Source organism: Stomoxys calcitrans, chromosome 2 (assembly GCF_963082655.1).
Source record: "Stomoxys calcitrans chromosome 2, idStoCalc2.1, whole genome shotgun sequence".
In the NCBI taxonomy this organism is placed as follows: domain Eukaryota; kingdom Metazoa; phylum Arthropoda; class Insecta; order Diptera; family Muscidae; genus Stomoxys; species Stomoxys calcitrans.
Genome location: NC_081553.1, coordinates 112,696,141 through 112,818,036, shown reverse-complemented (window position 1 = coordinate 112,818,036; position 121,896 = coordinate 112,696,141). Strand labels below are relative to the sequence as shown.

Genomic DNA, 121,896 nt, shown 5'->3' with positions numbered 1-121,896 from the left:
CATGGACTATAACTTTGAGTTCTTGTACCATGGTTTATAGCAAGATTAAACGTATATTTTTTTATTTTACGCCTAGTACTGACTTCGACTTTTCACACGAACAGCTGTCAAAACCATTTAAAAAAAAAAAAACAATGGTGGCAAAGATAAGCGAACACATTTCGTAAAAGTGGTACTGAGTTATATGAACAAAATAATAGCGACATGTCGCTGCATCAGGATAAATTTCGCACAATTTTCATTGCAAATGTAATTAAATGTTCACGAAATGGGCCGAATCAACTCTGCTTCAATACTGTTGTCTTTGATGTGTGTTGTTGTTTGACTTTTGTTTGTGTTCTGCCAAAGAATTTCGTAATAATTTAATAGGCATTTTCGCTGTGACTGAAGTCAATACTAGGCTTAATGGAAAAATTGCAAAATGAACTGCAGTTTCACACACGTATGAACCGTATCTGGGCGACTTACTAAAAAAGAAATTCAAAAATTTGACCATCTTGTGCAATTGCTAAAATCTTCGGACCTAAAACCATGACATAATTACCAGGGTAGTGTACCGTAAAACCCCGTCTACACTGCTCTGAAAATAGTTCATAACTATAACACACACACACAACCAAAACTCGTTGATAGATAGTGCACTTCGCAAGAAAACATTGTACACAGCTGTTTACGGTTCTCTACCTGATAATTATGTCATGGGTTTATCCTTCTTTAGTAACCCCTGATTTAATCAGCTGGGCAAGTGACTTAACCTTCTTAATTCAACCATGGATCCGTCGTGTAAACAAAGTAAGATAAATTTAACCATATAAACTTGTGGCATTCATAAAAAAAATATTGTGTTGGAAGAACAACATACAAATCCGCAGTTTATCCTAAGCTTGTCGTCGACATCATAGTTTCAAACCAACTTGAATTTATATAAAATGGATGAGAATAGTGTGAAAAAAGAAGAATGTCCAACATTCGAAGAAAAAGCAAATAATCTGGAAAACATTGTAAAACAACAGCACCTCCTTGCACATTATACCGTAGAGTCTTTATTAACACTGGATGAATTGTTCGAAGTACTCGAGAAGAATTTCGTGGAATATCACAACAAAGATAAGCTGAAAGAATTGTTGCCTTTTATACATTTGAATCTTCGCTTGTTCGTGCGACGAGATTACAATAAGTATGATATTGGAATGGCCCTTTACGAATTCTATGAACGGCACAACGACGTTGAGGATGATATTGCTATAACAGTTCAGATTATACATCAATTTTTGTTTTCTCTCAATATTTATGACGATACAAAGGGCATCACGGTAGCAAGAAAGGTATGTACATTTGTATACTCATATCATCCAAGCAGCAAAACGGGGATTCCCCGATTTCTCTATGTCTATATGATGTTTACTAACCGTTTAATCAGAAAGATAGTTTATCAAACAATTGGTCTTTGCCAAACGAGAGATTTTCGGCAAAAGTGATCGAAGGTTGTTTTGACTGAAATACATTGCGCTCCTCTAACCGCTCTCCAAAAATTGTGCGGTGTGTGGATAATATTATACTCAAATTAAAAATAAATTTGCCCGACCGACACGGGAAAGCTGTGAGTACCACACAAGCTGAAACTTTGAGTTGCAACGTGTGTGGGGTTCATCTTTATTACTGGAACCTTAGTTGAAAGCCACCGGGCGCGTCCACCGGTAGTGGAATAACCCTTAGTTGTCCCGCCCGCATGCGCGGGAGTCGGATATTGAAGCGAGCAGTTCGCAACATCAAGGGATACATGTGCGATCGCACATAATGTGGTTGGGGCGCGTTCTGCAGATCTGTACCTGGAATGTTCGAACTCTTTACAGAGAAGGTGCAGTATCCACACTGGCAGCTGTATTGGAAAAGTAAAAGGCAGATATTAACGCCTTGCAGGAATTGCGAATTGCGTCACAACAACATCAAAGGATGATGCATTATACCATAGCTACTATGATACAATACATAAATTTGGCTTCTGATTTGTGGTTAGTCGGATACTGAAACACGTTATGTCCATCTTTGCTCCGATGGAATAGAGATTCGCCACAAATTCTTCAATATCACATTTAATTGTGTCAGGACGAATTTATCCAAGGATATATTTTATTGGCTTCTAGAGAGAACATTAGAACTCTGCCCGTCACATGACGTCTTTGCCACTGGTGAGAGAAGGGAGATCGGTCTGTACGACTCCCCCAAATACTTTTTCAGGCTTCATTTTCCAGACATCGGGAACTATAAGAGTGTTCAATGACAAGTTGAGGACAGTGGTAAGGTACTCAACTCCAGGTGAATCCAGATTCTCTAACATCAATGTGGAGATTCCGTCGGGGCCCAACGCCTTAGATGATTTGGCGCCACGGATGACATTCGTAACTTCGCCCACGGTAAATTGTGATGACTGTTCATCGGCTCGGAGACCACGAATACGGCGAATGGCTCTCCTCCTTGCCCTGTCTCTCTCGGGATGCACAATAAATTGACGGTTGAATAACCTGGCGCGTCTCTTCGGATCAGTCACGGTTATTTCGCCAAAAGTGACTGAAGTCCTGTCATCCCGTTTACCGGGGTTCGAGAGTGACTTAACAGTAGACCACAGTTTGGTCTTCCCGGTTAGCATGTACTGTGAAAGAATTGAGGACCACTTCAATTGGCTGTTGTTCTTAAATTGAATTTTATTTTAACAAAATATTTCTAAGCTAGCTTAAGCCTAGCCAGCATGTTCCCATGCTGTTGGGTTGCTCACCTGTGTGAATATGCAACGTATGTATATATATATTCACACGGCAACGCGGATGGGTGTCCATATGCGCGAATCAGATTACCTAAGTCAGACAATGGTCATGACCAAGGCCAGACAATTGTCTCACACATATACACACTACATCTCCCTTTTCACAAAAAAATGATTACTTGCTAATCATTTTTTAATATGTAACAAAATTACTTAATAGATAATTATTTCTTATGAAAAATATAAACTTTTTTAATAAAATCTTAAAGTTAAATAATTTTTGTTTTGTATGAATTACAAAATGACTTAATATTTATTTATTGCTACAAAAGGAGAGGAAAATATTTAAAATTATGTTATAAAATTAATTTGATTTATATATAAACAAACATTAATAGATTTTAAAATTAGTAAGATTCCTTAATATTCATTTATATTTAAAAAAAAAAGTATATGACAAAAGTTTTTTTTATTTTATATTATTTATTAAAATTTATAACAAAATTTATGAATAAAAAAAAATTAATTTAAAAAAAACATTAATTATTAATTCTACAACTTAATTAAATGTTATGTGTTAGTTAGATTAATTTTCTTAAAGTGACAGGATATACATTTAACAAAATTACAAAAAAAAATTAATAATAAATGCTAAAATTAACTTAATTAAGGTACACGAATTTGAATATATTTAAAAAGAAATACAAAACAAAAACTATGAAAATAAATTGGTAAACAGGCCTGTCTCTAATCTATTTTCTAAATATTTTTAATCTATCGCTATGAACAGTAATAGTCTTTTTGCCCTTTATAACGTAATTACCATTTTTCTTCACGTCAATTATGTTATAAGGGCCTAAAAATTTACTATCTAATTTGTGACCAGTTTCATAACGAAGAAGCACAGTATCACCTACAGCGGTCAAAAAAAGTATTCATCATTAGCAAAATTGATAATAAATTCACTTATTTTGGGTAATTAAAGAAAATTTAAAGTAAACAAATAATGCAGTTTTATGCAATAGTTTATTTTTCGTAATATGTTTTAAAATAAATTCAAAAAATAAATTTAATTAGCGCAAAAAATGCAATTTTATATAATAACACCAAAAACAGAACAAAAAAGTATTCATCATTGATGTGCTATCATCAAAGTCAAATTCAAATATTATTTGGGAATCCCCCTTTTCTGTTTTATTTAGTAAAGGAGGCTTTGCCCTTGACAGCAAATATTTAATTTCATTGAAAATATAGTTTTTGTCAAAATGGGTCGTAAGCAAAACGAGGTTTCTGATGAGGTAAAAGTTTTGATAATAAAACACCACAGGAATGGTTTAACTCAAAAAACTATCAGTGAAATATTAAATAGACCACGATCTACTATACAATCCATCATCAGAAAGTGGACAGAAACGAAAACTGTTGACAATAAACCAAGATCTGGTCGACCAAAAGCACTTTCAGTTGGAGATGTGCGTTGGCTAGTGCGGCAAGTTCAGAAAACTCCGAAGACAAATGCGACCATTCTTCGTAAAAACACTATGGAATATTTAGGGAAGGAAGTTACTACACAAACAATTCGAAATACACTCAAAAGGCATAGTTACAGAGGAAGAACTGCACGTAAGAAGCCCTTTATAAATAAAATAAACCGAGTGAAAAGGCTAAACTTCGCAAAAATGTATGTAAAACAGCCCGAATCATTTTGGAAAACAGTCAGTTGCAGACGAGAGCAAGTTTAATCTTTTTGGGTGCGATGGAAAGGTCATAGTGTACAGAAAACCAAATACAGAGCTTGAAGAACGAAACACAGTTGCTACTGTAAAACATGGTGGAGGTGTTTTTTTGTTTTGTTGATGGGCTTTTTTGGTCAGGTTGAGGATTTTTTAAATAAAACAAATCGTTTTCATTTTTTCTCTCGACGTTTCGTTGGTTATTTTTTCCAACTTCATCAGGACAGAGTTTATTGAAGTTCGATTAATTTTACATCTTCGTTGAATTACTTATATTACTATAAAAACTGGACACCACGACACAGAAAATATAATAATATAAATAATTGCACTTTGAGGGAAGTATATAAAGTCTAAACTTATTACTAATATCACAGAACAGTCGTTTTCAAGTTATTGCAATGGAATACTGCAGCTTAGTCAAATGTTTAATGGTTTGGGGGTCTATGGCGGCTTCAGGAGCGGGAAATCTTGAAATTATTAATGGAGTAATGGATCATAAGTATTACATTGACATTTTAAAGAGGAATTTAAAAGATAGTGCTGTAAAACTTGGGCTTGGTAATAACTTTCAATATTATCAAGATAATGACCCCAAACATTCTGCTTTAAATACCAAGATGTGGATGCTGTATAACTGCCCCAAAGTCATTAAAACTCCTCCTCAAAGTTCCGACTTGAACCCAATTGAACATCTTTGGGAACATCTCGAACGCAAATTGAGAACGCGCAATTTTTCGAGCAAGAGTCAAATGCAACAGGTGATAATGGAGGAATGGACTAATATAGACCAAAATATAACCGCTAAATTAGTCCAATCGATGTCAAACCGTTTAAAAGAAGTTATAAGACGCGGTGGTCGAATAACAAAGTATTAATTTTTTTAAATTATGTTATTTATTTTTTTGTTTTTTTGCAATGATGAATACTTTTTTTGTTTAATTTTTTGTGTTCAGCTGTAAAATGGCCCTTTTTGTTCCAATAAATACTATTTTTTTCTTTAAAAACAATGAAATTGTGTACATATATATCACACAAGCACTACTGCATCATTAGTTTAATATGTTTTTATTCCAATTGTCTTTTGTAGACTTATTAAAAAAAAAAACATTGAATGATGAATACTTTTTTTGACCGCTGTATATTGAAAATTGGTTCGATTTTTCCTTTATCATGCCTTTCTTTACGCTCTATTTTTGCCGTTTCTAGCAATTGCCTTGCCCTTTTATACGCCATTTCCATCCTGTATCTTACTTCCTTGGAGTAATCCTCAGGATTATACAATGGTTGAATATCCTTAATTTGATTAAATACCTGAAACCTGTTCGGAACCCTGCCGAATAACAGTTCATAAGGGCAATATCCGTGAGAAACTGAAGGTGTCGTATTGTAACAATACGTGAAGTACCTTAACCACACATCCCAATCGTCCTTGTCAATGGATATGTAAGACCTTACATATTCGTTGAAAGTCCGATGGCTCCTCTCTACTGTCCCAAGAGTTTGAAGATGGTAGGCTGTGGAAGTAATGTTTTTCACTTTCAAATATTTGCACAAGTGTTCAATCAAACTGTTTTTATATTCAGTACCCATGTCAGTAACTATAGTTCTCATAGGCCCATAAGTCAATATATGAGACTCAAAGATTGCTTTAGCTACAGTTTTGGAATTTTTGTCCGGTATTGGCAAAGCAACTAGTAAGTATTTTGTGAAATCACAAATAAGTGTTACTGCATACTCATTGCCTGTTTCGGACTTCGGGAAGGGTCCAATGGTGTCAATCAACACAATATCAAAGGGCTGTGGTGGCGTATGTGTCAATGTCATCGGAGTTTTGGTATGTCGGGTTACCTTTGAGAGTTGACATTTCTTGCATGCCTTAACATATCTGGTAATATCCCGAACCATACCTTTCCAATAATAGTGTCTTTTTTTCTTCCCGTAAGTACGTGTAATACCAGCATGACCTCGGCATCATCATGGTATCTTGTCAAAATAGTCTTTTTTTCTTTCTCATTATTTCCGTTTATAATGGTCACCATAGGTAGTAGCGCTACTTTTACCCTATTTAATATCTTCTTGCCCGTTTTCTTGAATAAATCAAGTGAATCAACATGAATTCGTTTTAAAATCACTTTGCCATGTTTTAAGCAACACTGGTTTAAAGATAACTTTAATTTTACGAATTTTTTAACATCATTAAAATTAATGACGTCATAAACGTTGGGCTCTTCGATTGAAATATTTCCACGAGTATCGTCATAAACGTGGTTTGGACTATTTCGACGAGTTTCAGATCTTGTCACGACTTTATATACTCCAACTGTCTGTTCATATTGCTCTTTTAGCTCATTAAGAGTGATGCGGGAAAGAGCATCCGCTACAACATTATGTTTTCCCTTGAGAAATTCCACGGTAAAATCATATTCCTCCAAATCCAATCTTATTCTCGTCAACTTGGTACTTGGATTTTTGAGCGAAAATAAATATGATAAGGGCTTGTGATCCGTTTTCACTAAAAAATGTGTTCCGTAAATGTACGGCCGGAAATATTGTATTGCCCAATGAATTGCAATTAACTCTTGTTCGGTTGTTGATTTATTACTTTCGCCGTTTGTAAACGTTTTGGATGCAAATGCAAAAATTTCTGATAAACCTTCGATAATAATTGCAAAAAGCAATAAATCTTCTAGTACTATCGCTATCGGTTGGAACAGGATACTTTTCAATTATGTCGTATTTGCTCTTATCAGGTAGAATACCATTATCCGTACATAAATGACCAAGAAAATTAACTTCACATCGAAAAAATTAACAATTGTCAGGATGAAGCTTGAGGTTATATTTACGGCATTGTTCGAAAACATTCTTTAAATTCTTTAACATATGATTCGAACTACATCCGATAACAATCAAGTCATCCATGTAGACAAAAGCTTTTGTGGGTTCTAGTCCCGAAAACGCAAGTGTCATCATACGCTGGAAGGAATTCGGAGCAATTTTTAATCCATATGGCAATCGAGTGAACCTATACGAACCATTGTCCGTGGAGAATGATGTTATGTCTCGTGATTTTTTTCTCCAGTTCTATCTGATGAAAGCCAGACATCAAATCTAAACATGAAAAATATTTAGCTCGACCGAGTTGATCCAAAATATCTTCGTTTCTCGGGAGGGGAAATTTGTCTGCTATTACCTTTTTATTAATTTGGCGATAATCAACAACTAAACGCCAACGCTTTCGTTCAGAATTTGGAAGCGCCTTTTTCGGAACAAGAAGTAGTGGGCTATTAAATTCTGATACGGATGGTTCAACTATACCATCAGACACAAGTTTATTTACTTGTTCGTTTATTTCTGCTCTATGTGTATGTGGAATCCTATAGTTTTTTATATATACCGAATCAGAGTCCTTGAGTTTTATCTTTTGTTTATAAAAATTATTAGCTGTGATTGGTTCTGTTTCTAAACCAAAAACATCCGTTTAATCAGAACACAATTTGTGAAGTTGATCCTTAAACTCTTTGGGACAATTCTTTTCCAAACTTGAAAGAATTTCCTCTTTTCTGTCATTTTGTAGATATTTTTGTTCAATCAAGTCATAATTTGTCAAACTCTCAGTCGCAATACTCTTGGTGTTTAGTATAACATTTTGTGTAGTTGTATTCAAAATTCGAACAAATGTGTTTTTAGCATTTACTATAGAGCTAGCGACTACAACACCAGGTTGAAGTTCCTGATTTATCACTAAAAACTCTTTTTCGTTTGTTGTTATATGTACTTTTCTAATTACTTTAGAACGAGCAGGTAACAAAATGTTATGGTCAACGTCAGAAAATATAATAGGGACTTGAATATTACAATGAAAGTTGCACCAATCATGGTGCTCATTGAAATCCAAAATACAGTTGTATTTCTTAATGAAATCCATGCCAAGAATACCATCACAAGGTATACGGAAATTCCTATCCACCACCTGAAAATCATGGGGTATTAAGAATTTGTCAATTTGGAGATCCAAATCAATTGATCCAAATGACTTGGTTGTTCCTTCACCTATACCACTTATTATTGTGGTATTAGACTTGATTAATTGACTATATTCTTTATTAAATTGCTTTAATAAAGATATGTCCGCTCCTGTATCTACTAATAATGTGAGAATGTTATTAGAAAAATTGTTTTTTGCCTTCACAAATATGCTCTGACTTAGATTTATATGATGTATAGTTGGATTTTGGACTATTGTTCTCCCAAGGGAAGATTCAGGTATCCCGAATCACTATTTTCTTCGGTAAGGACACGCACGTTGCGGTTCCTATTACCTTTATTGTTTCGACTGTCGAAATTGTGGTTATTGGAGCCACGTCCTCGATTGTTTCCATAGTAACGACCTCGTTCTCTATAGTGGCCGTTACCCCGTCCACGACTTTTTCCGCGTCCATACCAATTCGAATTGTAGTATCTTACATCAAAGGTGGACATGCCCTCGGTGCAAGATGATACAAATTTCGACACCGCATCATTCATTGTGCTAAAGTTCCCAGACTCCATTATAAGCCGAACTCTATTGCTGGATGCGTTTTTCGACATCGTTTTGACGGCTACTTGAGTACTTCTGTGCTAATTCTACAGGTAGTCCGTCAGAAATGTAGGCGTTAGACAGTGCTTTCGTAAGCTCCTCAATTTCACTCACAAACGAGTTTGCCGTCTTATTTCCTTGTCTAATATTTAAAATTTTTGCTGTGATACCTTCAGTTGATTCGCCTTTGACAGATTTTCTCAATGTTATTATTATGTCCTTGATGGTCCCTTCTGAGCTGATAAGGTTTCTCGCCGTCCCTTTTAATTTTGTCTTAATGACTCTCACTGCAATCTGTTCATGAGTTCCTTTTACTGAGTCTATAAGGTCCAGTGCATCAAGAAAAATCTGCAGATTTTCGGAGCTTCCGTTAAAATCCGGTATGACCCTTGTGGCCAAACCCAGAAAGTCCGTAACCGATTGTGTCATGTTTCCTGCCTCGTTTGCAATGTCAAAGAGTTTGGTAAGTGATTCACAATCAATGTTTTCGCCAACTTCCTCTAATTTAATGTAGAAAACGACCTCGTCATGGAAACTCACTGACAATCTATTTTCTATGCCCTTAGATTCCAATAAATTTGCTAGTTTATTTCGTACATCCAAAAAATATGCTTCTGCTGCTATTTTGTGGGAGGGGGTAAGTTTTTGGTAGTACCCTTTTAAAAATGTCCGAATTTTTTTCCAGGGCTTCAAATAATATTTTAAGGTGTCGACCTAATGTCTCATTTCCTATCGGTCTGTCTACTTTCAGACTTTTGTATGACCTATCAAAGTTCTGCTCTTTGATTATTCTGGCTACACCGATTATGTCGATCCAGTCCATGTGAGTTCTAAAATTTAAAGATTTTCATTTATTTTGTGTGCTGGTATGGCTGGTCAAGATTTTTTTAAGTTATTTTTTGACATATTGATTCCTATACCTTTTCAAGATCGTTTGCAACAGAAGCGGCCCTTATATAATTCTTCCGTAGAGCCCTCTTATGCAGTTGGTAAAGAGTTACCAATAACTGGGCTGCCAATAAACTAATTATGATTAAGAAGTAGTTGGTAGGACTTTCTACCTTTACCACAATGTCGTTAATCACATTGGCATTGGGATCCTCTATCTTTGATTCCGTACCACCCATGATTACTATACTCTTAAATGCTTACGCGGATTAAAGTCTAAATATGTTGAACGAATCACTTGTGCAGCGTCAACAACCAAAGGCGGTAAGAAGAGACTTAATAAACTGTGTCCACAAATACATAAACTGAAACATGGTCTTTTCTTATTTTTGTTCTATTTCCAAACTGATATACGTCTTGTTTTACACTTCTGGGAGCTCTATATTAATTGCTTTACAGTCCACCTACAGAAGCTTATTCTCGGAGTTGTACATAATATAAATTAAAATTTTTACTTATTTTTTTCGAGACAAAAATAGTCTTTCTCCTTAAAAAAAAATCTATACATATATGTATATTTAATATATGGATTTTACTTAACTTTTGAATGCGTTATTGTTGTTGTTGTCCTGCGAAACTCTTTGCGATGGAAGCAGTTAAACTATTTTTAACAATTAGAATTAGCTTATGCTGGAACATCTTTACATTTCTGGTTGTGGTGGTGGTGGAAGTTGTAGATGCGGTCCCTCTATTTGTATTGTTGTTGCTGCTACTTGTTGTTGGTAATAATAAAGGATTGGAAAAGATGCAATTAACTGATTGTTGGTTTAGCAACAAATGATGGTTGTTGTTGTTGGTGCAGTGTTTCATTTTATAATTGCTGCTTGATTTTGCTTAAGAATATCCTTTTTTATTGTGCTTCAGTTCTCATCTTTTTTTTTGTGTTGCTGTTGTGTTTTAATGTTTTCTTCTTGTTTAATTTTTTTTTTTTTGCTTTTTTTCAGTTTTTTTTATGGAGTTTTTTGTATTTCATTTATGTTTCTTTTCTATGTTTTGTTTTTGCCGTTGAATAATTAAAAAAATCGTTTTTAGTTTTTTTTTCACTGTGCTCTAAATGGCGGCGAGTAGGGTTTATTTTTTTTTTATTTTCACGGTCGCCATGTGAAAGAATTGAGGACCACTTCAATTGGCTGTTGTTCTTAAATTGAATTTTATTTTAACAAAATATTTCTAAGCTAGCTTAAGCCTAGCCAGCATGTTCCCATGCTGTTGGGTTGCTCAGCTGTGTGAATATGCAACGTATGTATATTCACACGGCAACGCGGATGGGTGTCCATATGCGCGAATCAGATTACCTAAGCCAGACAATGGTCATGACCAAGGCCAGACAATTGTCTCACACATATACACACTGCAGTACCACTGTGTTTGCCTTCAAAAGACTTCTTTGCTGGAGCTTCTTCATCCATTCTGACAACATGACCTAGCCAAAGCAGCCGTTGTCTTTTGATGCGTGTAACTATGCTATCGTCGTCATACAGCTCATGGTTCATACGTCGCCGTTGTATTTTGATGCGTGTAACTATGCTATCGTCGTCATACAGCTCGTGGTTCATACGTCGCCCATATTCTCCATTATCGCGAACTGGTTCATATATTTTACGAAGAATCCTTCTCTCAAATACTCCAAGCACTGCCTCATGCTCAGTCCAAAGTAGCATCTGTTTGCCAGTATTATTCTTCGCTTAATCTCAAAACTGGTGCCATTCGCTTCGGTTACGGTGGTGCCGAGGTATATAAATTTACTGACTGTCTCAAAGTTGTGGTTCCCAACGTTCTCCATTTTCTTTATCTGGTCGGTTGTGCAAAGCTTTTTGGGAGTTGAAACCATCCATTTAGACCAGACCCATTTTCACTGACTCTATCGATTCTTTCAAAGAATGCAGTTACTACTTCCGGTGACCGGCCTATGATATCGATGTCGTCGGCATAGGCGAGTAGCATGTGTTCTCTTGTGATTAGTGTGCCATATCTATTCACATCTGCATCTCGTATAATCTTCTCCAACAGGATATGAAAGAGATCGCACGGTAGGCTGTCTCCTGGTCTGAAACCTCGTTTGGTATTAAATGGTTCGGAGAGATTCTTTCCTATTCATACTGAGGAACGCGTATCAGCAAGTGTCAGCCTGCAGAGTCTTATTAATTTTGCAGGGATACCAAACTCAGACCTTTCTGTATGGTATGCTGCGGTTCCAATCATCGAGTATGCGTTCTTCTAGCCAGATTGCGCAGATAAGCTGATGCATACGCCTTATCAGCGTGTCGTCTCCGGTCTTAAATAGTTCAGCGGGTAACCCGCCGGCTCCTGCTGCCTTGTTGTTCTTTAGTCGGGTCACTGCTACTTAGACCTCATTCTGACTAGGAGGTAAACATTCTATACCATCATCAGGGATTGGTTCTGCGGTATCCTCTTCAACGCCAACGTCGCGCACTAGCAGTTGGGTAAAATGTTCCTTCTTTCGATTTAGGGTCTTAGGCCCATAATAGCCACATTTATTATCCGATTTTGCTGAAATTTAGGATAGTGAGTTAAGTTAAGCCCTTCGATATACTTCTTCAATTTGGTCCAGATCGGTTTAGATTTGAATATAGTTGTCATATAGACCGATCTCTCTATTTAAGGTTTTGAGCCCATAAAAGGCGCATTTATTGTCCGATTTTGCCGAAATTTGGGATAGTGAGTTAAGTTTAGCCCCTCGATATACTTCTGCAATATGGCACAGAACGGTCCAGATTTGGATATAGCTGCCATATAGACCGATTTCTTGATTTAAGGTTTTGGGCCCATAAAAGGCGCATTTATTGTCCGATTTTGCCGATATTTGGGACAGTGAGTTAGGTTAAGCCCCTCGTCATACTTCTGCAATATGGCATAGATCGGTTCAGATTTGGATAGAGCTGTCATGTAGACCGATCTCTTGATTTAAGGTTTTGGGCCCATAAAAGGCGCATTTATTGTCCGATGTCGCGGAAATTTGCGACAGTGAGTTGTGTTAGGCCCTTCGACATACTTCTTCAATTTGGCCCAGATCATGGCCCATAAAAGCCACATTTATTATCTGATTTTGCTGAAATTTGGGATAGTGAGTTAAGTTAAGCCCTTCGACATACTTCTTCAATTTGGTCTAGATCGGTTTAGATTTGAATATAGCTGCCATATAGACCGATTTCTTGATTTAAGGTTTTGGGCCCATAAAAGGCGCATTTATTGTCCGATTTTGCCGATATTTGGGACAGTGAGTTAAGTTAAGCCCCTCGTCATACTTCTGCAATATGGCGCAGATCGGTTCAGATTTGGATAGAGCTGTCATGTAGACCGATCTCTTGATTTAAGGTTTTGGGCCCATAAAAGGCTCATTTATTGTCCGATGTCGCGGAAATTTGCGACAGTGAGTTGTGTTAGGCCCTTCGACATACTTCTTCAATTTGGCCCAGATCGGTTCGGATTTAGATATCGCTGCCATATAGACTGATCCACCGATTTAGGGTCTTAGGCCCATAAAAGCCACATTTATTATCTGATTTTGCTGAAATTTGGGATAGTGAGATAAGTTAAGCCCTTCGACATACTTCTTTAATTTGGTCCAGATCGGTTTAGATTTGAATATAGCTGCCATATAGACCGATTTCTTGATTTAAGGTTTTAGGCCCATAAAAGGCGCATTTATTGTCCGATTTTGCCGATATTTGGGACAGTGAGTTGAGTTAAGCCCCTCGTCATACTTCTGCAATATGGCACAAATCGGTTCAGATTATGATATAGCTGCCATATAGACCGATCTCTCGATTTAGAGTTTTGGGGCCATATAAAGCGTATTTATTGCCCGATTTCGCCGAAACTTAGTATAGTGAGTTGTGTTAGGCTCTTCGATATTTTTCTGAAACTTGGCCCAAAACGGTCCAGATTTGGATATAGCTGCCGTATAGACCGATATCTCGATTTATAGTCCTGGCCCCATAAAAGGCGCATTTATAATCCGATTTCACTGAAATTTGACACAGTGACTTATGTTAGGCTTGACCAATACACAATTGAACAATGAATTGTACTTTTAAGCATTTGGTCCAAATCGGACATGTTTCGATATAGCTGCTATGGGGCATAAGATATGCATTTTTCAGCGTATTTTGACGAAAGTTGGTTTACATATACACCCGAGGTGGTGGTGGGTATCCAAAGTTCGGCCCGGCCGAACTTAACGCCTTTTTACTTGTTTTAACACTGTTTTGTTCCGCTTTATTATAACGTAGTTGGTTTATTGCGAACCTACTTAAGTCGGATGTATTATATAACAATAAATCTACACTCTAATTAAATTGCAATATTGGGTCTGCAGCCATGAGTAAAAAAATGTCCTTACCCTTGATTAACTCTCTTGAAAAAAAAAAAACTAAAATATGGTATTTCTATTTCAGGTCTTTGCACAACTAGCAAAGTGTTTGACAAATATCAATGAAAGAAAACTGATAGTCAACATCATAGCCTGTATTCAGTTATATACTAAGACCTACAAAGGCAATGACGACCTATATCAACTAATATGGACCGCTTTGAAGTCAAGTTCGATGTCAGAGAAAGCGCACGTAGACATTTTCATACAACTTTTCGATGAATTTTCAACGATACAGCCAAATTTGTACATTGATTTAGGCGTTATTGAAACTGTTCAATCGCTACTGAAGTCCCAGCAAAGGGACGAACGTAAATGTGGTTATTATTTATTCAAGAAGATCATTAATTGCTTTACATTATCATCGAAAAATGCCAACAATATTCTGTTTTCATCGGAATATGCGCAACAAATTGAACGATCTTGGATGACGTACATAACTATCTTGGAAAATCTGGAAGAGAATCAATCACATCTTATATTGCCATCACTGCAGAATCTGGACGAGCTGATTGCTGGTAAACAGTTGCAATCATCGTGGATGGACATATTGTTTAGCCGCATAATAATCCATAAGAATAATCAAGTGCTAAGGTGGTCGTTGGAATACTTTATGACAACATTCACTTCATCGGATTTAAATGTGCAAGTGCTGAAGGAATTGTTGGAAGCCTGCAATACCAACGTTTTGTACAACTGTGAAGGCTATTTTCTGGATAGAAAATATTTTTGCTCATTTCTAAAAGGCGATTTGACGAATTTGTACACCTTACTTGGCGATGTCAACTGGAAGTCAGTGCCCTTACATAATTTGCTAAGCATACTGGAGGAAAATGAGGTACCAAAATCCCTAACCAATGATCAAGTTCTGAAAGTTGCTTCTAGAGTTAGAGCCCTGCAAGATTACCACATACGAAAGGATGTTGTGATTTTAGTGAACCGATTGTTCGAAGATATCGTGGAAGATATGACTTTGATGGAGTATATCGTATACGTGGAAATGCTTTGCAACGCCACCGACAAACTCAATGTTTTTGAGCAATTATATAAGAAGATTACCAAAAATGGTGTCATTGTGGAAATAGTTGATGGCACTTTCAAGGGTCGCTTTTATGAAATCTTGGTGAATAATATTGAAGACACTACACCGGTCGAGTTTACAAATTTCCTCAAACAAATTCCCATGGCAAAACATGGTTGGCTTAAATTCTTGCCTTTTCATTTTAATTTTACCAACGGCAAAGAGCTTCATTTTACCAAGATGTATGGCATAGATATAGTTGACTATATTACCGTTTCGCTAATGGAGAGTTTTGAAAACTTCGACAATCATCTGACCAGTGACCCAGATGACAAAATGGAATGTGAACAACGTCGCATTGCTGCCATTGCTTTTTATATTCACAATTTGGAAACACTTGATGATGTCACCGAGGAGATATTTCAGGAAATTTTCAATTACGTACTGCCAAAAAAAACAATTGAAAATTTATGCAATCGTCTGTATGAAACGAATCGAATTTTGGACAAATGGATTATAGATGATCTTATTGAGCTTGCTGCCAGCAGCCGGTACTTCAATGCTTTGTAAGTCTTACCTTGATTCAAAAAATGCCAAAGTTCTCAAAAGAAATGTTTTTTTTTTAATGTTTTCTATGAATTTTAGTTTCGTTGGATTGGGCGAATGTGTAAAGCCGAGCAGTCGGAGCTTGCATGGCATGTGAGTTTTTTTCTTTTTATTTATAGGGTTGCCCAAAAAGTAATTGCGGATTTTTCATATAGTCGGCGTTGACAAATTTTTTCACAGCTTGTGACTCTGTAATTGCATTCTTTCTTCTGTCAGTTATCAGCTGTTACTTTTAGCTTGCTTTAGAAAAAATGTGTAAAAAAAGTATATTTGATTAAAGTTCATTCTAAGTTTTATTAAAAATGCATTTACTTTCTTTTAAAAAATCCGCAATTACTTTTTGGGCAACCCAATAGATAAACAGAAGATCTAGGTTGCCAGAAGAAAGAATGCAATTACAGAGTCACAAGCTGTGAAAAAAATTGTCAACGCCGACTATATGAAAAATCCGCAATTACTTTTTGGGCAACCCAATAGATAAACAGAAGATCTAAATAAGAATTTTTTCAATAATTTTATTGGTTTTCTATGAATTCTAGTTGCCACGGGTTATGCAAATATCTGGAGAAGAACAGATTATGGGATAAATACGCCCCCATATTGCTGGAAAAATGTCCTATACTTATTTTCAATGTGGATAATGTTTTGCAACATTTCATTATGTCGGACTTTAATTGTGGAAATGTTAAAAAGGGTGAAAATAGGTATGTAAATTTTTTTTATGGCTTAAAATGATAATTGAAGCTGGCCTAAAATGGCTTAAAAAAATAATTGAAGCCACTTGAAACAATGAAATAGTTACGATGTTGAGACATGGAGAGATCTTGATCGAAAGGCTGCAGGATTTGGCAAACACTAAGGAACAGGGGCAAACTTCTCACATATCAATGAGTGCAGCTTTTATAGCCGAGTCCGAACGGCGTGCCGTAGTGCGACACCTCTTTGGGGAGAAGTTTTACACGGCCTAGTACCTCACAAATGTTGCCAGCATTAGGAGGGGAAAACCACCGCTGAAAATTTTTTTCTGATGGTCTCGTCAGGATTCGAACCCAGGCGTTCAGCGTCATAGGCGGACATGCTAACCTCTGCGCTACGGTGGCCTCCTAGTGGTAGCCAAACTTAAAAAGCCAATAAGTCTACTTCATTTGGATTTAAGTTTGACGCTAGAAATAATCAGGGTATTAATTGTAAGGAGGTTAGAGAGCTACACTACAGTACTGATGATAGCATTTGCCACGCTAGAAACGTATGCCGATGGCGTGTTGTCTTTGTTTAAATCCATCTATTGTCTGGCAGTTTCTTTTGCAGTAATCAATTATATCCTGATCATTAGCTCGTCTCACTCCCCTTTGGGAGTTAGGTTAGGTTGAAAAGAGGGTGCAGATATTAATTCGTCCCATGCCACTATGGGCATACACTTAAGCCTGTAATCGGTTTGTTGTGCGCTCTAAAAACTACAAAGCAATCTCCTGAAAAGAAAATTTTAAGTTAGGAATTTCGTACAAAATCCTTGTTTTCAATAGCACTCCCCTAAGTTGGTTCATATCTGATATTGTGTCTCCGCCTAAGTGCCGGTATCTGTTGGACGCGAAAGCCGGGCATTTCCAATGGCTAAGGAAATGCTCCAACGTCTCATCATCTTCCCTGCATGCCCTACACATGCTATCACTTGCCGCACCGATTTAACATAAGTGAGCTCGTAGTCCTATGTGTCCCGTTATGATACCAATAGCAATACTGAACCCCTTCTTGCTTCCTTTCAGTTATAGACTCGTCTTCTCACGATCTGGATCCCCCCATAGGATTTTCGGCGTCGGTAGGGGGATCCAGATCGTCCTACTGACGAAAATTCTATGGGGGATCCAGATTGTAATGAAAATGCTCCTTTTATGATACCAATAGTCCAAATCGAGAGATCGGTCTATATGGCAGCTATATCCAAATATGGTTCGATCTGGACGATATTCAACAATAGGGTTTAGAGGGTTACCAGAACTCGCTGTTCCATATTTCATTGAAACCGGATGAAAAATGCTCATTTTATAGGCTCATTACACTATATCGAGAGATCGTTCTATATGGCAGCTATATCCAAATATGGTCCGATCTGGACCACATTTGACAGGAATGGTTAGGGGTCTACCAGAACACACTGTGCCAAATTTTATCGAATCCGGGCCTTTATGGCATCAATACAACATATCGGGAGATCGAGCGGTCGGTCTAAGGGCAGCTATATCCAAATATAGTCCGATCAGAGCCACACTTCAAAAAAATGCGTAGGGGTCTACCAGAACTCACTGTGTAAAATTTCAACGAAATCGGATGAAAAATTGCCAATTTATTGCAAACTCAAGACTTTGAGTTTGGAGATCGGTCTATATAGCGGCTATATACAACTAAAACTCGATTTTATGAGATCAGAAGATCAGGTTTATATACAAAAAAATACGAAATCATCAAAATTGTTTGGAAAATATTTTTATACCCAAGATTTGGGCATAAATGGGTAAATACCCAGTTATTTACCCAATTTACCGGGAAAATACCTTTTGGGTATTTACCCATCGTCCATCTGTACTTATTATTCATCCCATGGCAGGCAAGAGTTGCCGCCTCAGTGTACAACACACTACAGATCGAAGACTCCACGTATTGCACGTTGAATGCGGATGCCCTTACAAGTATTACGAAGAGGTGTAACAGCGCGCCAGACACATCCATTGCATACTCTGAACTCCTGAGTGATGCATCTTGGCATGTCGTTATTTTTTTTGCCATCAGACCACCTCCCAACAATTCTCACCATTGACCGACCATCCGACTTCATAACCTCTGAACGCCGGTACCGGTTTAGGCAAGTTATGGTCTACTGTTAAGTCACTCTCGAACCCAGGTAGACGGGACGACCTTAGTCACTTTTAGCGATGTTACCGTGACTGATCCGAAGAGATGCGCTAGGTTGTTCAACCGTCAATTTATTGGGTATTGAGTAACAGGTTGTTGTTGTATCCACATTTTCATGTGAAGGTTGCGATCCTCGTCAAGCTTCTGTAGGTTAGCAAGCTCCTTCCAGCCCAAAGGACCGATCGCCGCGGGAACAAGGTGGCCATGGGTTATTAAAAGGCTCCAATAATCCGCCTTGTCATATGAAGCATCATAGGCACTCAGTATTTGTGCAAAAGCTTGTGCCGGCCGACCTCTCACTGCGACTCTCCGCTTGATACCGCTGATTGTCCGTGACTCCCGCTGCAGTTACTCAGTATAGAGCATTCTACTATCCGCAACCTGTGGACGCGCCCGGTAGCTCGCAGCTAAGCTTCGCGTGCCACCAATGAACACCACACAGGACGGAGTGCTTCTGGTCCGTACCGGGATTGAAAAGAACCCCGGACCCTGGTTCTGTTCGGTTTGCCAGAACCGACTCCACCATCCGTTGGTGAGGTGTAACCGGTCCATGGAGTGGGTACATTTCCGATCTTGCTCTGGCCTTACTTCACTACGGGAGTATAGTCATGCTGGATATGTTGCAAGGTGCTGTTCGAACATAGCCAGCAGTGGGTCACAAGCGTCGTCGTCGTCGCCTTCTGCGTCCTCGTCGTCAGACTATGTGGCCCCGGCAAGAAATGGAGGTGGGGGATTGGCCTTCGTGATACACAATTCCGTGCAATGTAGAGCCATCCCGCCTGCTCCGGGCGCTAGTGACCCCTACATGTAGTGCATGGGGATAGCAGTCAGGTCCGGTACTGCCGAGATAGAGCTATACAACGTGTACATACCGCCGGTTGGTAGCTATGTCCCAATTAATGGTCAAGCTTACAACCCCGACATAAGTGGGTTACTATCTGGCCATAATCGTCTCGCTCTAGGGGACTTTAGCGCGAATCACACTTCAAGGTGATCTCCTGAGTGACGATCTCCTGAGTGACGTATCCTGGCAAGCCGTCATCTCTTTGGGGTCAGACCACCTCCCCATAATTCTCACCATCGACCGACCACCCGACTTCATAACCTCTGAGCGCCAGACGTTTATCAATCAGAAGAACGCCGATTGGGCTGGCTTTAGTGAACCGCTACTCATTCGACACGGTTAGCCATGCCAAACTATTTGAGGACATCGCCAACACGTCCCTTCACCCAGGCCTGAAACGCTGGGTCGCGAATTATCTGTGTGGTCGTCAGTCATTTGTGGAATTTAGTGATAAGAAATCAAAATACGGTGAAATGCCCACGGCGGAGTGTATCTCCGACACTGTTAAACCTCTACCTATCCTCCAATCCTTCCCCTCCAGACGGCCTAGAGATCGTATCATATACGGACGATTGTACGATCATGACATCAGGCCTCCCACCCATTAATGACATCTGCGATCGGTTAAACATCTACCTTAACGGCCTTGCCTCTTATTTCGCTGCAAGATATCTGTCACCAAATTTTCACCCCGGCACGGGATAGCTGTGAGCACCACACAGACTGGAACGTTAAGCTCAAATTTGTGTTGTGTTCATTGCTGTCACGAGAAGCTTAGCTGCGTGCCAACGGGCGCGTCCATAAGTTGCGGACAGTGGAATGCTCCCTACGGAGCGGAGAGTTTTAGTGAGAGGCCGGGCGGCACCTGCTCTTGCACAAATACTGAGTGCCTATGATGGTCGATAGGACAAGGCGAGTTATTGAAGCCGTTAAATAACCAATGGCCACGCTTTTCCCGCGCCAATCGGTTCTTTAGACCGGAACGAGCTTGCTCACCTACAAGAGCTTGACGAGGATCGCCACCTCCACCTGAAAATGTGGCTACAACAACAACCAATATGGTCGTTGGAGTGACAATTCCGACCATCAAGTATCCCAAAATACTTGGTGTCACATTTGACAGCTCTTACAAATTCTGCTCACAGGCCACAGCAATTTGGGATAAAGTCAAAAGTAGAAACAATCTCCTCAAGTCGCTTACCGGCTGCACTCGGTGTGCTGACAAAGAAACTTTGTTAACCACATACAAAGCAATTGGCTGGTCTGTGGTAAGTTATGCAGCGCCACTGTGGTCTCTTCAGCTCTGTGACACGCAGTGGAATAATATTCAGATCTGTCAGAATGCCGCCCTTTGAACTGCGACGGGTTGTCACCTCCATCAGTAGACAAAGATCCTACCCGTGCGAATGCATAACTACATGCTGTCTAAGCAATACCTTCTGGGCTGTTATCGCAGAGACTATACAAATCATCATCTTGTGGTTGGGTATTCACCGCTCAGAAGCCTTAAGGTTGCCCAAAAAGTAATTGCGGATTTTTCATATAGTCGGCTTAAAGATGAGCCACGTTCAGGTCGGCCAAATGAAGTTGATGATGACCAAATCAAAGCATTAATCGAATTGGATCGTCATGTAACTGAGCGTGAGATAGGAGAGAAGTTAAATATTCCAAAATCAACCGTTCATTATCACATAAAAAGTCTTAGACTGGTGAAAAAGCTTGATATTTGGGTACCACATGTATTGAAAGAAATTCATTTAACAAACCGAATCAACGCTTGTGATATGCACCTTAAACGCAATGAATTCGATCCGTTTTTAAAACGAATCATAACTGGAGATGAAAAATGGAATGTTTACAACAACGTTAGTCGAAATCGATCATGGTCCAAGCATGGTTAACCAGCTCAAACCACTTCAAAGGCTGATATCCACCAAAAGAAGGTTATGCTGTCTGTTTGGTGGGATTGGAAGGGTGTGGTATATTTTGTCAACAATTGGACAAATTGAATACAGCCATCAAGGAGCAGCGACCAGAATTGGTCAATCGTGAAGGTGTCATATTCCACCAGGACAACGCTAGACCGCACACATCTTTGGTCACTCGCCAAAAACTGAGTGAGCTTGGCTGGGAACTTTTGATGCATCCACCATATAGCCCTGACCTTGCACCATCAGACTACCATTTATTTCAATCTTTGCAGAACTCCTTAAATGGTAAAACTTTCGGCACTTGGTTCAGTTTTTTGCAGATAAAGGCCAGAAGTTCTATGAGCGTGAAATACTAAATTTGCCAGGAAGATGGCAAAAGGTTATCGAACAAAATGGCAATTATATATGTGATTAAAGTTCATTCTAAGTTTTATTAAAAATGCATTTACTTTCTTTTAAAAAATCCGCAATTACTTTTTGGGCAACCCAATACAAGATAAGATCTCTAGATTAAGCGGCGCATCAAGCGGGCTTAGACAACACTCATGCAGACACGGTAGCAGATGCGGTGAATAGCTTCCGTGTATATGTGGTTCTTAGGAAACGACCGTCTGCCATTGCACCTGAATAAATTGACCTCCCCCGGCAAAACAGAGTAGTTCTGGCTCAATTACTACAAATGCAACCGCCTCAATTCCTACAGAGCAAGAATTGATGCCAAAGTGAAGTATATATGTCCCGATTGTGACCAGGGATCACACGACACACGTCACCTGTTTCCAGATCCACTCGTCTCAGACCCAGATCCCTCTGGACGCACCCCATCGCAGAGTTCGTGGATATGCACACTCAACAGAATCAAGCAGACAAAAGATAGAACACAACACACGGCTACAACAAGCAATCGCATGGCAGCCGGTTGTATGTACCGGATTGACCCGATGAATTCCTTCATCAGCAAGGGCTGCCGCCTCAGTGTACCACACACTGCTACTACAACAACAACAACAACAACTGAAATTAAATTGCCAGACAACATATGGGTTTGATCACAGACCAAACGCCTCGAAATACGTTTCCAGGAATTTTTCCAACACTAAGCTCTTGTGATGTGTTATATATTTTAAGATGTTTGTTCATACTTTTGTTAAATTTATGATCTTACGCCTCTTTTTAGGATCGAAGAATCTTATAGGAATGCCTGCATTGGAGCAGTAGATAGAAGCCTAAAATACGTTTTTAGGACACAAGCCATTAAGGAGGGCGATACGAATTACATCTTGCGCCTAATAGAACGTCATAAAGAGATAAGTAGAAAGAAGCCGAGATATTTTTCAAACTCCTACGAACATCGTTTAAAGCTGAGAATTGCCGAGAGTATAGTATATAGCATTTCTAAGTTTGGATCTGAGATATCGGAGGTCGATGAAATTATGGACAATTTATGGCATATATTATTGAATGAAAATAATCAATTAAATATCAACTACATATACGAATACATTATTGGAACAATTGATAAACGCAAGCAGGTTTTCCTTAAGAAACTGGAAGAGGTAAATGAATATTTTCTCATTGTCCTCCAATCGAATAACATTTTACGCCATTTTGTTTCAATTTTAGGCCCATTCACAATCATCAAGTCAACAGGTATCGGTTATGTCAGCTTTATATACATGCTGCATGAGCAATGAGGACTTGTTTAGCACTTTGGAGAGAAATACAATTGTGGCCAATTTGTTGGCCTTAACTATGGGAGCAAATTTTCATACAAGACTCTTTGCTCAGATGATTTTGCAAGCCTTGATGGAAACAGAAGCCTTTAATGTATCGTATGTATCAATGTCATTATAAATCTATGTAGCCCATGGGATTTCATGAACATTTCTGAACAGAATTTTCTGTGGCAGACAAATTATACAATCAATCTCTATAGCCACCATGGGTAAACTAGGGCAACACGCACACGATGATTTACGCCATCTAATGTACAAATTTAACCTACTGCAGCTTTGGGATATTATTTTGTTTGTAACAAATGTTCCATATGATGAACAAGGCTACAAGTTATTTTGGTACTCTGATTTACCATCTGATACGCTGGAGCGTTTAAATAATCTAAGATCGTCATTTGTGAAAAAATCTGAACTCAGCTCAGAAGAGGTCTTCGAAAAGGAAATCATCAACCAGATACAAAGAAAAATTAATCCCCCCTTCGAAGTTTTAGAGTCCAGCAATTTAATGGTATATCCTGAGAAGAACAGCAATAATGAGGTAGCCTGTTTTCTTCATTTCAACAGGATTTTCTTGCACATTTGTATTGCTTTTCTACATTTTAGATGTTTGTAATTGCAAGCCTTATTGATAAACTTCCTAATTTGGGCGGCATTGCACGAACTTGTGAAGTACTTGGCATAAAAAATCTTGTCATGGACTCTAAGAAGGATGTAGAAAAGAATGATTTCAAAAATCTAAGGTAAGATAACCATATGCATGTTTAACAATTTTCATTTATTTTTATTAATCAAACATCGCCCACCCGGGCTTTACATTGATAGGTTTCGAAAATTTTCAAGTTTTCATAATATAAAAAATCAAAATCTAATAAAATACTATTGGGTTGCCCAAAAAGTAATTGCGGATTTTTTAAAAGAAAGTAAATGCATTTTTAATAAAACTTAGAATGAACTTTAATCAAATATACTATTATTATACTTTTTTCTAAAGCAAGCTAAAAGTAACAGCTGATAACTGACAGAAGAAAGAATGCAATTACAGAGTCACAATCTGTGAAAAAATTTGTCAACGCCGACAATATGAAAAATCCGCAATTACTTTTTGGGCAACCCAATATAAAAAAATCAATATTAGAATCTAATAAAATACTATCTTCTTCTTTCTTTCTTAATTGGCAATGACAGAATATTTGTTCCACTAGCCGAACGTAGAATAGCGTTCCAAGCGCCTCGATCTTCTGCGCTCATTCTAAAATCTCTGACACCAAGTTTCGAGCTGTCTCCCATCACTTGATTTTTCTATCGGGCTTTTGGTCTTCCCGGTTTGCGTGTACCACCGTGTTTGCCTTCAAAAGACTACGTTGCTGGAGCTTCTTCATTCATTCTGACAACCTGACCTAGCCAACGCAGCCGTTGTATTTTGATGCGTGTAACTATGCTATCGTCGTCATACAGCTCGTGGTTCATACGTCGCCTATATTCTCCATTAACGCAAACTGGTCCATATATTTTACGAAGAATCTTTCTCTCGAATACTCCAAGCACTGCCACATCTGCTTTCACAAGTACCCATAGTATTAGTATTAGTGTCTTGTAAAGTGTAGTCTTCATCTGTCGAGAGGTAGCCTTGTTTCTAAACTGCTTACACAGTCCAAAGTAAGATCTCTTTGCCAGTATTATTCTTCGCTTAATCTCAAAACTGGTGTCATTCGTTTCGGTTACGGCAGTGCCGAGGTAGATAAATTCACTGACTGTCTCAAAGTTGTGGTTCCCAACGTTCTCCATTTTCTTTATCTGCTCGGTTGTACAAGGCTTTTTGGGAGTGGAAACCATCCATTTCGTCTTATCTCCATTTACTGCCAGACCCATTTTCACTGACTTTCTTTCGATTCTTTCAAAGGCTGCAGTTACTACTTCCGGTGACCGACCTATTATATCCATGTCGTCGGCATAGGCGAGTAGCATATGTTCTCTTGTGATTAGGGTGCTATATCTTTTCTTATCTGCATCTCGTATAATCTTCTCCAACAGGATATTAAAGAGATCACACGATAGGCTGTCTGCTTGTCTGAAACCTCGTTTGGTATTAAATGGTTCGGAGAGATTATTTCCTATTCTTACTGAGGAACGCCAAGTGAGGCAAGTGTCATCCTGCAGAGTCTTATTAATTTTGCAGCGATACCAAACTCAGACATGGCTTGAAATACCTTTGGAGGAGGAGTATCGGTGCGACTAACTAGAGTGTAATCAATTGGAGATAGAGAGTTTCCAACTAAATCGTAGTGCGTTGTTGTAGAGAACGGAAAGATTGCAGCGAGTTAATGATAATTTAAGACGTAAATACTTTCCAGAATCTAAAATATCACATTAGAGTATCTAGCAACGATATCCGAAATCACATTTTCTAAAGCATCTAAATCCCCATTCGGCAAATATACAGTTCCCACAATCAATTCGTCCATTCCAGAATTGATTCTTAAAAACAGGGCTTCACACTGCCTAGGCTCAGAAGATGACAAGAGAACTTTAGCATTAAGATCTTTTGAAACTTACATACCAACACCCCCGCCGCGCATTGCACTCTGATCAGGTCTAAAAAACTTATATCCAGAAATGCTAACAGCCTTAGTAGGTACATAAAGCTTCAGCCATCTCTTAGCTACTCCTATAATGCCGCGCATTGCACTCTGATCAGCTCAAAAAAACTTATATCCAGAAATGCTAACAGCCTTAGTAGGTACATAAGGCTTCAGCCATGTCTCAGTTACTCCTACAATGCTAAGATAACCACTGCTTAGTCAATTATTTATCTCGTCAAATTTTGAAGAGTAGCGGGAAGGTTTCAAGGATTGTGCATTGAAAAAGCCGATGTTCAAGAGTTTCCGATTAGAGCAAAATTGTCTAAAAAATGAGTCACCGTTGCAAATAGCCGCCATCATAGTGTCCGTCCAGAAAAGTGTGCGTTAGAACTAAAGTTAAAAACATTATTAAAAGCAGCAAAGAAAATGCGACTAAAATAATGTTTAACGTATTGAAATAAAAAATAACATCAAAAGTAGCTGACTAAAAATTAATTTCAGTAAGTTAAGACCAAAATCTAGATAACACTTGTCGAATTATTGAACAAGAGTCCAACTAACTAACCCTTCCTCCCTACCTTATCTAGATAATTTTCTGAAAAGAGTTTTGTATAAATAACGCAACAAAATACCCGGTTAAAAAAGTTTACCTGGCATACTAAACCACCCAACCAACCAAAACTTAAAAGTTGTAATTTATTATAATTGCTACTCCTGCCCAACCATCGCCTAATTAAATTTTCATCTTCCCCACTTTCTCCAGCCAGAGAGCAAATTTGCAAAACGATTTAGAACCGTTTTTATGAATAATATTTGCAGCCGGGATTGATGCAATTAGACTAAAGCTTTTAATTTCTTTAATCTTCTGTAGGTCCCGACAGATATTTTTGGCCTTAATTTGTGACGATCCACCTAAAAGGCCCTTGCCCCTCGGGACTTGGCTACCTTTTAGCCCCGGCCGCACTCAGTGTGTGGGCTGTTCTTGTCCATCAGAGAAAAGCTCGGATACATCATCATAAAAGAAAATTCTTAAGGTAGCTCTTAGATAGGACAGGGAAGGTCTGTGATAGAGAAGGTACTAATGAAAATTTTGGGTAGCATAAGATGTAAACTGCTACCCGACAGGTCTTTACCCAACCACCTTGCTGACATTTCCTATATTATTATAGGCAGCCCATACTTTGGTATTTTTTACTTAGCTTTCATCACCTTTCAAGAATTGATAAAATTTAGCAGGACATTATGTTTTCAAAATTTATATTTACATTTGATAAAACGAAATCAAAGTGAAGAAAAATAAAATGTATGTTAAAGTATTATTATAGTTGATGTAGATAAAGTGTCGTATGAATTAAAGAATATTTTTTTTAATAATTAAAAATGCCAAAGATTATTTACTTATAGTACTTTATCGCGGATATGAAAAAGAACAAGGGTGATATTACATATGTAAAGAAAATATAGTAGTTTGATAAAGCAAAAAAAAAATCGTTTTTAAAATCTAAAATTCAAAGATTATGTGTAATTAATATGGGTTGCCCAAAAAGTAATTGCGGATTTTTCATATAGTCGGCGTTGACAAATTTTTTCACAGCTTGTGACTCTGTAATTGCATTCTTTCTTCTGTCAGTTATCAGCTGTTACTTTTAGCTTGCTTTAGAAAAAAGTGTAAAAAAAACGTATATTTGATTAAAGTTCATTCTAAGTTTTATTAAAAATGCATTTACTTTCTTTTAAAAAATCCGCAATTACTTTTTGGGCAACCTTAAAATGTGTGCATGAAAAAACAAATGTTGAGCTATCACCAATGTGGAAGGTGCAAAAAACAACAAACAATATTCAAACTTATCGACAGACTTCCTCCTTCCTTATCCACAGGCCTGTTGATTGGGATTCGGGTCCATCTCATGCTACTTTATCTTTAAAATGGAATCAAAATGTTTAGCTCGATCAGCATATGAATGTATGTGGTATGTGAGTAATTAAAAATGCTTTAATGATATTATTAATTAAATAAAAACAGCTTGCAAATCTTGTCCTTGGTTAAATTTCGCTCTTTCAAATGACGAATTATTATGTTGAGACCACAATAGCCTGGATTTAAAATTTCGTAATATCCATTGTCTTGATCACCTTAGCAGATTACATTTTTATACCCTCCACCAATAGATGGGGGGTATACTAATTTCGTCATTCTGTTTGTAACTACTCGAAATATTCGTCTGAGACCCCATAAAGTATATATATTCTTGATCGTCGTGACATTTTATGTCGATCTAGCCATGTCCGTCCGTCTGTCTGTCGAAAGCACGCTAACTTCCGAAGGAGTAAAGCTAGCCGCTTGAAATTTTGCACAAATACTTCTTATTAGTGTAGGTCGGTTGGTATTGGGAATGGGCCATATCGGTCCATGTTTTGATATAGCTGCCATATAAACCGATCTTGGGTCTTGACTTCTTGAGCCTCTAGAGTGCGCAATTCTTATCCGATTGGGATGAAATTTTGCATGACGTGTTTTGCTATGATATCCAACAACTGTGCCAAGTATAGTTCAAATCGGTCCATAACCTGATATAGCTGCCATATAAACCGATCTTGGGTCTTGACTTCTTGAGCCTCTAGCGTGCGCAATTCTTATCCGATCAGAATGAAATTTTGCACGACGTGTTTTGTTATGATATCCAACAATTGTGCCAAGTATGGTTTAAATCGGTTCATAACCTGATATAGCTGCCATATAAACCGATCTTGGTTCTTGACTTCTTGAGCCTCTAGAGTCCGCAATTCTTATCCGATTGAAATGAAATTTTGCACGACGTGTTTTGATATTATAATCAACAACAGTGCCAAGTATGGTTGAAATCGGTCCATAACCTGATATAGCTGCCATATAAACCGATCTTGGGTCTTGACTTCTTGACCCTCTGGAGTGCGCAATTCTTATCCGATTGGAATGGAATTTCGCACGACGTGTTTTGTTATGATACCCAACAACTGTGCCAAGTATGGTTTAAATCGGTCCATAACCTGATATAGCTGCCATATAAACCGATCTTGGGTCTTGACTTCTTGAGCCTCTAGAGGGCACAATTCTTATCGGATTTGAATGAATTTTTGCACGAAGTATTTCGTTATGATATCCAACAACTGTGCCAAGTATGGTTGAAATCGGTCCATAACCTGATATAGCTGTCATATAAACAGATCTGGGGATTTGACTTCTTGAGCTTCTAGAGGGCGCAATTCCTATCCGATTTGGCTGAAATTTCGCATGACATATTTTATTTTTACTTTCAACAACTGTATCAAATAAGGTTCAAATCGGTCCATAACCTGATATAGCTGCCATATAAACCGATCTGGGATCTTGACTTCTTGACCCCTAGAGGTCGCAATTATTATCCGATATGCCTGAAATTTTGTACGATGGATCCTCTCATGACCATCAACAAACGTGTTTATTATGGTCTGAATCGGTCTATAGCCCGATACAGATCCCATATAAATCGTTCTCTCTATTTTACTTCGTGAGCCCCAATGGGTGCAATTCTTATACGAATTGGCTGAAATTTTACACAGGTCTCCAACATATAATTTAATTGTGGTCCGAACCGGACCACATCTTGATATCGTTTTAATAGCAGAGCAACTCTTTTCTTATATCCTTTTTTGCCTAAGAAGAGATGCCGGGAAAAGAACTCGACAAATGCGATCTATGTTTTTGACTAAGAAGAGATGCCGGGAAAAGAACTCGACAAATGTGATCCATGGTGGAGGGTATATAAGATTCAGCCCGGCCGAACTTAGCACGCTTTTACTTGTTTTTTATCAGACTGCCCAACTTACATTTTGGGTTCTGATCCCTTGAATAATTAGCTCTTTTAATCCATTGCTTCCGAAGAAATCTGGATATTTCAATATTTTTGTTTCTTTTCCAACGAATAAATTCAAAAGAATTGCTGTTTTCCGTTGCTCCAATAATAATTTCCTCCCAAAGAAATTGGTTGATGGATTCTTGCGGATTCAGCGGAAAAATATTTCCCGTATCTTTTGATTAAAATTCCAATAAAATTGCCGTATAATAAATTGAATTATTTTTCTTGCAAATTAATTTTCTTCCGAATCTCTAATATAAACTTTTTCTTCGAAATTCCAAATTCAAACTTTTTCTTTCAAATTCCAAATATCAATTGAAAATTTTCCATTTTCTCTATTCTTTGAAATTCAAAACGTCAATGACTAGATTGAAAATATATTTTAAGAAACAAGTGAAAATCAAAACTCCATGAAAACACAACTCACAAATTGCAGCTGGGCTGAAGATTTTCATTCAAATACACCCGGGACTCGATATCAGTTGAAAGTATTTGATTTGATTGTACATATCGTTAAATCAGCAACCTCAAAAAAACCAACACAATTCTTCTAAATATTGGGTTGCCCAAAAAGTAATTGCGGATTTTTCATATAGTCGGCGTTGACTAATTTTTTCACAGCTTGTGACTCTGTAATTGCATTCTTTCTTCTGTCAGTTATCAGCTGTTAAAAAAAGTATATTTGATTAAAGTTCATTCTAAGATTTATTAAAAATGCATTTACTTTCTTTTAAAAAATCCGCAATTACTTTTTGGGCAACCCAATAAATACATGGGATGCAGTTTGAACCTGCCCATAAGCTCTCTACATTTTCAAATAATGTTAATGGTGATTATGTTTACGTTTCACAACGGCATCAAACTGTGATCAGATCTGCTGACTAACATACTATAACCACCTCATTGTAAAATGTATTGTGTTTCTACATTTTCTACTTCCAGCATGACTGCCGAAAATAGCCTCAATATATTGGAGGTTAAATGTAAAGATTTGCGCGATTTCATTATAGCTAAACAAAGGGAAGGATTTGCTGTAGTCGGTGCTGAACAGACCTGCAACAGTGAAAATTTCGTTAACTTTATATTTCCCGAAAAGTGCATTTTACTATTGGGGTAAGCATACATTTTATATTCCAACTTACTCTGTCTTTTCATTTATAATACCTTGTAGCATTGATAAAAGACAATACAAAGTATCAAAGTCGTAAGCTACGTTGAACTCTAAGAATATTTCTCCAAGGAACCATGATTCTAAAAACAAAAGTTTTCTTATCGCCTTAAATCTATTTTATCATCCACTCCCAGATAAAGCGACTGAAGCGAAAACCCTTGGATTTTGCATTAGGTTGACTAGTCGTCGTAACATCCGATATGGGACTGGGTTTTGGTAAAACCGTGTTATAAGTTATATAAGTCCTTCATCGGTAAGGGCTGCCGCCTCAGTGTACGTTTTCGTCCTTTTTTCGTCACATCCTGGAGTGCCTTCTCCGTACGCTTCTGATCCGTGCCGGGATCGAAGAGAACCCCGGACACTGGATCGGTTCGGTTCGGAGTGGGTATATATCCGATCTTGCTAAGGCCTTACACCACTACGGGAATATAGTCACACTGAATATGTCGCAAGGTGCTGTGCGAACATAGGCACCAGTGGGTCACAAGCGTGGCCGTCTTCGTCTTCGGCGTCCTCATCGTCGGACGACCTCTTCCGTGCGGCAATATATGTAACAGCAGCATCCCAGTCCCAATGGGAGGCAAAATCGACGATGTAGTAGATTTTGTTTTTACGGCAATGCAGGAGACAAAGTTGACCCACACCTGCAGCCTGCACAGCTGTTACGGACACAATGTGCTACGTGAGGATCGCTTAAGGAATGGAGGGTATTTATGGCCTCCATAGAATTATCAAATGGTACAGACTACCATACGGTGATGCTGATCTCGGGGAAAAAGAAGGAGCGACCTAGGACTGGCCAAATGGCACACATGATTTAATGCTTTTAAATATACATATATGTTTCGGTGTAAGGCAAGAAGATCACACATAGACTGAGAGAATCCGAAGCGAAGCATTCCTCGAACTATGGATACTCTGCTATTCCGTTGGATGCTTGGAGTGCGCTGTGGCGAAAGCTTTTATGCGACGTGAAGGACTATGTACCAAAGATTTGGATATCGCTTTTGGTTGAAAATGACAAGTCATTCACAGGACCCTCTATATTACATATGAGTTCAAATCTGGGAGGGACGCATCGTGGGAGAAATCTCAGTTGGGTTCATTGTTTAAAGAAGTCACGTAAACTTCTGTACAATTGTAACTTTGTAGGTAGAGGTGCTTGCGGTCCTGAAGGCATCAGGGTCATTTAAATTCGAGAGCACGCGAACCGTCCGCTGCTGTATATCTGTACGATCAAGTAGCGGTAAAGGCTATGACCAACCCATGGCATCCGGTTGTACGCACCGGATTGACCCGATGGAATCTTTCTTTTTTTTCGTTATGGGAGAGGCACATCCCGGAGTGCCTTCTTCGCACGCTTCTGGTTCGTCCCGGTATTGAAAAGAACCTCGGACCCTAGTTCTGTTCGGTTTGTCAGAACCGTCTCCATCATCGGTCGGTTTCGGTGAGGAGTAACCGGTGCATGGAGTGGGTACATTTCCGATCTTGCTTCGGGTTACGTCACTACGGGAGTACAGTCACACTGAATATGTTGCAAGTTGCTGTGCGAACATAGACAGCAGTGGGTCACAAGCGTCGTCGTCGTCGCCTTTTGCGTCCTCGTAGTCAGACTATGTGACCCCTCCGACCTCTCCCGTGCTGGAATATACGCAACAGCAGCATCCCAGACCCGATATTGCCAGGCTAAGTGCCGGGAAGTGCATTATTTTTGAAATTGAATTGCAACAGACACCGAGGCATGACGAGACGAAATGGTAGATTTTATGTGTCAGAAGAACATAATGGCTGCAGCGATCCAGGATACAAAGTTGACCAACACCTGCAGCCTGCACAGTTTTCACGCATAGAATGAGCTACGTAAGGATCGCTTATGGAATAGAGGTGGAGTATTGGCCTTCGTGATACACCATTCCGTGCAGTATAGACCTATCTCGCCTGCGTCTGGCACTAGTGACCCCAACATGGATAGCATGGAGATAGCAGTCAAGCCCAGTATCGCTGAGATAGAGCTATACAACATGTACACACCGCCAGTTGGTAGTTCTGACCCAGTTAATGGCCAGGCTTGCAATCCCGACATAAGTGGGCTACTTTGGATGGGCTTCAGAGAGTACATCAATCGCCGCGTCAGTTAACTGACAACCCGTCAAATGTGCTAGTTGCTGAGAGGAAATTCCGTGACATCATTATAGCTCCAGTCGATCGAATACCCAAGTGCTGCCCAATTTCCAGGCGCAGGCAGTGGTACTTGCAGACGAGAGTTATGGGATACGTTGCATGGACTCCACTAATTCTAGAATCAGCGAGCTGAATCTGGAGTTAAACAATGATCACAAGCGGAATTAGTGGCTGGAACACTTGGAGCAATGTAACTTAGGTACCGGTTGTGGTCTACTGTTAAGTCACTCTCGAACCCCGGTAGACGGGACGACAGGACCTCAGTCACTTTTGGCGACGTAACTGCGACTGATTCGAAGAGATGCGCCAGGATGTTCAACCCTCAATTTATTTTACATCCAGAAAGTGACAGGACTAGAAGGAGAGCCATTCGTTTTATCCGTAGTCTCCGAACCGATAAACTGTGATCCCTAGAGTGACAGGGCTAGGAGGAGAGCCATACGTTGTATCCGTAGTCTCCGAACCAATGAACGGCCATCTTTACCATCTTAACCGTCATTAAAAGTCATTCAAAGCGTTGTGATCCGACGGAACCTCTTTATATCCAGTAACTTACAACTACTGGACTCCAGGTAGATCCTGATTCTTCAGCATCCATATAGAGATTCCGTCGGATCCCAACGCTTTGGATGACTTGGCGCCACACATCACATTCGTTACTTCGTTCACCTCAAACTGTCTTTGAACACTCTTATAGTACCCGATGTTTGGAAGATGGGCAGAGTGATCTCGCTACTGAAGCCCGCAAAGCACCAAACGCTGAGTCACGAATTATCTGTGTGGTCGCCAGTCGTTTGTGGAATTTAGAGATAAGAAGTCAAAGACGCGTAGAGTGAAACAGGGATTTTCCCAAGGTGGGATGATATCTCCGGCACTGTTTAACATCTATCTAAGCTCTATTTAACCCCCTACAAACAGCAAAGAGATCGTATCATATGCGGACGATTGCACGATCATGCCATCAGGCCCCATATCGACTGGTACGCTTGTCCGCATATGATAGCTGTGAGCACCACACAGGCTGGAACATTGAGGTCCAATTTGTGTGGTGTTCATTCCTGTCATGAGAAGCTGCGAGCTACCTGGCACGTCCACAGGTTACGGATTGTGGAATGCTTCATACGGAATAGCTGCAGCGGCAGTCGCGGAAAATCAGCGTTATCGAGCGGAGAGTCTTAGTGAGAGGCCGGGCGTCACCGGCTCTTGCACAAATACTGAGTGCCTATGATGTTCGATATGACAAGGCGAGTTATTGGCGCCTTTAAATAACCAATGGTCTACATATTCCCGCGGCGATCGGCTATATGGACCGGAACGAGCTTGCTCACCAACAGGAGCTTGACGAGGATCGCCACCTTCACATGAAAATGTGGTTATAGCAACAACAACAACAAATGATAGCAGCTGATTTAAAGTGCGACATTCTACACCGTAGAATTGGCACGGTGTGGGAAATGCAACTTTTTTTTAATCTCTTTAGGGAATATCATTACAAGCGAAAACTACACCCAGTGGTGGAGTTAAATTTTTTGACAAGCGAACACATATTTCAAGCTAAGCTGGATTGCGTACACTTAATGCTAATAATTGAAGAATGGATAGAAGTCTGCCTTTGTTTACGCGGACCCTGATTAAAACTGCATTACCTCGATTGATGAGTGGGATAAATTGAAATATCTATATAAAGTTTCCTCTGTTCCTTACATGGATGTTTGTGGAAAAATTAATTTTTTTCCAGAGAAAAAAAATATAGTTTTAATGACCAAATTAAAGTGAAGTAAAGACAGGGCAACTCCTTGTGGTGTCCCGCTATTGAAGCAAAAATCGTGCTGATTTCACCCATAAGGGAATTCCCTCATTATTTATGAGGAAATTTTCATAGCTTCTACCACTATTCCTGATTGGAAATACGATGTCCCTGGTAACAGAAGTTACATAGACTTCTATACGGATGGTTCCAAACTAAACGACCGATGGTCTTCGGGGTGTACTCTAAAACTGGTCTGGAATTGGTCATATCGAAAAGGTTACCCGACCACTGCAGTGTGTATCAATCAGAGATCCTTGCAATTAAGGAAGTGGTGGAATGGCATAAATATCCTCCCAGACAGCCAGGCAGCCATTAAATCCCTGGATAACGTATTTCTAAACACAAAAACCGAATTCTAAAGACTAGGAACTACCTTACACATTCCAGGGATACTGGAATCTGTGAGTATGCCTCTGGCGACATGTAAGCTAAGTTTTCAGGACAAAGCCTCAAGGGCAACGAATGATAGATGGTCACAAAGAGGGAGCTGTGAGCATTCCAAAACTATGTGGCCTAATCCAAACTTGAAGAGGTCTACTGCTTTGCTGTCATCGGCTAGAACAGACTTCTCAGTCATTGTGTCCGTCATGACAGGTCACTGTCTAATCGGAAAATATGCTGACAGACTGAAGGTTGCCAGCAACGACTTTTGCAGAAGCTGTGAGGACATTGAAGAAAAATAGACTATAGAATACCTTCTGTGTGTGTGTGTCCCGTACTAGCAGTTAGAAGGAGTTCCACTTTAGGTTCTCATTTCTTTGAGAACTTGTCTGATTTAGCGGATGTGAACATTCGCAAGTTATTGGGCTTTTTAAAGCTTTCAGGATGGTTCAACGGTAGGAACTAGAAGGCATATTCTGGCTGGAAAATCTTCTTTAGTTAAATTTTGTACATTTTTTTTAATAATAGTTTTTTATTTTGTTTTCAGGCACGAGAAACACGGCATATCCCCAAACTTATTGGGTCTATTGGATCACGCAGTGGAGATTCCTCAATTTGGTCAAATAAGATCTTTGAATGTACATGTGACCGGAGCATTATTCATGTGGGAGTACTGCAAACAACGTATACTTTAATTTAAGTCCTAGCTATACCCTTCATCATAGGGTGGGGTGTACCAAGGCGTATTTATAAGGTGGCCGCATCGGCGAATTGCTACAACAAAGCATCTTTTTTGGGAACTTGATATGTCAAAATTTGGAAACAGTGCAAAGAAAATTCAATTGGCCCACCGTCGTCTTCCTCGTGAACAGGCATATTTCAGTCTTCTCTGGGTTAACATTGAGACCTCTGGGTCTACCCCAGTCATATGCCATATGCAAGACCCTTTCGGCCCTTCTGCATAGCTCGTTCGGATCATTACCCCTTAGAAGTATTATAACATCGTCTGCGTAGCCGTTCCCTTAGTGAAGCTGATGGCGATTGAGGTTGTTGAATGTTGAACATCAAATTCCATTAGCTGTGCTGATGCGGCCACCTTATTAAATACGCCTTGGGGTATACTAACTATGCCACGTTTACACTGCTCATTAAATCCGGATTTAAGGCTCTCGTCAGCTGATTTTATAAAGGGAAAACAGATTATCGAGCCAGTAAATCCGGATTTAAATAGCAGTGTAAACGGGGTTTAATACATTCCGTTCCAAACACCCTTTAAAATAAAATATAAAGCCCTATTAAATATGAGTTTGTATATATTCCTTATCACTACGGCATTTTTTTCGGTCTAGATATGTTTCAAGCCATATTTAATAATAAATAATAATAATAAATACGCCTTGATCTGTTCGTTCGGCTGTTAGTCGAAACCCTTAGCGTCGAAAGATATAAGCGGAATGTGATTGGAATGTGTATCCATTTTAGACCAGAAATAGGAGTGGAAACTGTGGAGGACATAATGGTCCAGCGGATCAAGAAGGCTCTGAATGTGAACACCGCACAGGCTGGAGCATTGAGATCCGAACTGTGTGGTGTTGATTGTTGTCCCGAGAAGCTTAGCTGTGAGCTACCGAGCGCGTCCACAGGTTGCAGATAATGGAATGCTCTATGTCAAGTAGCTGCAACGGCAGTTGCAGACAATTAGCGGTATCGAGCGGAGGGTCTCAGTGAGAGGCCGGGCGGCATCGGTGCTTGGACAAATACTGAGTGCCTATGATGCTCGATATGACAAGTCGGGTTATTGGCGCCTTTAAATAACCAATGGCCACCATGTTCCCGCGGCGATCGGTCGTAGAGACAGGAACGAGTTTGCTAACCTACAGGAGCTTGACGAGGTTCACCACTTCTCACATGACCACTTCTCACCCCAATCTGTGGACGCGACCGGTAGCTCGCAGCTAAGCTACTCCGTGCCGAGATCTGTAGATCTAGAAAGATGGGTAAGCAGAGGAACTTCTCAGGGAGGTGTAATGTCTCCTCTCACTTTTACACCTCTACTTTGGTATAAAAGTGGTCGCGTATGCTGATGACGTGGCAATTGCGGTTAGGCGAAAATTTTCCATCACTCTTAGTGATATACTACCGGAGATGGTCTAGGAGTAAATCCGTCTAAGACGGAAGTTGTTCTTTTTTGCAGGAGATACAAGTTACCCACAGTGACACCTGTCACCTTAGGAGGAAAGCGCAAAAGGCCAAGGTGTTTGCTGGACATGAATTTTGACTTAAAATTAAATATTGGGTAGACCAAAAAGTAATTGCGGATTTTTAAAAAGAAAGTAAATGCATTTTTAATAAAACTTAGAATGAACTTTAATCAAATATACTTTTTTTACACTTTTTTTCTAAAGCAAGCTAAAAGTAACAGCTGATAACTGACAGAAGAAAGAATGCAATTACAGAGTCACAAGCTGTGAAAAAATTTGTCAACGCCGACTATATGAACTAAACTATTTGGGCAACCCAATAGTTTAGAAAGGGCAAGGCCTGCGTATGATGCTATATGAGGTTGTGGTCTGGTGAACGGCGCTTCAAAGACCACCTACTGTTCAATGCTAAGCTTGATTGTTGTTTATGCATCACATCCGCACTGAGTACGACACCATCTAATGCACGGAATTTAATGCTACACCTAATGCCTCTGGATATGTGGCAAGACAAATGACTGCCACAACTGCTTAGAGGCTAAGGGAGCTTTCTCTTTGGTAATGCCGCGGCTACGGACACTGTGTTATCCTTGTTCCATGCAATATGGATTACGCATTGCCTGAGCCGCTTTTTGATAAAAAAAGTACTATGCCACTATTCCAGATAGAACCAATTGGATCTACTATATCCCTGGTAATACAAGTTACGTAGACTTCTAAACGTATGGTTCCAAACTTGGCGACCAGATGGGCTTTTGGGTGTACTCTAAAGATCTAAGGTAACGCGACCCCTATAGTGTGTGCCAAGCGATCATCCTGTAAATGGCAACCTTAGTTCAATTGCGTTGTCAGAGCGTGTGTCGAATGATAGTAATCTCCTATGGTGAGATGTAAAAATGACGTAGGTGTCGTTTTTTACCATGGTGAGAAAAAAATTAATTTTGTCCATTATTGTTAAATAAAAACCTTTTAGAATACCATTGCCAATGATAATAAACAATAATTTTACTTATTTTATGCCAAATAAGTCGTTTAAATTTAGTGACATCTGCCCACAATTTAGTCGACTAAGTTATGCCGCACGCAAGTTGGTTACCAAAAAGCAAATGAATTTACAATTACTGACATGGGACTTTGCTAAATTAAACGTCAAAATTTGCTGTGCTGTCAAAAATCTTACTAGCCCCTAGGCTATTCAAAAATTGTTCACCACACTTAACGTCATATTTTTACTATCCCTACAACTTTGCTACCATTCGACACAAAGCCTCAGTTGACGAATTTGCATTACGGATGGCAACTTTCAACTGAAGTTGCCAATGCCAGTTGCTAAAAATGAGATTTTTCGGCAACCACTTTTTGTAGATGCTTTGTTGTTTCTATTAGTAAATAAGCACTGAAATTAAAAGAAAATTAATATTTTTGTGTCCAAATTGTTCATTCGTTTGTTTTTTACAAATGTGTTGGTATTTGTAAGCTTCACCATGGTTAAAATCCCCCGCAAATCAATAACTCTTGATGTAAGTAAGGCAATCCCAAATGCAGCCTGGGGTATGCGTGTGCAAAACAAAAACATCGCCGCGTACTTCTGAAGAATAGTTGATAGTGTGAAAAAATTAAACTGGCGGGCTACAAAAGAAAAAAATTTGGCCGTCGGCCACCGCAAGGAATGACTACGTAGTTCCATTATACGGACGGCAGCAGATTTATTGCAAATTAACTTGAATATAAATCCAGTAGGCGAGCTTTTAAGTGTGGAAAATATATTGGGTTTGGAGTAGCTTAAGAAAACCATTGCGAAAAGCAGCAAACGGCGACATAAAATGATCTTTTACATGTTAATAAATAAAAAGATTGTTCTACAGTGATTTAAATTAAAAATAAAATGTTTATTCATGGTATTTCACAACCTCTAGCCTTTTTTGAGGTGCTTTAATTATTTGTTTACACATTTCCTTGCTGTAGGACTGCCAAAACACTATTACCGCTATCAATTGACAACAGTTGCCATACGTTATACAAATTTTTATTTGTATAACGTATGGTTTTGGTAATAAAATTCAATGATTTGCAAGCATTGCTCGTTAGTAAGTCTATTCATGATGAAATGTCAAAGCATACTGAGCATCTTTCTCTTTGACACCATGTCTGAAATCCCACGTGATCTGTCAAATACTAATGCATGAAAATCCTAACCTCAAAAAAATCACCCTTTACATCCTAGCGAACAAATTGAGGATGTGCAACAGAGAACACCAACTCAAAATATGATTTACTCTCAAACTTACTTGTTTGTTATCCTGCTAATTATCGTCCCACAGGTGCTGGTACTCTGTTATGAAAAACAAACACAATTAAAAAGCGGGTTTAATCTCTAACTGCAATTTTACGCAACATATCGTGCAATTTGTAGTTTGTTTTCACGAACAATAAAGATGTTACGTCAAACTTATGCGAAAGTACTGTATAAATTATAGTTGTTACTACTGTTCTGAAAATCAACTCCTAGGGTGTAAAATAGTCGAATTTTCAACATGAAAATGATGATTAAAAGGTTTCCGAATTCTTCGAATAGCCCAATCATTAATTTTTAGCAAAAAGTATTTTTTGTGCAAATGTTTTGTGTGAACGAACCATTGTTGTTAGAATCTACGTGTCGGCCACTCACTGAAATTGATATCCTTGCCCGAATAACGTGATCACTTCCAGTGAATGGATGGAAGCTAAAAATCAAAACAGAAACTTAAAATTTTTTTCTTTGGGCCGATCAGTTGTGAATTTAGTAGTCAAAAAAATAAAAATAAAATAAATTATATTATAATTGCGTTGAGGTGTTTGTCACGCAAAAGATTCATTCATTCCGGATACACAGGAATTATATTTCGACACCTCAGACTGCTCCCCCAACCTCTACCGCTTTGCTTTTCTTTAATTCTCGAGACAGCACGTGTTGTGGGTTTTTGGATTGTGAAATTGTGATATTTCTGGGCTAGAGAACATGGATTCTACGGCAGCATCAACCTCTGATGGTCAAACCAAGCAGAAGCCCAAGACGACACCAATTGGTGGCTGCGATAACATCGAAGAATTTACCAAGGTAACATTGAGAAATTCCCACTGCTGCTTGGGCAGTCTACATTTGTTTTATTTTATGTATGTGCATATTTTTTGGTACTTTACTTACAGAAAGGTTTGACGGAAATTATGGTTGCCACAAAATGTGCCAACGCCTTTCCCCAGGGAGCCTCTAGAGATCTTTACTGTGCCTATCCCACATTTGGCCGTGTAATAGATGAACAATCGCATCGCATCTTGGGCCTGATATCACATGTGCTCAAACGGGAAAATGTCAAAGGCAACATACAAAAACGCCAACCGGACGAACAATTCGAAATGCTCTTGGAATGCAATGATGCTTTGTTCGAAAGACTACAGACAAATCTGGACGAACTGGCGGGCATAAAGAAACCCCCACAGACAATTGTAGTGGAATCTCGTATAAGTGCATCTGCTTCGTCGGGCAAGGGAGCTGGCAGTTGGAATTTGAAAAATAACGAGGCTAGTCCAACCTTGGCAGCCCGTTTGATAACAGCTAAAAATATTGCCAGGCCTCAGGTGAAATTTCAAATACCTGTTGATAATAGTGCCGACAAGCCATTTACACCTAGAATAAAGGAGAAACCAAACTCACTGAAACCTCTGGCCATATTACCTGAGTATGACGACGCGGGCAATATCGTTAGCTACTTGCACCCTTACGAGTTTGAGTTGCTGAAATTTGAAGTTCCCAATAGCCTGTTGAAGCCACGGAAGCCCGAAACACCCAAGGATTTGGATTCCACCGAGTTTTTGTATGTCGATAGCAAAGCAAAACTAATGCAAGCCTTGCACGAGCTGCGCAAAGTACCCGAAATGGCCATTGATGTTGAACACCATTCATATCGCACATTTTTGGGCATTACTTGTCTAGTTCAAATATCTACTCGCACAAAGGATTACATATTCGATGCTTTGGAGCTGAGAGAAGAAATGCATGTGCTAAACGAAGTGTTCACCAATCCAAAGATAGTGAAGATTCTCCATGGAGCCGATTCTGATGTGGAATGGTTGCAGCGCGATCTTTGCCTATATTTGGTCAACATGTTCGACACCCATCAAGCGGCAAAAGCTCTTAACTTTGCCCGCCTCTCTTTGTCCTATTTGCTAAAGCATTATTGCGATAAAGACATCGACAAGACCTTTCAGCTTGCCGATTGGCGCATACGTCCCTTGCCCGCTGAACTGATTGCATATGCTCGCCAAGATACGCGCTCCTTAATATATATTTACGAGCGCCTTACAAATGATTTGCTGGACGCTAGCAATCAGAAGCCCCAATTGCTGCGTTCCATTTATCAATGTTCAACGGAAATCTGTAAGAAGCGTTACCAGAAACCCCTCATTACTGCCGATTCGCACATGGACATATATCGCAAATCGAAGCGACTTTTCGACAATCGTCAACTCTATGCCTTGGGTGAAATTTTTAAGTGGCGAGATAATATGGCACGCCAGGAAGACGAAAGCTATGGTTATGTTTTACCTAATCATATGATGTTGCAAATATCGGAAAGTTTGCCGCGTGAGATGCAGGGTATATTGGCTTGTTGCAATCCAATACCGCCGCTGGTGCGTCAACATCTGCATGCGCTGCATCAAATCATTTTGAAGGCCCGCGAGCAACCACTAGTCAAGCCCATACTGCCAACAGAGGCCACCAATCGTGTGGTGAATACAAATGCCAATGATTACAACAATAAATTGCATTGCCCCCACGATTTGACTGCAGCCGAAGAGTTCCGCGATGATTTGCCAACATTGATACGATTTGACAGAGAACAGGGCCTACAAATCTCCAATGAATTATCCCACCTACCTATTGCCATTGTGAAACCAGTATTAAGTGTGTTTGACACCCCAGAAAATTCCGAGGAGGTAGGTTCAGTATTTGCAGTATATCAACAACGGCAAGAGATGAGTTTTATTTTTTTTTTCAGGATGAAGCCACATATCGCCGTCGACAAACCGAAAAGAAAAAGCTTTTATTGCCGTATACAAGATACATGACTGTGCTACCTATGATTGAACAAGAAAAGCGCGAAGAGGCTGCCCGACTTGAGGCGGAAAATAAGAAACGACAATTGTGCCCAGAAGCGCCCGTCATGATGCCCGTCAAAGTCGAAGATAAGGCAGCTGAAGAGGATATGTACAGCATGCCAATTAAGGCAATGCTTAAGAGAAAATATGAGGAGTCGGTTGCGAAGAAGACAGCGGCCAATGATGAGGCTTCCCATGCGAAGCGTATCAAATGTGAAAGTGATAGACACGATAGCGATAACGACTCTAATACAGCCAACGACGATAATTTAAAATTTGTTAATTTACCACCGACCAAAAAAGAATTGAAGCAGCACAAGCAAAAATTGAAAAGACCTGCAGACACTTCCGCCATTGTGATAGACGATGACGAGGATGAAGAGAAGCCCACGGTTTCACGATCACAAAATCAGAACAACTCAGGCCAGAAGCCGCATCAATCTGCAGTTAACAAGAAATTTAAGAATAAAAATAAGAAGCAAAAGTTCAATGCGTCCAACAAATCACAACAGTCTTCCGATAAGCCCATACAGACGAACTATGATTATCAAAAAGTCGATTTTAAGAAATTTCAAGGTGGTGCCCAGAAGGCTAAGGGCACAGAACTTAAGGCACAATTTCATCCAAAGGTAAGGCAATAATTTTTATTTTAGATAATTCTACAACAGCATTGTCTAATAACAATGATTTTCTTCGTTTCCTTTCAGGGTAATGCAAATAAGGCGCAAAATAAAAAGTTTAATAAACTCTTTACATTTTCGAATGTAAAGAATAATAAAAAATAATTTGTTTTAGTTTATTTCTATGTTAATCTTTGTGAATTAACCACAAATAACTGAATTAAATGAACATATTTTCCTTCGATACTAATCATTTACTAGGACTAGGACATGTGTAAAATCATCAAATCATTGAAACAAGACAAAAAATAGATTTATTTTGTAAAAAAAAAATATCTTTTTAAATAAATTTTTATAAAAAATCTAAAATTTGAGAAATGTTGACCATTCAGTCGTAGAGATAGGCGATGGGTAAATACCTTTTGGGTAAATACCCGTCCGGCCGACACGGGATAACTATGAGCACCACACAGGCTGGAACTTTGAGCTCCGACTTGTGTGGTGTCCATCGTTACCACGGAAGTTTAGCTGAAAGCTACCTGGCGTCCACAGGTTGCGGATGGTGGAAAGCTCCGCTTTTGTGCGGAGTAGCTGTAAATGCGGCCGCGTGCAGTCAACCATTTTCAAGAGGAGAGTCTCAGTGAGGTGTCAGGTGGCACGGCTGGAGGCGAGCGTCATATCTTGGAGCAAGCGGCTCGCCACAACGAGGGATACATGTGCAATCCAATCCCATGGCAGCCGGTTGTACGCACCGGATTGACCCGATGGAATCCTCATCGGCAAGGGCTGCCGCCTTAGTGTACGTGTTCGTCTTTTTTCGTCATGGGAGAAGCACATCCCGGAGTGGCTTCTCCGTACGCTTCTGGTCGGTGCCGGGATTGAAAAGAACCCCGGACCCTGGTTCTGTTCGGTTTGCCAGAACCGCCTTCATCATCGGTCGATGTAGGTGAGGTGTAATCGGTGCATGGAGTGGGTATATTTCCGATCTTGCTCTGGCCTAACTTCACTACGGGAGTATAGTCATACTGGCTATGTCGCAAGGTGCTGTGCGAACATGGCCAGCAGTGGGTCACATGCGCGTCGTCGGGTTATGTGACCCCCCGACCTCTCCCGTACGGCAATTTACGCAACGGCAGCATCCTAGCCCTAATATTGCCAGGCAAGTGCCGGGAAGTGTATCGTTCTTGCAGTTAAACTGCAACGGACTGCGTGGCAAGATCGATGAGATCGTGGACTTTATGAGTTGGAAGAGCATATTGGTCGCAGCGATCCAGGAGACAAAGCTGACCAACACGTGCAGCTTGCACAGTTGTCACGGTTACAATGTGCTACGTAAGGATCGCTCAAGGAATGGAGGTGGGGGATTGGCCTTCTTTATACGCCATTCCGTGCAGTATAGACCTATCTCGCCTGCGCTTGACGCTAGTGACCCCTACATGGAATGTATGGGGATAGTAATCAAGTCTGGTACTGCCGAGATAGAGATATACAACGTGTATATACCGCCGGTTGGTAGCTGTGTCCCGATTAATGGCCAAGTTTACAACCCCAACATAAGTGGGTTACTATCAGGCCATAATCGTCTGGTTCTAGGGCACTTAAATGTGCTTCACATTTCATGGCATTCTCCCCTAGGTAACGAACAGTGTGGCATGGCTTTGGCAGAGTAGATTGAAGGCTTCACGTTTTGCACGGTGAATGAGGATGCCCCCACGAGGATAACGAGGAGGTGCAGCGGCTCTTTAGACAATTCCATTGCATCCTCTGATCTCCTAAGTGACGTATCCTGGTAAGCCGTCATCTTTTTGGGATCAGACTACCTCCCCATAATTCTCACCATCAACCGACCACCCGACTTCATAACCTCTGAGCGCCGGACGTTTATCAATCGGAAGAAGGCCGATTGAGCTGGCTTCATACCAATATCAATTGCCGCTTCAGTGAACTGCCACCCCCTCGGATGTGCTAGTTGCCGAGAGGAATTCCGAGACATTATTAACGCAGCAGCCGTTCGTTTAATCCAGCCGGTCGAATACCCCAAGTGCGGCCCAATTTCCTGGCGCAGGCAGTGGTACTCGCTGACGAGCGTGATGGGATTCGTTGTATGGACCCCACTAACCCCAGAATCAGCAAGTTAAATCTGGAAATAAATAGGGTAGTCAACGAACATCGGGGAAATTGCTGTCACGAGCAATGTAACTTAGACACCGTTTTAGGCAAGCATTGGTCTACTGTTAAGTCACTCGCCATGGGGATGACAGTAGACGGGATGATAGGACCGCAGTCACTTTTGGCGAAGTAACCGTGACGGATCCGTTGAGATGCGCCAGGTTGTTCAACCGTCAATTTATTGTGCATCCCCAGAGTGACAGGGCAAGGAGGAGAGCCATTCGCCGCATCCGTGGTCTCCGAGCCGAATGACAGCCATCACAATATGCTGTGGGCGAAGGCGTTGGGCCTCGACGGAATCTCTACTATGATGTTGAAGAATCTGGATTTACCTGGAGTTGAGTACCTTACTATTGTCCTCAAACTGTCTTTGACCAGTCGGGATGATGGGCAGAGTTATCCCGCTACTGAAGCCTGAAGACGACCCGAGTGTGGGGGAGTCGTACAGACCGGTCTTCCTTCTCTCACCACTAGCCAAGACGCTTGAGGCACTACTCCTCGCGAGCTTCGTTGGAGAATTTCCATTCGCCATTCGCATTAGCATGGATTTCGAAGACCGCATAGCACAACAATTTCTTTGTATGTCATCAGTCCAGGCCATGTGATAGGACGGTCCTCGTAGCACTCGAACAATCGAAGGCATTCGACACGGTCAGCCATGCCAATCTATTTGAGGACATCGCCAACACGTCCCTCCAACCAGCCCTGAAACCATAGGTCGCGAATTATCTGTATGGTCGCCAGTCATTTGTGGAATTTAGGGATAAAAAGTCGAAACAACGTAGAGCGAAACAGGGAGTTCCCCAAAGCGGGGTGATATCTCCGGCATTGCTTAACGTCTACCTACCACGAGAAACTTAGCTGCGAGCTACCGGGCGCGTTCACAGGTTGCGGATAGTAGAATGCTCCATACGGAGTAGCTGCAACGGCAGTCGCCTCTTGCACAAATACTGAGTGCCTATAATGCTTGATATGTCAAGGATAGTTATTGGCGCCTTTAAATAACCAATGGCCACCCTGTTCCCGCGGCGATCGGCCCTATAGATCGGAACGAAGGTGCGCCCTCTAAAATGTACCTCTGTATTGAATTCGGGCATTCAATGTGCAGATTCGAAAATCACGATCCTTATTTGATTAGGGGAGTTTGTTTTTCTGTCCTTGATTGTTTTCAGAGTATTGCATATTTATAACAAGGGCAGGTTACTGGTCCAGCGAGATATCATACAAAATCGAACAACAATAAAAAAAAAATTGGCTTTTTCCTCTGAGTTTCTTAGTGTTTCTATCAAATTGGCGCAGTATTTGCAAAATTTGGCAACAGTTATTCTCCAAACCCGGTTGGAACTACGATATCCCTGGTAACAGAAGTTACATAGACTTCTATACGGATGGTTCCAAACTAAACGACCAGGTAGGTGGCTTTAGGGTGTACTCTAAAGATCTAGAACTGGTCATATCGAAAAAGTAACCCACCACTGCAGTGTGTATCAAGCAGTGATCCTTGGAATTAAGGAAGTGGTGGATTAGCTAAGATATTGGTTGCCCAAAAAGTAATTGCGGATTTTTTAAAAGAAAGTAAATGCATTTTTAATAAAACTTAGAATGAACTTTAATCAAATATATAATTACCATCTTGTTTGATAACCTTTTGCCATCTTCCTGGCAAATTTAGTATTCCACGCTCATAGAACTTCTGGCCTTTATCTGCAAAAAACTGAATCAAGTGCGATTTTATAGCCTCATCATTGCCGAGAGTTTTACCATTTAAGGAGTTCTGCAAAAATCGAAATAAATGGTAGTCTGATGGTGCAAGGTCAGGGCTATATGGTGGATGCATCAAAAATTCCCAGCCAAGCTCACTTAGTTTTTGGCGAGTGACCAAAGATGTGTGCGGTCTAGCGTTGTCCTGATGGAATATGACACCTTTACGATTGACCAATTCTGGTCGCTTCTCCTTGATGGCTGTATTCAATTTGTTCAATTGTTGACAGTAAACATCCGACTTAATCGTTTGGTTCCTTGGAAGCAGTTAAAAATATACCACACCCTTCCAATCCCACCAAACAGACAGCATAACCGTCTTTTGGTGGATATCAGCCTTTGAAGTGGTTTGAGCTGGTTCACCATGCTTGGACCATGATTGTTTTCGACTAACGTTGTTGTAAACAATCCATTTTTCATCTCCAGTTATGATTCGTTTTAAAAACGGATCGAATTTATTGCGTTTAAGGTGCATATCACACGCGTTGATTCGGTTTGTTAAATGAATTTCTTTCAATACATGTGGTACCCAAATATCAAGCTTTTTCACCAGTCCAAGACTTTTTATGTGATAATGAACGGTTGATTTTGGTATATTTAACTTCTCTCCTATCTCACGCTCAGTTACATGACGATCCAATTCGATTAATGCTTTGATTTGGTCATCATCACCTTCATTTGCCCGACCTGAACGTGGCTCATCTTAAGGTGAAAAATCTCCAGAACGGAATTTGCGAAACCAATTTTGACACTGTCTTCCTTTTAAGGCTTTATCACCATACACATCTCGTAACTTTTTAGCAACCTGCTCCGTGTTTTTTCCTTTACGGAAATAATAAAGTAAAATATGACGAAAATGCTCCTTTGTGGGCTCCATATTAAAATTGACGCCAAACAAACAAATGTAAACAAAATTTTCACGCACTTTTTTTTCTAAAGCAAGCTAAAAGTAACAGCTGATAACTGACAGAAGAATGAATGCAATTACAGAGTCACAAGCCGTTGAAAAAATTTGTCAACGCCGACTATATGAAAAATCCGCAATTACTTTTTGGGCAACCCAATATAATGTCATTACGACGATTGGCATAAATATCTTCTCAGACAGCCAGGCAGCCATTAAATCACTGGAGATCGTATTTCTGAACACAAAAACCACCCTTAGACTGTCGCACATCTCTCAACGAGATGGCTGAACAGTTAAAAATTCTCCTGTTCTGGGTGCCGGGCCACAGAGATATCCACGGAAATTGTAAAGCGGATGAGCTTGCGAGACTAGGAACTACCCCACATATTCCAGGGATAGAGGAATCTGTGGGTATGCCTCTAGCGACATGTAAGCTAAGTTTTCAGGACCAGGCCCGAAGGACAACGAATGATGGATGGTCAGAAAGTGAAGTGAAGACTTGAAGAGGTCTACTGCTTTGCTGTCATGGGCTAGAACAGATGTCTCAGTCATTGGGTCCGTCATGACTGGTCGCTGTCTAATCGGAAAACATGCTGATAGACTGAAGGTTGCCAGCAACGGCTTTTGCAAAGGCTGTGAGGACATCGAAGAAGAAGAGACTATAGAACACACAATGGACGAACACGTGTGAGTCTGATGGCAGACTGCCACTTAAACCTAACCTAACCTATTCTCCAAAAGCCCTTGTTTTGCGGTTTTTAATCCAGATTTTCGTCTTTTTTTTCGGACACTGAAAAATATTTTATTTTTGGATGGACAATGAGAGACGCAGTGAACAAGGTGGCGTATACGTATTGTTGTTAAGCGCATAATTATCGTAGAGCAAACATACGCACCCCTGGCCAACAAGTTTAACAAAGAAATGGCTAGCGCTGTGTCCGAGTTTCTTGTCAAATCAACTAACTTTTAGGCATCTCTTTTTCCAATGGAACATAACTATAATACAATATGAGGCTTGTTCTATTGACGTAATTCTATTAAAATTGCTGCTAAAATAGGTTTTTTATATTTTTCTTGCATTCAAAAAGACCCGTCAGGAACAATTGATATTTTGTTATCATTTATTATACACGGTGAGAAGTGTTCATATATCTGTGCAGTTTTTAAAAGTCTCTATCTATTATAAATTCGAACAAAGGACATGCCATTATTGATAAGATTAACAATTAATAAATTAAAATATTGACTACTTATATTACAAATATATAAGAAATAAAAATATTAGGACAATTTATTTAATAAATTAAATATGTTGAAAATGCTTTGCTTCCATAAATTGCTTGAGGATAGTAAGTCCTATGTTCTCTTAAATAATTAATTTTTTCAACCACCTTTTTCAAAACCTGTGATTGCTGTTATCATTTTCATGATTGAAGAAGTTTCAATTAAAAAATTAATCTCGGCAAGGGATAGCTGTGCGCTCCACACAGGCTGGAGCATTAAGGTCCGATCAGTGTGGTGTTCATTGCTGTCACGAATAGCATAGCTGCGAGCCACCGGTTGCGGATAGTGAAATGCTTCATATAGAGTAGCTCTGAGCTGAGAGTCTCAGTGAGAGGTCGGGCGGCACCGGCTCTTGCACAAGTACTGAGTGCCTATGATGCTCGATATGACAAGGCGAGTTATTGGAGCCCATAAATAACCAATGGCCACCCTGTTCCCGCGGCGATCGGACCTTTGGACCGGAACGAGCTTGCTTACCTACAAGAGCTTGACGAGGATCGTTATCTCCACATGCAATGTGACTACAACAACAACAACCACAAATTAATTTGGATCAATAAATTTCGTGATTGAAACCGATTTTTATTTTTTGTCTGTAGATGTCAGAAATTGGGAAATGAGCGCAGAAGATCGAGACTTTTAGTCAACTATTCTGTCAGTTCTTTTAAATAGGCCAAATTTTCAAATACGGGTTGCCCAAAAAGTAATTGCGGATTTTTCATATAGTCGGCGTTGACAAATTTTTTCACAGCTTGTGACTCTGTAATTGCATTCTTTCTTCTGTCAGTTATCAGCTGTTACTTTTAGCTTGCTTTAGAAAAATAAAGTAAAAAAGTATATTTGATTAAAGTTCTTTCTAAGTTTTATTAAAAATGCATTTGGAAATGCGAATTGTGCCCATGAACATTCCACTAAGGAACAGGGGCAAATTTCTCACATATCAATGAGTGCAGTGCGATTCATTTTTAAGCTCAATGATAACGGACGTCCTTTTTATAGTCGAGTTCGAACGGCGTGCCGCAGTGCGACACCTCTTTGGAGAGAAGTTTTACATGGCATAGTACCTCAAAAATGTTCCCAGCATTAGGAGGGGAAACCCCCCGCAGAAAATATTTTCTGATGGTCTCGCTAGGATTCGAACCTAGGCGTTCAGCGTCATAGGCCTCTCTGACCTCTGCGCTACGGTGGCCTTTAGCTGTTATGCGGACATAAATTATGCATTTTTCACCGGATTATGGCGAAAGTTGGTTTACATATATACCCTAGGTGGTGGGTATCCAAAGTTCGGACGGCTGAACTTAACGCCTTTTTACTTGTTAAGCCTATTTTTGACCCTATATGTACCGTATATACCCCAAATCGGAAGTAATTTGAACGTAGCTGCCATGAAGATCGATTGTTAAGACTTTTTGTGTTCATTTAACACATATTTTTGCCTTAATTTCTGAAAGTTTGGTATTTAGAGTGGTATTAGACTCATGATACCTACGCCATATCCGATCTGAATCGGACCGTATATCGATATATGTATTAATCATTTAGAAATATCTTCTGCTTGCTTCCAAGAATGACGCATTTTTATCTGATTTCGCATGGTATGCGAATACTTGGAGATCACATAGGTGATCCCCAAAATATATTCATTATGGTGGGTTCATACCCAACTTCAGTCAAACTTAAGACGCTTATTTTTTAACTAAAAAACAAATGTTTTTATTGTTTAAACAAATGTTCCCATTATTTGCCGATTTTCTTAAAAGCAGTCCCGAAAATGTAGATTTTTTCTGGGAAAGTACTGATTTTCTACCAAATTTATCTGGCAGCCCTGCTTCCAGTAACAATTTGTGCTAATTTACACAAATATTTAAGTACGCGAACACACTAATAAGGTCTGTTCGCGTAGTTAGGTAAAGTTAGGTTGAAAAGAGGCTGCGGATGTTAATCCGCCCCATGCCACTATGTAAAAGGTGATTTTTTAGCTATTTTCTTTTTAGCAACACTGGTTTAAACAGCTTCCGCACATTTCGTGTTTTGTTTCACTGTTAAACATCTTCAGTTTGATCTATAATTGAACCATGAATCGTCTTACAAACAAACAATGCTGGCAAATTATTGAATTTTATTATCAAAATGAGTGCTCTGTTAAGAGAGTTCATAGCGCGCTTTTTCCCATTTTATTTTTAAGATAATTTTCGGCTCAATGGGTACGTTGAAAAGCAAATTTGTCGATTTCGAAGTGAAGATCAGCCAGTAGCATTGCTACCAATGCATCCAGAAAAAGTCACAGTGTGGCTAGGTTTATGGGATGGTGGCATCATTGGACCGTACTTCTTCAAAGATGGTGCGAATCGTAACGTAATTGTAAATGGTGAGCGCTATCGTGAGATGATGTCCTATTTTTTTTTTTGCCCAAATGCATGCATGTGGTTTCAACAAGACGGTGCCACATGCCACAACGGCACACGTAATAATGAACTTATTGAGAGGCGTGTTCGATGAACATTTTATTTCACGTTCGGGACTGGTCAATTGGCCACCAAGATCGTGCAATTTAACGCCTTTAGACTATTTTTTGTGGGGCTATGTTAAAGCTCAAGTCAATACAGACATGTTTGGTTCAATTGCCGCATTGGAAGACAACATTGAAGCATTTATCCGTGAGATACCGTCCGAAATGTTGGAAAGAGTATGCCAAAATTGGACTAAGCGGATGGACCGTTTGAGGCCCAGTCAATGGCAAAATTTGCATGAAATAATCTTCTAACATTAAATTTTATGGACCGTACTATCGTTTCAAATAAAGTTTTCATGCATTTTTCTGAATTTTTTATGTCTTTTTTTTTTTGAAAAACTTTCCTATAGCTCTTACAAAATACACCGAAGTCATTAATCGGCTTGTTGTGCGCTCTAAATACTAAAAAGTAACCTCGAAAAAGAAAATCTAAGTTAGGAATTCCGTGCTACTTACAAAATCCTTAATTGTTTTCCATGCCACGCCCGTAAGTTGGTTCATGTCTGGTATTATGTCCCCACCTTAGTACAGGTGTCTTTTAGCCGCGAAAGTCGGACAATGACATAGGAAATTTTCCAACGTCACATCATCTTAAAAAGCACAGAAAATAAGTACTGTTGTTCCATCTGTTCCATCCTGGTCTCTTCTGCTGGCAAATAAAGTACGCCAACGACTTCCATTCACAATTTGTGAAAATTTGCATAAGTACGCATTTGAGTATGCAAAAACTCTTAAGGCCAAAACAGAATGAGCGCGTTGAGCTTTGGTTTTGAGCGTTTCAAAAATGCAACTCTGCACACAAATTCCACAAAAGCAACTTAAAAAAGTTAAAAAAAAAATTCAGCTATAACGGCAAGGCGGATTTATTATGGTGGTTTCACGCGAACAACTGTTAACGGCCGGCCCGGTTTGACGGTATTAAGATGTCCGATTTTTGTTTGCATTCTCTTGGTTTTAACTTCTTTCCCTCGTATTCTCTGCTCATTTACGCACACAAATTTCTTTGTGTGTGTTGGCAAAACGTCGATCAGCTTGATGGCAAGATGGCGTATTGACCCATATGATTTGTGGTTGTTGTACAAATGAGACCACCTTTAATTGTTTCGCCATACTATGACACTTTAAAACCGAGCGTCATTCGGTGTTGCCACACTTGAAGTTGTGTTTTTGGCCGTCAAAGTTAAAAATTGTTTACCTTTTGCGAGTTGCTTTTCTTATTATTTGTTTGCAGAGTTGCATTTTTCAACGGGACGCTCCTCAGCGTTTAGGCCTTTAAGCCTAGTACTAACTTCATTCACAGCGAAAATGCCTATTAAACTATTGCGAAATCAGACGGACTCTTTTTTTGTCAGAACACAAACAAAACTCAAACTACAACACACAACAAAGACAACAGTATTGCAGTAGAGTTGATTCGGCGCATTTCGTGAGCATCTAATTACATTTCCAATTTAAATTGTCCGAAATTTACCCTAATGCAGCGACATGTCGCTACTTTTTTGCCCATAGAACTCAGTACTACTTGTACGGAATGTTCTCGCATTATCTTTGTCACAATTTCTTTATAGGGCGTTTTGATAGTTGTTCGTTTGAAAAGTCGAAGTCAGTATTGGCTTTAAGGCTTAGGTTAGAAAATTCAACTCTGCAAACAAATCCCACAAAAGCAACGCTCAAAATTAAAACAATTTTTTACTTTGAGACGCCTTAAAACACTACTCCACGTACGGCAACACAGAATGACTTTCGATTTCAGTCGACAAAGTTGAAATTTTAATACCCACCACCATAGGTTTGGGGGTTTACTAATCTAATAATTCCGTTTGTAACACCTCAAAATATTGACGCCATAAAGTATATATTCTTGATCGTCTCGCCATTCTGAATCGATCTAGTCATGTCCGTCCGTCTGTCGAAATCACGATAGACGTCGAACGCGTAAAGCTAGTCGCTTGAAATTTTGCACAGATGCTAAATATTGATGCAGGTCGTCGTTGGGGATTGTAAATGGGTCATATCGGTTCAGATTTAGATATAGCTCCCATTTGACTTCTTGAGCCCCTGGAAGCAGCAAATTTTATCCGATTTGGCTGAAATTTTGCATGTAGTATTCTGTTATGATTTCCAATAACTGTGTTAAGTTCGGTTCGAATCGGTCTTTAACCTGATATTGCTCCCATATAAACCGATCTCCCGATTTGACTTCTTGAGCCCCTGGAAGCCGCAATTTATGTCCGGCTTGGCTAAAATTTTGCACATAGTGTTCTATTATGACTTCCAACAACTGTGATAAGCACCGTGCAAATTCGTCAAGAACCTGATATAGCCCCAATATAAACCGATCTCCCGATTTGACTTCTTGAGCCTCTGGAAGCCTCAATTTTCATCCGATTTAGCTGAAATTTTTAACATAGTGTTCTGTTATGACTTCCAACAATTCTGCCTAGTACGGTCCGAATCGGTCTATAACGTGATGTAGCTTCCATTAAACCGATCTCCAGATTTGACTTCATTAACCCTTGGAAGCCTCAATTTTCATCCGATTTGTCTGAAATTTTTAACATAGTGTTCTGTTACGACTTCCGCCAACTGTGCCAAGTACCGTCCAAATCGGTCAAGAACCTGATATAGCTTCCATATAGACCGATCCCATGATTTGACTTTTTGGGCCCTGACAAGCCGCAATGTTTGTCCGATTTGGCTGAAATTTTGCATGTGGTGTTCTGTTCTGCTCACTTCCAATAAATGTGCTAAGTGCGGTCTAAATCGGTCTATAACCTGATATCGCTCCCATATAAACCGTTTTCCCGATTTGACTTCTTGAGCCTTTCCAAGCCGCAATTTTTGTCCGATTTGGCTGAAATTTTGAACATTGTGTTCTGTTATGACTCTCAACAAATACGGTCCAAATCGGACAATAACTAGATATAGCACCCATATCTCAGCAGAATCCATGGTGGTGGGTTCCCAAGATTCGGCCCGACTGAACTTAGCACGTTTTTAGATGTTTTAACTTTTGCGCGTTACTTTTGTGGTATTTGTTTGCAGAGTTGCATTTTTCAATGCGACGCTAAAGGCCAGTTTAAAAATTGTTTAACTTTAGAGCCAGGATTCACTGAATAAGGTTAAGCCAAGCGATCAGCCGACATAAATTTTTGTAATTTTTGGTAGTACTTCGCGTTGAAGATGGCAACTTATTCTCTTTTTACATTCATCCTTTGTTTACGTTTTCTCCTATATGATGACATTTTCAAACGGCAGATTTGACATTCTTAATGATGTTAATGAAGCCTATCCACTTTATGTTTTCGCATATGACATAATCTTCCGTTAATGAAACTTGCTTTAGAGCGTTGCTTTTGTGGGATTTGTTTGCAGACTTGCATTTTTCAACGCAACGCTCTGAACTATGGATTAAAGGAATGTCGGGCTTTTCTTTTGCTCTGTTCAGGGGTGGGGTTAGACAGATTAATAATTATTAGGCTGTAATCTTTAATTCCGTGAAGACGAACAATTCATTTTTTCCAATACGGTTTGACTGTTTGTATACTTTTTTTTAAAAATAATTATTTAGGATTTTGTTATGGGAAACAAAACATTCTCATCATGGCATTTGGGTTTTATATGTATGTACGTTTATATGCAAGTGTCTATTTAAAATAGCTTATCTCTAGCAGTTTACATGTAGTTCTGTTTTTATATACACAAAAATTGTCTTTTTTGTTTAATTAAAATATAAATTAACTTATGATATGTTTATCAATGTTTTACGTTTTCTTTGTTTTCACCAGTCACAGAGGAAATTTAATTTCTTCTTTTGATTTATAAATTTTTAAACATTTTCTCGCCTTCGCGATCCATGCAGTATTCGACCACAGCAAAAATCACCAAGAGACGCCGTTCGACGCCTCTTTTATGTTTATCCGTTATTAGTGGATAGAGAGCATCGTTTTTGGTGAGGCGGTCAACGAGTTCCGTGAGGACTCCACCAGAAAATACCTGTAATCTTTCCCAAGTGGTGGCACGTAACCTGAAAAACGCAAGGGGTATGGTGGTGGTGGCAAATGGCATTAAAATGAAGATAGCTACTTACAAACAACACTGATACAATGGTGCCAATATATCCAAGTGATCTTTATGGGGATTTCCAAATGCCTTGCCATTATCTATGAGTACCACTCTTTCTTCGCGTGTCTCATAATGATGGCGATCACCGTTTTGTATTAAATAGTCAAAGATTGCCACATCAATTAGATCGAGCAGTCGTATGGTCTCCATTTTACCTTTAAGGGATCTGAAACAACATAGTGGGAGAATAACACCAAGTAATTGTTGAGAGAAATTAAAAAATCGTGCAAAAAATTTAATATCTCAAAGGAAAGTTTTTCATATATTTTTTTTTTATTTATGGGTCAACACGTGGATAAATGAATAGATGACGTGTGATCCCTGTTCACATGCGGGATACACATCCAGCACATTTGCATGAATCCTGGCTCAGCAGGAATTGATATCGCTGACTAGGACACAAAAATTTTACAAATTGTCAAGTCCATAGTTTCATTCGTTCGGCAGGTGGACAGACGGACGGAAGGATATGACTAAATCGTCTACTAAATGTCAATGTCATTACTATACAGCGTCTCATATCAATAACTAGCATTCCGGTGGTCCGCTTCGCTACCCCCGTGTTTGATACCCCCTTTTTAAAGTAGGACTTCCAAAAACCTAGATAGCCACTCAGTTTATAGGATTATGAAGTTTTGTAATAAATGCGTTTAAAATTGCAGAAATCTGAAAAATCATTAAGTCGTCCAATATTTATTGTCAAGGTATAAATGAATCCCAATTTTGAGCGCTTTAGCTCAATTCGTAAAGTATGTACCATTTTGTGCGTTTTGGTACCTATTTTGTACTTTTTGGTACCAAAATGTACGAATTTTAAATGGATAATTTGGTCACCCATTATATATTGGGTTGCCCAAAAAGTAATTGCGGATTTTTCATATGGTCGGCGTTGACAAATTTTTTCACAGCTTGTGACTCTGTAATTGCATTCTTTCTTCTGTCAGTTATCAGCTGTTACTTTTAGCTTGCTTTAGAAAAAAAGTGTAAAAAAAGTATATTTGATTAAAGTTCATTCTAAGTTTTATCAAAAATGCATTTACTTTCTTTTAAAAAATCCGCAATTACTTTTTGGGCAACCCAATATTTCCAAATTTTAGACCCCTAGCTCCATCTGCAAGAAAGTACTAAATGGTAACAGTTTTGGTACCAAAATGAATGCGTTTTCAATAGATCATTTAGTGACCATTCATATATTTCTTGGTAGTACCTACATGCTAAAATTCAGGCCTCTAGCTACATCTATGAAGAAAGTACCAAATGGGACTAATTTTGGGACCAAAATGTGCGGATGGTGAATAGATCATTTAGCCACCCAATATTTATTTCTTAGTTGTACCCACATGCCAAATTGTAGACCTCTAGCTCCATCTGAACAGAAAGTACCAAAATGTAGGAATTTTTATAGAACATTTAGTCACCCATCATATATTTCTTAGTTGTACCGACATGCCAAATTTCAGACCATTTAGTCACCCATCTTATATTTCTTAGTTGTACCCACATGCCAAATTTCAGACCTCAAGATCCATTTGAACAGAAAGTACAAAATGGTATCAACTTTGGTACCAAAATGTACGAATTTTAAATAGATCATTTAGTCATCTATCTACATCCCGAATTTCCGACCTCTAGCTCCATCTACAAAGAAAGTACCAAATAGTACCAATTTTGGTACCAAACTTTAGAAATGTGAAAAAAATGTTTAGTCGGACATCACATATTTCTAAATTTGAACTACATCCCAAATTTCGGTCCTCTAGCTCCATCTGCACAGAAAGTACCAAATGGTACCGATATTCGTACCAAAATGGACGAATTTCAAACAGATCAAAGTCACCCATTATATTTTTACTAGTTTCCTTAATGTCAGACCTCTAGCTTCATCTGTAAATAAAGTATTAAATGGTACCAAAATGTACGAATTTTTAATAGATCATTAAGTCACCCATCATATATTTTTTAGTTATACACACATGCCAAATTTCAGACCACAATATCCATCTGAACAGAAAGTACAAAATTGTACCAACTTTGGTACCAAAATGTGCGAATTCTGAATATATCATTTAGTTATCTATCATTTTTTTTAGTTGTACCTACATCCCAAATTTCCGACCTTTAGCTCCATCTACAAAGAAAGTACCAAATAGTACCAATTTTGGTACCAAACTTTAGAATTGTGAAAAAATCATTAAAAAGTGTAAAGAAAGTATATTTGATTAAAGATCATTCTAAGTTTTATTAAAAATGCATTTACTTTCTTTTAAAAAATCCGCAATTACTTTTTGGGCAACCCAATATTTCTAAGTTTAACTTACATCCCAAATATCAGTCCTCTTACTTTACTTTAATTGGCTATGACAGAATATTTGTTCCACTAGCCGAACGTAGAATAGCGTTCTAAGTGCCTCGATCTTCTGCGTCCTCTAGTTTCCTAAATTTCAGACCTCTAGCTCCATGTGTAAAGAAAGTACGAAATGATACCAAAATGCACGAATTTTGAATAGATCATTTAGTCACCCATCATATATTTCCTAGTTATACCTACATGACAAATTTCAGACCTCTAGGTCCATCTGTACGAAAGTATCAAATGTTACCGATTGCGGTACTAAACGTACGTTTTCTAGAGTTACCAGCACCATTTTTCCATTTTTTCACCCTCAACCTTTTGCTCCCGACGTCTTTTAAGTCAAATTTCAAAATTCTACCTTAATGCAAGCGCCCTGTAAACAGTTCACCCATTTTGTACCTTTTTGGTAAATTTTTTTGTATCTAAATGTACAAATTTCCAATAACTCTTATAGTCACCTAATTAAGGTTGCCATGTGAACCTAAGTTCCAAAATTCAGAGATCTAGTTCAATTTTCAAAGAAAGTACCAATTGTGGTACTAAAGGTACTAATTCTCCCACATTCGGTACGATTTTCCAAAAAAAAAAATTCACCAAACCTTATTTTTTCGAGACGCTCATGGAGCCCAAGAACATAATTCTAGCCCTTTCCGTTTGCGCTGGGCAAATATGTACCATTTCGTACTTTTTGTACCTAAAGTAGGAATATCACCAAATCCCGAGCCTATGACCAAAGACCAACATTCAGTCAGAGTGCTGACTGACTGATCGCCCAGCCCAAATGGCTAAAGCTAGAATCATGAAACTTTGCCCGGATGTTGGTCTTGGGTCATAGGCACGGGATTTGGTGATATTGCTATATATATATATATATATAGAATGGCTAAATTAGCATACCCCCTATAGGGGTAGACTAAAAGTGTATAAAATTTCTGACCCCAAATATGACTGACACAAAATACGTTTTCCTTGGGTTAACTTTGTTTTGGCCGAGTTTATTTAAGACCAATTGTTCACTCACTTGCAGTAGTTCATGTCATCTTCCCAGGGTGCACGTTTATCCTCCTTGTACGTTCTTTGCCATGGCGATCGCCTCTTTGCCAATTGGCCGGGAATAATATAAATCAATACTCCCTCAATGTTATTGTTCTCATCGCCACACACTGTCTCTTCTTCATTGCAGTAATGGCATTTGCCAAACAGACAATACTGTTCCGTTTCATTATCTCCCGGCGTAATGGTCATGGTGTTTTGTAATTCGGAATCGCCTTTGTCGTATATATCGGTTTTTAAATTCACCACTCGCCCCACCACAATGGGGGTCCAACGCAAATCTAGCACTGCGCCCAAATAAAATGCATACACTTCAGCAATATGACGATCTTTGCCACTATACACTGGTCCTTCAACCACAATATCTCTGGGATACCATTGGGGTTTGAATATAACTTTCTGCTGGTTGGATAAGCGCACTAACAACTTGAGTTGCGTGCCTCGGGATAAGTTGTTAACCTGTTTCAAAAGCATAGAATTCGGTTGGCAATAAAACATTAAAGATGAAGTTTGTTTTTAACCTACCTTGGTGATGGGCTCGTTACGGAGGGTTTGTAATAATTGACCCATAGACGAATCGTATAAAGGATATATTTCATTTTCGTGTGGCCACTGGAAATAAAATAAATTAAAAGATACAATAGTTTCTATTGCTACACCTAGAGGGAATAATTTGAGTGTTTTCCGATTCATGTTTTAGCTCAATGATAAGCAACCTTATTTTATAGGCAAGTGACACAGGGCTTCACCCATTTGAGAGAGAGGATTTGAATGTCTGTATACCTTAATCATCATTAATGAGAAGATAATTAAAGAAGAAACCTTATTTGTCGTCCTTGACAGGAATCGAACTCAGGCATTCAGCGTGAAAGGCCGTTCTCTGCGGCACTATAGCCTCTGACCGCCAGGCCAAGGCTTCTTGTTGTACGAACCAGACAGCCCGAGCCTCGATACCAGCGTCTCTCTCTATGCGACAAAAGCAACAACCGTATAGTGAACCCTATTCCTGTGGGATGGACAGCAACCCGATACCAGGGAGGTTATGCATCAGCAACACAGACACCAATAGCAGTTGAGCAAATTCGTTGTCATTCTAGTGTCGGATGTTTCTCACAACCTCCATCTTCTTAACAACCACGGCGAGACACAATACAAGTCGGTGAGACTTTTTTAGTTCTCTACGTCGGCGTTACGATAACCTATCTCTTTCCATACCTATTTTCGTCTCACTCTCTCTTTCTCTCTTTTATCTCATATTTTTCTAGGACGAATACAATGGACCAGGGGTGTCCGAGTGAAGCGATTGGCAACTGCGATTGTCAGGCGCCTATCCTAGCCTTATTTTTATTTCGTTGCAATCCCATGGCAACGAAGGCCACCGTAGCGCAGAGGTTAGCATGTCCGCCTATAACGCTGAACGCCTGGCGAGACCAGAAGAAAACAGTTTCAGCGGTGGTTTTCCCCTTCTAATGCTGGCAACATTTGTGAGGTACTATGCCATGTAACACTCCTCTCCAAAGAGGTGTCGCACTGTGGCACGCTGTTCGGACTCGGCTATAAAAAGGAGGCCCCTTATCATTGAGTATAAACTTGAATCGGACTGCACTCATTGATATGTTAGAAGTTTGCCCCTGTTCCTTAGTGGAATGTTCATGGGCAAAATTTGCATTTGCAACCCCAAGCCTTTCGGGCAGACGCAGTCCGAATTAAGGACGTGGGCGACAAATGCGCATGTAACCCTGTGGAACAGTAAAACGGTCGGTAGGACGGCGAAAATCTTAGATTGTGAGAAGACGAGGCTATTACTGAAAGGAAGTAAGAAGGAGGCCAGTAAAGCTTTCGGTATCATAACGGGACAAAGTGATAGCATGTGTAGGGCATGCGGGGAAGATGATGAGACTTTGGAGCATTTTCTATGGCAACTAGGTGGGGACACAATACCAGAAATGAACCAGCTTAGGGGCGTGGCATGTAAAACAAATAAGGATTATGTAAGTAGCACGGAATTCCTAACTTAGATTTTCTTTATCGAGGTTACTTTTTTACTTTCTTAGGTGTATGTCCATAGCGGCATGGGGAGTATTAATATCCGCACCCTCTTTTCAACCTTACCTAACCTCAATTAACCGAAGAAGGGATAAAGCCGCTGCCACCTTACAATCGTTTGGAGATAGGGCGGTCCAGACATTTCACCCGAAATTTGATTCGTAAGCTACTCCCAAAACACCTTTTATTTGAGTTACATATTGTTACGGTTGAGCTACGATTCCGTCAGGGATTTCTAGAGGTCCAGAGGTTTAGAGGCCAACATGTCGGCGTTGAAAAATTCGAAGAATTCTTGGGCCAAAATTTCAATATCAGGTTTGTGATATTATTCCAAAATATAGTCTTAGGAGTTTTGGGATTAATTGAAGAAAATGCTTTTTATAAAGGGTGATTTTTTTAGCTATTATCTTTTTGGCAACACTGGTTTAAAAAGCTCACGCAAGTTTCGTGTTTTGTTTCACTGTCAAACATTTTCAGTTTGGTCTATAATTTAACCATGAATCGTCTTACAAACAAACAACGATTGCAAATGATTGAATTTTAATATCAAAATGCGTGCTCTGTTAAGAAAGTTCATGGCGTGCTTCTTCCATTTTATGGACGCAGCACATTTTTGGCTCAAGGGTAGGTAAATAAGAAGAATTGTCGATTTTGGAGTGAAGATACGCCAGAAGCATTGCAAGAGCTACCAATGCATTCAGAAAAAGCTGCAGTTTAGTGCGGTTTATGGGCTGGTGGCATCATTGGACCGTACTTCTTTAAAGATGATGCGAATCGTAACGTAACTGTGAATGATGAGCGCTGACGTGAGATGATATCCAACATTTTTTTTTTGCCCAAACTGCACGAGCTTGATTTGCATGGCATGTGGTTTTGACAAGACGGTGCCATATGCCACACAGCACGCGTTACAATGGACTTAATGAGAGGCGAGTTCGATGAACATTAAGTTCGGGACCGGTCAATTGGTCGCCTAGATCGTGCGATTTAACGCCTTTAGACTACTTTTTGTGGGCTATGTTAAAGCTCATGTCTATACGGACAAGCCCGCTTCAATTGACGCATTGGAAGACAACCTTGAAGCATTTGTTTGTGAGAAACAGTCCGAAATGTTTAAAAGAGCATGCAAAAATTGGATTAAGCGAATGGACCATTTGAAATAATTTTCAAACTTTAAATTATATGGACCGTACTATCGATTTAAATAAAGATTTCATGCATTTTTTCTGAATTTTATGTGTTTTTAAATCCATCACCAAAGGATGGGGGAATATTCATTTTGTCATTCCGTTTGCAACACATCGAAATATTCATTTCCGACCCTGTAAAGTATATATATTCTTGATCAACGTAAAAATCTAAAAGATCTAGACATGTCCGTCTGTCTGTTGAAATCACGCTACAATCTTTAAAAATAGAGGTATTGAGCAGAAACTTTGTACAGATTCTTTTTTTGTCCATAAGCAGGTTAAGCTCGAAGATGGGCTATATCGGACTATATCTTGATATAGCTCCTATATAGACCGATCCGCCGATTAAGGGTCTTAGGCCCATAAAAGCCACATTTATTATCCGATTTTGCTGAAATTTGGGACAGTGACTTGTTATAGACCCTTCGACTTCGTCCTTCAATTTGGCCCAGATCGGTCCAGATTTGGATATAGCTGCCGTATAGACCGATCTGCCGATTTAAGGTTTTGGGCTCATAAAAGCCACATTTATTATCCGATTTACTTGAAATTTAGAACAGTGAGTTGTGTTAGACCCTTCGACATTCTTCTTCAGTTTGCTCAGATCGGTCGAGATTTGGATATAGCTGCCATATAGACCGATCTCTCGATTTCAGGTTTTGGGGCCATAAAAGGCGCATTTATTGTCCGATTTCGCCGAAATTTGGGACAGTGAGTTGTGTTTGACCTTTCGACATTCTTCTTCAATTTGGCCCAGATCGGTCCAGATTTGGATATAGCTGCTATATAGACCGATCTCTCGATTTAAGGTTTTGGGCTCATAAAAGGCGTATTTATTGTCCGATTTTGCTGAAAATTGGGACAGTGAGTTGTGTTAGGCTCTTAGACATATTTCTTCAATTTGGCCCAGATCGGTTCAGATTTGAATATAGCTGCTATATAGACCGATCTCTCGATTTCAGGTTTTGGGGCCATAAAAGGCGCATTTATTGTCCGATTTCGCCGAAATTTGGGACACTGAGTTTTGTTAGGCTCTTCGATATTCTTCTTCAATTTGGCTCAGATCGGTCCAAATTTGGATAAAGCTGCCATATAGAGCGATATCTCGATTTAAGGTTTTTGGCTCATAAAGGCGCATTTATTGTCCAATTTTGCTGAAATTTATGACAGTGAGTTGTGTTAGGCCCTTCGACATCTTTCTTCAATTTGACCTAGATCGGTTCAGATTTGGATATAGCTGCCGTATACACTGATCTCTTGATTTAAGGTTTTGGGCCCATAAAAGGTGCATTTATTGTCCGATTTCTCCGACATTTGTGACAGTGAGTTGTGTTATGCTCTTCGACATGTTTCTGCAATTTGGCCCAAATCGGTCTAGATTTGGATATAGCTGCCATATAGACCGAGATCTCGATTTAAAATCTTGGCCCCATAAAAGGCGCATTTATAATCCGATTTTACTGAAATTTGACGCAGTGACTTATGTTGGGCTTTTCGACATCCGTGTCGTACATGGTTCAGATCGGTTTATTTTTAGATACAGCTACTAAAAAGACCAATATTTTGTTCTACATAATTGAACAATGACTTGTACTTATTAGTATTTGGTCCAAATCGGAACATAATTCGATATAGCTGCTATATCCCATTTTGCTGAAATTTGGGACAGTGAGTTGTGTTAGACATATTTTTTCAATATGGCCCTGATAGGTTCAGATTTGGATATAGCTGCCATTTAGACCGATCACTCGATTTAAGGTTTTGGGGCCATAAATAGCGCATTTTTCGTCCGATGTCGCTGAAATTTGAGACAGTGAGTTGTGTTAAGCTCATTCTTCAATTTGGTCCAAATCGGAACATATTTCGATAAAGCTGCTATGGGGCATAAGGTATGCATTTTTCACCGGATTTTGATGAAAGCTGCTTTACATATATACCCGAGGTGGTAGGTATCCAAAGTTCGGCCGGGCCGAACTTTAACTTTCCTATAACTCTTAAAAAATCAGTTTGTTTAAATTTGTTAGGATTAATACACGAAGTTTGGAAAATATTCTTTTAATTTAAATTCTAGCAACACTACACTTAACTTACCCAATTTGCTATATCCCAAAGCACGGAGGCATTCTCATATGTGGCAGGCCTGTAGTTCTTTAATAGTTTGTTGCGATACATAAAGAAACGAGGGTTACGATTCAAATAGGCCGGCTTCAAGTGTCTAATTTTGTGCCTTATGACATTCTCCAAGGCTCGGGTACTGGAGAGTGGAGGCTCCTGAGCATTTAAGTAATACATAAAATATAGATTTCCCCCAACGGCCAGACAAAGGATGCTCACAAGAGCAACGACAATAATAACGGTACGTTTATTCATTATCAGCTGTTAGGGGCAAAGTTGACAACAAAATCACAACGTCTGTCAGTAGCAAAGTAACGGCGTCAATAGCATCGGCAGTGCCTCTAATCTGTATAATGGGTGCTGATGTGTTTCTATGGATCTTTGGCATTGGCGTCGAAGGTAATTGCAATAGCAATCAAGATAATGACAAATATCCACCACCGATCCAACGAATGACCGATGCGGTGATGAATTATTTAGTATGGTCAATATATTTCGTTTACCGCTGTAGTAAATCGTGGCAGGAATGAATTTAATACTTGGTTGTAGCTTCTGTAGCGGCAGTTGGCGAGATGATCTTTTCGTCATTTGGTTATATGTTGGCGGGAACTTATGAATGCAACAAACAAATTGCAATTGGCAGGCAGCCTTATGGGTAATGTCTTGGATGTGGTACGCGTATCACCATGTCCAATGTAGGCATTCGCTGTTCGCTGCTATGTCGTTGACGGCGTCGTCGTCGTCTTCGTTGTCTGCTTATTTTTTTCTTGTTCGTCCGACGATTGTTTCTTCTTTTCAATTAAATAGACATTCAACAGCTGAACATTGATTGTCGGCTAGCTGCTAACAATGGGGACCGCCAAACATTTGTTGCCCAATTTTGTTTTTGATTCTTTCGAAAACAGCCTTAATGTATTTAGCCTCTGCTCCAATTTTGTTCGTTATTGTTGTTTGTGTTGTTGTTGTAGTCGCAGCTATTCTCACAAGAAGAATTATTTCAGCAAGAAGAAATGTGCAATGTTAGAGGGACAAGTGTAAATGTCTCATCGTTCATGATTTAAAATGACTTGATTTGAAATAATTGCGCGAAGAGAGTCACTTCGTATAGGGAGGGCAATTGACAGGGTGTTTTATTGTTGTTGTCTTCTAAATTTCGTCATCACACATGGCACTCGCATAATTAGTAAATTTTAAAATATCTATCTATTGTTTATAACACGTACAACACTGAAAAGAAAAAGTTTACATACATTAAATCATATTAAACTAAAATCATGAATAAATAGCAAAGCCTAAGGGAAATGCGGAATTGAACTTTTGACGAAAATTATCCCGGCATCCCTTCACAGCAAAACCAATCGATATGATATCGTGTTTTGTCGTTTGTATTGACAGTTTACGAGCATGAGCCGGCGTAGAAGTCTTTTTTCTTCTTGATACACACACTTTTTCTTACTGAATAAATCTTAAGTTAAATCAATCTAAGCCTCAATGCCGCCTAACGAACAGAGAGTCGACGAAGGTATCATCACCTACTCCCAAGAAGCCCATTTACTTTAAATTTGGAAGACTAAAATAGGCAAAGATCCTAGTATAGAAACATTAGGCAGTACATGGAATGGAAACTCAATACAGCCTAATGAACAGGGACCCGACGATTGAGCCATTACCGACTTTTATAAAGATTCGGAAGACTAGGATAGGCAAAGAACCTAACACGATGACATCAGGCAGTGCAGTGACAGGAAAATCAATGCAGTCTAAAGAACAGGGAGCAGACGATGAGATCATCACCTACTCCCAAGATGCTTATATACTGGCGGACCAATGATTGCGGTAATCCCGATAAACATCCACCGGAGTGAGACTGCTACACACGCTCTGTTGGAGAAAATAAGCAAGGGCAAGATTCAAATTGCCTTAATTCAGGAGCCATGGACGACCCGGAATAAAGTTTCTGGACTTAACCATATTAACTACCAATTATTCTATGCTAACAACGGTACTCGGCCGAGGACCTGCTTTATTTGTCATAAAAATTTGAATAATATATTTCCTCCAGAGTTGTCAACGTCGGATGCAACAGTGGTGAGATAGGAAGACGATGGAGCATACCCGGCATCACTTTATCTGCTTTTCGGTTCTCCGACACCACCACCCACGTCGGAGCTGCAACGGTTGTTGAGGCAAGCAAAACAGACAGGAAACGAGGTACTAATAGGGTGCGATGCGAACTCTCACCACATTTCGTGGGATAGTACCAACACTAATAAGCGCGGACAAAACTGGCAGAATACTTGAACAGTAACGATCCTATAACACTTAATATTGGTATCACCGCTACCTTTGTTAATAGGATTAGGGAGGAGGTATTCGATGTGACGATATGTTCGGAAAATCAAGAGAATCGGTTAACAAATGACCATTTTATTGCTGTATTACTGCAAATCGGACGAACATATATATGGGAGCTATATCCAAATCTAAACCGATTTCTATGAAATTCACTTTTAATATCGAGAGTCATAAGAAAATCCTTCCTGCGAAATTTCGAGAGAATCGGTTAACGAATGTTATACTTTACTATTTTTTTAATTGGCTATGATAGAATACTTGTTCCACTAGCCGAACGTAGAATAGCGTTCCAAGCGCCTCGATCTCTGCGCTCATTCCAAAATCTCTGGCACGAAGTTTGGAGGTGTCTCCCACAACTTGATCTTTCCATCGAATTTTGGTCTTGCCGGTTTGCGTGTACCACCATGTTTGCCTTCTAAAGACTTCTTTGCTGGAGCTTCTTCAACCATTCTGACAACATGACCTAGCCAACCCTGCCGTTGTATTTTGATGCATGTAACTATGCTATCGTCGTCATACAGCTCGTGGTTCATACGTCTTTCTCTCAAATACACCAAGCAGTGTCTTGTATAGTGTAATCCGTCGAGAGGTGGCCTTGTTTCTAAACTGCTTACTTAGTCCAAAGTAGCATCTGCTTACAGTATTATTCTTCGCTTTATCTCAAAACTGGTGTCATTCGTTTATACTATTCCTTTGTTTCTCATAGTAGTTCTCAGTTTTACGGGGGCGGGTTACTGGCCCAGCGCCCCAACCGCATGGATTTTGTGGGATTGCACACGTATCCCTTGTTGTGGCGATCCGCTTGCTCGCTCAGACGCTCGCCGCCAGCCGCCCCTAACCTGGGAACAGACGCTGATGTTGGCCATTGGTTATTTAAAGGCGCCAATAACTCGCCTTGCCATTTCGAGTATCATTGGCACTCAGTATTTAATTTAGAGTCAGTGCACCCTGACTCCTCACTGAGACTCTCCTCTCGAAAATCGCTGATTGCTCGCGGCCGCATTTGCAGCTACTCCGCATAAATACGGAGCTTTCCACCATCCGCAACCTGTGGACGCGCCCGGTAGCTTTCAGCTAAGCTTCCTGTGATAACGATGGACACCACACAAGTCGGAGCTCAAAGTTCTAGCCTGTGTGGTGCTCATAGTTATCCCGGGATAGTTATTTTATATTTAATATATTTTATTGATGTATTTCTGCAAATTGGACGAACATATATATGGGAGGTATATCCAAATCTGAACCGATTTTTTCCAATTTCAATAGGCTTCGTCTCTAGGCCGAAAAACATTCGCATACCAAATTTGAAGACGATCGGATGAAAATTGCGAACGGTAGTTTGTTCATAAATTAACATGGACAGACGGACAGACAGACAGATGGACGGACATAGCTAAATCGAATCAGAAAGTGATTCTGAGTCGATCGGTATACTTATCAATGGGTCAATCTCTCTAAATTATAACATCCTGTACCACAGTATTGGTGTCCTAATGAACTAGGTTCTAAATAAAAATGAAAATAGTACCAACTTTAAAAATGAAATAAAACTCAAAAAAGTGAATTAATTCCAAAGGCAAAAATTAAGGAAAATCTTAAGATTTGAGACTTATTTTTTATTTTAGGGTCAAAAATAAAATAATTCCCCGAAACTAAAAAAACTATTCCCAACAATTTTTGGACTTATTTCACTGCGAAAAAAGTCCCAAAATGTACGGAATTTTATGTATGTGAAAATATATTGTAATATAAAAATTCACGATAGAGCGCCACCTATATGTGAAATTTAAAATGATAATATAGAAACCTAACACAAAAAATCCTAAAACAGAAAATCCTAATACAAAATTAATAACAACCAAATGCAAATATCGAAAAAATTCTAATATAAAAAAAAAATCAAACAAAAATATGACGAAAAATTAAATTGTCATAAAAATCAAAATAAAATACAAGTCGTAAAAGAAATATGGATGTCGAATTTAATTCATCGCTCAAAAGAAAAAATAGTCACACTGTGGTCAACTGGGAAAAAGTGGGCTGAAACCGTTTACAGGATATATAATATGGACCACGCTCTTTCCGAATCTATTCAATTTGGAGCCCTAAGTATTAAAGAAACCAAGATATTGGCCATTTTTGGCAACATTTGGTCATTTTTATGTATGATGCCCCATTTTTCCAGGATAATGGCCCACTGTGACCAACTGGCCAAATGGCCAATATCTTGGTTTCTTTAACACTTAGGGCGCCAAATTGAATAGATTCGGAAAGAGCGTGGTCCATATTATATTTCCTGTAAACGGTTTCAGCTCACTATTTCCCATTTGGCCACAGTGGGCCATTATCTCTGCAAAATGGGGCATAATATATAAAAATGACCAATATTTGCCAAAAATGGCCAATATCTTGGTTTCTTTAATACTTATGGCTCCAAATTGAATAGATTCAGAGAGAGCGTGGTCCATAATATATTTCCTGTAAACGGTTTCAGCCCACTATTTCCCAGTTGGCCACAGTGGACCATTATCTTTGCAAAATGGGGCATCATATGTATAAATGACCAAAATTTGCCAAAAATGGTCAATATCTTGGTTTCTTTAATACTTAGGGCTCCAAATTGAATAGATTCGGAAAGAGCGTGGTCCATTTTATATTTCCTTTAGACGGTTTCAGCCCACTATTTCCCAGTTGGCCACAGCCATTATCGCTGCAAAATGAGGCATAAAATATATAAATGACCAAATTTTGCCAAAAATGACCAATTCTTGGTTTCTTTAATACTTAGGGCTCCAAATTGAATAGATTAGGAAAGAGCGTGGTCCATATTATATATCCTGTAATCGGTTTCAGCCCAATATTTCCCAGTTGACCACAGTGTGACTATTTTTTCTTTTGAGCGATGAATTAAATTCGACATTCCAATTTCATTTTTCGTCATATTTTTGTTTGAATTTCTTTTTTTATATTAGAATTTTTTCCATATTTGCATTTGGTTGTTATTACTTTTGTATTAGGATTTTCTATATTAGGATTTTTGTATTAGGTTTTCTGTATTATAATTTTAAATTTCACATATAGGTGGCGCTCTATCGTGAATTTTTATATTATAATATATTTTCACATATCGGAATTTTTTTTTGGGGGCTTATTTCACTTTTGCTTTGGGGGTTATTTCGTATAGCCGAGGTTTTTTCGAAGTTTATGAGTTTTACTACTATTTGTACGTTTTATACGTATTATACAAGTATAGTATGACATTTTTGAAGTTTACAACTTTTTGACAGTCAAAAACCTAAAAAAATCGTCAACGAACTGTTTGGGTCCCACTGTTATGGCGCCAAAATCTCAACAACAATATAAGTTCACATTGATAGCTTTGGCAATTTATTTGAAAAAAAGGCATATGCATACTTACAAATTTCTTATGTAGTGTAACTATTACGTATCCATTTATGTACAAATGTGGCTCATCTTTGGCCTTTGATATAATTAATTTCTGTTTCTATTCTGAAAGCATAATTTATTGAGTTTCCTTGTCGAGAAGGAATTGAGTCCACGGTAGAAGAGAAACACATTGCATTCATGTGGTAGCCGTTGTTCACAGCACAGGGGCATTTAATGCGGTGCTTTGTAGATTTCGTGTTGACGAGGTTTTCATTCAGGAAGAATTTGTAAAATATAAAACCTTAACCATGCCTGCATTAAACAATGTCCCATGTATTTAAATATTTATCTAAGATCGAATGAGGGCCTTAAATGTTCTCTTTTTTTGGCAATTGAAAATATTCTGCAAAATAAAAAAGAAATTGAAAAAAATAGATTAAAAATTTTACCAACCTATGTCAAGTTAGTCAATAAAAGAAAAATCTTATATATTGGGTGATCCAAAAAGTAATTGCGGATTTTTTTTTTAAAGAAAGTGAATGCATTTTTAATAAAACTTAGAATGAACTTTAATCAAATATACTTTTTTTACACTTTTTTTCTAAAGCAAGCTAAAAGTAACAGCTGATAACTGACAGAAGAAAGAATGCAATTACAGAGTCACAAGCTGTGAAAAAATTTGTCAACGCCGACTATATGAAAAACCGCAATTACTTTTTGGGCAACCCAATAAAATGACAATACAAGATTGTAAAAAAAAATCTAAAATCAAGATGTCTAATTTTCATGTACGCAAGCGTTGTTTAAGTTTTAAAAGACTGCTTAAATATTGAGTAGCGTGTCCGTCGGTAAAAATTATAAACTAACCTATTAGTGCATAAAGCTCTTTAACACAGGTTATTCAAAAATCTGCTGATATAGCCGCCATATAAACCGATCTTCCGATTAGACTTCTTGAGCCTCTAGAGGGCGCAATTGCACTCCGATTTGGCTGACATTTTGCAAGACGTGTTTTGTTATAAATTCCAACAACTGTGCTAAGAATGGTTCAGATCGGTTTATAACCTAATACCACTTCCCATATAAGCCGGTCTTGGGTCTTGACTTCATGAGCTTCTGGAGGGCGAAATTTTGCATGAAGTGTTTTATGTTGACTTTCAACAACTGCGTCTAGTATGGTCTGAATCAGTTCATATCCTGATAAAGCCCCATATAAATAAACCGATCTCCCGATTAGACTTCTTGGGCTTCTAGAGGGCGTAATTCTTTTCCAATATGGTTGAAATTTTGCATATGTCGTTTTGGTATGACTTCTAAAAACTGTTCCAAGTAAAGTCTAAATTTGAGCCTCCGGAGGGCCCAGTTATTATTCGATTTGCCTGATGGTGTTTTTCTATTTGAAAACGTCATTCAAAGAACTTGACAAATGCAAACAAAGAATATTGAATAAGAACTGTTATGCTATTGGAGCTATGTATATCAAGTTATAGTCCTATTCGGACCATAAATGAATGCTGAACATTGTAGAAGTCATTGTGTAATATTTCAGTTCATTCGGTTAAGAATTGCGCCTTGTAGGGGCTTAAGAAGCTAAATCGGGAGATAGGTTTATATGGGAGCAGTATCAAGCTATTGATCGATTCAGAGCATATTATACACGTATGTTGAAGGTCATGAGAGAAGCCGTTGTACAAAATTTCTGCCAAATCGGATGAAAATTGCGTCCTCTAGAGATGGCCATATAAACCAGATCGGTTTATATGGCAGATATCAGGTTATGTTTCGATTTGCGCCATACTTAGCACGGTTATTGGAAGACATAACAAAACACCTCATGCTAAATTTCAGCCAAATCGGATGAGAATCGCGCGCTCTATTGGCTCAAGAAGTCAAGATCCCAGATCGGTTTATATGAAAGCTATACCTGATTATGAACCGATTTTAATCATATTTGTTGGAAGTGATACCAAAACACTACGTGCAAAATTTCAGTCAAATCGGATGAGAATTGCGCCCTCTACAGCCTCAAGCCTCGGTTTATATGGCAGCTATATCAAAACATGGACCGATTTGAACCATATTATGTTCCGATTTGAATCATATTTAACATTGTGGTTGGAAGTGATACCAAAACACCACGTTCAAAATTTCGGTCAAATCGGATAAAAATTGCGCCCTCTAGAGGCTCAAGAAGTCAAGACCCAAGATCGGTTTATATGAAAGCTATACCAGATTATGAACCGATTTTAATCATATTTTAAACATTTGTTGCAAGTGATACCAAAACACCACGTGCAAAATTTCAGTCAAATCGGATAAAAATTGCGCCTTCTAGAGGCTCAAGAAGTCAAGACCCAAAATCGGTTTATATGGCAGCTATATCAAAACATGTACCGATTTGGCCCATTTACAATCCCAACCGACCTACTCTAATAAAAAGTATTTGTGCAAAATTTCAAGCGCCTAGCTTTACACCTTCGAAACTTAGCGTGCTATTGACAGACAGACGGACGGACGGGTGGACGGACGGACATGGCTAGATCGACTTAAAATGACATGACGATCAAGAATATATATACTTTATGGGGTCTTAGACGCACATTTCGAGGTGTTACAAACAGAATGACGAAATTAGTATACCCCCATCCTATGGTGGAGGGTATAACAAGTAAAAGCGTGTCAAGTTCGGCCGGGCCGAATCTTATATACCCTCCACCATTGATCGCATTTGTCGAGTTCTTTCCCGGTATCTCTTTTTAGACAAACAAAGGATAAAAGAAAAGAATTGCTATGCTAATTGAATTGAGTAGTGGAGACCACAGTATAAGTTTATGTGTAAAATTTCATCCAAATCGAATAAGATATGGGCCTTCTAGGGGCTCAAGAAGTCAAATAGCGAGATCGGTTTATAGGGGAGCTCTATCAGGCTGAATACCGATCCAGACCATATATGACACGTATATTGAAGGACATGGGAGATGTCGTTGCACAAAATTTCAGCCAAATCGGATAATATTTACGCCCTCTTGAGGCCCAAGAAGTCAAGATCCTAGATCGGTTAATATGCCAGCTATATCATATTATGGACCGATTTGAAGCATATTTGGCACAGTTGTTTGAAGTCATAACAAAACACCTCCAACAAAATGTCAGCCAAATCATATAGGAATTGCGCCCTCCAGTGGGTCAAGAAGTCAAGATACAAGATCGGTTTATATCACAGCTGTATCAGGTTATGGACCGATTTAAACCTTACTTGGCACAGTTGTTAGACGTCATAAAGTCATGAAAAAGCCAAAGTCATGCAGCCAAATCGGATAGGAATTGAGCCTTCTAGAGGCTCAAGAATTCAAGACCCCAGATCGGTTTATATGACACCTATTTCAAGTTATAGACCGATTAGAATCATACTCAGAACAGTTGTTGGAAACCATAACAAAACATCCATGCAAAATTTCACCCAATCGGACGAGAATTGCGCCCTCTAGAGGTTCAAGAAGTCAAAACTCAAGATCGGATTATATGGCAGCTATATTAAAACATGGACCGATGTGGCCCATTTACAATCCCAACCGACCTACTCGAATAAAAAGTATAGGGTTGCCCAAAAAGTAATTGCTGATTTTTCATATAGTCGGCGTTGACAAATTTTTTCACAGCTTGTGACTGTGTAATTGCATTCTTTCTTCTGTCAGTTATCAGCTGTTACTTTTAGCTTGCTTTAGAAAAAAAGTGTAAAAAAGTATATATAAGTTTTATTAAAAATGCATTTACTTTCTTTTAAAAAATCCGCAATTACTTTTTGGGCAACCCAATATTTGTGCAAAATTTCAAGCGCCTAGCTTTACTTCTTCGAAAGTTAGCGTGCTATTGATAGACAGACGGACAGGCGGACGGACATGGCTAGATCGACTTAAAAAGTCATGACGATCAAGAATATATATACCTTATGGGGCTTAGACGCATATTTCGAGGTGTTACAAACAGAATGATGAAATTAATATGCCCCCATCCTATGGTAGAGGGTATAATTATGGTAACGCAGAAGGCAAAGACCAAAACTCCGATGGAAAGGCCATTTGGAGATTTATATTTAAACTCGGTGTATGAAATTGTAAAGCAGCAAAGAAGACCGAGGCTCTTAGAAATCTATTTGGAATATGGTGAGTGGAACAAACGTCCTGTGATAGCCAACTTAGGAAGTAGGTTATCATGTACTTATACGTATAAAATATTGGGTTGACCATTTAGTCGGTGTTGACAAATTTTTTCGCAGCTTGTGACTGTGTAATTGCATTCTTTCTTCTGTCAGTTATCAGCTGTTACTTTTAGCTTGCTTTAGAAAAAAAGTGTAAAAAAGTATATTTGATTAAAGTTCATTCTAAGTTTTATTAAAAATGCATTTACTTTCTTTTAAAAAATCCGCAATTACTTTTTGGGCAACCCAATATATTTCTCACGAATACGTTTGATATAAGAGCCGGGATTTAAGGCATTTTCATCATAAGATCATATTATAATAAATTTTGGTTCCACTTTTAATAAATATGATTTCTTATCCGCTGATTTAAGAAATAATTACTCACTTCAATGACAATTTTCCTTAAAATTGCATTTTTTGGGAAAAACTGAGCTTTTCTAAAACGTATATATAGTCTATTTTTCATATAGTCACACATTTGTTAGTTTTTGTTTTTGTTAGACCCAAGGACATTATAGTTTTTACAATCCAAGGGTAGCCGCTTACTTTGAGGCAATTTCTAATTTGCTTTATTTGCAATTAAAGCTACACGCAACTCTCTTATGCCTAATCACTCCATCATGCACATTTGCCATTTTATCACTAGACACACATACGCACATACTACAATAGTTTATATCTCATTGATTACAAATATGTTTTAATTTTTATTGCACTATTGGCGAATTGCTATATTGTAACATTTCGATTCGAGCTATATGAATTCTATCGCGACACTGGGGCAGTGCAACCGTTAACGACTCCCTTCGCTGAGCGACTATCTAATCATGCACAAGATCACATATGGCCTGCCTATCGAGCTAGCCAAAAAATATGTGCACATATAAATAAAATGAATTGCACGTTTCAAAATAACTAAAAGAGCCCTTTAAACAATTTAATAAAACACCACACAATTCGCATAAAAATAAACACCTCAGACTGACACTGCAACGATCCCCATACAACAATAATTATAATGAATTGCAGCAACAACTATGGCCACAATTAAAGAGATATCTGCATGAGTAGATATGCAACGACTTAGAAAGCATTTAAGATATGTTAATAAGGAGAATTTTCTATAAAGCTTTGGACTACCGGGGATGGGGCATGGAGGCAACCGTAGCGCATGTCTACCTAAGACGCTGAGTTTCATGATTCGAATTGTGACTAGAACATCTAACAAATAAACCCATGGCAGCCGGTTGTACGCACCGAATTGACCTGATGGAATTCTTTATCGGCAAGGTCCATTTTTCGTCATGGAAGAGCCATATGCCGGGGTGCCGGACGCTTCTGGTTTGAAAAGAACTCCGAACCCTGGTTGTGTTCGTTTTGCCCGAACCACCTCCATCATCGGTCGGAGTCGGTGAGGTGTAACCGGTGCATAGAGTGGGTGCATTTCCGATCTTGCTCTAGCCTTGCGTCACTACGGGAGTATTACTTACTTTAATTGGCTATGACAGAACATTTGTTTCATTAGCCGAATGTATTGGGTTGCCCAAAAAGTAATTGCGGATTTTTCATATGGTCGGCGTTGACAATTTTTTTCACAGCTTGTGACTCTGTAATTGCATTCTTTCTTCTGTCAGTTATCAGCTGTTACTTTTAGCTTGCTTTAGAAAATAAGTGTAAAAAAAGTATATTTGATTAAAGTTCATTCTCAGTTTTATTAAAAATGCATTTACTTTCTTTTAAAAAATCCGCAAATACTTTTTGGGCAACCCAATAGAATAGCGTTCCAAGCGCCTCGATCTTCTGCGCTAATTCTAGAATCTCTGACACCAAGTTTCGAGGTGTGTCCCACCACTAGTTCTTTTCATTGGGCTTTTAGACATCCCAATTTGCGTGTACCACCGTGTTAGCCTTCAAAAGACTTCTTTGCTGGAGCTTCTTCATACATTCTGACAACATGACCTAGCCAACACAGCCGTTGTGTTTTGATAGGTGTAACTATGCTATCGTCGTCATACAGCTCGTGGTTCATACGTCGCCTATATTCACCATTAACGCAAACTGGTCCATATATTTTGCGAAGTATTTTTCTCTCAAACACTCCAAGCACTACCTCGTCTGCTTTCACAAAAACCCATGCCTCCGAACCATATAACAACACGGGTAGTATCAGTGTCTTGTATGGTGTAATCTTCGTCTGTCGAGAGTTGGCCTTGTTTCCAAACTGCTTGTTTAATCCAAAGTAGCTCCTGTTTGCCAGTATTATTCTTCGCTTTATTTCAAAGCTGGTGTTATTCGTTTCGGTTACAGCAATGCCGAGGTAAATAAAGTTGCTGACTATCTCAAAGTTGTGGTTCCCAGCGTTCACCATTTTCTTTATCTACTCGGTTGTGCAAGGCGTTTTGGGAGTTGAAACCATCCATTTCGTCGTTACTGCGTTACCAAGGTAGACAAAGTTGCTGACTATCTTAAAGTTGTGGTTCCCAACGTTCTCCATTTTCTTTATCTACTCGGTTGTACAAGGCGTTTTGGGAGTTGAAACCATCCATTTCATCGTTACAGCCTGTATCGAGGTAGATGAAGTTGCTGACTATCTCAAAGTTGTGATTCCCAACGTTCTCCATTTTCTTTATCTGCTCGGCTGTACAAGGCGTTTTGGGAGTTGAAACCATCCATTTCGTCTTATCTCCATTTACTGCCAGACCCATTTTCACTGACTCTCTTTCGATTCTTTCAAATGTTGCAGTTACTACTTCCGGTGGCTGACTTATGAAGTCGATATCGTCGGCATAGGCGAGTAGCATTTGTTGTTTTGGGATTAGTGTGCCATATCTTTAAACATCTGCAGCTCGTATTATCTTCTCCAGCAGGATATTAAAGAGATCACACGATAAGTTGTCTCCATGTCTGAAACCTCGTTTGGTATTGAATGGTCCGCAGAGATTCTTTCCTATTCTTACTGAGGAACGCGTATCAGAAAGTGTAATCCTGCAGAGTCTTATTAATTTTGCAGGGATACCAAACTCAGACATGGCTTGAAATACCTTTGAATGTAAAGGAGTTTCGAAGTAGGTTTGTAGTTAACAAAAAAATGGTAGGTGTTGATTTGTCTCTCTAGGGTCTTTTTGAGGATTTGGAGCAGTGTGAATATTTGTATTTACCAGGTCTAAAGCCGCATTGATAGGTTCCTATTATCTCATTGACTTTAGGTTTAAATCTTTCTCATAGTACGCTCAAGAGTATCTTGTATGCGATGGGGAGGAGACTTATTCCTCTGTAGTTGGCACATTCCGTCTTGTCTCCTTTCTTTTGTACGGGACATAGTATGTTGAGGTTCCAATCATCGGGTATGCGTTCTTTTAGCCGGATCGCACAGGCAAGCTGATGCATACACCTTATCAGCATGTCGTCTCCAGTCTTAAATAGTTCAGCGGGTAACCCGTCGGCTCCTGCTGCCTTGTTAGGCTAGGAGTTAAACATTCTGTGAAACTAGGAGGTAAACATTCTATACCATCATCAGGGATTGGTTCTGCGGTATCCTCTTTGCTGCCATCGTCGGACACTAGCAGTTGGGTAAAATATTCTTTCCATATCTTCAGCATGCTATCTGTGTCAGTTGCCAGATTTCCTTCTTTGTCTCTGCAGGAGGATGTGCCTGCACCAAAGCCATCGTTTTGATGTTTAATTCTTTGGTAGAATTTCCGGACTTCATTCTGACTCCTGTACATCTAAATTCGCTCACTTTCACGTCTTTTCATTTCCTTTATCTTTCTGCGGGAGTATAGTCGCACTGAATACCTTGCAAGTTGCTGTGAGAACATAGACACCAGTGGGTCACAAGCGTCGTCGTTATCGCCTTCTGCGTCCTCGTCGCCGGACTATGTGACCCCCCGACCTCTCCCGTGCGGCAATATACGCAACAGCCGTACCCCAGCCCCAATATTGCCGGGCCAGCGTATCATTTTTGCAATTGAATCGAAACGGTCTTCATGGCAAGGTAGATGAGATTGTGAATTTTATGAGTCGGAAGAACATATTCGTTGCAACGATCTAGGAGACAAAGCTGAAAAACACCTGCAGCCTGCACAGTTGCCACGGAAACAATGTGCTATGTAAAGATCGCTCAAGGTATGGCGGTGGGGGATTGGCCTTTGTGATACACCATCCGTGCAGTATAGACCCATCCCGCCTGCGCCTGGCGCTAGTGACCCCAATATGGAGGGACAGCAGTCAGGTCCGGTACTGCCGAGATAGAGTACATACCGCCGGTTGGTAGCTGTGTCCCAATTAATGGTCAAGCTTACAACCTCGACATAAGTGGGTTACTATCTAGCCATAATCGTCTGGCCCTAGGGGACTTTAATGCGCATCACACTTCATGACATTGTCGCCTAGGTAGCGACCAACGTGGCATAGCTTTGGCAGAGCAGATTGAAGGCTCCACGTTTTGCATGGTGAATGAGGATGCCCCCACTAGGATTAAAAGGAGGTGCAGCAGCTCGCCAGATATCTCCTTTGCATCCCCTGATCTCCTGAGTGACGTATCCTGGCAAGCCGTCATCTCTTTGGGGTCAGACCACCTCCCCATAATTCTCACCATCAACCGACCACCCGACTTCATAACCTCTGGGCGCTGGACGTTTATCAATCAGAAGAAGGCCGATTGGGCTGACTTCAGAGAGTATACCAATCGCCGCTTCAGTGAACTGCCACCCACCTGGAGCAGAGGAAATTCCGAGACATCATTAACGCAGCAGCCGGTCGAATACCTCAATTGTGGCCCAATTTCCCGGTGCAAGCAGTGATACTCGCAGACGAGCGTGATGGGATTCGTTGCATGGACCCCATTAACCCCAGAATCAGCGAGCTGAATCTGGAAATAAATAGGGTAGTCAGCGAACTTAAGCGGAATATGTGACAGGCTGTATTCAACTGTTAAGTTACTCTCTTACCCCTATAGACGAGACGACAGGATCACGTTGTTCAACCGTCAATTTATTGTGCATCCCGAGAGTGAAAAGGCAAGGAGGAGAGCCATTCGCCGTATTCGTGGTCTCCGAGCCGATAGTCAACCATCACAATTTATCGTGAGCGAAGTTACGAATATCATCCCTGACGCCAAATCATGCAAGGCGTTGGGGACCGACGGAATCTCCACATTGATGCTGAAGAATCTGGATCTACCTGGAGTTCAGTGCCTTAAAACTGTCCTCATCCTATCTTTGAACGCTCTTATGTACCCGATGTCTGGAAGGTCAGCAGAGTAATCCCGCTACTGAAGCCTGAAAAAGACCCGAGTATGGGGGAATCGTACAGACCGATATCCTTTCTCTCACTAGTAGCTAAGAGGCATTTCACCTTCCCGAGCTTCGTTGGAGAATTTCCATTCGCCGAGCATCGGCACAACAACTGTTTTGCATGGGATAGCTGTGAGCACCACACAGGCTGGAAGAGTGAGGTCCGATCAGTGTGGTGTTTATTGCTATCACGAGAGCTTAGCTGCGAGCTACCGGGCGTCCACAGGTTGCGGATAGTAGTATGCTTCATACGGAGTAGCTGCAACGGCAGTCGCGGACAATCAGCGGTATCAAGCGGAGAGTCTCAGAGAGGTGCCGGGCGGCACCGGCTCTTGCACAAATACTGAGTGTCTATGATGCTCGATATGACAAGGCGGGTTATTGGCGTCTTAAAAGAACCAATGGCCAACTTGTTCCCGCGGCGATCGGTCCTTTGGACCAGAACCAGCGGGCTCACCTATTGGAGCTTGGCGAGGATCGCCACCTCCACATGAAAATGTGGCACAACAACATCAAGCTTCTTTGTCTGCACCCCAAGTGATCTTTGGGGACCTAGTTCCTATTTCTGAGTTTGTCACAAATTGCAGTTGCAAATGCGTAAGATGTATAAAGTCTGCTAAATGTGACACCAATTATTTTGGGATATTTGTTCGTCGAAATTCTTTCGCCTTCGACTGTCACAGCCAACTCCTTATTCATCTGCGCTGACGTTAGAGTGAACAGTGTGGCTGGAGATTTCGTGGCGGATCTCTTAAAATTTCTTGTAGGAAGTAGTACAACCTCACGCAGATGACATCAATGAGACGACGCGAAGCCATGATCGTACAATCGTCCGCATATGATACGATGCGGTCTGCAGGGTATGGAATAGAGGAGAGGAAGAGGTTAGACAGTACCGGAGATATCACCCCGTCTGTGGAAAATCCCTGTTTCACACTAGAGCTTCGACTTGTTATCCAAAAATTCCACAAGCGATTGGCGACCACACAGATAATTTGCAATCCAGCGTTTTATACCCGGCTGGAGAGACATGTTAGGAAGTCCTCCGAAAATTTAGCATGACTGACCGTAGTTTTCAACAGGTCCTGAGCCACGAGGGCCGTTTTACTGCAAGGCTTGGCCTGATTTAGACCACGGTCAATATGTGTATTGATGGCGTGCAAGGCAGTCATCTTGCTATGCAATCTACGGAATCCGTGCTGATGCTCAGCAAATGGAAATTCTCCAACTAGTCTTAGGAAAGAAAAGACCTTCAAGCGTTTTGACTACTGGCAAGAGAAGGAAAATCGTTCTGTGCGACTTTTATTCTGATCCTTTCCAGGCTTCAGTTGAGAGATAATTTTGCCCATTTTTCAAACATCTCGAACTATGACAGCTCTGGTCGTATACTCTATTCCAGGTACATCCAAGTCATTCAGCATCAGTAGAGATTTTTAACCTCGTCGCATGACATTTGTAACTTCGTCCATGATAAATTGCCATGGTTGTTCATTGGCAGATATACCATGAATGGATATCTTCCTTCCATCTCAGGATGCTCAATAACTTGGTGATTAAATAACCGGGCGCATATCTGCGGCTCAGACACTGTTATGTCGTTAAAAGTTGTTGAGGTCTTCTCTTGCAGGGGTTCGAAAGTGATTTAACAGTAGATAAGAGTTTGCCAATGCAGGCGTCTCAGTTACATTGATTCAAGTGCACTATCCCTTAATTTCGCTTATGTTCGTGAAGCACGCTATCGATTTCTAGAGACAGCTTCAGTGTACATTCAGTTTCAGTGTAGGATCGGAACAGTGCTCGTCTGCGAATACCGCTACCTGCGCCGTGGAGTTTTACCGCACTTGGGTATTCGACCGTCTGGTATAAAGCGAGCGGCTGTTGCTTTAATGATGTATCGCAATTTCTTCTCAGCAATATGTACATCTGAGAGTGCCATAGGTGGTGTTACAAACAAAATCTCTAATTTAACATTTCATTCAAATTGTACGGAAGAGGATGCAAATGCAAATGCTCATTAATTATGACACAAACACAAAATCGACACAAACCCACCAACATGTGTGCGAACAAAGCTAAAGCAGCACTCACAATGCATTTGCCTTTGGCAGCAGTGCGTCTGTGATTGAAATCTTCAGACCTACCGCGTTCAACCCTCACACTGACCAAGAAATGACAAAAATGTACAATGTACTTGATCGACGTACGGGGTTCTTGTTGGTTCTCCTAGTTTATGACGAACATTGACCGTTCGCAAATTTGTTATTGTTCCTATAGCCATTTGGCTGTAAAACCACATTCACATATTGTTTAAGTTCCCGCGTAGCGAATATACATACGTACATATATAAAAATACACATACTTTATTGTTTTTGCATCAAATATATATATGTTTATACATACATTTGTGTATTTAACATAATTAACCAAATCCCATGGCAGCCGGTTGTACGTACCGGATTGACCCGATGGAATCTTCATCGGCAAGGGCTGCCGCCTCAGTGTACGTGTTCGTCTTTTTTCGTCATGGGAGAGGCACATCCCGGAGTGCCTTCTCCGTATGCTTTTGGTCCGTGCCGGGATTGAAAAGAACCCCGGACCCTGGTTCTGTTCCGTTTGCCAGAACCGCCTTCATCATCGGTCAGTGTCGGTGAGGTGTAACAGGTGCTTGGAGTGGGTACATTTCCGTTCTTGCTCTGGCCTAACTTCGCTACGGGAGTATAGTCATACTGGCTATGTCGCTAGGTGCTGTGCGAACTCAGCCAGCAGTGGGTCACAAGCGTCGCCGTCGTCGCCTTCGGCGTCCTCGTCGTCGGACTATGTGACCCCCCCGACCTCTCCCGTACGGCAATTTATGCAAAGACAGCACCCTAGCCCTACTATTGCCAGGCCAGTGTCGGGAAATGTATCGTTCCTGCAGTTAAACTGCAATGGACTGCGAGGCAAGATTGATGAGATTGTGGATTTTATGAGTCGGAAGAGCATATCGGTCGCAGCGATCCAGGAGACAAAGCTGACTAACACCTGCAGCTTGCACAGTTGTCACGGCTACAATGTGCTACGTAAGGATCGCTCAAGGAATGGAGGTGGGGGATTGGCCTTCGTTATACACCATTCCGTGCAGTATAGACCTATCTCGCCTGCGCTTGACGCTAGTGACCCATACATGGAATGTATGGGGGTAGCAGTCAAGTCTGGTACTGCCGAGATAGAGATATACAACGTGTATATACCGCCGGTTGGCAGCTGTGTCCCGATTAATGGCCAGGCCTACAGCCCCGACATAAGTGGGTTGCTATCTGGCCATAGTCGTCTGGTTCTGGGGGATTTCAATGCACATCACTCGTCATGGCATTCTCCCCTAGGCAACGACCAGCGTGGCATAGCTTTGGCAGAGCAGATAGATAGCTCCACGTTTTGCACGGTGAATGAGGATGCCCCCACTAGGATTACGAGGAGGTGCAGCAGCTCGCCAGACATCTCAATCGCATCCCCTGATCTCCTGAGTGACGTATCCTGGCAAGCCGTCATCTCTTTGGGGTCAGACCACCTCCCCATAATCCTCACCATCGACCGACCACCCGACTTCATAACCTCTGAGCGCCGAACGTTCATCAACTATAAGAAGGCCAATTGGACTGGCTTCAGAGAGTATACCAATCGCCGCTTCAATGAACTGCCACCCCCCTCTGATGTGCTTGTGGCCGAGAGGAAATTCCGAGACATCATCAACGCAGCAGCCGCTCGCTTTATTCCAGCCGGTCGAATACCGCAAGTGCGACCCAATTTCCCGGCGCAAGCAGTGGTACTCGCAGACGAGCGTGATGGGATTCGTGCTATGGACCCCGCTAACCCCAGAATCAGCGAGCTGAATCTGGAAATAAACAGGGTAGTCAACGAACATAAGCGGAATTTGTGGCTGGAACACTTGGAGCAATGTAACTTAGGCACCGGTGCAGGCAAATTGTGGGCCACTGTTAAGTCTCTCTCGAACCCCGGTAGACGGGACGACAGGACCTCAGTCACTTTTGGCGAGTTAACCGTGACTGATCCGAAGAGATGCGCCAGGTTGTTCAACCGTCAATTTATCGTGCATCCCGAGAGAGACAGGGCAAGGAGGAGAGCCATTCGCCGTATTCGTGGTCTCCGAGCCGATGAACAGCCATCACAATTTACCGTGGGCGAAGTTACGAATGTCATCCGTGGCGCCAAATCTTCCAAGGCGTTGGGCCCCGACGGAATCTCTACATTGATGCTGAAGAATCTGGATTTACCTGGAGTTGAGTACCTTACCACTGTCCTTAACCTGTCATTGAACACTCTTATAGTTCCCGATGTCTGGAAAATGGGCAGAGTGATCCCGCTACTGAAGCCTGGTAAAGACCCGAGTTTGGGGGAGTCGTACAGACCGATCTCCCTTCTCTCACCAGTGGCTAAGACGCTTGAGGCATTACTCCTCCCGAGCCTCGTAGGAGAATTTCCATTCGCCGAGCATCAACACGGATTTCGGAGACTGCACAGCACAACAACAGCTTTGCATGCCATCACCACACACATTTGCCGTGGCTTCAATCAACCCAGGCCATGTGATAGGACGGTCCTCGTGGCATTGGACCTATCGAAGGCATTCGACACGGTCAGCCATGCCAAATTATTTGAGGACATCGCCAACACGTCCCTCCAGCCAGGCCTTAAACGTTGGGTCGCGAATTATCTGTGTGGTCGCCAGTCATTTGTGGAATTTAGGGATAAGAAGTCAAAACACCGTAGAGTGAAACAGGGAGTTCCCCAAGGCGGGGTGATATCTCCGGCTCTGTTTAACCTCTACCTTTCCTCCATTCCACCTCCTCCAGACGGCATAGAGATCGTATCATATGCGGACGACTGTACGATCTTGGCATCAGGCCCCCCACCCATTGATGACATCTGCGATAGGTTGAACGTCTACCTCAACGAGCTTGCCTCATATTTCGCTGCAAGAAATCTGAAGATATCCGCCACCAAATCTTCAGCCACACTGTTCACTACAAATACGCGTGAGGTGAATTCTGAGCTGACTGTGATGGTCGATGGAGAATTGATTCCGACCATCAAGTGTCCCAAAATACTTGGCGTCACATTTGACAGCTCCTACACTTTCTCCCCACATGCCACAGCAATCTGCAATAAAGTCAAAAGTAGAAACAAGGTCCTCAAGTCACTCGCTGGCAGCACTTGGGGTGCAGACAAAGAAACCTTGTTGACCACGTACAAAGCAATTGGCCGGTCTGTGGTAAGTTATGCAGCGCCAGTGTGGTCACGTCAGCTTTGTGACACGCAGTGGAATAATATTCAGATCTGTCAGAATGCCGCCCTCCGAACTGCGACGGGCTGCCTCCTTAGTTCTCATGTGGACCACCTCCACCAGGAGACAAAGATCCTACCAGTGCGAAGACATAACTACATGCTGTCTAAGCAATACCTTTTGGGCTGTTATCGCAGAAATCATCCAAATCATCATCTTGTGGATAGATACCCACCGCCCAGAAGCCTTAAGGTAGATCTACATGATCTAGAGCGTGAGGTCCAGCGCTACAAGAGAGAACCTCTAGATCAAGCGGCATATCAAGCGGGTCTGAACAACATTCATGCAGACACGGTAGCAGACGCGTTAACTGGCTACCGGGTGAATGTAGTCCTTGGAGTACGACCGCCACCCATTGCACCCGAAGAAATCGACCTCCCCCGGCAAACCAGAGTGATTCTGGCTCAATTACGTTCCGGCAGATGCAGCCGCCTCAATTCCCACAGAGCTAGGATTGATGCCGACGTGCAAGATGTATGTCCCGACTGTAACCAGGGACCGCACGATACACGTCACCTGTTTAACTGCCCGGCCAGACCCACTCGACTCAGACCCAGATCCCTGTGGACGCACCCCATCTTAGTCGCGGAGTTCCTGGGTCTTGACACTCAACAGAATCAAGCAGACGAAAGATAGTACACAATAAACTGCTACAACAACAACAACAACATAATTAACCTTGTCTAGGGAGGAGGTACCGTCACAAACGCCTGAATTCTTATATTCTCCCGTTAATATGTCTGTCTGCGACACCAGCAGTGGTTTTATGTGATTGACAGACGCCGTATGTCGTAGCTCTTTGTTTTTTCTTCTTGTTGTATTCTTTTCACTTTTATTTGGTGTTGAATTTAATTAAAATAATATGCAAATTACACTTAAAAACCAACCAAAAAAAAATCACAAAACGCTTCACATGTTTTACCGGGGCAAAAAAGAAAACAATGAAATGCAAAAACAAAAAATAACAATAAACAGCTGATTTGGGTTGGGTGTGTTCAGTGTTTCGGCCACTCTTGCCAGCTGCTGGCGGACTGTTAGGTATATGCAATTGTAATAGATTAATGAAGGTAATAGAGCATTGATGCGTTGGTTTATTGTTATTTTTCAAGTGCTGAGTTTGTGTAAGCGGTCGTCATACAATATATTAAAGCAAAATAGTGCCAAAATGACATTTAATGTTAATAAGTAATGACATTGCCAGAAGCCAAATAGATTCTCCAAGTTGGGATCATAAATGTTCGCTTTTGGAACAACAAAAAACTCCTTTTTTCAAGTGAAATCAATTCAGAGTGCTAAAAATGAGGCAAAGTATTATCAAAAGCTTGTGTAGCCTACCAAAGCAAAGCAACAATGTGTTTTTTAGAGTGGCCGGTATAAACTCCTGAAAACTTAAAGCCATGTTAAGGCATCGTTTGAAGTGACATTTATTCGGCATATCAAAGCCATAGACTTGCGTTTTGTTGATAATCTATCACGGATGCCTGTTGGCAAACATCCATGGGAGATTTATACTACGGCTTGATGATCTTATGATGAGATCGGCTTCCCACCACATCCATAGAAGGATAGCCAAAGGTAAGTCCATAATATTTATGTAAGTAAAATGCTTTTTTCTCTGGACACCATCGATTTGGACTTGAGCTAATGCCAGCGTACTCTGCGAAGTCGAATGCATAACCTTTTCCCAAGCGCTTTGTCTTGTTCGTTGTTTTGCCAATTTATAACACCAAGTTTATGGATGCACTCCTCTAATTGATCTTTCTATCGAAGCAACGGATTCACCCCACGTGCGTAAATCGATATATTTACACTAAGGGTCGTTTGTTTGATTGTGCCCTTCATCGGCGTTTTTACTTCTTAGGCTTTCTTGATCATAGAAGGGATTTTTATTACGTTGTTGTAGTTGTAACCACATTTTCATGTGGAGGTGGCGATCCTCGTCATGCTCCTGAAGATGAGCAAACTCGTTCCGGTCCAAAGGACCGATCGCTGCGGGAACAGAGAGGCCATTGGTTATTTAAAGGCGCCAATAACTCGCCTTGTCATATCGAGCATCATAGGCACTCAGTCTTTGTGCAAAAGCCGGTGCCACCCGACCTCTCACTGAGACTCTCCGCTCGATACCGCTGATTGTCAGCGACTGCCGTTGCAGCTACTCCGTATGGAGCATTCCACTATCCGCAACCTGTGGACGCGCCCGGTAGCTCGCAGCTAATATTCTTGGGACAGCAAAGAAAATCACACAAATCGAACCACAAAGTTACAGCTTATGTGGTGCACACAGCTATCCCGTGCCGGGTTTTATTATGTGAAGTCGGAGTCCATACGTGGCACTTTAGTGAACATGAGGTTCTCATTTTTATTGGCGAAATTGGTTGATATGATGCTGAAAGGTCGGATTATCAACATTTCACCGTTAAAAGGGGGATTTATTCCCCTGGCTTCTGATTATAAAATGAATTCTTACGTCTATCGGAGAGGACGTTGTTGATATTTGGGGTAGCTACCATTGGCAAGCTTATTTTGGTTAATTAGGTCGTTTCGGGGCAAAGACCAGATTGCTGAGGTAATGCATTGTTGTTGTTGCAGCCACATTTGCATGTGGAGGTGAAAATCCTCGTCAAGCTCTTATAGGTGAGCAAGCACATCGTCATAATTCGTGGCTGTCTGGATAGGAGAGAACCAACGGGCTTGGCATAAACTACAGAAAGACTGAGTTGGTACTTTTCAACAGGATGCGAAAGCTCTGTGTTTTCAGGGGATGGGATAGAGCTGTGTTAGTCTTGACAAGAGACTAAGATGAAGAAGGAATGCCTAGGAAAGGGTTAGAACGAGACTTAAAGCGCTTTACAGCTGTCGTGTAGTGTGGCATCGGTCTCTTGGCAATTGTGAAGATATCAGCGGCCAGATATCAGCGGCCGTGCTGATATCTGGAGCATGGGAGTGTGCCAACCGAGGCTACCGTAGCGCAGAGGTAACATGTCCGCCTATGACCCTGAATGCCTGGGTTCGAATCCTGGCGAGACCATCAGAAAAAATTTTCATCGGTGGTTTTCCCCTCCCAATGCTGGCAACATTTTTGAGGTACTATGCTATGTAAAATTTCTCTCCAAAGAGGTGTCGCACTGTGGCACTCCGTTTGGACTCGGCTATAAAAAGGAGGCCCCTTATCATTGAGCTTAAACTTGAGTTGGACTGTACTCTTTGATATGTGAGAAGTTTGCCCCTGTTCCTTTGTGGAATGTTCATGGCAAAATTTGCAATTTTGTGCACCGAGGCGGCAGTCGGGTGAATCCGATGAAGGATTCCATCGGGTCAAGTCGGTACGGATGCACGATCTTAGGTCTTTGCACTTGTATACTGGGTGGGTAGCAGAGAAGATCATCCTTAGACTGAGTGAGTCAGAAACCTGGCGCTCCTCAAAATTTGGACCTTCCTTTGTTTCGCTTTTCCCAGAACTTCTGTATGTACGGATGGCTATAAATAGACAGGGTGTACCTGAGTGGGAGTCTTAATTTTGTTCCTTGAAGTCGGGGAGTCATTTAGGCTTCTGGGTGAGTGTAGCGTTTTTCACACGGAGGGCTTCGCCATCCTAGGTGTACTAGAGACGATTTCGAGGAGGGAACGGCTGCACGATCGGACTGTTACGATTTACGTGGAAAGTAGGGAACCATGCTTTGTCAAAGCTTCGTGTGGGGTCGAGATCGGTTAGAAGATGTAAAGAGCTTCTTCGAACCATAAGGAAGGCCTATAGGCTATGTTGAGTCTCGGGTCATTGAGGAGTGGCGGTCAACAAGGCGGCCGACGAGCTTGCCAGGAATGTATCATGGATGAACGCAATTTTCTTTGATAGGTTCGACGCTTCTAACTATAACTAGTTTTTTAACCCACACGGGATAGCTGTGAACACCACACAGGTCGGAAAATTGAAGTCCGATCTTTGTGGGGTCTGTACGGGCTTAGTTGCAAGCTACTGTTTTTTAACCCGGCACTGGATAGCTGTGAACATCACACAGGCCGGAAAATTTAAGTCCGATCTTTGTGGGGTCTGTATGGGCTTAGTTGCAAGCTGTCGTTCACAGGTTGTGTTGTTATTGTTGTTGTTGTAGCAGTTCATTGAGTTCTACCTTTCGTCTGCTTGATTCTGTTGAGTGTCAGGACTCTGCGACTAAGATGGGGTGCGTCCACAGGGATCTGGGCTGAGTCGAGTGGGTCTAGCTGGGGCGTTAAACAGGTGACGTGTATCTTGTGGTCCCCAGTTATAATCGGGACAAACATCTTGCACGTCGGCATCAATTCTTGCTCTGTAGGAGTTGAGGCGGCTGCATCTGCCGGTACGTAACTGAGCCAGAACTACACTGGTTTGCAGGTGGAGGTCATTTTCTTCAGGTGCAATGGGAGGCGGTCGTTCTCCAAGGACTACTAGGTATTTACCGCATCTGCTACCGTGTCTGCATGAATGTTGTTTAGACCCGCTTGATATGCCGCTTGATCTAGAGGTTCTCTCTTGTAGCGCTGAACCTCGCGCTCTAGATCATGTAGATCTACCTTAAGGCTTCTGGGCGGTGGATATCTATCCACAAGATGATGATTTGGATGGTTTCTGCGATAACAGCCCAAAAGCTATTGTTTAGTTATGTCTTCGCACTGGTAGGATCTTTGTCTCCTGATGGAGGTGGTCCACATGAGAACTGAGGAGATAGCCCGTCGCAGTTCGGGGGGCGGCATTTTGACAGATCTGAATACTATTCCAATGCGTGTCACAAAGCTGATGAGACCACACTGGTGCTGCATAACTTACCGCAGGCCGGCCAATTGCTTTGTTTGTGGTCAACAGGGTTTCTTTGTCTGTACATCAAGTGCTGCCGGCAAGTGACTTGAGGACCTTGCTTCTACTATTGACTTTATCACAAACTGCTGTGGCATGTGAGGAGAATGTGCAAGAGCTGTCAAATGTGACGCCAAGTATTTGGGGACACTTGATGGTCGGAATCATTTCTCCATCGACCATCACAGTCAGCTCGGTATTCACCACACGCGTATTTATAGTGAACGATGTGGCTGAAGATTTGGTGGCAGATATCTTCAGATTTCTTGCATGTCAACAATGGGTGGGGGACCTGATGCCATGATCGTATAATCGTCCCCATATGATGCAATCTCTATGCCGTCTGAAGGGAGATGGAATGGGGGATAGGTCGAGGTTAAACAGCGCCGGAGAGATTACTCCACCTTGGAGAACTACCTGTTTCCCTATACAGTGCTTCGATTTCCTATCCCCAAATACCACAAATGACTTCGAAATCGGCGAATGAAAATTCTCCTACGAGGCTCGGCAGGAGTAATGCCTCAAGCGTCTTTGCTACTGGTGAGAAACGGGAGATCGGTCTTTACGACTCCCCCAAATCTTTTCAGGCTTCAGTAGAGGGATCACTCTGCCCATTTCCAGACATCGGGAACTATAAGAGTGTTCAAGGACAGATTGAGGACAGTAGTAAGGTACTCAACTCCAGGTAAATCCAGATTTGTCAGCATCAATGTAGAGATTCCGTCGGGGCCCAACGCCTTGGATGATTTGGTGGTGGGGGGTGGCAGTTCACTGAAGCCGCGATTGGTATACTCTCTGAAGACAGCCCAATCGGTCTTTTTTTGATTGACGCTCAGAAGTTGTGAAGTTGGATGGTCGGTCGATGGTGAGAATTATGGGGAGGTGGTTTGACCTCAAAGAGATGACGGCTTGCCAGGATACGTCACTCAGGTTGTGCATAGTGGAATGCTCCATACGGAGCAGCTGCGAACGGTTCTTTGCATCGGAACGAGCTTGCTTACCTACAGGAGCTTGACGAGGATCGCCACCTCCACATGAAAATGCACGGCTGCACGTACCCGATTGACCTGATAGAGTCCTTAATCAGCAGAGGTTGCCTCCTCAGTATACCATGCACTACTGCAATAACAACCGGACGTCAGTTTTCCTGGGGTAAAGGAGGCATTACCTCCGACTGCTGATAGGAGTCTTAACTGTTCCCTCCAGGAAACGCAGGGACATGCAGAATTCTGCAGGGTGTTTGATGACGAGAAGGAGTTGGATACGGTCGAGCAATTTTTTTCACTACCCTCTTAATTGCGAAGATAGGAGAATGGGTGAACACCTTTTTCTGCGACTTGATTCCCTACGGACACTTAGTCCTCGTGCCATTCTAGATATATGCAGAGGACAGAATTTGCTGGCGGGACAATGGTCTCACCGATGAGAGCTTTTTGTTCTTGTTGTAACCTCATCCTGGGATTTGGAGGTAACGTTTCAAGTCAAGCAAACAAGGTCGTTTCGGCGGAGAGGATTGATCGCCGAGGGAACGTGATAGCCATTGGTTATTTAAGGGCGACAATAACTCGCTTTGTCATATCGAGTATCGCAGGCACTTCGTAATTAACCTGAAACCGATGCCGTCAGACCTCCCTCTGAAATTCTTCACTCGATAGCGCTGATTGCCCATGACTGTAGTTGCAGCTACACCGTATTTTTGAGAGATCTTGGAGGGCTGAAGCTATTAGGTGGTTTCTAGGCCCCCCCCCCCCCCCCCAGGACTTTCATGGGATAGGCACAGGTCATACAATCTCGGTATAATCAAGGCGACGTACCGTGGGATAGAAAAAAAATTGTGGAAATAAATCTGCCATTTTTGAACGAATAACAAGATATTGTTAAATTTTAAATGGTTGTTGTTCCCACTTTTCTGTATGTGGAGGTAGCAATCCTCGTCAAGCTCCAAGCAAGCTCGTTCCAGTCCATAGGACCTATCGCTGCGTGAATATTACGGCTATTGGTTATTTAAAAATAACCATAACTCGCCATGTCACATCGAGTACCGTAGGACTCAGTTGTTGTTGTTGTTGTAGCCACATTTTCATGTGGAGGTGACGATCCTCGTCAAGCTTTCGTAAAAGAGCAAGCTCGTTCCGGTTCAAATGACCGATCGCCGCGGGAACAGGGTGGCCATTGGTTATTTAAAGGCGCCAATAACTCGGTTTCACGCTCAGACTCTCCCCTCGATACCGCTGATTGTCCGCGACTGTCTTTGCAGCTTATCCGAATGGAGCATTCCACTACCTGCAAACTGTGGACGTGCCCGGTAGCTCGCAGCTAAGCTTCTCGTTACAGCAATGAACACCACACTAATTGGAGCTCAATGTTCTAGCCTGTGGGATGCTCACAGCTATCCCGTGCCGGGGTAGGACTCAGTATTTAAGCAAAGCCGATGTCGGACTCTGAGACTCTCTCTCGATATCGCTGATTGTTCGCGACTGGAATTGCAGTAGCTGTGTACACGAAGCAACCCAATATCCGCAACCTGTAGATGGTAGCTCCCTGCTGTGCATCTGGTGGCTCATTGGTGATCGCCTTGGCCCTGAAGGGCTGCCAAAAGTCCATTTATTGTCTAATTTTCAAAATGTGACGACTTTCACTGTGTGACGATAGAAAACCTGAGTGAAATGGAAGAGGTTTCGGATTAAAAAACCAGACACTACAATTGAGGTCTAGCGCGAGGCACTGCTGCCAGCGTCTTGACTGACGGAACTCTGGTATGGCAATCTGGAAGTTCATGATACACGAATTCAAAGCTAGAGAACAGAGTGGGACTTGGAACCCAGGGACTTAATCCGTTTCCGATTGCCTGACCATACGATGATCCTGTAGGTGACGATCCGGGTGATCATGGAATGCTTGAGGTGGTATTGGCTTAACGAGAGGATGTTTAATGTGAAAATCTTTACGGACAGTAAGATGGCGATAATGGAGTTGGAGAGTTCACGGATGGTCTTGGAGTGTAAAGTGCAGACGAAAAGCTTTTCTGAAGATGACACGATCTGCATCGTATGGATGCTGGGCCATAACGGAGTTAGGGGTAATGAAAGGACAAACGAATTGACCGTGAAGGCAAAGGGAATGCCATCAGTAAAATTGGTGTATCCTGGGCCTTTAAGGGCGACGCAGTTCGAGTTAAGGGTTTGGACGACGAACGACATGTAGCATTCTAGAACAGTGAAACCGTCGGAGGGAGGACGAACATCCTATGGGGAGTTCGAGATCGTTAGAAGACGAGGCAACTACTGAAAGGCAGTAAGAAGGAGATCAGTATCACTGTTGGTAACATAATGGGACACATAGGACTATTGCCGCGTTTACACAGACTATGTGCGGCAAGTTATAGCTTGTGCAGAGCATGTGGGGAAGATGATGAGACTTTGGAGCATTTACTGTGTCAATACCCGACTTGAGACAACGTAGAAGAGTGGAATGGAGAATAATAAAGTATTTTGCGAATAGCCTTGTATTCCTGACTTAGTTTCTTATTCCCACCACCATAGGATGGGGGTATACTAATTTCGTCATTCTATTTGTCACTTCTCGAAATATATTTTTGATCGTCATGACATTATAAGTCGATCTAGCCATGGCCGTCCGTCTGTCCTCCGTACGTCTGTCTGTCGAAAGCACGCTAACTTTCGAAGAAGTAAAACTAGCCGCTTGAAATTTTGCACAAATACTTCTTATTAGTGTAGGTCGGTTGGAATTGTAAATGGGCCACATCGGTCCATGCTTTGATATATCTGCCCTATAAACCGATCTGGATCTTCACTTCTTGAGCCACTAGAGGGCGCAACTCTTATCCGATTTGGATGAAATTTCGCATGAGGTGTTTTGTTATGATTTTCTACAACTGTGCTAAGTAATCTGTTGAAATCGGTCTATAACCTGATATAGCTGTTATGTAAACCGAACTGGGGTCTTGGCTTCTGGAGCCTCTAGAGGGCGCAATTCCTAGCCGATTTGGCTGAAAATTTGCACAAGGAGTTTTGTTATGACTTCCAACTACTGTGCTAAGTAAGCTAAAGTTCAAATGAGCCCCTGAAAGCCGCAATTTTCGTCCGACTTGGCTGAAATGTCCTCTTATGACTTCCAACAAATGTGCAAAGTACGGTCCAAATTGGTCCACAATCTGATAGAGCTCCCTTATAAATTGATCTGCCGATTTGACTTCTTGAGCCCTTACAAGCCCCAATTTTTGTCCGATTTGGCTGTACTTTAGCATGTAGTGTTCTGTTATGACTTTCAACATCTCTGCCTAGTATAGTCCAAATCGGTCAATAACCTAATATAGCTTCCATATGAACCGATCTCCCGATTTGACTTCTTGAGCCTCTGGAAGCGCAATTTTCGTCCGATTTGGCGGAAATGTTCTGTTATGACTTCCAACAACTCTGCCACGTACGGTCCAAATCGGTCTATATATAACCTGATATAGCTCCAATATAAACCGATCTCCCGATTTTAATTCTTGAGCCCTTACAAGCCGCAATTTTTGTCTGATTTGGCTGAAATTTTGCATGCGATGTTCTGACTTCCTACATTTCTACTTAGTACGGTCCGAATCGGTCTATAACCTGATATAGCTCCCATATAAACCTATCTGCCGATTTGACTTCTTGAGCCCTAACAAGCCGCAATTTTTGTCCGATTTGGCTGAACTTGTGCATGGAGTGTTCTGTTATGACTTCTAACAACTCTGTCTAGTACGGTCCGAATCGGTCTATAACCTGATATTGCTCCCATAAAACCGATCTCCCGATTTGACTTCTTGACCCCTGGAAGCCGCAATTTTCGTCCGATTTGGCTGAAATTTTGCATGCCGTGTTTTGTTACGACTTCCAACAGTTCTACCTTGTACGGTTTGAATCGGTCTATAACCTGATATAGCTCCCATATAAACCGATCTCCCGATTTGATTTCTTGAGCCCTTACAAGACCCAATTTTTGTTCGATTTGCAACAAAAATTGGGTCCGAATCGGTCCGAATCGGTCTATATCCTAAAATATCCCCCATATAATCGATCTCCCGATTTGACTTCTTAGCCCTTGAAAGCCGCAATTTTTGTCCGATTTGGCTAAACTTTTGTACGCAGTGTTCTGTTATGACTCCCAACAACTCTGCCTAGTAGGGTCCAAATCGGTCTATAACCTGATATAGCCCTCATATAAACCGATCTCCCGATTTGACTTCTTAAGTCCTTACAAGCCGTAATTTTTGTCCAATTTGCAAGACATTTTGCATGCGGTCTATAACCTGATATAGCTCCCATATCAATTATCCTTGCTCGGTTCCTAGAAGCTTTAATTTTTGCTGGTTTGACTGAAGTTTGGTATGTAGAATAAAATTATGCTTAATTTATTTTGTATAATTTTTTTGCAAATCCATGGTGGTGGGTTCCCAAGATTCGGCCGAACTTAGGACGATTTTACTTGTTAATTTCCAGGGCGATCACAATGGACCGAAGGTGTCCAAGCGAAGCGTTTAGCATCCGAAGTTGTAAATCGCGTGCTGTTCAGGCTAAGCCGACCAATATGCTGCACTACAATCAGTAATACTGAATCTGATTCTACAGAAACTAGTGCATTCGCCTTGTCAGCAAGTCACTTCCGGTCTATAATGACTAAACTATCAAGTTACTGGCTCTTGCCACATTATTATTCTTTGGACGGATTTCTGTTGTTTCGCTATCCTGCTATGTTGTTTTGGCAGCATTTTGCATTATGACTCATTCATGTTCGTATCCCTTCGCATTCTGGCATACGAATGAATGCCCTCTTCCTAAATGATAAGTATTTGTGTGCGAGAGCGTTAATCTATATGTCACCATGTACTAACTAACACATGTGCATATGATTACGGAAAACGCACAGTAACATCAACACATCCGTTATGACCGGCCAGTGAATACGACTTAATGATGGCTACGTGCAAATCGGCAGTTTTCGTCCTTATTTTTGCTTTGGTTTTTGCCAACTACGACAAACGGTGGCAGTTAATGAAGGGCAGCTGGCTATTGTCCATTACTGTTGGTAATGTTTTTCACAAAAATTATTGGTATTGGTCCGTTAGCATATGCTAATTTCAAAAGATGGTCTTGGAAAATGAATTCCTTGCAGACTATCCTTGATTACCAGTGAAGTCACCCGGCTCGGGATAGCTGTGAGCACCACACAGGCTGGAACATTGAGGTCCGATCTGTGTGGTGTTCATTGCTATTACGACAAGCTAAGCTGCTAAGCTACCGGGCGCGAAGTATCGTCAAAGAGTTCTCAATAAAGTAAAGTAAAGTAAGTTCTCAATAGAGTTTCCTCCATTTAGGTCCCCACAGTAACGAAGAACGATGTCTGAAGAGACAAGAAAAATATATTAACCTATAAACCTATTCTTTCTCTCAGGCAGTGAAAGTCTATTCTACGCCGTTTCCACCTTCCATCAAGATCATTATTCCAAGGTTCGGGTGTCTCAGTGAGTCCCCTCGTATCCTGTGGAAAATGCGTTTTATCAAAAGCCTCTTCTCTCTCACTCACATATTGTCTACACCCATAGAAAAAATCAAGCACCGCGTTGATAATGTGACTACATTCGTTCATAAAAGTGAAGCAACATACAGATGTTATCGGATCAAACACAAATGTTCAAAAGCCAACAACAGTTTTTGTGAATGAAACGTCCACATCCGTTCACATTCTGACAACGTCTTGTGCACATTTTTTAAAAAGATTGCCAAACGTTTTTGTGTGCTGCTGAGTATCGAATCTGTATTCCATCCATTCCATTCAATGTTAACAAACCTTACCACATTGCACAATAGTCGTCTATGTTTTTGCAATGTTTTTTTGACTCATTTCAACTTACGCTTGGTATACATACACATTTTGTGGGGATGATGTTCACAACGATCGGTGTATGAAACAACAAAGCTTGTTCACAAAGTGACAACATTGGTGCATAATTTTGCAACATCTTTCTTCTATCAGTGTACTAACGTTACGACATGCTCTAGCCCTTACAGCCGTGTCATCTAACTCCTCATTCCCCCTTACTCCGCTTTGGCTCGGCAGCAAAACGATAGTGCCATTTTCGGATAAGGCCTCAATCTTCTTTTTACACTCCAAGACCGTACGTGACCTTACCGTCCTGGTTGTTATAGCCGTAATGGCCGACTTACTATCCGTCAAGACATTCACACTTGAATAACTCGCGTTAAGAATGTACTACCTCACCGCGTGAAGAATGTACCACCTCATGTGATTGCCAGATTTCCGCCTGCAGGACCTTTTTGTGATTAAGCTGCAAGAAACAGAACTCGGCCACTGGGTTCTCAACGAAGACGCCCACACCAGTTCTGTTCTATAGTTTTCATCCATCGGTGTAGCCTGGACTGCCAGATAACAATATCAGAGGTGCTACAACCTAAGACTGTGCCGCTGAAAGCAGAGTCTCGCATTCGACCTCATGTGTTGTCTTAGAAACTTCTTCCAGTGTCGTCGCTGCGATTATTTTGCGATGGTATTACGTAGTCCTACCTTCTATCTACTCTTTTACTCTCCTATCGCACTGTGGGATAGAAAGGAGTTGCACTAAACCCATTTTTTTTGCCATTATATTCAATGCTCAATAGAATAGGGATAGTTATTTTGTCTACTGTTATTTAAATTCGATCAAGAATAAGCAAATTATACAAAATTTGAAAAAATTCTTTGTAATATGTTGGCTGAAAATAACCATGGAACATAAACATTTTTGAAATTTTTGCGACATTTTTGAGCTTTTTTTAACTTTTTTAAATTTGAAAATAGCAGAAAATGTTTGCTGTTTTAGCGACAAATTACTGCTGTCCCATTTTCAGCAAACTTTTTGCTGTTTCAGCAAACATTTTTGGTAACAAATTTTTATGAGTGTAAAGCTGTCTCTAGTACCTTAGCAGTCTTGGTTATCATTGCTCCATCTTTATGTTCATTAAAACTGCAGTAATGTCCTTACGTTGTATTTCTTCTCCGGCCACCTCCACGCTGTCCACCTCCACCAACTCCCTAGGATGCACAGTGGGATGGGAAGCCAGTAAGGACAGGCAAAAGTTGGGCGGTACTGAATATATAATACCCTACACCTACCCTATGAAGTCAAATGGGTTATTGCAGTAGCTCTAGGAGCTAGGTAAGATTGAAAAGAGGGTGCGGATATAAATCTGCCCCATGCCACTATGGACTATGATCTATGTCTAAATCTGGACCCATTTCTTTTAAATTCACCAGCAATGTCGATATCCGAGAGAATATTCTTTCTGCCAAATTTTGAGAGAATAGGTTAACAAATTACCACATTATTGCAATGTTAGTCCTAATCGGAACAACATATATATAGGAGCTATATCCAAATCTGAACCGATTTTTCTGATTTCAATAGGCTTCGTCTCTAGGCCGAAAAATATTTGGAGACGATCGGAAGAAAATTGCGACCTGTACCTTGTAAACAAATTAACATGGACAGACAGACAGGCGAACAGATAAACAGACAGACGGACATAGCTAAATCGAGTTAGAAAGTGATTCTTAGTCGGTCGGTACACCTATCAATGGGTCTCGATCTCTTCCTTCTGAGTGTTGTGTTAACAAAATTAAGCTGAAAATTTCAGGACCTTGGAAAGCCTGGGGTCTAGCTCTCTTCCTTCTGAGTGTTGTGTTAACAAAATTAAGCTGAACATTTCAGGACCTTGAAAAGCCTGGGGCCCTTTAAAATTGGTCACCTCGTCCCTACAATATTTTATTTGGGCTGCCAAAAGCGAATTTATGGTCCAATTTTCATAATTTTGCGATTTTCTTACTCTGGAAAAACATGCTTTTACGTGCGGGATATAGTTTACAGTTCCCAAGAAATTCAACTATCATTTTTTTTTTAATTTTCGAAGAGGCTTGTCCCTTATTTGGTTATTTATGAAAGCATTTCTGTAACAATTTTTTAACTTTGAAGATAACTTTATCCTTTCAAAAATGGCAGACTTATTATACCCTCCACCATAGGATGGGGGTATACTAATTTCGTCATTATGTTTGTAACTACTCGAAATATTCGTCTGAGACCCCATAAAGTATACATATTCTTGGTCGTCGCGACATTTTATGTTGATCTAGCCATGTCTGTCCGTCCGTCCGTCTGTCGAAAGCACTCTAACTTCCGAAGGAGTAAAGCTAGCCGCTTGAAATTTTGCACAAATAATTTTTATTTGTGTAGGTCGGTTGGTATTGTAAATGGGCCATATCGGTCCATGTTTTGATATAGCTGCCATATAAACCAATCTTGGGTCTTGACTTCTTGAGCCTCTAGAGGGCGCAATTCTTATCTGATTAGAATGAAATTTTGCACGACTTGTTCTGTTGTGATATCCAACAACTGGTTCAAATCGGTCCATAATCTGATATAGCTGCCATATAAACCGATCTTGGGTCTTGACTTCTTGAGCCTCGAGAGGGCGCAATTCATATTCGATTGGAATGAAATTTTGCACGAATTGTTCTGTTATGATATCCAACAACTGTGCCAAGTATAGTTCAAATCGGTCCATAACCTGATATAGCTGCCAAATAAACCGATCTGGGAACTTGACTTCTTGAGCTCCTAGAGGGTGCAATTCCTAAACGATTTGGCTGAAATTTTGCATAACGTATTTTATTATGACTTTCAATAACTGTGCCAAATAAGGTTCAAATCGGTTTATAACCTGATATAGCTGCCATATAAACCGATCTGGGATCTTGACTTCTTGAGCCTCTAGAGGCCGATTTGCCTGAAATTTTGTACGGCGGATCCACGCATGACCCTTAACATACGTGTTTGTAATGGTCTAAATCGGTCTATAGCCTGATACAGCTCCCATATAAATCGATCTCTCTATTTTACTTATTGAGCCCCCAAAGGGCGCAATTCTTATTCGAATTGGCTGATATTTTACACAGGCCTCCAACATATAATTTAATATCGCTCTAAAAGCAGAGCAAAATTTTTTTTATTCTTTTTTGCTTAAGAAGAGATGCCGGAAAAAGAACACGACAAATGCAATCCATGGTGGAGGGTAAGGATAAGATTCAGCCCGGCCGAACTTAGCACGCTTTTACTTGTTTTCATTAATTTTTTCCCATCCAACTTTCCGACGTGGTATTCCTCTATGATTTTTAGATAAGCTCTTCCACGATCAAAATCTTCATGGAGAAGATTTGCGTAAGATTATTTGGAAATCCAATATATTGGGTTGCCCAAAAAGTAATTACGGATTTTTCATATAGTCGGCGTTGACAAATTTTTTCACAGCTTGTGAACCATTGGCAGCTAGCTCGGCTGACAAGTACAGGGTAGTGGATTTGATTCTCATCAGAAGCTTTTGTCTATCGCTGGCTGTGATATAACAATGGACTAAAAAGTTAGTTTGATTGCTCACTGCTATTATCTAGCCCGACCATGGTCAATATGAAAGTGTACTTAATTTTCTAGGTCTTCCCCATTTTGACCAATCTCTTCATTTCATTTCACTTCCTTCCAACACTACAGTAAATACATAGTGCTGGACACATAATGTTAGAAGCGATGAAAACTTAATGCTATTCATAAACGTCAATGGGTGACATAGGAATTGATGGCCTTTTACAACATTAGTGGCAAAAGTGAAGGTTTGGAACGCAACTAGCCCGACAATTTCGAAAGGAAATGTAAACAACTGCAAGCATACATTTTTATTATTATTTATATCCATGGACTGGCTGGCTAGCTGATGGACTGACTGACTGGCTGGCTGTAGTTAATGATAATATTCCTTTATTAGTCACACTCTGGCGTCTAAGGACATGTGTTTACACGCCACTTTATAAAGGGAACAAATAATGATTTAAGTGTTTACACATTAGCGCCTAAGAAATGAGGTTGGCTGTGAAATATGAAAGTTCGAACCTCCACCCCCTATAACACTCAGATGTTTTGGAAACCCTACTCGCTCATCAGAATGGGGAAATAATAAAATATAGAAATTTATTTTTTTTTTAACAAAACTCCTTTTTGTTACCATCTACCATACAATGGGGGTATAATAACTTCGGCATTCCTTTTGTAACGTCACTAAATACTGCTGTTCGACTCTTTGAAATTTTCTGATGGTCTTGTCAAGATTCGAACCCAGGCGTTCAGCGTCATAGGCGGCCATGCTTACCTCTGCGCTACGGTGGCCTCCTATATTAGTTCGTGAATTCCGTGATAGCTCAGATTCCGCCTCAAGGACCGTGTTATAATCCGACAGGCGACAGAAGAGTTCGGTTCCTGGATATAAATGCGTCCATACCCGTTCTCTCGCCTAGCTTCGAAGCATCTGGGTAGCAACAGCTTTTAGGGGTCATTTGTGCTAATGTTCCTCCGATTTCTTTCAACCTATTGCTTGGTATTTGTTTTTCACACCCGATCATCATAATCACCGTCTCAGGAATTCCATCGAAATTTTTTGTCGTTCCATTGCGTTCATCTATCGTCACTACAATTATTCTCCTATATCTTAAGTTTCGTATACCTGAGTGCTGCCACATACATTATTTGTATGCCAATGCCCTGACTACACTATGAAACAATTTTCAAGTTAGTCTGATTTGGAAGGCTAAGATAGGCAAAGATCCTAGTATTGAAATACCAGGCAGAACAGGGAATGGAAACCCAATAAAGCTTAACGAACAGGGACCCGACGATGGAACCATTACTGACTTTATAAAAAGTCTAAAAGTCCTAGTCTAGCTACTAGGCAATGAACCTAAAACGATGACATCAGGCAGTGCAGTAACAGGAAAGTCAATGCACAAACGGATTGACGAAATTAGTATACCCCTCATCCAATGGTGGATGTAATAAAAAGAGTTACAACAAGTAAAAGCGTGCTAAGTTCGACCGGGCCGAATCTTATATACCCTCCACCATGGATCGCATTTGTCGAGTTGTTTTCCCGGCATCTCTTCTCAGGCTAAAAAGGATATAAGAAAAGAGTTGCTCTGCTATTAAAACGATATCAAGATATGGTCCGGTTCGGACCACAATTAAACTATATGTTGGAGACCTGTGTAAAATTTCAGCCAATTCGTATAAGAATTGCGCCCATTGGGGCTCACGAAGTAAAATAGAGAGAACGATTTATATGGGATCTGTATCGGGCTATAGACCGATTCAGAACATAATAAACACGTTTGTTGATGGTCATGAGAGGATCCGTCGTACAACATTTCAGGCATATCGGATAATAATTGCGACCTCTAGGGGTCAAGAAGTCAAGATCCCAGATCGGTTTATATGGCAGCTATATCAGGTTATGAACCGATTTGAACCTTATTTGACACAGTTGTTGAAAGTAAAAATAAAATACGTCATGCAAAATTTCAGCCAAATCGGATAGGAATTGCGCCCTCTAGAAGCTCAAGAAGTCAAATCCCCAGATCTGTTTATATGACAGCTATATCAGGTTATGGACCGATTTCAACCATACTTGGCACAGTTGTTGGATATCATGACGAAATACTTCGTGCAAAAACTCATTCAAAACGGATAAGAATTGTGCCCTCTAGAGGCTCAAGAAGTCAAGACCCAAGATCGGTTTATATGGCAGCTATATCAGGTTATGAACCGATTTAAACCATACTTGACACAGTTGTTGGGTATCATAACAAAACACGTCGTGCAAAATTCCATTCCAATCGGATAAGAATTGCGCCCTCTAGAGGCTCAAGAAGTCAAGACCCAAGATCGGTTTATATGGCAGCTATATCAGGTTATGGACCGATTTGAACCATACTTGGCACAGTTGTTGGATATAATAACAAAACACGTCGTGCAAAATTTCATTTCAATCGGATAAGAATTGCGCACTCTAGAGTCTCAAGAAGTCAAGACCCAAGATCGGTTTATATGGCAGCTATATCAGGTTATGGACCGATTAAAACCATACTTGGCACAGTTGTTGGATATCATAACAAAACACGTCGTGCAAAATTTCATTTTGATCGGATAAGAATTGCGCACGCTAGAGGCTCAAGAAGTCAAGACCCAAGATCGGTTTATATGGCAGCTATTTCAGGTTATGGACCGATTTCAACCATACTTGGCACAGTTGTTGGATATCATAACAAAACACGTCGTGCAAAATTTCATTCCAATCGGATAAGAATTGCGCACTCTAGAGGCTCAAGAAATCAAGACCCTAGATCGGTTTTTTGATATAGCTGCCATACTATATCAAAACGTGGTCCGATATGGCCCATTTACAATACCAACCGACCTACACTAATAAGAAGTATTTGTGCAAAATTTCAAGCGGCTAGCTTTACTCCTTCGGAAGTTAGCGTGCTTTCGACAGACAGACGGACGGACGGACAGACGGACGGACAGACGGACGGACAGACGGACGGACAGACGGACGGACATGGCTAGATCGACATAAAATGTCGCGACGATCAAGAATATATATACTTTATGGAGTCTCAGACGAATATTTCAAGTAGTTACAAACAGAATGACGAAATTAGTATACCCCCCATCTTATGGTGGAGGGTATAAAAAGAATTTTGGCCTGAGAATTAACCCCTTTTGGGGCTTCGCTCCATACACTTAATACTATCAGCCTAGGTTAGGTTAGGTTGAAAAGTGGGTGCAGATATTAATCCGCCCCAGATATTAAGTGCAGATATTAAAAAAGCCGAACCAGGCCCGCTCCGCTGCGCCTTCTTTTACTCTCTAATATCTTTTTAGGGCGGGGACACTTCGCCCTGAATGCGGATATGAAATTCGTGCCATTGTAGCCTATGACGCTTAACGCGTTCGAATTCTGACGAGAAAATCGGACAAAGCGGTGTTTATCCGCTCTTAATGTTGGCGACACTTGCCAGGTACAACACCATGCATGGTCATTTAAAAAAATTTCCCCAAAGAGGTGTCGCACTGCGGGACGCTGTTCGGACTCGGCTATAAAAAAGGAGTTTAAACTTGAATCGGAAAGCACTCATTGATGTGTGAGAATTTGCCCCTTCTCGGTTCCCTGTGGTAATGTTCTTCCTTAGTGTAATGTTCCATTAGGGGAGGGGTGGCATCAAGACATTTCGACTCAAATATGGATATGAAATTTGTGCTGCACTTTCAAATCCCTTTAATTTGAGCCTCATATTGACATGGCCGGTAAATATGAACCGTTTGGAGGGTGTTTTGGGGCTGGGGCGGCCACCGGCACTTTGCATTGAAAATAGATAACAAATTCGTTCTTTATTTCCAATGGAAATGAAGTTCAGTTTATTTGGTGCCTTAGGGCGTACCCAAAACACTTGGCTTCGATCTGATTATCTATGCCAGATTCGAAATATACTCCCGAATACCTTTCATTTGAGCCCGATATTGAAATGAACGTCCACCATGTTTGTTTGGGGGAGTTTTGGGGTTGGGGCGGCCCGATTTGATACCTATATTGTCCCGATCGGCCAACTTTTGATTTTGGGTTGTGTTTTTGACGTAAGGGGGAAGGTCCGTCCCCCTTCCGATACCGAAAAATTATATAGCCTATGTTTCTTTTCAGACCAATCTACACAATATGCGCAAAATTTCGAGAGAAACGGTTCTGCCGTTTTTCAGTCTATACGGAACAAACAAACCGAGTGCCATATATCCGTGATTGGCTAATTTGCGTATGCCGAAAAATTATATAGCCTATGTTTCTTTCCAGACCAATCTACACAATATGCGCAAAATTTCGAGAGAATCGGTTCTGCCGTTTTTCAGTCTATACGGAACAAACAAACCGTGTGCCATATATCCGTGATTGGCTAATTTGCCCATTTTGGGCGTTTTTGTGGGGGTGGGGTGACCCCCTATACTTCGACACGAATTTGTATGCCAGATGCGTTATATGCTTCCACATACTTTTCATTAGATACCCATATTGTCCTTATCGGTCCACTTTTGATTTGGGGTGGTGTTTTTGGGGTAAAGGTGGAGGGTCCGCCCCTTCCGCTATCAATAAATTATAAAGCCTATTTCTACTTCCTTGCCATAATCGTAATTTACTCCCGAATACCTTTCATTTGAGTCCCATATTGTCATGATCGTCAAATCAACCTATTTTAAAGTGTTTTTGGGGCTGGGGCGGCCCCCCAGGTATTTGGTCCCAACTTTTATTATGAAATTCGTACTCTACTCGTAAATACCTTCCATTTGAATCCCATATGGTCCCAATCGGTCCACTTTTATTTTTGGGTAGTACTTTTGGGGTAAGGGGAGGGTCCGCCCCCTCCCGATATCAAAAAGTTATATAGTCTACGTTTTCTTCCAGACCAACCTACACAGTCTGTGAAAATTTTAAGGTTATCGGTTCAGCCGTTTTTGATTTATACGGAACAAACAAACACAAATTAAATTTTATATATAAGATTTTGATCGTCTTGACATTCTAAGCCGATTTACCCTGTCCGTCTGTCTATCTGTCGAAAGCATGAAAACTTTTGAATGAATAAAGCTAGGCGCCTGAAACTTTGCATGAATACTTCCTGTTATTGTACATCGGTGGGGATGGTAAAAGGGCTATATCGGTCCATGGTTTGATGTAGCTGCCATATAAACCGATCTGGGATCTTGATTATTGAGCCTCTAGAGAGCGCAATTCATTTCCGATTTGTCTGAAATTTTGCACGAGGTGTTTTGTTTTAACTTCCAATAACTGCGCCAAGTATGTTACAGATCGGTTCATAATCTGATATAGCTGCCATATAAACCGATCCTAGATCTTGACTTGTTGAGCCGCTGGAGGGCGCAATATTTTTTCCGATTTGGCTGACATTTTTCACAATGACTTCTACCCACATCCAAAAAAAGTATGGTCCGAGTCGGTCTATAACCTGATATAGCCCCCATATAAACCCATCTCCCGATTTTACTTCTTGAGCGCAATTCTTTTCCGATTTGGCTGAAATTTCGCACAATGACTTCTACCAACATCCAAACCAAGTATCGCCCGAATCGGTCCATAACCTGATATAGCTCTTATAACAAACTTATCCATTTGTTTGCCTATAAAGAGATACCTGGCAAAGAACTTAACAAATGCGATGCAAGGTGGAGGACATATAAGATTCGGCCCGGCCGAACTTAGCACTCTTTTACTTGTTACTTGTTTATTTATTCAAATGACATAAACGTGTGGAAGTAATCAACATTTCAGAATTCATTCACTTTTGCTCGATATGACGATCTTTAGCCTTCACTATTGCTATGCAGATGCAGATTTGCCCATGAACATTACATTAAGGAACAGGGGAAAACTTCTCACGTCACAATGAGTGCTGTGCGATTTAATTTTAAGTTCGATGAAAAGGGACCTCCTTTTTATAGCCAAGTCCGAACGGCGTGCCGTAGAGCGACACCTCTTTGGGGAGAAGTTTTTAAATGGCAAAGTACCTCACAAATGTCGCCAGTATTAGGAGGGGATAACCACAGCTGAAAAATTTCTGATGTTCCTGTTAGAATTCGAACCCAGGCGTTCAGCGTCATTTATTGCTCTGAGACGGTAAAAAGACCAGTTACAAGCTGCCCCTGTACATTAAGGAACAGGAGCAAACTTCTCACGTCTCAATGAGTGCTGTGCGATTTAATTTTAAGTTCGATGATAAGGGACCTCCTTTTTATAGCCAAGTCCGAACGGCGTGCCGCAGAACGACACCTCTTTGGGGAGAAGTTTTTACATGGCAAAGTACCTCACAAATGTCGCCAGCATTAGGAGGGGATAACCACAGCTGAAAAATTTCTGATGTTCCTGTTAGGATTCCAACACAGGCGTTCAGCGTCATCTATTGCTCTGAGACGGTCAAAAGACCAGTTGCAAGCTGCATGAATGGAATTTGGCGGTATTTTTTGTTCCATTTCCGAACAATGACTTTCTTTAGCTCATCTGTACTAGCATATTTTTATACCCTACACTACTACTGTGGTGTACAGGGTACTATAACTTAGGGCATTTGTTAGTAACAGCCAGAAGGAAGAGAGGTAGACTCATTTATAAGTATACGGATCGACTCAGAATAAATTCTTGATTCGATCTATCTATGACTGACAGTCTGTCCGTCTTTCAGTCTGCCCATGTTGGTTTTGTACAAATTTCATATGAACTGTGGCGAGTTTGGAATGAAGCCTATTTTACCGGATTTTAAGGAAATGTTGTTCATATAAATATTTGAGGTGGTGGGTATGCAAAGCTTGGCCCGGCCGAATTTAAGCCTTTTTATTTGTTAAACAACAATTAGGTGTATTGACATGTCCTCCATCAATTTTTGAGTTATTTTTGATAATAATTGTTTATTTCTGTAGCTAAAATTTTGCTCGTTAGTGAAATGTTTTGTGTAATTTCAAATTTTCGTTGTCAGACAATTTTAACTTTTTCCCCATTTTTGGAATGATTGTGCAAATCTAATGAGTTATCTTGCATCCCTTTTGAGTTCCACTATGGTTTGGATTTTGTTGAATTCGATCCTTCCCTCGCCAAACCATTTCAGGTGTTGTTGCATAGTCTTTGGCCACACTACCAGCATTATTATGACTCGCTTTAACTCCATCACGAATAACTTTCGTTTTGAATAAACTCAGAAGCAAATGTTTTTGTTGGCGCAGACATTACATTCTTTTGCTATTTATTTGATTTAAACAGCTGGTTTTCAAAAAACAGATTTGTGCTGCTGGGGAAAAAAACAGTAGAAATTTACAAGCTTTCATAATTATTGGGGAAATTGTGTGTGAGAAGAAAAACCTTTTGGGCGATAAAAAGTTACAAGTGCTTTAAGTCGCCAGGCCCTGGTGATATATCACCGGTTGAATTACTAGCTGTTTGCGATAGGTTAGCTCCTTGTTTTAGGGAGCTGCTTGTATCAGAGACATTGATAGACCGTCTTGGAATTGGCGATATGCTTGCGGCCGATACAAACTAATTGCTTTCGGGGATCAACGGGAAGATTGGCGAAATCTGGCCAGGCGCAGCACTGGATTAAGTCAAAAAGGAAGATATTCCTCCTCAACCAAGAGCATACGCTTGGGTACCAATGATTCCCTCAGATCCTTAATTCACACTTAGGAAACTAAGGAAATGTAATCCCAATCTTTCAACCACGGACTGGAAGATTGGTTAAGGTCGATGGTGAAAAGAGTTATGCAGTTCATACTAAACTCCGGCTATCTCGTAGACTTCAACAAATCTTAAGGAGTTGTATCCTACGGATTCCACAAATTGAAGATAAAGGTCTATGAAAGCCTTGGGGTCGGGGAATCAGGAGATGACTCAGCAGTTGGCGCTGAACGCTTGGAAATATTTAAAATTCATAATAGGAGAAGAAGGCATCGAAGCAGGATCCGACAAGCCCTGTGTGGACTGGCCATCCGGTTGCATTGGTATGGTGTGCCCCAGCGGGGAAGGACGGAGCACAAAATGTACTTAGACAGCAGCAGCTAGTTAAGCATCTAAGGAGGAATCGTCCACAACTCAAGTGTCCCGTCTCCCGAGGAAGTGTGGTCCCCCTGCTTTCTCAACTGGCCCTGGATGACAAGATCGAACAAATCTTGTAATGATGTACCCCTGGCTGACTAAGAAAGCGTGGCTAACGCAACAGTGGTGGAAATTTTGACTCCTGGCCATGGTTCGTTTTCTGCAGATAAATCTTCACCATTGTAAGACCCCTTCGGCGGCACTTACGATCCTTCTGATGGTAAAAGGATTTGACGTGGTTTTTATCCAGAAACCATGGCTGTGTGAAGGAATGGTTCGTGGACTAAGAACTTCGGGATTTAAACTTCTCAAGGTTACGGGGAACGGGAGACACAGAGCCTGTATTCTTATAAATAGTAGTCTAAATGTTGTTCTTCTTCCGTCGCTAAGCACTGAAGAAATAATTAAATCTCATTACTGGCTGGGTTAGCTATATATGGCATACGATTCAGAGATGTCGACTGCAAGCCTTAAGCTGCTGATTGAAGCCTCTTCTGCAAGGAAAAAGAGCCTTATTATAAGAAATGATGCTAATGCATATCACCAGATATGGAAAAGTCTGGATATCAACGCCAACGAATATATTCCAGGTTGCAATCTGGCGATTTGAAATAATGGAATAAAACGACCCTTATTACCAGGAACACCTTTATTACCAAGAAGAAATGAATTTCGGCACATATTCTGCACGACTATACCTTCTAGACTAGAACAAAAAGTGCAAACTCTGGAGGTCATAGACATAATGGTTGAGAGGATCACGAAAGCCCTGAAAGACTCGCTTGTGTCAGCTTGTTCTAGTGCGAAGTCAAGGGACAAACAGCGACCGCAATGTTGGTCTGAGGAAGGGCTGCAGAAAACTCTATAACAGGTCGAAAGCCACAAGGGCACACTACGATTGACACGTCTATAAGGCTGAGCTTAGAAAATGCAAGGGTGAGCTAAAAAAGGCTCAGAACAAGTCCTGGGTTTAATTATGCAGCTCCGAGGAGCTTTCATCTTGGGGCCTCAATGCTATATTCAGAAGTAGGAGAATGTATGGAGATTGTCTAGTGAGGAAACACTAGAACTACTCGTTGATACATATTTACACATTTGCCGGGAAGCTCTCCAATGGACACCATGGCCCCAGAAGAGGTTGCCACTGGTATGTAGTCGTCAGAGATTATTGGGGAAATTGTGTCTTAGTCGAAAATCCTTTGGGTGATAAAAGGTTTCGACTCATAAGGGACACTTAGGGAGATATACTCTGTTTGTATTAGCATGTCGTATTCACCTGTGGAATGGAGGGACGCAAAGGTCATTTTCATTCCCAAAGCAGGAAAACCTTACCTCGCAAAGGTGAAAGATTTTCGTCTGTCATCCTTTATGCCCCAGACCTTAGAGTGATTGATAGAAACATATTTTCAGGCAAAGATCCCTGCTGATCGCCTGTCGCAGCATCAGCATGCATATAGTAAATGCAATTCCACTGAAACAGCCCTTCACGACTTAGTCGGCTACATAGAGGGTTCTCTCGCTGTCAAGGAATATACAATGGCAGCATTTCTTGACATTGAATGTGCTTTCATAAAAAATATTTGGGGTGTACTCTAAAGATCTAAAACTGGTCATATCGAAAAGGTTAACCGACCACTGCAGTGTGTATCAATGGGGAGATCCTTGCAATTAAAGAAGTGGTGGAATGGCTAAGATATAAAGTCATTACGACGATTGCCATAAATATCTTCTCAGACAGCCAGACAACCATTAAATCCCTGGAGAACGTATTTTTTACTTCAAAAACCACCCTCGACCGTCGCAGATCTCTCAATGCGATGACTGAATAGTTCAATATTCACCTATTCTGGGTGCCGGGCCACCGAGATATCCCAGGGAACTGTAAAGCGGAAGATTTTGCGAAACTATGAACTATTGTACATTACAAATTCTAGGGGAACTCCAGTTTGCCTAGAATGAGTAAGTTGTGCCCTCTGGGTATATCCTTAGTGACATGTGGGTATGCCTTTAGCGACATGTAAGCTAAGTCTTCAGGATCAGGCCCGAAGGGCAACGAATGATAGATGGTCACAAAGAGGCGGCTGTGAGCATTCCAAAATTATGCGACCTAATCTAGACTTGAAGAGGTCTACCGCTTTGCCGTCACTGGCTAGAACAGACGTCTTAGTCATTGGACGGATACAATGACAGAAGCGTCTGTTCTAGCCAGCGACAACAAAGCGGTATACCGCGGTATATAAAACAGGTCACTGTCTGATGGGAAAACATGCTAACAAACTGAAACTTACAAGTAAGAACTTTTGCCAAAGCTGTTAGGACGTCGAGGAAGAAGAGACTATAGAACATCCTCTGTATGTGTGTCCGGAACTAGCAGTCAGTTTTAATTTCTTTGGGAACTTGTCTGATTAAGTGGATGTGAACATTTGCAAGTTTTTAGGCTTTTTAAAGCGATCTCGATGGTTCAACGGTAGGAACTAGAAGGCATCGTCCTTCTCCTGTTTCTGTGGTATCGCAATGGACAAAAACGTCTAGTGAAGTGATTCTGATGGCATACTGCCATTTAAACCTAACCCAACTTACCTATCCTTATGAAATTAAGAATGGGTTTCGTTGGTTGTTGAATAGATTATGAGCAAAATTTCAGAGTCCTAGAATGGTCTGTTGGTGTCGCTTCAAATCTAGCATGCTAGGCCCAAGTTGGTAGGTTTTGTTAATCACTATGCTACAGTGAAAATTTGTTTGCTTTTTGTGGTTTGAAGATATCAAATTGGGACAAAACATTGAATTGGAAAATCTGTCTATAGGCAGCTATAGCCAAGTGAAGTCCAATTTGGCCTGATCAACACTAAATCTGAGTGTGGACAAAAGAAGGATTTGCGCAAAAGTTCATTGTCTCTATATATTCTAAAAGAATTGCAATTGTTGGATGGGGGGACAGACACAAGAACATTGCTAAATGGTGTTGAAAACAAAATGACAATAAAAAAACGCCTATGGCAAGATAGAAATCAATGAATGCTGCCCGTGATTTCAATTACCATTTAATTGCATTCATCTTCTACGATTTTCCAAGTCACAAATTAAATATTAATTAATCATTTCCAGGGTACGAGTCAAAAAAATAAATGAATCATCATCATCGTAATAATAATAATGTTTAGCCACCACTACATTGCCGCTGTCGCCCCTCTAATATCCGGATATGACCAAGCCACTCATCCTATTGAGGAAACAGCAATCGCACATAATGGGAAAAAAACACTAACTAACGCCTTCGCCAAATGCTGATGATGGAATCATTCCTGCAGCAGACCTTCAGTCAGTTATTTACAACGTGTGGGATACGAAACCCCCGCGCAATATCGCCAATGTGTCGTCCTTTGGTGTGAAAAATTTATTTTGGACTTTGTTGGAGGCTGGTGCCCGAGTGATATGATGTTATTGGTGTTGGCGTGTGGTTTATGAAACGGCCACGTAATGGCATAATTAGGGATATATCTAAGCAAAGCATTCTAATGTCGGCAATTATTAATTAAGTTTTGGGGGATGCGATTATAGATGGTCATCGTTTGTGTTTTAAGCGAGTTGGGATTAAACTTTTAAAGTAATATGAATGTTAAAGGGGGTGATTTTAAATTGCTTGGACGTGCATACTCAATTGAGCAGGAGACATACAAGAAGTAGATAAGATGGAGGAGATATCAGCGAAAAGATTTTCAGAAGGCTTTTTTAGCAGGAGACACGAAGTACATATGGTGGCACCTGTATCCTTGGGAAGAGAGAATGTTCCATTTACTGAAAGCGCCAAATATCTGGGTGTTTTACTCGCTTTTACCTTTACAATATTTCTCCGCTGGCGCTTTTTCATGCATTTGGACACTATGATCTAGCCAATCGTTGTATTTTGATACCTAAACTATGCTAACGTTGTCATACAACTCGTGATTCATATTCTCCGTGGTTGATATTCTCCATAGATTTTTGCGAAGTACACTCAACTGGCGGTGGTTTTCCCCTCCTATTGCTGGCAACATTTGTGATGTACTATGCCATGTACTATGCTATGAAAGGGAGGCCCACTATCATTGAGCTTAAACTTGAATCGGACTGCACTCATTGATATGTGAGAAGTTTGCCCCTGTTCCTTAGTGGAATGTTCATGGGCAAAATTTGCATTTACACTCAACAGCAAAATTTTTTGCTGAAACAGCAGTTTTTGTCTGCTGAAAATGGGAAAGCAGACATTACTGCTGTTTCAGCAAACATAGGGCTATTGTATTAGCAAACATTTCATACGGCTATTTCAACTAACAAAATTCCATGGTTGCCTGTTACTTCTAGTCTCGCAAGCTCGTCAGCTTAACAATTCCCTGGCATAACTCTTTAGCCTGGCACCCAGCCATCTTGTTGAGAGATCTGCGACAGCCAAGGGCGGTTTTTGTGTTCAGAAATACGTTCTAAAGGGCTCCTGGCTGTCTGAGAAGATATTTATGTCAATCGTCGTTATGACATTATATGTTAGCCATTCCACCACTTAGTCGGGTAACCTTTTCGATATGACCAGTTCTAGATCTTTAGATCTATTTCAACTAACAAAATTCTATGGTTGCCTGTTACTTGTTTTTATTACAATACTTTAGCCATTTTTTTGGAAATTTTGTTGGAAGAGATGATTTTAATTTGTGGAATATAACTGTAAAGAAGCTATCTGATCCATCCATTGCTATATATTAAGAAATGTGTTTGCGCTAACTCTGACCTTTCAGCAGTAAGCCTGCTACTCTGCAATTGCTGTACTACTGCTGTAATAGCAGGACTACTGCTACTAAAGCAGCAAAATTTCCAACTAATATTCAGCAGACAGTGTTAGCTATTTTCAGCAAACTTTTTTCTATGAGTGTTAGGTTAGGTTAGGTTAAAACGGCAGTCTGCTTACACGTTTTGGTTCATTGCGATACCACAGGAACAGAAGAAGGTAAATGCCTTCTAGTTCCTACCGCAGAATCATTCAGTTCGCTTAAAAAATCCCAACAACTTGTGAATGTTCACATCCACTAAATCAGACAGGTTAATGAAATTTGAACCTAAAGTGAAACTCCTTCTGACTGCCAGTGCTGGACACATACACAGAAGGTGTTCTTTAGTCTCTATTTCTTGAATGTCGTCACAGTATGTTTTTTATACCCTACACCATAGGCTGGGGGTATACTAATTTCGTCATTCTGTTTGTAACTACTCGAAATATTCGTCTGAGACCCCATAAAGTATGTATATTCTTGATCGTCGTGACATTTTATGTCGATCTAGGCATGTCCGTCCGTCCGTCTGTCTGCTGAAAGCACGCTAACTTTCGAAGGAGTATAGCTAGCCGCTTGAAACTTTGCAAAAATACTTTTTATTAGTGTAGGTCGGTTGGGATTGTAAATGGGCCACATCGGTCCATGTTTTGATATAGCTGCTATATAAACCATTCTTGGGTCTTGACTTCTTGAGCCTCTAGAGGGCGCAATTCTCGTCCGATTTCACTGAAACGTAGTGTTTTGGTATCAATTCTAACAACTGTTTTAAGTATGATTCAAATCGGTTCACAATCTGGTATAGCTGTCATATAAACCGATCTTGGATCTAGACTTCTTGAGCCTCTAGAGGGCGCAATTCTCATTCGATTTGGCTGAAATTTTGCATGAGGTGTTTTGTTATGACTTCCAATAACTGTGCTAAGTATGGCGCAAATCGGTACATAATCTGGTATAGCTGCCATATAAACCGATATGGGATCTTGACTTCTTGAGCCTCTAGAGGGCGCAATTCTCATCCGATTTGGCTGAAATTTTGCATGAGGTGTTTTGATATGACTTCCAATAACTGTGCTAAGTATGGCGCAAATCGGTACATAATCTGGTATAGCTGTAATATAAACCGATCTGGGATCTAGACTTCTTGAGCCTCTAGAGGGCGCAATTCTCATCCGATTTGGCTGAAATTTTGCATGAGGTGTTTTGTTATGACTTCCAATAACTGTGCTAAGTATGGTTCAAATCAGTCCATGTTTTGATATAGCTGCCATATAAAGAGATCTTGGTCTTGACTTCTTGAGCCTCTAGAGGGCGCAATTCTCATCCGATTTGTATCAAGGAGGTTTTTTGTTAAAACTTCCAATAACTGTGCTAAGTATGGCGCAAATCGGTACATAATCCGGTATAGCTGCCATATAAACCGACCTGGGATCTTGACTTCTTGAGCCTCTAGAGGGCGCAATTCTTGTCCGATATGACTGAAATTTTGTACAACGGTTTCTCTCGTGACCTTCGACATACGTGTCTAATATGGTCTGAATCGATATATAGCTTGATACAGCTCCCATAAAAAACCGATCTCCCGATTTTGCTATTTTGCTTCTTGAGCCCCTACAAGACGCAATGCTTATCCAAATGAACGGAAATATTACACAATGACTTCTATAATGTTCAGCATTCATTTATGGCCCGAATTGGACTCTAACTTGATATAGCTCCAATAGGATAACAGTACTTATTCAATATTCTCTATTTGCCTTAAAAGAGATACTGCGACAAATGGGATCCATGGTGGAGTGTATATAAGATTCTGCCCGGCAGAACTTAGCACGCTCTTACTTGTTTAACTTTCCTATAGCTCTTAAAAAATCACATTTATATGGCAGCTGTATCTAAATCTGGACCGATTTCTATGGAATTCACCAGCAATATTGAGAGTCATAAAAAAATCCTACCTACCGACTTTTGATAGGGTAGGTTAACACATGAGTACTTTATTCTAATATTGCTCAAAATCGGACGATTATGTATACGGGAGCACATAGCTCTGAAATCGATTTTTTTCCCAATTTCAATAGGTTTGGTCTTCACGCCAAATAAATTATTTGCCAAATTTTAAGATGATCGCATGCAAATTGCGACGATGTGATCCTCAAAATTCCTTAAATAAATCGCCATACTTTTTTTTTTTGGAGCATGATTGACACTCCTTGCAACGAGCGAAAGACAATAAATGTTTTCAATATTCTCAAACGAAAACCAATGAAAAAACTCCCCAATTCATTTTGTCATAACAAAATGTCCTGGAAATCAATTTATTAAATTCACTGGTATTGCTCATGAAATTCCACACTCTCGCCCGACGTTCAACGAACCCCAGCGAAAGTGAAGACTGGAGGGGAGGGATAGATGAATGGATAAAATGCTAATTAATTATAATGACTTTTTAATTAATAAAACAGCCAACATTCCGTGTGTTTGGGTGAGGGAGTGAGACAAAGGAAGAGGTGGACAATTGCTTAAAGTCAGCATTTACCTTAAACCAATCCCAGGCGGGCAAGGAGAGACATTAACATTTCTTTGAATACTAAATTGAATATGTAAAAATATTTTCCATTTTCCCAATTCATAAAATTGTGTTATTTTAATGCCGCCGTTTATTTGTTTATTTTCACAGTCGACTCCTCACAGTCGAACCGAAAAACATATTTTGGCGCTTTCCATTTCTTTGTCTTTTGTGAAGAATAACAAATTGCCATTCTCTTCGTGAAAAAGCCTTGATTGTTGAAACAATAACAAACCATAACTCCAACAATAACAAACCTAAACCCCTCTTGTTCTTCTCTAACCTCCTAAACTACGGCTACGGAAGGCTCCCTCCCGTTCACACCATTAAGGATATTCTCTACGTAACATTGAAATCGTAGTAGTAAAAGCTTGGTCGTCGAAAGAAAGCTTACAGCAGCATTCCCAGCAGCTAAAAAAGAGCGAGAGAGAGAGAGAGAAACAGCTCATATAACATAAACAGCAACTGAGAGACACTGTTAATGTTGTTGTCCCCACATAATGTCAAACAACAACTTGTTACACAAAAGAGCATAACATCACTTAGGAGTGGAGAGAGAAAGAGAGAGGTGTATTCTTTCTATGCTTTTATTTAGAAGCAACAGAGTGTGGAGCAACAGTTTCTAGACATATTAAACAGAAGAAGAATCCACCCCCTTATGCTCCACCAGAAATATGATAGACATCATGAAAATATGCTTGAGTAAATTCATACGAATACATTTGTATGCCATACAGATGCACACACAACCAAACCTTACTTTGCTCGTGCCTGGGGTGGTATGGAAATCTTTGGGGCCATACTCTTCTCATTTGGTCATTGTAACTTTCAAAATGCGAGTTGTGTTCTTAAAGGCTCCATTAACGGGCAATCAAAGTGCTACAAACTTCTGTTCTTTTTAGAAGGTTGTTTAGAGAGATCCGGTGGACGAGTTCATATGGTGCTCGGTTTTGCAGAGGTTTAGGTGCAGTCCTCAGTGAGGTCATAGAAACAGTGACCCTGAATAATTTCAGGCAAATCGGATAAGAATTACGCCCTCAGAGGCTCAAGAAGTTAAATTGGGAGATCGGTTTATATGGGAGACTAGCCGAACCGGGCCTGCTCCGCTGCGCCTTCTTTAACTCTCTAATATCTTTTTAGGGTGGGGACACTTCACCCTGAATGCGGATATCGAATTCATGCCATTGTAGCCTATGACGCTGAACGCGTTCGAATTCTGACGAGAAAATCAAACAAAGCGGTGTTTATCCGCTCTTAATGTTGGCGACATTTGCCATGCATGGTCATTTAAAAAAAATTTCCCCAAAGAGGACGCCGTACGGATTCGGCTATAAAAATGGTCCCTTATCATTGAGTTCAAACTTGAATCGGAAAGCACTCATTGATGTCTGAGAATTTCCCCCTTCTCGGTTCCTGGTGGTAATTTTCTCTCTTAGGGTAATGTTCTCTTTATGGGAGGGATGGCACCTAAGACATTTCGACTCAAATATGAATATAAGACACGTCCTTTATTCCCAACAGAAATGAAGTTCAGTTTAGGGAGTGGTTTGGGGCGTACCCCAAAACACGGGGCTCCAAAATTGGATAATAAATTCGTTTTCAACTCTCCAATACCTTTCATTTGAGTCCCTTATTGTCATAATGGGTCAAATAACCCATGTGACGTATTTTTAGGAAGAAAAGCGGCACCTAGACTTGAACGCAAATTTTAATGTCATATTCGTAATCTACTTCCTAATACCTTTTATTTGAGTCCCATATAGCCATGGTAGGCTAATATGCCCATTTGGGGGTATTTGGGGGTGGGCGACTTCCCATTACTTGGTTTTATGCTAATGTTTTATGCCATATTTGTAATTACTACCCAATACTTTTCATTTGACATGAATTTCGAACATATCTGCTTAGAGGAGTTTTGGGGTTGAGGGGGGGGGACTGCGTCGACCAGAAAGGCTTCGGGTTAACCAAGTTTATTGACGGCAGTCCTCTGACCTTCACTGCCAAATATTCTGCTTTTTAATTCTCCTTTACTTCACTATGGCCTGGCATCCAAACGATGCAGACCGTGTCATTCTCAGCGAATGCGTTAATCTCCTTCTTACACTCCAAGGATATTCGTGACATTACCATCCTGGTTGTTATTGCCTTTATGGGCAGTTTACTGTCATTAACAATGTTCACATTGGACGTCCTCGCGTTAGCACCACACCACCCCACGAATTTCGTTATCGTCCGGATCTCCGCCTGCAGGACCGTATTATGATCAGGCGGTCTAAAACAGATGTCACTTTCTGGGTTCTCAGTGTAGACCTCCAGGCCCACTCTGTTCTCTAGCTTTGATCTATCCGTGTAACATGATCTTCCAGAAGACAATACATCGATAATCCAAAACTGTGCCGCTGGCAGCAGTGCCTCGCTCTTGTGCTCGAGTGTCGTCTCAGGTATTCGAACGGAAACCTCTTCGCCTATGCACAGACAATATGTTCTCTGAGCCTGTTGTATTATTCTAACGTTGCACTCCTCCAAATGGAAATGTGGCCACAACAACAACCTACATCAAAAGAAGTATTTCGAGAGGATATCTTCATTCGTTCGAATGCTATCGTGATTTCGAGAGAGCGTGGACTGACAGACGTACATGGCTGGATGGTCTCATATCAATATTTCGAAACGTTACAAACGGTATCACTAGATTAATATACCAGTTATTCTGTGGTGGTGGGTATACAATTTTCATTTCGACTCGAAGAATAGCACGTCGGTGGAAAGCATGTCCTCAAATACAGCTCTTTGCGAAGTCGGGAAGCATTCAGCTTACTAATTTGTTTGAACTTAAACTTCTGTAGCTACCCTCGTAGGAGCAACGAAACATGCAGCATAAATTGAATATTAAGAACAAAGGTGACACCCAAAGAAAAAAGTTTAATCGATAGCATTAAAATGTGGCAATTGCAGTAAGGGAAAAGTTTCCCAGCACTCTTAAGATATATACTTCAGGAAGCTCTACGTGCATCAGCTAAGAGGGCTGCCGAAAGTGGTCTCGGTATATTTCCGTGCATGACAGAAGTAGTCCTTTTCAGCAGGAGATACAAGTTGCCTACAGTGGCACCTGTCTCCTTGGGAGGAGAGAATGTTCCATTTACAGAAAACGCAAAATATTGCGGTGTTCTGCTGAACAGGAAATTGAACTTCAAATCAAAAATTTTGGAAAGGGCAAGAAAGGTCACTCTTGCCCTATACACCTAGAATAGAGCCATTGGCAAAAGTTGGGGGTTTAGACCGCGTGTCATGCGTTAGATATATACTACAATTGCCAGACCTATAATTCTATATGCTGTTGTGGTCTGGTGGACGGCGCTTCAAAAGTCCACCTACTGTTCAATACTTAACCGGATCCAAAGGATGGCTTGTTTATGAATCACAGCCTCACTGAGGATAACACCGTCTGATGAACTGAATTTAATGCTACATCTTATGCCTCTGGATATTGTGGCAAGACAAATTGCTGCGACCTCACTGCCGTGAGGTTAAGGGAGCTTTCTCTTTGGTTATGTGTGGCGGCTACGGACACTGTGTTATCCATGATACAATATCCGATGTTACAGGCAGTGTGGACTACAACCTACTTGAGCCGCTTTTTGATAAAAATTACTGTACCACTATTACTGTTAGAAACGGCTGGAACTACGATATTCCTGGTAAGTTACATAGATTTCTATACGGATGGTACCAAACTGGACGACCTCTTAAGGTCTAGAGCTGGTCATATCGAAAAGGTTACCCGACCACTGCAATGTGTATCAAGCGAGGATTCTTGCAATTAAGGAAGTAGTGGAATGGTTAAGATATAATGTAATAACAGCGATTGGCATAAATATCTTCTCAGACAGCCAGGCAGCCAGTAAATACCTGGAGAACATATTTCTGAACACAAAAACCGCCCTCGACTGCTGCAGATCTCTCAACGAGATAGCTGAACAGTTAAAAATCCATTTGTTCTGGGTGCCGGGCCACAGAGGTATCCCAGGGAATTCTAAAGCGGACGAGCTTGCGAGATTAGGAACTACCTTACACATTCCAGGGATACTAGAATCTGTGGATATGCCTTAAGCGACGTGTAAGCTAAGAGGCCATTTCATTTTCAATGGGTTTTTTTTGGTTCATTAGGGAGTGGAATAATCAATAACGGTTTGGTACTAAAACCAATACCGGTCGGGTGCTAAAACTAATAACAGTTGTTTAATACCAATGCCATTTTAGTAATAAGGCTAGTATTAAACGGTACTAACCATTTTATGTTTGATCCATACCATATGGTATTGTTTTTGTAACATACGGTGCTGCTTTACTATCAATACCTTATGGTATAAAAATGAGCGCGTTTAGTATCAACTTTTCTCTGGGTGTAGAAGGCGCAATTCTTATTAAAATTATGTTCGATGTTTTTTTTGTTCATTAGGGTGTGGAATAATCAATAACTTTTTGGTACTAAAAACAATACCGGTCGGGTGCTAAAACTAATAACAAATTGGTATTAAACCCAATATCAGTTCGGTAATAAAGCTAATACCAAACGGTACTAATCATTTCATGTTTCATCCATACCATCCGGTATTGTTGTTGTACCATACGGTGTTGCTTTACTATCAATACTGTAAGGCACTAAAAAAGCCGCAATTCTTATCCGAACTTGCTGAAATTTTGTACGACTTCCCCATTGACCTTCAATATGTGCCAAGTATGATCTGAATCAGTCCATATTCTGATATAGATCGTATATAAACCTATCTCCCTTATCTTACCCTCCCTTCTTATCCGACGAAACATTGCAAAATGACTTCTATTATGGTCTCAAACATCCAATCCAAGTATGGTCCGAATCGGTTTATAACCTGATATGGCACCAAAAGCAAGGCAATTTGAGTCCATTATCCTATGTTTGCCTATATAGAGACAACGGGCAAAGAAATTGACAAATGCGTTCCCTGGTGGAGGGTATATAAAAGGTGATCATTCTGGTAAAGGACTCCATTCATTTCGGGTGTATTTATGCTTCTTTACTTAAAAACACTGTCGCAGTGATGGAGCTCAATATTCCATTGTTTTTCAGTTTTTTTTGCTAGTACATATTTTTGTTGTTGTTTTGTTTTTGGTGTTGTTGTGGGGTTCATTTGCTGTTCGTTCATTAGAAATGACGACTGTTAAACTCCTGGGAGTAACATTGGGGATATCCAAAGCACAGCGTAGACATTCAGGCGAAATGCCTGGCAATCTGTTAACCACACAATCATTCAAATACTCCCTTCTTCAAAACCCCCACAACCCCCTGCCCCATTATGAATTTACAACGATACAAGTCAACAGTTCTGGAGGGGTTGCTGGTGCTTGTCAGCAGCATGATGCCAAGCTCTGCTGTTGTATGGGGCTGTTGCCTATCGCTTTGAGTGGTCCTGAAAGCAACAGCATCCCTTGGTGTCAGTGCCTGGATTGTTGTTGTCTGGTTCAGAACGTATTTTGTGGTATGTCGCGTCGTGCGTCTCGTCGGTATTACCAATAGCATATTTTCTTTGAAACCAAAAAAAAGTGAAACAGAAAAACGGCCATAACGTACAGCTCGCAATTGTCTGGTA

At 40.6% G+C, this 121,896-nt stretch overlaps 3 protein-coding genes across 8 annotated transcripts; 2 read left to right on the top strand and 1 right to left on the bottom strand.

Annotated features, from left to right (window-relative positions):
- The first annotated feature begins 775 nt into the window (after window positions 1-775).
- LOC106089434 (uncharacterized) lies at window positions 776-36,759 on the top strand. Of its 3 annotated transcripts, none has more exons than XM_059362439.1 (10): window positions 776-1,325; window positions 14,443-16,004; window positions 16,084-16,137; window positions 16,584-16,748; window positions 22,904-23,282; window positions 23,350-23,558; window positions 23,637-24,000; window positions 24,066-24,202; window positions 30,859-31,029; window positions 36,007-36,759. In XM_059362439.1, exons 1-10 carry the CDS (start codon window positions 930-932, stop codon window positions 36,152-36,154), a joined length of 3,585 nt encoding a protein of 1,194 aa, XP_059218422.1. In that variant the 5' UTR covers window positions 776-929; the 3' UTR covers window positions 36,155-36,759. The 3 variants fall into 3 exon arrangements, with proteins under 3 accessions (XP_059218422.1, XP_059218421.1, XP_059218423.1); XM_059362438.1 differs by having other exon boundaries at window positions 23,622-24,000; XM_059362440.1 differs by lacking the exon at window positions 36,007-36,759 and adding an exon at window positions 27,920-28,011 and having other exon boundaries at window positions 23,622-24,000; window positions 30,859-30,946.
- A 3,664-nt stretch (window positions 36,760-40,423) lies between these two features.
- LOC106089435 (exosome component 10) lies at window positions 40,424-43,785 on the top strand. Its single transcript, XM_013255281.2, has 4 exons — window positions 40,424-40,757; window positions 40,847-42,634; window positions 42,697-43,425; window positions 43,504-43,785. Exons 1-4 carry the CDS (start codon window positions 40,659-40,661, stop codon window positions 43,579-43,581), a joined length of 2,694 nt encoding a protein of 897 aa, XP_013110735.2. The 5' UTR covers window positions 40,424-40,658; the 3' UTR covers window positions 43,582-43,785.
- An 11,795-nt stretch (window positions 43,786-55,580) lies between these two features.
- Window positions 55,581-86,424, bottom strand: LOC106089436 (glycosaminoglycan xylosylkinase homolog). Of its 4 annotated transcripts, none has more exons than XM_059362887.1 (7): window positions 86,189-86,424; window positions 70,705-71,076; window positions 64,908-66,158; window positions 60,106-60,192; window positions 59,549-60,039; window positions 56,140-56,340; window positions 55,581-56,076 (listed from the first exon to the last, which is right to left on the bottom strand). In XM_059362887.1, exons 3-7 carry the CDS (start codon window positions 65,184-65,186, stop codon window positions 55,869-55,871), a joined length of 1,266 nt encoding a protein of 421 aa, XP_059218870.1. In that variant the 5' UTR covers window positions 65,187-66,158; window positions 70,705-71,076; window positions 86,189-86,424; the 3' UTR covers window positions 55,581-55,868. The 4 variants fall into 4 exon arrangements, with proteins under 4 accessions (XP_059218870.1, XP_013110736.1, XP_059218871.1 ...); XM_013255282.2 differs by lacking the exon at window positions 86,189-86,424 and adding an exon at window positions 82,570-82,594; XM_059362888.1 differs by lacking the exon at window positions 86,189-86,424 and adding an exon at window positions 75,421-75,651.
- Between the last annotated feature and the right edge of the window lie 35,472 nt (window positions 86,425-121,896).

Coding starts and splice junctions, on each gene's coding strand:
- LOC106089436 (XM_059362887.1), bottom strand. CDS start 65,186: ATGAATAAACGTACCGTTATTATTGTCGTTGCTCTTGTGAGCATCCTT. Junction 60,193..64,907: donor TTTGGGATATAGCAAATTGG/GTAAGTTAAGTG, acceptor TTTTATTTCCAG/TGGCCACACGAAAATGAAAT. Junction 60,040..60,105: donor GTAACGAGCCCATCACCAAG/GTAGGTTAAAAA, acceptor CTTTTGAAACAG/GTTAACAACTTATCCCGAGG.
- LOC106089434 (XM_059362438.1), top strand. CDS start 930: ATGGATGAGAATAGTGTGAAAAAAGAAGAATGTCCAACATTCGAAGAA. Junction 23,283..23,349: donor TCCTTAAGAAACTGGAAGAG/GTAAATGAATAT, acceptor TTTCAATTTTAG/GCCCATTCACAATCATCAAG. Junction 23,559..23,621: donor ACAGAAGCCTTTAATGTATC/GTATGTATCAAT, acceptor ATTTCTGAACAG/AATTTTCTGTGGCAGACAAA.
- LOC106089435 (XM_013255281.2), top strand. CDS start 40,659: ATGGATTCTACGGCAGCATCAACCTCTGATGGTCAAACCAAGCAGAAG. Junction 40,758..40,846: donor ACATCGAAGAATTTACCAAG/GTAACATTGAGA, acceptor CTTTACTTACAG/AAAGGTTTGACGGAAATTAT. Junction 43,426..43,503: donor AGGCACAATTTCATCCAAAG/GTAAGGCAATAA, acceptor GTTTCCTTTCAG/GGTAATGCAAATAAGGCGCA.